The sequence below is a fragment of the Clytia hemisphaerica genome, unplaced genomic scaffold, assembly GCF_902728285.1.
Source record: "Clytia hemisphaerica strain Z4C2 unplaced genomic scaffold, Clytia hemisphaerica genome assembly, whole genome shotgun sequence".
Classification (NCBI taxonomy): domain Eukaryota; kingdom Metazoa; phylum Cnidaria; class Hydrozoa; order Leptothecata; family Clytiidae; genus Clytia; species Clytia hemisphaerica.
In genome coordinates, this window is record NW_027103680.1 from 412,621 (window position 1) to 529,659 (window position 117,039).

The 117,039-nt window shown below is 35.6% G+C and overlaps 4 protein-coding genes across 5 annotated transcripts; 3 read left to right on the forward strand and 1 right to left on the reverse strand.

Moving 5' to 3' along the window:
• Nucleotides 1-2,434: 2,434 nt before the first annotated feature.
• Nucleotides 2,435-35,220, reverse strand: LOC136803704 (structural maintenance of chromosomes protein 6-like). Its single transcript, XM_067060423.1, has 29 exons — nucleotides 35,022-35,220; nucleotides 34,137-34,251; nucleotides 33,783-33,888; nucleotides 33,375-33,517; nucleotides 32,711-32,772; nucleotides 30,534-30,614; nucleotides 30,287-30,388; nucleotides 29,852-29,989; nucleotides 29,357-29,437; nucleotides 28,776-28,922; nucleotides 28,414-28,502; nucleotides 27,473-27,637; nucleotides 26,995-27,173; nucleotides 26,193-26,401; nucleotides 25,667-25,690; nucleotides 25,219-25,299; nucleotides 24,422-24,514; nucleotides 23,817-23,926; nucleotides 16,466-16,559; nucleotides 15,761-15,826; nucleotides 15,382-15,438; nucleotides 14,998-15,048; nucleotides 14,566-14,685; nucleotides 13,390-13,527; nucleotides 10,440-10,561; nucleotides 9,759-9,858; nucleotides 6,722-6,880; nucleotides 4,897-5,049; nucleotides 2,435-2,709 (listed from the first exon to the last, which is right to left on the reverse strand). The coding sequence occupies exons 1-29, from the start codon at nucleotides 35,202-35,204 to the stop codon at nucleotides 2,524-2,526; spliced, it is 3,354 nt and encodes a 1,117-aa protein (XP_066916524.1). The 5' UTR covers nucleotides 35,205-35,220; the 3' UTR covers nucleotides 2,435-2,523.
• Nucleotides 35,221-44,278: 9,058 nt separating this feature from the next.
• On the forward strand, nucleotides 44,279-57,309 carry LOC136803713 (hexokinase-4-like). The gene is made up of 8 exons (XM_067060434.1): nucleotides 44,279-44,426; nucleotides 49,563-49,617; nucleotides 49,945-50,475; nucleotides 51,442-51,541; nucleotides 52,665-52,857; nucleotides 53,925-54,080; nucleotides 55,878-56,028; nucleotides 57,032-57,309. Exons 2-8 carry the CDS (start codon nucleotides 49,573-49,575, stop codon nucleotides 57,239-57,241), a joined length of 1,386 nt encoding a protein of 461 aa, XP_066916535.1. The 5' UTR covers nucleotides 44,279-44,426; nucleotides 49,563-49,572; the 3' UTR covers nucleotides 57,242-57,309.
• Nucleotides 57,310-61,263: 3,954 nt separating this feature from the next.
• Nucleotides 61,264-95,189, forward strand: LOC136803708 (uncharacterized protein DDB_G0283697-like). Of its 2 annotated transcripts, XM_067060427.1 has the most exons (18): nucleotides 61,266-61,369; nucleotides 74,754-74,826; nucleotides 75,001-75,086; nucleotides 75,390-75,464; nucleotides 76,719-76,802; nucleotides 76,981-77,024; nucleotides 78,136-78,255; nucleotides 78,613-78,714; nucleotides 79,206-79,283; nucleotides 81,006-81,041; nucleotides 81,296-81,406; nucleotides 81,646-82,999; nucleotides 84,685-84,804; nucleotides 85,419-85,589; nucleotides 85,782-85,936; nucleotides 91,865-91,918; nucleotides 93,001-93,411; nucleotides 93,534-95,189. In XM_067060427.1, the coding sequence occupies exons 1-18, from the start codon at nucleotides 61,360-61,362 to the stop codon at nucleotides 93,738-93,740; spliced, it is 3,291 nt and encodes a 1,096-aa protein (XP_066916528.1). In that variant the 5' UTR covers nucleotides 61,266-61,359; the 3' UTR covers nucleotides 93,741-95,189. The 2 variants fall into 2 exon arrangements, with proteins under 2 accessions (XP_066916529.1, XP_066916528.1); XM_067060428.1 differs by lacking the exons at nucleotides 91,865-91,918; nucleotides 93,001-93,411; nucleotides 93,534-95,189 and adding exons at nucleotides 86,637-87,011; nucleotides 87,477-88,455 and having other exon boundaries at nucleotides 61,264-61,369.
• A 3,464-nt stretch (nucleotides 95,190-98,653) lies between these two features.
• On the forward strand, nucleotides 98,654-116,364 carry LOC136803705 (isocitrate dehydrogenase [NAD] subunit beta, mitochondrial-like). Its single transcript, XM_067060424.1, has 13 exons — nucleotides 98,654-98,777; nucleotides 107,130-107,189; nucleotides 108,766-108,854; nucleotides 109,037-109,078; nucleotides 109,593-109,672; nucleotides 110,219-110,282; nucleotides 111,270-111,332; nucleotides 112,051-112,120; nucleotides 112,896-113,029; nucleotides 113,616-113,865; nucleotides 114,212-114,306; nucleotides 115,233-115,293; nucleotides 116,118-116,364. Exons 1-13 carry the CDS (start codon nucleotides 98,712-98,714, stop codon nucleotides 116,199-116,201), a joined length of 1,158 nt encoding a protein of 385 aa, XP_066916525.1. The 5' UTR covers nucleotides 98,654-98,711; the 3' UTR covers nucleotides 116,202-116,364.
• The last annotated feature ends 675 nt before the right edge of the window (nucleotides 116,365-117,039 follow it).

The following is a 117,039-nucleotide window of genomic DNA, read 5'->3' on the forward strand; positions in this document are numbered from 1 at the left end:
AAAAGACGATCCTGGAAATTACCTTGTTTTTCCAAAAGTACTTGAAAAAATAATGTACAGCAAAATTTACAATTATCTAACAAATAACGACATCCTATACAAAAAACAATTCGGCTTTCAACGTAAACATTCTACCGAACATGCATTACTAGAACTAATTGACGAAATATCAGACTCTTTCGAAAAAGATGAATACACCATTGGTGTTTTCATTGACCTATCAAAGGCTTTTGACACTATTGACCATAACATACTGACAGCAAAACTTGAACGATGAACATTGTGTTTCATACCGTGACTTAACTACAACATCAAAGAAAATCGAGTGTGGTGTCCCTCAAGGATCCATACTAGGACCGCTACTATTCCTCATCTATATAAATGATCTTCATAACACATCTAAAGTCCTTGACTTTATACTATTTGCTGACGACACAAACTTATTCTACTCAAATAAAAATCTAAAAACACTTTTTGAGATTGTAAATAACGAATTAACCGTTATAAACGAGTGGTTCGTTGCCAATAAACTATCCTTAAATGCTAAAAGGACTAAATACATACTATTTTGCAAACGAAACAAAGTTGATGACCTACCTCTAAGGTTACCATCCCTCTTCATAAATAATACTCAGATAAAACGTGTGTATGATACAACTTTCCTTGGAGTAATAATTGACGAATATCGTTAAACTGGAATAAACATATATCAAGCATTGAGAATAAAATCTCTAAAAACATTGGTATCTTATACAAAGCTAAACAGGTTCTAGAAATAGAATCTCTAAAAAAAACTGTATTTTGCGTTTATTCATAGCTATCTAAATTATTGTAACATAATATGGGGTAGTACCTTCAAATCTAATCTTAAAAAACTTTATAGTAAACAAAAACATGCACTACGAATTATGTTTGGTGTAAACAAATTTGCCCCGATTAGTCATCACTTTACAGTACTGGGCGCACTTAATATTTACCAATTAAATATCCTGCAAACAATATCTTTTATGGGTAGTGTCAAAGCAAAGACTTGCCCAAAGGCGTTTTTAGATCAATTTCCGACTATTTCACACAAATACCAAACAAGGTATTCAAAAAACGCTTTTAAGATACAAGGCGCGAAATTAGCCGTAAAAAGATTTGCGATCAAATAACGAGGTCATTTCATGTGGAATAATGTGCTAAACAAAGAACCTGCACATAAAAATCTAAATCATGCTTCAATAAATCTTGACATTGAAAGATTTCTTTAATTCTTTTGAAAACGTCGTATCTCTTTTTTACTACTTTCTTTTCTTTTCTTTTCTTTCTTTTATTATAGTTTATTTTCATTTTTATATACACACATACATATACTATACATAAAATATCTTTTAATTTTCTCGCTCTTTTTAGACTGTAAATAAACAAACTTCGCTTCAAGGGGTTAGGTGAAGAGGCAGTAATGTCTTATTCTAACTCCTGCGAATGTTTCTAGTTGAGGAATTTTTTTTTCTCTATCTTTATTTTTAGCAACTTTATCATGTACAATTTTTATATCTCTTTACTAATGCAAATACTACTACTACTACAATAAAAAGGAAACTTGGCGGTTAACTAGTTATATATGGTGTTTCTGTTTATCATATCATAAAGATAGGGTTAGTTTATACATTTGCTAAGTATACAATACACAAGAGAGTTATCGTTTTTTAAATCTATAAAACTAAAAACTAAAATAAAAATAAACGTATTTACAGCTAAAAATTGGAACTGGAGGTATTGGGCGGGACACGGGAAAGGTAGTTGGAAAAGACGGGTTGTAGAATTGTATTGTAGTAAGCTACCCGTATCGTGAATGCAATAAATAGTTCATTCAGAAATCGTCTTTAGCGGGAAGTACGAGATTTGTGCAACATGCTAGGAATCGAAAATTATAACGGCGAGGGTTATACATCTACATATCAACGTCCTTTATCAAATACGTATTGGATACCGATAATTAGACTTTCTTCTTCTTCAAAAAGAAGATGGTAAGCTTCATAATACAGCCTCTTGTTTTCTCGTAATGAACATCAATCAAATCCAGGTAAGTAACAAAAGAAAAGGTACCAAAAAAGGTTGCAACTTTCAAGGTCAGCAGAAAGAGCATTTCCATCATGTACATTTTGAAAGAATCAGGAACAGCATTGGGCTATTCCAGAAATAATCTGTACCCCTATGTTGAGGAGGTGTAACGTCCAGGGTGGTCTGGAAAATAAAAAATCCAGGGTTTGGTTTTTTGAATGATAAAGTCCAAAGTGGTCAGTAAAATCGGGTTGAAAATCTAGGATGGTCAGTATAACGAGATCGAAAATCCAGGGTGGTCCAAAGAGATGGGAGAAAAAAATCCAAAGGGGTCCTGAAAAATTAGAAAAAAATCCAGGGGGGTCACCTTAAAAAAAAAGATCTCCTCAACATAGGGGGTACAAATTTTTTCTGGAATAGGAATAGCCCATTGACAGGGAATGATTTCACCAGGGTACTTATCAATAAATGTTACTTTTAAGCAGCTTCAAAATCGATGGTTTGTTGACCACGTTCTGGATCACTCAACCTAAACAATCGAACACGATCACTACAAGCCACCTTGCTCATATCTTGTGGTGTCAGCAAAATAAATTGACGGCTGACTTGTTCTTTGGCAATTTTCAATAACATCCTCATTGAGATTTGTCTGTTCATCATGTCCTGTAGGAAAGAGGATAGATACATGTTTTTTTATAAGCAAGTATCTGTCCCTATATCAGGTTCGCATTATGCTTAGCATTCTATTGTTCTCAAACAAATTATAGTATTGCCCAAAATCATGATATATTGAGCATAGCGATAAAATTTATCTGTGATACAAGTCGTTTTGGGGGACCGTTATTTTAGTCTTTTACTCTAACTGCTCTCCTAGCTCTTTTTGTTGTTGTTTTTGTTAGTATTTATTCTCTGTAGTTAGTTTTTTTATACTATAGATAAAAAACAAAAAACAAAAAAACAATAGAGCCATTATTTACAGTAGGTACCAAAAACTGAGACTGAGTAGAAAAAAAATTATAATTGCAATATTGTCACTTCTCTTTTGTTTGGAGTTAGTGCACAAAGGTTTCTAGACGACTAAAATTGTTCCCTCCATTACTTTTTGCTTTAATTCTATTATGTCTGAATTAGTCGTCCAGCTTGCTAGACTAATATTGGATGAAATGTTTGATAGAAAAACTTGTGTTGGATGAAGCGAAAAACATATAATAAAGAATAAGTTTCAACGCTGTATCCGACGTCTCCCTTTTAGCACTTCTGACTGACTGAACTTTATACATAAAGATACCATTTGATTCAAGTACAGCATGGTCGCACTTGAATGCATTATGAATAAATCTATTTGCCGTTTCCATAATTGAAAAGCGACATTGCTTAATCCTATGAGCCGGGGGTTTTCATTGACGATGAAGCAAACATAGCGCGACCTGATTACCGAAGACCCATGATCTATCGATCTTGGGCCACTCGCTTGGCGACACAGTGATTAAACCACTGCACTGCACCACCTGACTTGAATGCGTCATAATATTTGGTTGAGATTCTACCTTATAAGGGAACTTATTTTCGCCGAACATATTTTTGTGGTGTGAGGGTACTAAATTGGCACATTTTGGCGAAATTTTAAGGAACTAATTTTTGCGGTAGACACCAAAAAACGCGAAAATAAGCTCCCGCGAAAATTAGTTCCCTTAAGGAACGCTTAGATACCTAGCAATGGACAGTGGATACAGATTAAAAAGGACTTTTCAAATGGTTTTTATTAAATAAAAATAGGATAAAAATAGAGTAGATCAAGTTCTAACTATATCATTAACGATCGAGGGTCTTTCACCTATCACCATGCTTCCCTAACACCCTACCTGAAAGTGGTCAGGATTGAATTGCGCTACAAGTCTGCGTTCGAAACCTTCACACTACCAATGGGCTGTATGTTTGTGAGGCAAAGTTACCCGGGGGCACTTAGGCAAAATTGGGTATGGGGATCATGTTGTGCCACTTGTCCTTTTTCTTGATATTTCACAGGTTGCCAAAACTACTTATTTTCAAGATATCTATCTGACAGGGTTGACTTTTCACTTTTGTTATTTGGACAATTTTCAGGGTGGAAATTAGAAAACTTTCTAATTTTTGGTTAACATTTTTGCCACTTTTCAGGGTGAAAAATGATTGATAATTGAAAGTTGATTGATATCTGACAGGGTCCACTTTTTAAACTCCAGCGGCACATCCCCGTCGACCGTCAAGGTCAGTGCCCCCCTCCCCGGGCACAGTGATAGCCTTACTTTATCTTTACTGATCTATCACCCTTTCTTAACACCAACTGATGATCAAAGTATCGATCGACGTCGAGTGAACATAATAAAGCTTAAAGGGATAACCAGTTGGTTTGAGATATTTAAATTACAGAAACCTTCTGTGGTCCTTAGTAAAACCTATTTAGCTTACAAGTTTTTGGCTTTTAGGATGAAAACAATAGAATTTCAACGTAAGAGCACTGTAAGAACCCATTTTCAAAAATTTCAAATTTTGATATCTCGATTTTGGAAAATTGTTACACAAAAATACTTTGCGATTTTGACCAGGACAATAGAAGGATTCCATATACCAAATATTACAAACCATCTGATTATCCCTTTAAATTGCAGACGTAGAACGATAAATTCAGTATACAGTTGACACTCGCTAATTCGAATCTCATTTGTTCGAATTACAAAGAGTTTCTAATTACAGAAAGATTCGAACAATAGAAATTGGAATAAGCGAGAGTTAACTGTATATTATAATTAGGTATTGTAAAAAATTCTGCTTGTCCCATTGGACAAAGTGATTAAATCTAACAATCCTTACCATAAACACATCAAACTCGTCAAGACATCTGAAAGGAGCTTCCATTGCTTCCCATAAAGCCATAATGAAACAGATTGTGGAGAAAGATCGTTCACCACCAGATAATGCTTTTGAATCACCTACTTCTGAACCTTTCACCTGTTCCACGTTCACCTGATGGTAATAAAGAATGAGATAGTAAAGTTATACAAATTAGCAAGAATTGGCTCTTGAAGAGAAAAGTCGTACATAGGGGTACACGTTTTTTTAAGAATAGTGCTTAAAATGGTAAAGAATATCTTAAGAATACTTTGAGGGTAAGATTTTGATTGCATTTGAGAATACAGAGTTAGAAAACTCAAAAGGAAACCTAATTTTAAACAGGAGATGAGGCGTTGCGTTTATTATACGCAAAATGGTTTCCCTAACATAAACAAACATAACACATTGTGATGACATACTCTCGTCTTAGAATAAGAAATGTGTCGACAATTCATTCTCTAGTAATTTTTTTGTTTTTTTATAAGAAACATTTTATGAAAAGTAAGAATACATGTCAAGAATATCTCACCCCCAGATTTGGTAATTCCTAAGAATACTTCACCCTCAGCCAAAAAAACACTGTTCTTATAAAAAAGCGTGAATGGGGGGGAAAAGAAAAAAGAAAAACCACTGCCACTGATACTGTTACTTTTTTTACTCCGTAAAAATCCAGACAGCCAGGGGGTAGATCATTGAAAGAAATAATATATCCACTATCTCATTAACAGGTCTTATCTGGAAGAGCTCCAATCCATAGAATAATTAATAATCGAGTCGAATTCGGAGTAGCCTATACTAGACGTCAGTTGCGTCTTTTTTACGCAATTAACCTCTATTGCACTTTGCGACTTTTTCGAATGTTTTGAGCCCGGGTTTTCGGGCTCTAAACATTCAACTTTTTGACGTCACTTTTAACTTTTGAAGCTCCCGCAGTAGCAAAAAAATTGAATTTGCGTCAAAGCACTTGAAAGGCTTCTATTTTTTCGAAAATCGTCAAAATGGAACTCACTAAGAAACGAGATGAAAAATCCCGGTTTTTAGTGAGGTGCTCGCTAAATTCGGAAAGGCAAATCGAATTTTTTCTTCCAAAGTGATTGGCTGAAGTTACGCAACTTAATCAAACTGAAAAACCCAATGACATTTATGAACCATGGACAAAGTCACATCTACCATCTTTTTTAAGTGGCAGCCGCAAAGAAGACATTGCAGGGTTACAAATTTAACGTTCTCGAGCGCTCTCGATGCATTTTCACCGCTATTGAATAGTGCCGTAGGGTACCAATTTCAAAAAAACTTCGATCAAAGATTTTTGGTTGACCGCGATTGAGTAACTTGGTATATGAAGGATATATAAAGGTCATATATGTTTATATATTTTCACAGTTATTGACTAGAGCTATTATTAGGGTGCCACTTTAAAAAGAAACTCCAATCAAAGATTTTGGGAAGATTTTGCTTGGGCGGGATTTAGAAACTTCCTCCAGGGTATATGAAGGTCAGTCGTAAAACCTCTATAGTTTATGATAACCACTGCACGAGCAGGGGGATTCGAAAACAAAAGAAATTTTGTTGGAGAGGTTTAACGATAAACGAGTCCAACAACTTAAAACCCATACCCTAGAGAAAAGACAAAACTTTTTAAATCTGGTGTACGGCAAATGAGGAAAATTAGGCATTTTACCGACAAAAATAGAAATTTGGGAAAAATCAGGGTGCCAGGGCCCCCTTACATGCCGTAACCGGTGCGTCGTGGGAGAAAGAAGGAAGATGGAAAATATTTCATTGAAAAACGGATTTTCTTTACCTCAATTCTTAACTCTTCAGCATCATGGAGCAGCGTCAACTTTCCACTATAGCCACGTTGTGAGAGCAACATACCGAAGTATTCTTGAGCACGTCGTGAGATGTAGCGACGGAAATCCTTGAAACGGGCAATACGCCGCTCCATTGCTTTTTCAATCGCCTATCAAGTTAAAGAATAAGCTTTTCATAAGCATAAGCATGTGACACTTGTGTTTAGGTTTCATACTGAACATCAAAATATTAAAATACCAAAATTATTAAAAGAAATATGCACAGTGTGTCCCGAAAAAAGGTCACGAGTAGAAATATCAGAAAAAATGAGAAATTTCTTTCTGCGTATGTATTTCTAATTAACACTTAATTAAATGGTTGCATTGAAACAAAGGCGCAAAAAAACCTATAAACATATTAAAATTTCGATTGTGTAACAAGAGCCGCAAAGATGCGGATAAATATTTCCTTTACAAATGTTAAAATAATAATTGATGTCCTCAAAAGATTTCAAAGTGCTTTAAATCTCAGATAACATCAAGCAACACAAGTCCCTAAGAATTTCAAAATTCCATTTATGTTATTGCCAGTATTTACAGGATTATTCATAAGATGACTGTAGGTTCAAAGCTACGGATCACGGAATATATCCAAGCTGAACCCGACTGAGAACAACAATGCAGTAATCAAATTGGCTGGAACTTTAATTTTCGTTAGGTGGACTTTAAATGGATTTTAGTATTATAATAGCGGTCATCCGGCGTCGCACCGCCAAGTAGAGTGTTGTTGAACACATCAAAAGACCTGATTATATAATTATTATTTTAAGCGCTGATTTCCAGAAATATTATATAGCCAAAAAGGGCAATATTTAAAATGAAAGAATGACAAAAAGGAGAATATTTCACAGTAAGAAAACCAAAGAAAATTTTATATATTTTCAAAATGAGATGAAATATTTTGCATTATACTTTCATATATAAAATATTGTAAAAAATGTAAAAATTTAAAGTAACTTTTGGAGTTTTTTGAAATAATGTACGTGCTAAAAAGTAAAAATCTTTCAAAACAGGGAAACAATTAATTTCATATTTTCCGACAGGATGCAAAAAAAAAAAAAAAAATCTCATTTTTATATATGGGAAACATTTCATAATCTGAAAGAATGTCGATAGGAAAAAATTCCCCTAACACTAAGCCATTTTATGATTTCTAAAAGCATGCTGCAAGAGCAAAAAATGTCACATACCTGGAAACAATCAAAATTTCCAAAAAAATGTCAGAAAATAAAATAAATTGTCATGCCAGGAAATCACTTGAGTTTTCTTCATTTTTAAATGCATGTGGAAGAAAATGTCAAGTTCACGACAAAAGTTTTCCACGTTTTGAATGCCGTGTAAGAAAATCTCCAATTTATCACAAAAGTTTCACGTTTTAAATGTACGTACCGTCAACTGCTTTAACTTGGGACGATTGGTCGAAACAGGGACTTTTTGATATCTGGTCTGTATTTTCACTAACTTGTTAAATCTCTTTGACAACAAATTTGTTTTGATAACTCACCAAGTTTATCAATCATACTTCCTTTCATAACATGTACGATAACTTTCACTGATAGCGCCGATTGGAGAATTAGAGAACGCCCGCTGCCTAACCACCACCTATCGCCCGATTGGATTAACAAATAACGCGTGTGTAACTTGCCGCGCGAGTGACGTCAAACGCTCCATTGTTTTGCCATTTTTTAATACGCCGTTCATTAACTCAAATCAAATGACTTTGGAGGTTCGGTGAAATGGTGGCCAAATTGCCGTCCCATGTTTTGTCAGATAGTCCCAAGTTGGAGCAGTTGACGGTAAGAAAATCTCCAAATTCACGACAAAAGTTTCCACGTTTAAAACACAAGTTGCAAAAGATCTCTAAATTCACAACTAAAGTTTTCCACGTTTTAAAAATGCACGCGGGAAGAAATCTCAAAGTTCAAGAAAAATTTTAATTGCACATGTGAGGTGATTTCAAATTATTTACATCCATATTCAATGCAATAAACCTTTAAGAAGTATAACATAACATTCTTCATATTGGGGCCGTGGTGTTCCGGATCCGGTTATCAGCTTTAAAATTTGAAATTTATAACCGCAACGAGTTTTCACTTAACTGTCACTAACCCCAGCAGTTAATTCATTGTTGTAGATAAAAAAAAACAGGGAAATTCAATCATTAACCAGTCAATTTTGCTCCATGTTTAAATTTTTAGCTAAAACCAGTTCATCAACCATTCCCATTGTTGCATTGTTGCATTGTCGGCATTGGCGGCATTCATTGGCCATTGCATTCGTGTTGGGTGCAAACTTTCAAAAGTATCAAAGTAAGTAACCTAACATGGTCAGATTTATTCACAGTCACTTGCCTTCGTACGATTTATGTAAATATACAAACAAAATTGAAGTTAGTTTGTTGTGAAAGTTGATAAAATGTCCTGTTTTTCCAAGACCAAGATTGTATCATCAAAAGTTGTTGTCTATTTTCTGCCATCTTTGTTTTGACAGTTAGAAACAAAGCAGAATTGTCCGATCAACAATACGCTTCTGAAACGGGCGACGTTGCCCGATCGACAAGGAGAATAGAGCGCCGTACGGATATTTACCACAGACGTTTCTCGAAGAAATGACGTCTTCCGCCTCGAAAAAAGAGCATCCTACTGTTTTTACCGCCGGAGCTTGATTTAAAAAGAGACTCATGTACAAACTCACGAAATTGACCAAAACCGAGCGTTAGACTTGGAGAAGGAGAAGGAGAAGGAGAAGAAGAAGGAGAAGAAAAATTACCGTTTTAACAAATATTTCCTATATAGATAGGAAATATTTAATAAATAAAGCCGTTTTTATATGAATGTCTCTTTCAAACAAAGTTGCAAAAAAAATTGCATATGTGCTTGATATTAATTTCTTTAACCGAGAAAATTCGATACAAACTTATCAATCACTTATTGACTCGCTTTGGCTGCAGCCAAAGTCAGTGTGATAATAATAATATATATCAGGTACCTTGAGATTCTTTTTACAGTTTGCAAGCTCTTGTTTTGATGTGTCGAATCGCAATCTGGCTGCGTAGTATTTCTTGACGATTTCGTCCGCATTTCCTCGGCTGAAAAATACGAAAGAGGTGTGCTTTAGTTAGCCCTTTTCGACCTGCTAGAGGGCCAAATTGCCCTTATTTCTTAAAAGTTCCTTACGAAGTTATGCTCCTGGTCGTTTTGAATCTATATTTTACCAGCATAAAACTTCAATCTCTGATTCCTAATAAACTAATTAATTTTTAAGGTTCTTTTACTCAGTTTTCAAAGCAAAAATTTCTTACTTTAATTTAGTTTTGTTCTCTATTTGCAATATTTTTGGATATTCAGATTTACAATTTCCAGCCCCAGTAATTATCAGAAGAAGGTTCTACTTTAACTCTCGCTTATTGGAATCTTTCTATAATTCGAAATTGTTTCCAGTGTTCCCGTCAAGGAGAAAATCTTTTAAAGAATTGTCTTAAATTCCAATCTCTCTGTAATTCGAATTTATAAGAAGCCCTATCGAGTTCGAAATTAGCGTGAGTCAACTGTGTTATTTTCCAAATTTCGATATCTTTCCAAGGAATTATATTTCGACATGTGTGTTGTGTATGTGCTGACAAACAAACCTTAACATCAAAACTATAATCATGAGTTACTTTCTACTTACACGCTTTCTTCGCGTTCTATCCTTTTTTGCGCGACATTGATCTCCGAGTCAACTTTATTCGGTGTTCGTGTTGTCTGTATTTCTTCTCCTACACAATACTCCAACGCTTGATCACGTTTTGTCTGAAAAAAAAAGGTATAACATAGACTAGTATATAGGGGTTTTATGTTTTGTTAAGTTGCGCCATTATGGAAGCAAACGTTCGAATCTCTAGAGGCGATCCCTTTCGCAAATCGAACGTTTGCTTCCGTAATGGCGGAAATTACGTAACATAACATGAAAAACCTCTATAACCAGGAAACCTGGCGACGACAAGCCATTTGCTGAACCCGATCTTTTTGATTCTTTATGATTGCGATGGCTTCCAAAACGACTTAGATCGCCAGCTGTGTTCGTACTTTGATTGGTTAATAAATCTCGAGAAAACAATTATCTCTTAACCCTATTAGCCCCAAGCTTTTTTGACTTCTTTTGTATCCTCAGGGGGGGGGGTAGAATCTACCACCCTCGATTATTTTCGATCTAGAAGTGCTATGGCCATGAAATTTGATGACGTCATTTAAAAACCGATGACGTCGTCACAAAATTTCCACCTGTTGGCCCAAATATATGGTTTACAAAAGTGTCTATTACAGTCAAACCAATAAAGATATTTAGATTCTGTTTGAAGATTCTGAGAGGTAAAAGGCTGTTCTTTAACATAATTGCCGGTTTTGCAATTTCCATTAAGATTTTTCCTTAAAATCTATGTTGAAGATGATTATAATTTTCAAAATTTGAAGACGTCATAAATGATGACGTCATCATTTTCAATTTTTTTTTTTGATTTTTTAAATTTGAATTATCAATGCCTTTCACGTGTCAAAATTTGATAGTTTATAAGTTATCAGCACTTTAAAATTTTGAGTTTTAAGCGATTTTAGCTAGGTTTTATGTCATGTTTCACAATAAAGTCATAAAACCTGATCTGGACAACCTATGACCCTAAAATTTTGCACAAGTACTCTTAATAAGATTTCATTAAAAGTCAGAAAGTTTCAAGTCGTTTAAAAAAATTTTCTCCGAGATATAAACAAAAGAACTCCAGCGTGGTAGATTCTACCCCCCTGGGGCTAATAGAGTTAAGGCCGGTCCCCATATGCGCGCGCTTCGATCACGGCTGGATAGCCCTGAATTAGTAGTATCCAAAAATGGTATAGATTGTTAACTTTCGATGTCAAAATCTCGAGATATTTTGGTTTAAATATTGAAAATTATCGATAGTTTTTGCTGAGTCAGCAGTTTTTCAGGATATTTGCCCACCTTAAAAATGAATTATATAATTATTAAAAATGAATTGATAAGTTCTATCTAACTGCAGGAGATTCGAAGGGCAAACTTTTTTTGTCAATTCTACACCCTATTAGGAGCATAATATCAAAAATTTGCCCTGATCTAAGGGGTGCCCTACGAAGTGACACAATTCACTACCTCGGCCGCTGGTCTAATATCACGTCTAAAGATAAAGGATGTTTCAGAGATGAAAAGACGAGCATTAGTTTAGTTTATAATTGTGTCACTTTATAACTTTATGGTGTGTAGGTGTTATCTGGCACTCTCGTCAACAGTATAACAGAAAAGAGCTAGAGCTGCAGATTTTTTGGCTATCTAGTAAATTACTCTTCAAAACTACGAGCCAAAAATTAAACATACTTCTGAGAAATGTCGATCCCATTTCCAAAGAGGTCACTTCTTGGTATTCACTTTAAACCATTAATAATGCCATTACAACGTTCGTAGCTTCAAAATTTTCAAATACTTATTCGATTTCAAAAGAGCGTACACATTTCAACTAAGAAAACAATTCTAGTCTAGAATTAATCACTTTTTTATCATGACGAGCTAAAGAAAGACAAGGCGGCATGGGTCGCGGGGGTAGGTAGAAAACCTGGCCCACCTTTCTGGCCCGGGCCATATGGCCTACCCTTGGCCTACCCTTTGGCCCACCTTACAACTCTAAAAAAGATTTGATTCTTATCATTCTGAAAATCTGCAAACCAATTCTGAGGTTGGACTTTGGTTTTTCTGGCATTTAGAAAAACAACGAGACTGAAATAAACAAAAAAAATAAAAAGTTTTGAGTCTGCATTTTATACACCTGACATAGATTAAGGGGACCCCCGGGAGAGGGTCTGGTTAAGTCCTGTACGGGTGCCAACAATCCCCGTAGCGCTGTTTCTTCAACTTTTCAGGACTTCGGACCCCTTTTTTCGGAATCTTCACCCAAAAAAACATAAAGTATCAAAACCTGGCGAAAAACTTTGACGTTGACCCGAACCCGACTCGAGCTCGGGATTCCTAGTGCAAGAGTACAATGCGCTACCATTAGGCTGACTTCTGTTGACATGAATTAAAAATTTTAAGGGTCATATCCCTTGGTCAGAAAGACAAGACCTACGGTAAGAATATTTCACCCTCAATTTTGGCACTTTCTTAAGAATAATTGACCCTCTCATCCAAAGTACACTATTCTTATAAAAAAAGCGTTTAAGAAAATTTGACCAATTGTTTGTCGTAAAACGGCTGATGCAATAATGCCAACGCGCTTTATGATGAAATCATAATGAAATTATAGCGCATCCCGACGCACACATATCATTATAACATGGTTGTCCGAGAATAAAATCGGGGAAAAAATGTTTGAAGGTGGGCCAAGGGTAGCCATATGGCCCGGGCCAGAGAGGTGGGCCAGGTTTTCTACCTACCCTGGGTCGCGGTGCTTCTAAGTTTCAGACCTACCGGTACAAGATCGAAGGAAAAACAAACGAGCAATTTAATATGATGCTAGTGGTACTTAATGAGTTGGTAGCAATTAAACTTGAAATCTCACTGTCGCTCCAAGTTTACATATACATGTCCACACAAAAACCCTTCTGGATGTTTTCACAACAGCCATTGAAAGTTTTTTTACCTCGAAAATCTTTTTTTCGTTTTCCAACTTCCGTTCAGCCTGTTGAATCTTCTCATTCAACTTGTCAAGCTCATCTTCATAATGTCTCTTCTTTCGTTTTCCCTCACGCAGTTTTTCTTCGTATCCCGCGTGATTGCCCTGTAATAGGAGAAATAAAAGGCTTTTTCATATATTATTTTAAATGCAACGACTACCTCTTTTTGAAACCATTACCAAGGTAATTAAACCCCTTGAGTCTTCAAGTGATACTTTTATAAATAGAGTAAACTTCTGATGAACTCCTCTGGGAATCAATCACAATAGCAATATTTTGAAAATGATGAAAGCTTTGCTCGTGACGTAATATATGAAAAGGTCTATACGTGGACGTGGATATTGGTTACTATAAATAGATGGATATAACTTGGATGCGACTGGACACCGAAACCCTTTCATTTGTTTCCTTAACGGTGTAAAAAATGTTTATTTTTATTTAAACCGATTTTGATAATTTGGGCTTAACTTTGGGCTCGGATTGAGGAGATCAGTCTTCCCTCTTAAAATAACATCACTAGCATGAATCTTGCTGACATTCATAAAGATATTATTTTTATGATGTAGAAAGGAGGCTCACAAACCAGATTAAACATAAGAATTCTTCAAAGATTGTGCTCGCGCGGCGCCGAAAGGCCAGAAAGTTGTTCTCTATTTTGTTTAAAAATCATATGTCAGGAAATGGGCTTTTGCAGAAAAAAATTGAGTATTTGGGGTGGAGGATATAACATTTTTTGGAAATTTACCCCCCAGACATCGTGACTTTTGACCCCCTGGACAGAAGGTCCAACCCCCCGGACAAACATCACTTGAGCCCCTGGACATTCAAGATTATCCTCAAACAGAGCAAAATTACCCCAAAACCGAGCAAGTTTACCCCCGGCGCGGATAAGGCAAATTTTGTAGATTTTTGACTACCCCACGGACACTATTATATCCTTCACCCACATGTACGAACATTTTATGGAAGAGCCCAACGGTAGGAGATTAATATATTGTTGTCTTTCAAATACTGTAAGGCTTATAGAAAGTGCCGAAAAAAAACTAATACAAAGTTATGTTTTCTTATTGCCGAAAATTTTTGCTTTAAAATCATAAGAGAAGTTATAATAAAGTAGTAATAGGTTTCTTTAAATCAATCACCTCTAGTTCTTCGAGTTCAGCAGACACTTGATTTCTTCGCTCATGAAACTGTGCAATAACAGCCTCGTGATCTTTCAATTCATCTTTCTTCTCGTTGTAAACGTCCGTGTATCTCGCTTTCTATCAAAAAGAGGTAAAAAGTAATTTTTACATGAAAAATAGCAAGTTTATGAATGTGTTTTTTTGGGGGACAGAGACGGTTAGTTTCGATTTGTCCGGATCCTGACTCTAGATCTGTACTTTTACCGTCCTTAATTTGCAGTTCAGAACCGCAAGTTTATTTCCAACCGTTCCAGTCACTCCGCGGTCACTAAAAAGGTAAATAAATCCACTCCGAAAGGTGGAAAGCATATTTCTAACTTTCTGGCGGTGGTGTAGCATGTATGTGTAGCATAATTGAGAAAAACAAGAGTGACAAAAACCAAATCTTACATTTTCTTGCAAGATGGAAATTCTCTGCACATGCTCAGCTAAGTCACGTTCCTGTAAAACGAGAGAAATGATCAATACAGATATGAAAAGCTTTACTAAACAATTAAAGAATTAAAAAATTGTTCTTTTAAACATCTCTCTGACCTCTTTATACATTGACAAGCACCATGAAAAAGAAGAGAAAAACATTGTTTACAGGAGGCTGTCGGAGACAGGACATGATCAGTTCAACTTAAATAGTTTAAGCTCCATTTAACGGGATCACATATGAACCGTCTATCCAAAAATGAAATTATGGCTAGTAAAGCTTATGTTTCCTATAAAGCGCCTCTCTTTAGGGGATGATAGAGAGAGGTATTAAAGTTGATGGAGGTCAACTCTTACAAGCTCATCGACATCTGGTGCATGAAGTTCTTCCATTTGTTGAAGCTCTTGGATTTCCTGGAAAGAAAATTCAAAAGAGCTTCAAATGCGTTTTTAAATTTTGGCAAGGAACTTTAATAAAATAGAAGGAATGAATGAAATCTTTTTCGTTTTGCATATAAGGGCCAGTAATATCCGTGTTTGGGTAGTTCTATTGTTAAAAACGTTAATGGACCACTCTCTTCGAGACATAAGCTCGAAAGAACTTTATTCAAATCTTTAGTCGATTGAAAAATGTGGTTTCAGTATATAATATATATTTTTGTAACGAACAATAAGGGTTATGATAATTGATTTCAAGGGCTGGTACTTTAGGTAGAGACAAATTACAAATATTTACCATCTTGACTTGATTGATTTTATCTTGTTCGTCCAACCTCTTTTTTTGTGTTCGATTTTTCTCTTGCTAAAACAAAGTTCGATTTGCGTGTATAAAACATTAGTCTTGATTACCAGAGCACTGGTCTTTGATCACAAAACATAAGAACAATCCAGTCAAAAAGTTACAAAAAGCTATACGGAGAGTAGAAGTGATCTGAACTCTTTTCTAATTAGCGTTTGTAAGCATTCGGCTGATGTTATTTGGTGGCAGGGTTCTAGACTACCTCAACCTTTTTTTCCTATGTTTTGAGCACTCTGGTGACAACAGCAGTCTATGCTCGCTTACCCGAGCCGCACTGACGAGTCCTGTGAAGGACGAAACACGTGTCTGCGGATAGATGTATGTTTTGTATATGCAGACTATTTTACGTGGCCTAAAAGACCCCAACCTCTGACATTTTGCCTTAAAGTGCTCCCTTTCGGCATAACCGCTGGTCCGACTTTTCTGAAACTATTGTCAATACCTAACACTCAAGTAGCATATTTAAATCTTGAAGTATAAATAATTAGGCCTAAATCGGGCCAAAATTGTAAATATCAAGCTCATTTTTCAACTACCTGCTGGAGTCCTGTTCGTTTTTCTATAGAAAAGTGGCAGAGTAATCTTAGTGCAGGAACTGGAATATTATGCAAAACGACGGTGAATCGATAAAGAAACACGTACCCTGTCCTGTTGGATTTCGCCTTCCAGCTGTCTGATACTCATCGTTGTTGCTTTCTTTTCCTCTTGTAAATGTCTCATCTCGTTCTCGATCTCCCTGGCAAAGAACGAAATTGAAGAAAGTTAAAAAAGGGCCCAAGCGGAGGCAGTCAGTATCTCACGTATAACGTAAGTAAGTAAGTCTGCGACCGCAATCAGAGGCGACCCGAAGGCTCCTCTTTCGATAGCTATTCACCTGAGGGTAGGGGAGGGCGCCGCTCTTTCTCAACTTACCCTTGATCCTTCTCTTATCAATTGCTGAGCATCAAGCAGAGAAGCATCAAGTATTATTTTGAGAATCTTTGGTATGACCCGGCTGGGGGTTAAACCCACAACCTTGCGCACCGTAGCCGGATGCTCTACCGCTGCACTACGGTCGTTAACGTATAACGTAGCGCAGTACTAGGGTGGGGCGTCAAATGTCAAAGTCAGAAAATTCAAGATGTAGTGTTTTTTTATGAAAATTTAACCTATTGTGAGGCATTCTGCGTAATTTTTAAGCTCAGAAGTTCAAAATTGGCCGAACCCCAATGGGGGTACTGATTCGCACTACAGGCAAAAATTGGAAAAAATGGCATTTTCTGGCCTTTTCAGGCCTGTAAATATGTCATTACTATTGCAAATCTTATTTTTTTCACTTGCTGTACTAAATTTAATGAATAAACAACAAAAACATCGTATTGGATTGAAAATTGTGCCCATTAGAGCCCTAAAAGAGCCGTTTTAAGCCAGTTTTGGGTAGCAAAATGCTTTTTAAGGCCAATTTTGCAAGCTCATAAACTTTAAACTGATTGATTCACATGCCTGAAATTTTCAGAGATGGAAGTCTTCAATAAAGTCTTTCAGCAAAATGAATTTCAAGTTTTTCACTGTATTCAAAAAATCATAATGGCGTCTTCAAAAACAGCTTTTTAGCAAAAAAAAATCATTTTCTCAAAAAATAGCATTTTTTAAGGCAAGCTTCTACAAACTGAGTTTAAATGCTGACTGAAATTTTTTTTGCAGTGATAGTATACTGGAGATACTCCAGGGAAATCAAAATCATTTGCGTCTGGGATGGGTCTATGTCCGCCATTATGGAAATGAAATCCTTGCTAAGAGCCATTTTCAGGCCAAAAACCCAAATTTGGACTGAAAAATCTCTAAAATGTCAATAGACATGGGTCCAAATTTTCTTGCAGTGATAATATTCTGGAAATACTACAGGAAAATCAAAGTCATCTGGGCTTGGGATTTGGGTATATCCACCATTTTGGAATTGAAATTCCTGCTAAAACGCAATATTTCAATCAAAAATCCAATTTTTCACTCAAAAAATCTTAAAAATGGCAATAGACATGAACCTAAAATCTTTTTGCAGTGATAGTCTTCTGGAAATACTCCAGGGAAATCAAAATTGTTTGGGTTTAGGATTTGGGTATATCCGCCATTATGGAATTGAAATATGTGTTAAAACTGGCTAAAATACAACGTTTCAAGCAAAAGCCCCGTTTTTGAATAAAAATTGCTCTAAAATGACAATAGACATGGACCCAAATTTTTTTGAAGTGATAGTATTCTGTGAATATTCCTGGAAAAACAAAATCATTTTCAGTCTGAGATTTGTTTACATCCACCCTTATGGAAATGAAATCTCTGTTAAAATGCTACATATTTCCATGGGCCTATTACGAAATTCGTTTTTCTGTCGGATGGACTTTCGATAGTTTAAGGCTTATTCAATAAAAATTGTATATCCTCAAGCCCTTCTGACTATTGTTTAAAGAAATGTACCTAAGACAAGATTTGATTCAGGCAAACAGAACAGAAATTCGAGCTATGTAAATTTTTTAATTTATCAAATACTTTTTCTGTCGGAAGGATTCGATAAATATTAGTTTTTTTATTTTCGACAGTAAATTTATTCTTCTATCGAATTTGGATGCAAAAACATCACCACTTCGAGTTTTTTAATTTGCTTGATGACTTATCTTTGAAAATAAAAAGGAAAAATTACTTTAAGAAAATATTAATCGAAAAATTTCTATGAAATGTGAAATGGAATAAATCTGTCGGAAGGAAATGTCGGATGGACAAACATTTTCAGAAATTTCAAGATTCTTCACAGTAAGTCGTTTATGGTTCTAGATCATCATAACTATGAGCTTTTTCATATCTTAAAACTATTTTGATGTGAATTGATTGTATTTTTGATAATCGTGCTGTGAAAATATTTGTCCATCCGACAGATTAACCTCGAAAAAGTTGTGCACACATTTCACCATACTCAACCCTCTTCATAACAACTAGTCAGACTTTTTGTTGTTATAACAAAAATTAATACTTTTAGGATGCTTTAAAGATATTTCTTTAATCAAAGGTGTTCCATGGAGTTCGAAAAATGCATGAAGAGATTTGGGGAAGTCCATCCGACAGATTAATAAATAGTTATTTTTCTAGGCTTTAAGCCATCATAAATGCAGTCATAATAAATCAAACTTTCAAAAACATGATTCATGGAACCACTGAATACAGGAGGGACATTTGAGCCAGTCTTCACTCTCCTCTTCGTAGCTGTAAAGACCTAAACACTTGGCACATGTATTCTTCAATAATGCCAACGACTCAAACTCCCTTTCCTCGTGATGACATTTCAAATTTATGTCTTGTTGCTTCGACTTTTCGTAAATTTGTTCTGTATATGGGAGATGATCATTGGATAAAAAATAAAAACTGATCTTACAAGCTCCATTTTGTAGGATTTTCCTGTGCCACTTGTGAATTTTGAGCGTGTCAGGGATTTTCGGTGCGGCTTCAATATTTTCTGGCTCTTTGATTAGCATTTCTTCTGTTTGGAAAAGTGATGTTATCGAAGGAACAAATTTACTGGCTGCTTCTTGGAATTCCTTTGCAGAATTTACAATCACCTTATTTGTTTTGACTTTACGGTACACGACGTTTTTAATGGTACCTCCGATTCCGTCCATTGGCCCTTTCCCGTGATGTGCTTCATTGAAATGCCATTCTAAATCTAAATCTGGCCTATATTCGGAAAGGATTTTGAAGACAAAGCGGGAACGAAATTGTGCCCCCATGCCATCACTCCATGCAATCACTTTTGTAAGAGCTATCGATTTCTCAATTTCCTCAATAACCATCTTGACGCACGACATCGAGGCGACTCTTGAATGGTCGCTGCTTTCACTAACGATTGTCAATGATCGTTTCACCAAAGGATCGTCTGAATTATCTGCCTTGTAATACGCGCATGCAGTAAAAATGCTAAAAGACGACTGTCCAAAATAGGCACTCTGGATTTCATCTTGTTGCTTATTACGATAACTCTCACTGTAATCAACGTGGATGATGGCCGTTCCAGGTTCTATATTCTCCTTCATGGCCACGTATGCAGCATGCTAAAAATAATATTTTAATATTTGATACAACATCTTAAGTAATTTTTGCGAGCAAGCCTTTGACAGTATTGTCTTTACTACTTCACTGGGAACAGGTTCTGACCTGTTAATGAAAATCTCTAGCTTTTAGCCTTTAATTACAAAGAATACGTATATTTAACTAATGATTGTTTTGGTACTATTGAGATTAATTGATTTAAACAAGCACTTGACACAAGATGTATATCGAATGCATAAAATGACTATAGTAACATAATAGAATTACCTGTTCTCGCTTGCGATGAATGTGTTTCTTTAGAGTAGCTAGAGACGTTTCCCAGTCTTTAAACAGCTCGTCACGAGTCTCCTTTGTCACAGTTGTTTTCTTTATTTTATGGTTTTCTCTGACCCACGCTTTGTATACGAATGTTGGTTTGGAACCACCTTTCTTAGATGTAGCTTCTTCATTTTCACTTTCTTCGCTGTCGTCATTTTCTTCGCTGTCGTCACTTTCTTCGCTTTCATCGCTTTTCTCGTTTTCATTCCAACCATTCAGGATTTTGATTCCGTTGCATTCTCCGCATGTACTGTTAATACAGGTCATGTCAGACGCATCACAACAGTACTTTTCCATAATGCTGTGGGGATCGGTTGGATGACCTTTTTTGATACGTAGCAAAGCTTTAGCAATGAGGCAGGTATTCTCACACACCTCACAAAGGCAGGAGGTATCTGGAATATCACCTTGAAAGATAATTTGTTTTTTCGTTTTAATGTACTTATACATCTGTCTGAAGGTGAACTTCAGTTGGTTTTTTTCATCGTTTAAAATCTCCAAGACCTCTCTCAATGTCCAAAGTAGATACCGTTTTTGAGCAAACAATTTCTCACCGTTTACTTTGCCAAGATAGACGTGGTCTTTCCGACCAGGGTTGGTGTACGTTATATCCGGTCTTTCAAAAAAATCGTCAAGGTACTTAAGTTGTTCGTCACTAAGGACCTTTTCTTTCCGTCCCCTTTTCTTGCAGAACTGGATGCGCATGTATTTGCTCGCGAGACCTCTGATGACTTCTGATTTTTTGCGAGGGCTTTTCGGTAAAAGCCTCTCGACTTTTTTGACACTTCTTTGCAGTGATTGCTTGGTACGAAAAGCAGGAGGAGTGCTAGAAGATGAGGAAGCTTCATCATTCTGCTGCTGTGCTTCCTCTTGTTCACGCGCTTGTTCATCACGTTTTTTCTTCTCACGATATTCTTTTTTCCTGTGTCTGTCCTTTGCCAGATGTTCCTTATACTTTCCAGGCTCTATGTACTTCATGTGACGCAATTTTAGTTTTTTTCGTTCGTTGTCTCCTTTCTTATATTTTTCTGCATTCTTTTCGCGATAGCGCTTCAAATACTCCTTATTCATTTCGGATTTGGATTTGCCTGACTTTGGTCGACCCATATTGACACCATATTTCACCACAAGTTTGCACGAGTTTACAAAATAACGTTTGAAGGATTATGAATCAAAAAAGTTGAACTTAGTTTTTTAAACACGTAGAAAACATTCGAAAGTAAAAAAAAAACATTCGATTTAAAATTCGAATGTTTTGCATTGGCTTGATCGAATGTTTTGCATTCGATTGATCGAATGTTTTGCATTCGATTGACTCTCCCATTTGATGTTAAAGCCCTCTACACATTGAGATAAAAATATATTGGATAGCCAACTTTTTCGAATAAAATCACGGCGTAATACTTCAGTTGCCATATACTTGTCATTTGCTATCTGAAAGTGATAGATAAATACCAAAAATAGCATGCTTATTTGCAGTGAGATAAATCTGTCGGATGGACTTTTACTTTTTTCCTAAGGCGAGGAAAAGGGTTACGATAAATCTCTAGCTGTTCTAGCTTCATAATACAGTGCAGTGAGGTATTGACTCCAATTAAAACAACAAGCCAGCAGCGTGTCGTAATTTAACAAAGAAGGTGACAGCTATATTTAAATTGAAGTTTTAGGACTATATTTCTGTCGGACGGACAAAATTTAAGATGCAATTTGTAAATAAATGGTGCAAGTTATAGCTACTGCACCCGTTTTTATTTGTTAAGGCGATCTCAAATTCGATAGATTTCAATTATTTAAAACTACTAAATAACAGAACACTTTTCATAATTGACTAAATATTTTGTATATTATATTAAGCAAAGAATGTGAATTTACAATCCTTTAATTTAGAAATACTAGTTGAAATATATTATTTAAAAAATCCCATTTCACTCAACAATTCTTTATAGCCCACTTACATTTCCATTTTCAAGACTTGTTTCGTCAAAAAAAGATTGAATTTTAGCTTGAAATATTATATACATTTTAAAACTGGCTTCAGTTTAAAAATTGCGGACCCAAAAGCATGTTATACCTGAATAGTTTTTGCCCCTAGAGTATTTACAGAACACTATCACTGCAAAAAGATTTTAGGTTCATGTCTATTGCCATATTAGAGCAGTTTTTAAGTCAATATGGGATTTTTGCTTGAAATGTTGCAATTTAGCCAGTTTTATCACATATTTCAATTCCATAATGGCGGATATACCCAAATCCTAGACCCAAACAATTTTGATTTCCCTGGAGTATTTCCAGAAGACTATCACTGCAAAAAAATTTGGGTCCATGTCTATTGTCATTTTAGAGCAATTTTTATTCAAAAACGGGGTTTTTGCTTGAAACGTTGTATTTTAGCCAGTTTTAACACATATTTCAATTCCATAATGGCGGATATACCCAAATCCTAAACCCAAACAATTTTGATTTCCCTGGAGTATTTCCAGAAGACTATCACTGCAAAAGATTTTAGGTTCATGTCTATTGCCATTTTTAAGATTTTTTGAGTGAAAAATTGGATTTTTGATTGAAATATTGCGTTTTAGCAGGAATTTCAATTCCAAAATGGTGGATATACCCAAATCCCAAGCCCAGATGACTTTGATTTTCCTGTAGTATTTCCAGAATACTATCACTGCAAGAAAATTTGGACCCATGTCTATTGACATTTTAGAGATTTTTTCAGTCCAAATTTGGGTTTTTGGGCTGAAAAATGGCCCTTAGCAAGGATTTCATTTCCATAATGGCGGACATAGACCCATCCCAGACGCAAATGATTTTTATTTCTCTGGAGTATCTCCAGTATACTATCACTGCAAAAAAAAATTCAGTCAGCATTTAAACTCAGTTTGTAGAAGCTTGCCTTAAAAATGCTATTTTTTGAGAAATATGATTTTTTTTTGCTAAAAAGCAATTTTTGAAGACGCCATTTTGATTTTTTGAAAACAGTGAAAAACTTGAAATTCATTTTGCTTAAAGACTTTACTGAAGACTTCCATCTCTGAAAATCTCAGGCATGTGAATCAATCAGTTTAAAGTTTATGAGCTTGCAAAATTGGCCTTAAAAAGCATTTTGCTACCCAAAATTGGCTTAAAACGGCTCGTTTAGGGCTCTAATGGGCACAATTTTCAATCCAATATGATTATTTTGTTGTTTCTTCATAAAATTTAGTACAGCAAGTGAAAAAAATAAGATTTGCAATAGTTTTGACATATTTACAGGCCTGAAAAGGCCAGAAAATGCCATTTTTTCCAATTTTTGCCTGTAGTGCGAATCTGTACCCCCAGGGGGGTTCGGCCAATTTTGAACTTCTGAGCTTAAAAATTGCGCAGAATGCCTCACAATAGGTTAAATTTTCATAAAAAAACACTACATCTTGAATTTACTGACTTTGCCCCAAAAATGACTGTTGACGCCCTACCCTAGCAGTACAGTGAGTTTTGAAATTCCCGTAGGTTTTTTACAGACAAAAGTGACGACCGGCACCCGACGGCCGGCACATCACGCCGAATTCTCACCCCAATCACGACACCAGGCAGGTGGGGGGGGGGTTGAAGATTATAAATTTACCGAATGGAACCAGCCGCATCGTGGACAAAAAATTTGACACGTTTATTCTTGGGTGCGTATGTCTTTGAAAATCGCCCTCCGATAATCGTATGACCTTTCATAGAAAACGCCTGCAAAGAAAAGTATAGAAAAAAACATTTATTTGGGAGGTATACCGTAACTTCGTGTAATGCCGGCATACCTTGCCTAATTTCGCCATGACAATTATCTAGCCTTTTAAATGTTTATGGATAAAACCTTCTGAGTAAAAAATCACTCCAACTACTTCGCAGACAAGTTAGTCGCCATGACGGAAATAGACAAGGTATGTCGGCATTACACAAAGTTACGGTACATATTACAGAGATTACCATATCGTAGTGGATATCGTGAAATAAGCGGTCAGTGTCTTCAATGTGGGTAAGATCCAAAAGGGAAGTCAAGAAAGGTGCGCTCTTTAAGAAGATTGACATTTTCAAAACAATGGCTGGCACCCCCGTCCTCATTCCTAGTATTCATGAACGCTAAAAAATCCGTTCGATCGCTTTGCTCGCAAGTTTTCCAATAGAAAACGGGTACAGTTGATATATTGATACAACGGTATGAAAATATTGTAGAACACTTACTTTTGTGGAATTACGGGGTCTCGTTTGTTCGCTAAACATGATATCTTCAGCTTCTTTGGCGTTCTCGATCAATAACACTGTTTCTATACTTGCCTTTAAAAAAAGTTTATCAATTATCTTTATATCACCCATATCAAAGGTTCCGTAGCAAAATTGTCAGTTTAAAATAAAACACCGTCTCTTCTCTAATTTTTTATACAGCCGATTAAAATAATCATTTTGGACGTTCCGCACTTATAATAGCCCTTCTTTTACCTCCTATAAGTATTAGACCCCAGGATACAATCAGTTCATTTGTATGTTGGCAGCATACTCCCAAAATAAACTTCATAGGTATTCTAAGACCATGTTCACACGTTCCGTTTCGCTCCGGTATGGTTTTCATTATGGATCGAATGCGTTCATATTGGTTTCGGAACGTTTCGGAGCAAAAAAAAAACGGAGTAGTTCCGTTCCGATGGAAAAAGTGGAGCGAAACCGTTTCGATCTGTTTTGCTTTGTAACGTGTTCTTTTTTGACCTTTCAAATTTTGACGTCACACTTGTTTCGGAACCGTTTTGTTTCGGAACGGTACGGAAGCGTAATGTCTGAACATGGTCTAAGAGACTCCTTCAGCCCCCTACCTCGATGATTGATGAGCCCAAGAGAGTTGAATTTTTAAGCATTAAAGTTTGGAGAGGTTTTGTGCTAACAAACATGGGGAAACACTATTTACTGCCAAACATTCCAGGGCTGAATTTAGTAGTTGAGTTACAGATAAAAGCAGATAGAAGCAAGTTAATAGTAGAAACTCTTACTTGGTCGATGAGGGTGTTTGATGCGACAACGTTATCAATTTGAAGGCTATCCAAAACTGTTAAAAATCCGCGCCCTGGTCTCTATAAAATAATGTTGGTATAAATAGATTAAATACCGGGTGTCCCAGTCCCCTTATATGAAGTGAATTTTCTCGAGTTCTATTAATTGTTAAAGAATCAATCTATTTGCATTGAAAAGAGGAAGGATACACTTAAATTTTGAGGAGTCATTTGTTGAATTTGGTCAACTAGATAAAACGCTATGGCCTAAATTTTGCTCAAACACTACTTTTCGAAAAAGTTTAGGTGAAAAACTGGGACACCCGGTATCTATTTGGAAAAAGAATTCAGTTCGAGCAATCTTTGATGTAAGAAGTAAAATTCAAAATAATTTGATCTTATCAATTAATTGCAAACAGTGCACAAGTCGTTAAAATATTTATCTTACCGATCTTGAAATATCATAGGCATCCTAAAACGAAAAAAACAAAACATTTTTACTGAAACAACATGTATTGACAATATTGTATAAGTTCGGTTGTGTCACGGCTATGGCCTGATACATAAAATTACGTTGAAGGCTTTTAAAGCTCTCAATCTGAAGAAATATGGTTCTTCATTATATGAGAAAAAAAATCAAAATTTAGTTTTTTATATTCCTATAAAATATTATCTTCCTATTTCTTCGTGATTTTCAGCCGATTTATTTTTATGTTTTAATGCACTTACTTTATTCACTTATTGACTTAGAATTGGCTTAAAATCAACATTTCCTGACCGTCTCTGAAATCTCAAGCTGGGATTGTTCTTAATTTATTATTTTGTTTTGACCAAAATCGAGCATTCTGTTCTTATAAAATGATATAATTCCTCACATAGTATAATTCCTTAAAAGGTGTTAGGGTTAAATGTTCCAAAAGGGAATGATCTAAAAATGAACATCGCCTTTTTATTAAGCCTAAAATTAAACTTACCGTGAAAGAAGACAAGATGATTGACGGTTGTTGAGCGCGACCACCATAACTACCACGTCCTCGAGATGCATTTCCTATTGTCCTTTTGAAAATATCTCTCAATAAATTCATATCGTGACTGTCATGGCAAACATATGACCTCATATTTCCACCGATACATTCTTCAATAGCTAATCCCCATTTACGGTCTTTGAGAGTAATCAATGAACCTGAAAAAGTGAAGAATGTGAAATGCAGTAGAGTCTCCATAACTCGAACCTCTTTACTTCCAATATCTCCTTAACTCGAAAATGGTTTTGGGTCCCTTCAGACAACAAAGCCTCATAAACAAGTCTCTTTAACTCGAATTTTCATTTATTCGAACAAATGTGTGTTCCCATGCCTGTTCTGGACTGGACTGGAGTTATGGAATCCACTGTAGTAACGGACTTGATTTTGAATACTAAGCTTTTGATAGGCATACTAGAATGATACCAAATACACGGGTTACATTCTTATAACCGTTTTCGTTTACCATTGCAATATCCATGGAAATTATAGGGGTGAGAGATTGATCAGTTTTAGTTTGAATTCATTGCACATATTGGTCAAAGCAAAGTTTCATCTAAGACGGAAAATGGATCCAACACGACAAATAAGCCCAGTAGATTTTTTGAATATTTTACTGGATTTTGCTAAATTCTCTGAAGGAATAGCCTCTTCTCATTCTTCGCTGAGAGTAGCCTCGACTTCAACGACATATTAAAAGGCCTATCAGAGTGTTGTTCATAATATCTTGAAAATCAAAAATGTAAAAAAGTACCTAATGGTCCAACCGGCTTTCTATGAAATCGACCTTGTTTGTGGTATTCTTCGATAGCTTTCAATACATTTGAAGTGTATTCACCAAAAACATTTAATTTGTTTTTCTTTTGGTTTTCAATTTCCACCAGTTGCCTCCTTTTGCGTTCTATATCTTTGTCTTTGTCCCTTATAGCATTCCTAAAGAGAAGTAGTTGGATTTTTAGGAATGATTACTGTAAAAAAAATAAAATTAAAATCACGTAAAATATTTACAAAGGGATAAGTCTTAGCCATTAGGTTTAGCAGCAGTTTATTTGTAGGTTGATTCGCAGGCTAGACAACGCCAACGGCCATAACAGAGAGCCAAGATCACGCAGCAGTTGGAGATAAAGAAATGAACATTAGGGTAAATGATAAAGCGAATACTCCAGAAACTATTGAAACAGCAACGACGGTCATATCTAACAGGGGAATAATAATAAGCAGCAGAGGCTTACTGGAACTCGTTTTTACGTCTTTGTTTATCGTGCAGATTTGCATCGATTTGCTGACAATAATTGGATGTGTTTGAAAGTTGGTTTTCGTATTGTTTCTTTAGGTTTTGCTTTTCTTCCAGTGCTTGTTCTCGTGCTTTTCGCTCAGCTTCAAAGTCTTTCTGAACGCTTCAAAATGAAAGGGAGAATCATTGTTATTTTTAATGAAATAGCGGGATAGGGTTAATAGCACACCACTATGCAAACGTCATAATTATTACTTTTAACATTTGACCAAAATTCAACCCCACAATCATTTCCATCTTGATTCGTAATGCGTGCAAGTTATTACTTTTGTATTGTCAATAGGTGTAATTGACTTGCAATAGCAATTAATGCAAAGATGATGTGGGATTAAAAAACTCGACAAACAGTAATACACTCTTCTCGAGATGCATAAATTTATTGTTGTCCTCGTTTTCAAACAGATTTCATTGCTATGAAATTATACATTTAAACCAATTTAAATTCCCAAAAGGCAAACATTAACTCTAAAACAAAAGTACTTGAAATTCAAAATGTCTCATGAGGTGTAAACAACACAATTATCATTGTGAATATGTAAATTTATAGCAATGAAATCTGTTTGAAAACGAGGACAACAATAAATTTATGCATCTCGAGAAGAGTGTATTTTGATGCTTATTTTTAGAATCACTGCGGTATGATATTACAATTACTTTCACAATCACCACTTAGAATAGAAAAAATTCACGACAAAGAATTATTGATTCCCTAGGTTATGGTAATGTTTCCCTAGTTAATCCCTAACTAGGAAAAGTGAAACAACTTCCTAACTAGGAAATTTAGATTATTGTCTTGAATTACCCGAAGGATTTTTTGGTCATTGCATTTGGTAACCAGTGATAAAATCTTTTAAAAAGCTGATAAAAGAAACAACTTACGTGTTCTTGATTTCTTCTACAGCATCATAAAGATGTTTCCTGTCTTTCTCTGCTCGGTGAATGTCACTGTCAATTTTCCTGATGTCATTCTGAAATAACGTGATTCAAGGTTAATAAGAGACAACGTCACATTGAAGAGAAACTAAATGTACCAAAAAAAGTGATATCCCTTGATAGATTACACCCTGAAATCGCTTCCAACATTATAAAATGTAGAATTTTATTTAACACAGTCAGAAAAATTAAGAAGAAAAATTAACTTGACATAATTATAATGTTTTTTTTTATTTCAAAATATCACTCAGGATAAAATCAATAGAAAAAAAGTTTTTTATCTTTTGTCTGGTATAAAAATATTTTACCTGGCATTTCTTTAGCCCATCCTTCATTTTCTTATGTTTCATTGTCAGGTCATCTTTTTCGCTCAACACTGCGCTAACATTATCTCGGAAAGTCAACAATTCTTCACGTTTTTCAGAATAACTTTTACTCAGCTCTTCAACTAAATCCTAAATTTAAAAAAAGTTTTTCTGTAATTAAATTAGGTAATTATATAATCATATCAAGAATGCACAATGCTCAAGAAATTTCGAAAAAAATTCGAGCAAAATATCAAGGAATAAGAACTAACTTATACAATTTGCAATTGTAAGTTAGCTCTTTATTTCTCAATAAAATTGTATCGTCAAAATCTGTTTTTAGCACATTGTTGCTGGTAGCAAATTTAACAAGTTCTCCATCTGATTATTTTGATGAGGGATTATGTTCTGTATGAATCGAAGGAACCTAAGATAAGTTAAGAAGTTCTTTTGTATAATTTATTCTACTGGACTTCTGTCTTATTCTTTGTAAGCAGGGTCGTTACTTTATTTTGGCCAGAAAGTCATACAGAAAGAAAAAGTTGTGACAAACAATGTATGAAATAAATCCGATTTAAACATACCTGTGCATTTTGGAAAGCATCTTTGTAAGATGGAAGTTTAGATTCATATCTTCGATGGGCTTTATCTGCATCAGCCACCGCCTATGTACACAAAATTGTAGACAAAATAACATTAAAAAATAATTATGTTTAATACTTCTCCGTTAAACTTTTTCTGACCTCCTGACTTTAATTGAACCCTTCCATTTTTAAGAAACCTTTTTTACCCCAAATCTAGAATAAAAATTTACATTAGCAATTCAAATTCTTCATTTGGAGCCCGTTTATCAGGAACCTAGTAGTTTCTTAGATTTCTATCCCAGCAATAAAAAGCCAATGATTGCTTAGAGCATGAAACTCGGAGTTATGGATTTTTAAATTTTTTGGTTTTGAAAAATATTTTTGATTAAAGAAGCTCTACTCCTGGTTGGTTTTATTGAGCACTCTTTGAATATGATTTAACCTTATTTGATTGATAGAAATAAAAGTATCTTTTTTCTTCTTCGAAACTCCAACCTTTTTAGATTCATTGACATGAGCCCATGATAACTCTTGTTTCAATTCAATGATTTGTTTCTTCATCTTTTGTAGCTGTTGCATGTCATTATATTTCTCTTCGTGGATTTGCATCTCGTGTTTCAGCTCAGGAATAACCTTTAAACGTAATCAAATTAATAACGATTATATTTTTCATTTTCAAATTATTATAAAGTTTTTAATTTTTTTGCCCTTTTTTCCATCCAACCGAAATATTTCAAGGCTTCCATGCAATGGAAGTTGAACATGGCTGAACGCAGTATAACTATCATTCCTTTCAAATGGGAAATTTTCCCATTTCTTTGGAGCTATAGCGTGGGTAGTCACTAATTTACCATTGGAATATCAGATAAGAAAGGCTAGTTTTGTGACCTTCAAATGGAAATTCTAACCAACATAGAAGGATGCCCAAACCTGTTGTTTACGCTCAAGCAGTATTTTGGTGAGTTCCTTTTCTTCGTAAATCTTCTGGTAGTCGTCGGTTAAACGCTCTAATTGAGTAGCTTTCAAGAAGAACTGAAGAAAAAAATTGAGATTACAAAAAGGACAATCCAATCGTAACTCAAAATTTTTTCCAAAGTCAAATGTGAAAGTAACATGTATGCCGGGGTAACAAAACATAGATCAGCTAAAGCTTGGAAAAATAAAGTATCTGACTTACTGCATATTTATGTTTAGGATTGGAAGTATTCAAAAAGGATCTTGAAGTATTTTGTGTCAAGATGGACACTGGGTTATCGATCTGAAAAGAAAAAGAATGACAGTCCCTGATTCAATGCAAACAAATAGTAGGGGCCACTATGTTGCAAAAAAGGTTCCCGTGTGCAGCAGCTTGTGCAAAGGGATTTTATGATTGGATATTGTTCCTTGAATGTAGAAGATCAAAATTTGAGAGGTGGGGCTGGGTGCGGCCACCTGTTGCCATGGAAACTGACGTCAGTAGTTACTATGGCAACCAAAATAAAAAGTCGTCAAAATTGAAAAAGTTTTGTTCCATTCGAAAGAGCATGAAAAATTGATAAAGAAAAATGTCACAACCTATATCTGAAAATGATTCGAATATATCAGGAGATATTAAGGAAATAAGGCAAAATGACGTCATAAAACGATGACGTCATCGAAAAAAAAATTGCTAAAATTCAATTTTTTTTTGTTTTTTTGGAAAGAATACCTTCCAGTGAACATAATATATTATTACGAAAAAGTCTCAAAATCCTTTTTAAGAAGTCTAATAGCCAAAATTGATATTTTTAAATTTTGCATGTAATGTGCTGGGCTGCGCGTACCCCCCAAGCTCCAACCTTCGACAGGCAAAAATTAAAAATGTCAATTTTTGCCAATAGAGGCCATGAGACAAGTATCTTTAGGGCGCATGATCATGTTTTTGCCACCTCGTGTATTTTTAACAGCAGTCCTCTATTGCTCTAGTTTTGCCAAAATCAGCCTTACCTTCCGAAGATTGGAAAACACTATTGACTTAAAATTTTGAGGAGTGTTAGTTATTGATGATAAAAGCTTCCAGCTAAAATCTCAGCAAAATCAGAACATCAGTTAAAAATAAAAATAAAAGGTTTGCATAGGGTCCTCCAGGGTTCAGGTACCCCCCAAAAAATTAGGTACCCCCAATCATTTTGGTACCCCCAAAATTTTTAGAATTCTAAAGTAACCCCCCAACTTTGAGTTACCCCCTTTTTAATTTTTTTATTGTTAAAAATACAAAAAAGGATTTTTTGCTCTTTTGTCATTCCTGGGAAAATACTTCCATGGCGGCCAGCACTTTTTTTCCAGGGTTTCAAGAGATTTTTATATACCACAAACTTTCAAGGGTTTCTAGGGTTTTTAGTTGATCTTTGCTAGTTTTCAAAGATTTCAAGGAAGTCTGTCGACATTCTATCACCCAGACCTGCCAATCTCATATAATTCCAGTGGCACTTAACAGGTTAAAAGGTAAACCCCCTAAGAATGAGCGTTAAATATCCCCTCGAGTCTCAAGAGTTCCAAAAGTATGTTTTCTCATTTTTAAGTCACTGCGATGTTTATATCCCACACTGGGAAAAATTTTGTATTTCTGAAAGTTAAAATGGTTGAAAATGGCCATAAAATTTGGCATTTCAAGGGTTTCAAGGGTATAAATCTTGCATTTCAAGGGTCCCCAAAATAATAATTGACTTTTCAAGGGTGTTTCAAGGGTTTCAAGGAATTCAAGGGTGATGACTTCGTACAAAAACAACAGCCCCCGCCCCCACTAATGAAAATGCAGGTACCCCCAAACATATCAGGTACCCCCTAAATTTAAGAATATTTCCAGGTACCTTACTTTTTTAACAATTTTTTTTTAGGTACCCCCAAATCTCTGGGGGGTGGATCCTATGGTTTGGGGGGGGGGGGGTTCGGGCTGGTTTGTAAAATACCTACCAAACCACATGATTAAACTAAGAGGTAGAGGATCAACGTGTATTTACAGATATCAGCCTGCAAAGTAAGCACCAAATACTCATTAGTCCAAATTTTTCCATTACTAGTCTCTTTTACTTGAAAAACCAGCCTTCAGAAATAAATTTCAATCAAATTGAACAAGCAAATCAGTCAATAATGTGATTTTAGCCAAATTGACATTTTGGTCTGTAAAATACCAACCAAACAGGTGGCCGAAACCAAATTTTTGCAAAACGATATCTGATTATCCATAACACTGGTGAAAGGTCACAGCACTTGTAAATCTTGAGATTCTAAGCCCACCCCAAGATTCTTCCCCTGGTAAAAAAAACAGGAAGATGCTTGAAGGGTTGTCAAAAGACAATTTGCAAGGAAATTTCTTGGGTAGAACAAGATACATACTTGGATATTAAAATGATCTAAGATATTGACGAGTTCGTCTTTCTTTGTTGAAACCACTTTGCCTAAAAGAAAAGAATCTCTTGTGTAATAACTGTAAGGGCTTAAAATGTTGAAATCTATAAGCTTGTTGAATTTCTGTCTACTAATGGAAAAGTTGCAGCATTGATAAATAAAACTAAATAAACCAGCAGCTGCACTGGAACGTAGGCAAAAAAATATCAATAATTGAGAAAAAAAAACAAATAGCTTATTCGTTAGCTTGATATGAAAGTCAGTCGAAAAGAGGGTTGGGCCCATCAAAACACCTTTTTTAAGGACAACCTTATTGGAACAATGATGCTCAAAAACGCAAAAATAAAAAAGAACAATTTAAGAACAATACTGAACCTGAAATGGCTAAATTTAAAGAGAACAAAGGTTCGATTATAGTGAAGATAGGGTGTAAAACCTCCAAACAATTTTACCCTAACTAGAAATTATAACAGGATAAGAACAACTCTAGGTTTAAAGTGCCAAAATTGTGCTAAAAGTGACATTTGAAGGGTATCCAGAGCTGACTGAAAAATCATTTAAGAATTCCTTCATCAAACGAAAATTAGTCATGGATTACTTTTCCTGCTTGTTCTGACTCTGAGTGGTTTGATGATAGTATCCTAAGATATACCTTCTTTGTTTTTAATTTTATAAGAGCCAGTGCCTTCACTAGAAATCTTTCTTTCTACAATGATTGAGTCACCATATTCATGATGTTTATATGCATCTGTGTGAGTGTTGCGGTTACGTAAGGTTATTTCCACAGTACTTGAGCTATGAAAGAAGAAGGAGATTGTAACATGGGGGAGCTGAGATTCCAAATTAATCACTGGTAAAAAAGGGGGAAGTAGACAAAGTTACGGTGTAACAATAGAATGTTAAAAGAGTGAAAAAACATCATAAGAAAGTAATTGTGCCTAAATTTCTACTAGATATGGTAATAAATTATAGCAATAAGGCCATGACTAATCTGTCAAAGGAGCTTTATACCCTTTAGTGGAAGAAAGATAGTGAAAAAATTAAACAAAGCAATGCATACTGGCAACCATCTTTAATGAAAGCTTTCAAGCTACTTCCACGATCTGTCATTGCAGCTTTTCCACCAAGGCCAACAATAAGGGCTGTGAGAATAGCACTTTTACCACCTGAAATATGTTAAGATATTGTAAAATGTATGTACACCTATTTACACTTGAAAGATGAGACCAGGTCAAGGTTTACCGAATGGTGTGAAAATTTTATTGTCTATTAGAAAATCATTACAAACTTTAGCGATTTTATATTAAGTCCTCCTTTAATTTTGCAAATTCTATGTAAAAGTTATGAAAATGAAAACCTCTCAAAAATGAGTGAGAGATTGACCATAAGAACTACAAAAAAAAGAGTGCCTTACTTCCATTCAGTCCAATTATAAAATTGACATTAGAACCTAATCTGACTTCCAATTTTTTATGACATATGAAGTTTTGGACGAATACTCTTTCAACGATACCAGTCTCTGCTTCTTTCTGAAAAGTTTAGAGGGTAAGAAAGAGAGATTAACTGAGAAAGTATCTTGCTTGTTAAAATACTGTTTATATATGAGCAAGCTAACATTCTATATCAATTTGAGTATTCTTTTTCATGAAAAAGTTCCTTGCTTTTCTTGATATTACTTTTCAGTTGCATACAATTTTGTGGACCAGAAATTTTCAAAATACACATTAAAATTATATAGAATTGAGATAGTATATACGCACTTTTTCTTTTATAAGAACAGTGTTTTTTTAGCTGCAAGAGTGTAGTATTCTAAGAAATTTACCAAATCTGAGGGTGAGATATTCTAAAGATATTTTTACATTTCATTAAATCTTTCATATAAAAATATTCAGGAGCTTTTTTGGGTGTTTTAACCCATTTGCAGCATTTGTCTGTGTCTCAAGAGCCAGGGAACTTTCCCACCTATATTCAATTTATAAAATCTCACCTGCAACTGCAAGGCTTTCTTAAGATATTCTTACCATTTAGTCGATTTTCATTCTGATATTCTTATAAGTGCTATTCTTATAAAAAGGTATGTAATAAACTGTTTCAACTGTAGTTGCACAGCCAGACGTGTGCCACTTAATTATTTTAATTATCCTCTTAAACTTGATCCAATCCTTTTTTGACACATTTTTCTATTGTCTATAGGTGCAAAAAAAGGACTGGGACGGTTTTAGTGGGATAAAGCAGACAAAAATGCCTGCGGTGTATAGGAATTACTAGGAATTAACATAAAAACTAGATATTAATTTACTGGTTCAACGTCTTCATTCTGTGTTAGATCCATTGTATTATCATCCTCATCGTTAAAGCTAGCCCTTTTTTTCTTCTTTTTCTTCTTTTTAACAGGTTCATCGTTAACTTGTTGTGATGCTTGCTCATTCATCTCTTCCAGCACTGCTTCTTCAGATTCTTCAAATTTTCGCTTGCTAGACATAATTGGTTTAGCTGGCTCTATTTATTTTTTTAAAGTAAGAAAAATATACAAGTCATTTTTATTAAGACTACAATCTCTCTTATCTTTGTATTAGTCAGGCATAGATCAAGTGTATTGTCTAGTATAAAATTTTCCAACCTTGAAATTGAGATTTACAATTTCAAAAGTCAAAATTTGAACTTATATTTTATAAAAAACAGTCCAGAGTATGTTACTTTTGAATTAAAAACAAGTTTCCAAATTTCAAGCATACTGTGGAATGTGTGGAGTGTGGAATAATGATTTTGGAAAAGTAAAAAACGAGAGTAAAAATCAATATTCTTAACAAAAAATTTAACAAATCATAAAGGTGCCCTGCACAAATTTTGAAAGAAAGTTTAAAATAGGTTAATCCCTAGGGGTCCTGATGCAAAAGAACAGTGGTTATTGATGTGTAGAATGGGAATCACAGGCTTCCACTCAACAAAATGACTTCAATAAGCATGATATTTATAACTGAATGTGGTCAGTACCCAAAAAATTAAGTCCTATTAGGAATTTGGAGAGGGTCTATCTGCAAAATTAAATTCCGGCCTGTTAAGGCTAATTAAACAAAATAATTTCTTACAATCTGCAAAACTTAATATTCCCAAAAAAAATTTAAAATTTTGCAGATAAGCTCATACAAAAAAAATTATTGCATAAGTAGTAGATTATTTTGACAGCATTAAGATCTGCCAGGATTCTTGATGACAGGTTACTCTGTCAGACAATACAGAATCTTTTTGGCACACAACAGAAACACAATATTACTTTCAAAAAGGAAATTCCAATTCTGCCAAACCGTGCACACATGGCCGAACGTGCGCAACGCACTGGGCTCAACTTCAGTGGCCTCAAATTATTCATAGGCCCAATTATAGACCCCCAGATATTCACCGAATGAACAAAATGTGCCAAATTCAGCCAAATCTGACCATTTTTGAGGCCTGTAGGCTGCTCCAAAGTTTTAGCCTCGTTTTGGTGAAAAACTCGTCCCCAGGCCCCAAAAATCAAAATCTTTGAAAAATGGAAAAAAACACCCCCAGATATTCATCCAAGGAACAAGTGTGCCAAATTTCAGCCAAATCCGACAATTTTTGACGTCTCCAAGCTGCCCCAAAGTTTTAGCCTCGTTTTGAGGTGAAAAACTTGTCCCCAGGCCCCAAAAATCAAAATTTTTGAAAAATGAAAAAAATATTTCCAGATATTCATCCAAGGAACAAGTGTGCCAAATTTTAGCCAAATCCAACAGTTTTTGAAGTCTCCAGGCTGCCCAAAAGTTTTGGAACATACACACACAGAGACAAATTCTCAGATTCTAGCTCAACTGAAGATGAGAACAAAGAAACAGACCCGTTAAATCAGGTTATTTTGTCACTTCCCAATTTTCTGATTTTTGGGGAAAAATTCTTGATCTTTTGAATTTTTGGAAAAAAGTTGACTCAATTTTCAGATTTTAAAATTTGTAAAATTTTTGAATTAAGTTTTATTCCCTAATTTTGCAATTTTTGGAAGAGTTGCCCTAAATTAAAGATTTTTGGAAAAAGTTCACCTGATTTTCTGATTTTTGGAAAAAATACCCCTGATTTTACAATTTTCAGAAAAAATTTACCAATTTCTGATTTTGGTAAGGCAGCAGTCACAGATATCTTCATTTCGCCTCCTCATTGGGTCTAAAAAGTGAGTTGGCCGTCAGTTGGTTGGTATAGGTTGGTCATTAATATTTTCGGGTTTTCTTAAAATTGGTCTGTGAGGCAGTTAAAGGGCATTTAACTAAAGCGGTGTGAACAGACTGAAGAAACTTAGGGGTCACTCACATATCTATTCTTCCAACGACTTATGTCAAATTGACGCTAATTTGAAAACCCCCCACCCTCACCTTTTAACATCAAAGTGTAAAAATTACCAAAAATCAATGAAACTCCAAATTTTCTCCTTCACTTTCATTGTTGTTATTGTCAGTCATTTTGCAGCAGCTTGCTCGCAGTTTACATTTCAAAAATAAATGGAAATAGTTTCTAAACTTTTTTTGGGAAAGTTGCCGCAATTAATTATCTCTACTAATATCATAATCAACAGAATAGCGGCATTTCAAAAAAAGACCAACCGTCTGCAAAATTCAACGGCCATGCGGACCGTCTAAACAAAAGGAACACGAGACATAAACATCGGGCCGTTTGTTTTGGTTAAAATTGTTCTATAAAATAGTGAAGTGTACAAATACTAAGGTATGTGATCTTAGTTGATAAAAGGAGGAAAAGAAATGGAAAGTAACATTATTTCTGGTGAAATTTCTTAGCGTCACAGACTCCAACCTAAAAAACACTTTTAAATTACCCATCCCTTTAGAGCTTCAGCGAGCGTGGTGGGTAGAAAACAACCAAAATCTGATCTCATGTTAGTTTTCACATGATTAACACAGCGAGCACTATTGTAATTATATAGACGGAGATCTTGCTCCGGAACACCGGAATCTTCAAACTGGGTCAAAAATACCACACTCTCAATACGACCCACGGCATGGCCCGAACATGTTCGGGTCTGTTCGGACCATGTATTTACATAGGAATAGTAGAATTTAATTTTATTTACCTTTCCTGGTTTTATATCATAATCCATTGTTAAATATTTTCATTAGACAGTTACATCAAAATGCCTCCAGAATGTCAATATGAAAATTGCGTAATCAGAGAACATATGTCTCGCTCATTATAAAAAGGCCGAGACAAACTTTCAATAATTGGATTGTAACATCGAGTTTAGTCTCTTTTGTTAAGTCACCAGGGGGTAAATAAAACAGACCTTCATACATTTATCGTTCGTTTCAACTTGACGATTCGTTTAAAACTCAGCCTCCTAAATATTTGGGGTAGGTAAAATATGTACAAAGAAATTCATACTTTTCCAACCCGGCAAATCTTTAAAAAAGAAGCGAACAATAAAATATAATTACCCTTTCCAGATAAACCTCTTCGGTGGCGAGCGTAGCCTACTCTGACGTAATTGTAAAATTTATGTGATGGGAGTTTGAGATAGTAATGTAATGTTGTTTGGGGAATTATGAAGTTTTCTGGAATTTCGATTGCATTTATTCAGGTTGATTTTTTATGACTTCTAATGGTACTTTTTCTAACGAGTTTGATTACTCTGTTCTCACACTTATATCTTTTTTTTTCGCGTCCTTTTCCGTGATTACTTTTATTTATATTTTTAAAGAGAGGTAAGAAGGCATATTGATGTAACTGTTAGACAAATTCAAAGTTCCAAATACCAGTTTGATTCACAAAGTTGTATAACAGTACAAAAAAACGATCCAGAAAAATTCTGCTTCGAATATGAGAAGACCATGAGAAAAGGGAACGGGAAAAAGAATAAAAAGAAGACCATATCATGTAAGATTCAAATCATTCTTTTTAATAATTTTCCTAACTTAATAGGAAAATAGATTATTAACTTTTATATTTGAACAATATATATTTGAATAAAGATGAAGATTTTTAAATTTGTTTGCTAAAATAAGGAATTTAAAATATAAATATTGAATCCTGAAATTACACGCGCGATCGTAGCAAGTTTTCGAAAATCTGGCCCAAACATGGTCCGAAACTGCGCGGACCCGGGCCATTTTTAAAAAGTATTAATCAAGAGGCCCGAACATGTTTTGGCCATGCTGTGGGTCGTCTCTCAATGGGCCATTCCAGAAAAAAAACATTACCCCCTAATTTTGGACGACATTAATTTTTGAAATAAATTTTAGCACGGAATTCCAGGCAAACTTCAGCAAACTTTAAAGAGAAAGTATCGTAATTCCATGAAATGAATTTTACTTAATTTTGCAACCAGACGGTGTCAATCGAACGAATCGAAAGCCGAATCAATTGTACGCAATTGAACACAATCGAATAATTGCAATTCGATAGTCGAACGCAATCGAATCGCAATCGAAAATTTGCTGTTCGATTGCTTTTGATTGTATTCGATTACGTTCGATTGATTTAGATTTTATTCACTTTCGTACGATACTTTAGCGCTCAGCCGCCCACGCTAAAACTCGTCGAACGTTATCGTAATAGAACGAAATCGAATATTAATTGAATGTAATTGACAATCAATCGAACGAATGGAACATAGTCAACTATTAATCGAACCAATCTAACCTTACTCGAACGCAATCGAACACAATCGAATATTACCCAGGAATTGATGACCGTTCAATTGAGATTCGATTACGTTCGACAATCGAATCACAATTATTCGATCGCGTTCGATTATGACACATTATGATAGCGACTCCAGAAGTCATGCAACTTTCGTTGACGTCAAACCAAATGTTTCATTTTTCCGTGAACTTTGAACCCTTCAAACTTTTTTTCTATGTATGCTAAAGCGTTCCGGTTTTTACTAAATGAAAGCCCGTGATCTTAGCTTTCCAGCGATATATAACACTGTGGACACGGGCTAGACGGCAAATTGGTAAAATGCCGAACGTTTTGCAACATTTTGAAAATTGTTTGCTGACGGGAGAAAAGAAATTTGCAACTATCGAAGAACAAAATGTGTCTGGAAACGGAGGAAAATGTATTTGGAGGCTGAAACTTTGTATGTTTATCAGAAAAAGGGTGAGGAATTCAAAAATCACAATCGCTAATTCTAGTTCTTTCATTTTCATGTAGTTTTTTTAACTTTTTTGCTTCTTTAGCATGGGAATGTCCCAAAAAAAAGTTTTTATTTCTGCCGAAATGGATTTTCTTTTCATTTGGGGCTTCTCCTTTTAGAAAAACTTATTCTTTACTCGTAAGTTTTTGTTCCTCCATTTCCAGAGGCCCCTTGAAAATGGGTCCTACCACCTTTTTTGACTCATTTCAACCTTTTCCAAGCAAGGACACTTGTATAGCGTAGCTGGACTGAGCACAAATTTATTTTCTTTGAACCATGTGTGTCGTCGTAATAATAGATATTGTCTTTCTTTGACCAATAAGAGGTCGTTCCTCATGTGTTTTCAACCAATGAGAAATACTTTTTAATAAAAGTACTTAACAATGAAAAACCATCGTCAGGCAGATGGAATTTGCACGGAAAGTTTGTTGCTAAAGATATTTTATAAATTCCTTTGACATGATAGCAATAATAAGAAAACAACAATCGAACAATTACTTTATAATGAGTTTTATCACACCTTTATACAATCAAATGATTAAAAAAGAGAAAATTTTCTTTCTCATGAATGATGTTTAGATTTTGCTTTTAGCAGCTGTAGTATGATGTATTCCGTTCCTTGTTCGACATCTTGCTATAGCCATTATAAGATTTGGCTACTTTGATGAAAGTTTAGGCGAGTTTAGGCTATTTTTTACTCATTTTTTCTTCGTCATTTTCAACTTCAACCTTCTAAGAGTTGTTTAAAATATTTGAAATAACTTGAAATAACTTACGTAATTTACAATTTAACTTTTTCGAAGGACCCTTTTTTCAAGGTTTTTGGCTTATAAATTGATCAAACTTATATTTTATTTTAAAAATCTTCATTCAAGATAAAGTCAAATATAAAATCTTGCAAAAAAGTCCCTTATGAAAACTAATAAACTTTGCAACAACTAATTATTTCAATTAATTTGAAAAAAATATTCTCAACCGCTGACCGGGGTTCGCAGATTCGCTACGACAGACATGTGTTAAAAAGAGAAAGAGAAATAGCCGTTGTACTCAGTCCAGCTACGCTATACAAGTCCTTGTTCCAAGCTATTTTCTTCAAAAACAAAAATAAAACAATGCAATGTCTTCTTTTTTCAAAAAAAGATATGTCTTTCGTTATTTTGATATATATACTAAATATTTTACAAATATTTTTATATAATAATATTTTAACACCATCAAAGAATTCTCCCTCCAAATTTGAGGTCTCTAGCTACACTAGAAAAAGGGGGGGGGTTTTCAGGGGTCTTAAATACCGTCATACCGACAAAATTTTGGGTCAAATACCGTAATACCGTCGGTAAAGGAAGCCTAATACCGATACCGATATTATATTTACGTTTTTTTTCGAAAATAATAAATTTTCAGTTTTCAAATCTATTGTGTAGTAAAATATTAGAAACTGTAGAAACAAATCTTGTACTTTATGAGCCCCCCCTCCCCAGTCAACCCTCAATTCAGGTATTCACGCACAAATCTTTGCCAATTTACGTATTCACGCGCGAAAAAACCATTTTCACGTTCACGCACCAATTTTGCTTTTACATCTTTGGTTAAACAATTGTAACCTTATTGGGCTAAATTTGATCTTTTTATGGTCTCTTTTAAACAGATTGACCTATTCTTATACCAAACATTTTCGCCAATATATAAAGTTTTTTGCTAGTTTTTGTGACCTTCTTCTCGATATCGTCGACTTTTTAAGGCCTCCTTTACAGCTGCTGAGCTTTCATAAAGCAATATTTTAGGTCTGCCGCGCCAAAGTTACTTGCTTGACAGGAGGCAAATGCAAAATCAGTGCCGTAGGAAGCATTTTCATATTAGGGGGCTGAAGTTTAGTGACACCGTGAGGGCCAACCATGGTTTGGCCCGAGGGGGGGAATTTTGAAAATTTGAGCTCTAGATTGCTTGAAAATGCACTCAAAACATGCACTTAAGTTAAAAGACAATTATGACAAATTAAAAAAGAAACTTTGCATTTTGCAAAATAATCATTTTTAAAAAAATTATTTGCCCCCCCAGTTGCTACGGCACTGAAAATTAAGCCTTTCCCTCAATAATTTTTCCTCGCAGACCCGTAAGATGTCTTTTATATTGAGAATTAATTTAAAATCGAGGTTTGGGCCAATCATGGTCTGAGAAGCCGTAGACTTCAACAAAGACTTCATAGAGGTGGTGCTGTGGTACAACTAGAGGACGCGAATTCTAAAGTTTAACCCCTCCCCTCCTATAGGAGGAAAGAAAATAAATGGAAAATAAGAACGCGAACGAAGCGAGCACGAAAATTTTTCGACAATTTTCGCTCTCGTTTGTTATTGAAAAACGGCCTTAATACGTTATTGTTAGCCAAGTATGTCTTGTTTGGTCACACAATTTTTAATTTTATTTAACACTGACCATTTGTTGGCAAAAATATGGTACGGCGAGCGACGTACCTGCCAAGTAGCGTTCCAAGAGTTTCGCCCAAGAAAAAAATTAAAATTTAGAATGCCTAGATTGCCTGAAAACGCATCATGTGCATCATGATGTGAATTATTTTTTAATCGTTCGATGCTGCACAAGATGTTTTTAGAACTACCTACTTTTACTAATTATTGAAGGAGTAAATACCGCCTTTACCGTCTCTAAGTTACTGCAGTAGCAATATAAGTGAATACGGAGAGACGACCATATAATTTATTTGCTGACGGAGAAAATTTTATCTAGACTCATTCGTTGGATGCAGTATTTGCATCAGAAAAGTTGTCATTAAAAAATGCCCCCGCAGAAAAATAACGAAAATATTTGTTTAGATGGCGTAAAGTTTTGCTTATTTTGAATAACCTCACCATGACAATAAGTCAATAGGACATCCAAAAATGTGCGAGCGAAGCGAGCAAGAAAATTTTACTGGTTAAAATAGCGGAATAGACTTATCTATTTTGAAAATTTTTCTGCATCAAACTCGTGAAGAAACTAAAAGGTAAATAGTTTTATACCGAAATACCGTTTTTTATTGATAAAAATATCGTAATACCGACAAAAAAACAGGCAATTTACCGATACCGGTAGAAAATGAAATACCGTAATCCCGTCGTTTTTTTCTCGTAATACCGATTTACCGGGGGTAAAAAGGCCCAATACCGTCATACCGTAAAAGTGAAAACCCCCCCGAAAAAGAGATATGCAAAATTTAAGAAGCATGACTGGAAAATTTCTTTTTTTTCTTTTTTGACACATTTTTCGAATTTTTCCAAGCTATTTTCCTAACCTTTTTTTTGACATTTTTAGTCAAATTTTTGACACTAAAATTTGAATATCTTTACAACCACTAATCCTCTGGAGGCCTATGACCCCTCATTTTTTTTCTTTTTCAAAGCTCTACAAGATAGATAGATTTTGAAAAAAAAATTAAAACTTGAAAAATCTTCTGGAGTTGCTAATTATGATATGGGGGATAGCAGAAGCTAGGCTTTAAAAGAAGTGTTTTTACCAAAAGCTGTTCATTAAAAATTCCTAGATGTAGCTTACTCAGTCAGGGAAATCCCTCAATTGCGGTATACTGCAATTGCGGTAGTTTTCGTTCGTGGTTAGCCTACAAAGGCTTATAACGGCTACATATAGTGCTGGTCGACAAAGATAAACAAACATCGACTGTAAAAAATCGTACGAGAAGAAAGCTTTTCTTTTTTAAAAGAATCTGATCTACGGAAAAAATATTTTGTCTGTGCATTAAAAAGATATGATCAATTATGTTCAATTATGTACAAAAATTGCTTGTTTTCTCCTTGAATCTTGAATTCTGTTTCTTGAATATACTGCAATTGCGGTATATGAAAAATGCGAAAGTCACGTTTATACCGCAATTGCAGTAAAAAATTACTACCGCAATTGAGGGATTTCCCTGACTGTTACTGATAAGCTTTAACTTACTACCATCACAGTGCACAGACACAGAGGTGAAAGAATATCAGGAAAAAAGACCAGAACTCACAGTGAAATTTTCCACAAGATTTCCGCCACCAGGCCACGCCGTCCTGAAAAATTTGCCGCGCTTTTCGAGCTGGGTCAAAGAAGCTGCTACATCCAATTTAGTTGGACTTTACTACTTTTTTTCTAAACTAGCACTTTCTCTGCCTAAAGTTTTCTCTTTCTTTGCAAACATCATGCAAACTCATCATTTTTTTAAACCTCAAAACAAAAACAAATTCGAATAAGTCAGCTCAAAGCTAGCGTCTATTATGGCGTACCTGCAACAATAGGTCAATGAACGGTCATTCTGTTTGCTAAATTCGGATTCGTTGCTTGACTTCAGAGCGTTACGGAAAGAATTCAAAAGCAAAATTGGTATACGTGCTACGGTCAAATAACATGTACGCTAAATCATAAAAGGTCCGTACTGACTGAAAACCTGACCTGACGGAAAGCATTCGCAAAAAGACTTCGTAAGACAACATCAAGTCAAGCAAAGGCATTCCACAAGCTTATCTAAATAATTCAATTACATCTTAACTTGCTAAACAGTTAAAGGTATATTTCTTTTAATTAATCTGTTAATTCTAAGGATACTTATGCCAGGTGGTGTCAAGTCATATACCTAGTTTCCAGTATATGGATTTCGTGTAACTAACGCCGAAGTTCTTCGGCGTACAACTGAAACGTTTTTGGCGCATTGGCGTAAGGGTACTTACAAAGATTGTTTGATTTTCAGTTGGCGTAAAGTAATAATTCCAGCTCGGCGTGAATGACTCCATAATCGATCGATTTTTAGCTTCCGTTTGGCTAAATTTGCTTTTGCTCGCTTGCGCTCGCGTCAATTTATTTCTATTTCTATTTCTATTTGGTTGAGTTGCAGGAGGCTTTAAGGCCTATTTTCCCAACTATAGACGCTTTCAATGAGTGCCCCGTCAGCACCTTGGACTGACTACCCAATTCCCCTGCTCACATGGCATGGGTTGAATCGGGCGAATGTTCATTCACTTGCCAAGTGAACCGCTGTGAGTGGGAATCGAACCTCAGTCGCCTGTGCAGTAACCAAGGTCAATGATCACTATACCACAGCGCCTTCTTATTAATTATGTTGGCACATGCACCTCTTTTCCCATCTTGCACCCTTATTGGAAAATTGAATGTTGGTACATTTGAAATTTTGCTTGGCGTGAGGCTTGCTGCACGGAAAAATATCTTCGGAGCGAGATTTCGTGGAATCCATACTGGCCTAGTTTGCACCCCCTTTTATTTTTAATCAGTTTTTTACCGTCAACTGCTCTAACTAATTGGGACTATCTGTAATCTTACAAAACATGGAATGGCAATTTGGCCACCATTTCACCAAACCTCCAAAGTCATTTGGAGTCACCAAGTCACCGAGTAGGCTTTTAAATCGAAATATGAAAAAAAACGCCCTAGCCGCCGCTACACCGGATAGCAACTCCAGAAGATTTTTCAAGTTTTAATTTTTTTTTCAAAATCTGTCCTATCTTGTAGAGCTTTGAAAAAGAAAGAAAATGAGGGGTCATAGGCCTCCAGAGGATTAGTGGTTGTAAAGATATTCAAATTTTAGTGTCAAAAATTTGACTAAAAATGTCAAAAAAAAGGTTAGGAAAATAGCTTGGAAAAATTCGAAAAATGTGTCAAAAAAGAAAAAAAAGAAATTTTCCAGTCATGCTTCTTAAATTTTGCATATTTATTTTTCTAGTGTAGCTAGAGACCTCAAATTTGGAGGGAGAATTCTTTGATGGTGTTAAAATATTATTATATAAAGATATTTGTAAACTATTTAGTATATTTATCAAAATAACGAAAAATATATCTTTTTTTTGAAAAAAGAAGACATTGCATTGTTTTATTTTTGTTTTTGAAGAAAATAGCTTGGAAAAGGTTGAAATGAGTCAAAAAAGGTGGTAGGACCCATTTCCAAGGGGCCTCTGGAAATGGAGGAACAAAAACTTATGAGTAAAGAATAAGTTTTTCTGAAAGGAGAAACCCCAAATGAAAAGAAAATCCATTTCGGCAGAAATAAAAACTTTTTTTTAGGACATTCCCATGCTAAAGAAGCAAAAAAGTTAAAAAAACTACATGAAAAGGAAAGAACTAGAATTAGCGATTGTGATTTTTGAATTCCTCACCCTTTTTCTGATAAACATACAAAGTTTCAGCCTACAAATACATTTTCCTCCGTTTCCAGACACATTTGTTTTTCGATAGTTGCAAATTTTTTTTCTCCTGTCGACAAACAATTTTCAAAATGTTGCAAAACGTTCGGCATTTTACCAATTTGCCGTCTAGCCCGTGTCCACAGTGTTATATACCGCTGGAAAGCTAAGATCACGGGCTTTCATTTAGTAAAAACCGGAACGCTTTAGCATACATAGAAGAAAAGTTCCAAGGGTTCAAAGTTCACGGAAAAATGAAACATTTGGTTTGACGTCAACAAAACTCAAAAGTTGCATGACTTCTGGAGTTGCTACACCGGACATCAGATCAGAGAGTGCCGCGGCAAAAAATGTCCAATGCAAATTTTTCACTCCCAAATAAAGTACACCGGACACTACACCGGACTTATGTCCGATGATTTTGTTTTCCAGTTATTTCTGCACCGGACAAAGTCTGGTGTATCTGTAATGTAAGCTCAAAATACGCTTTCGAATGGTTTCTAAAGAAGGCGGAACACACTATATATGGGTATATGGACTTATTGTCCCATTATAGTAGGTATTCTGCTTTCTTTACTTTAAAGAAAAACGCTTTAGAATGTTTCTAAAGAAGGCGGAATACACATGAATTTATTGTCCCAATATAATAATCAGCCTTGCTTCTTTAAAAATACTTTTTACAATGTTTCTAAAGAAGGCGAAATACAGCTATGTATGGATTTATTGTCCCAGTACTGTATAGACAGGAGACCCGTTGTGTGTTTTTTTATAACTTGATGTACACAAGACGGGTTCAAGCTGTGAGTCCAATATTGTCGTCTACAAATATCAAATATGTCCTCAGGTGCTGAGGGGCCATAGAATGCAACCCCCCTGGCTCTTAGGGGGGGCTAGAGCCTAAAGTTCTGGTTGGGGGCTCTTTTTCCCTAAGATCAGGGGGGGGCTACTTACTCAGGGGGGCTATTTGTTTAGGTCTGTTGACTGGGGGCTAACCTAACAACTTTTTCCAAGAACTAAGAAATTTTTCTTACTTCTTATTTTTGATACCCTTACAGTGCACTTTTTCAAAATTTTCCAAGAAAATGTGGAATTTTTCCTCTGAAATTGACCAATTTTGTACCAATTTTACCAAAAAATCGGCCTTTTATCACAATTTCCTACCCTTACAGTGCAGTTCAGTACAGTTTTGTAATTTCCTACCCTTACAGTGCACTAGCTGAACTATGAAAAACCTACCCTTAAGGGCCGAACGTCTGGTAGGCATTTAAACCTTGAGCGCCCCCCCCCCCCGGGTGTAATAATGAAGTCGTACTATTGACGTTTGTTGATAAGAATTTCAAAGAAGACATTATACATTTGGTATCTCTTTCTCTTGTGTGGACATGCAAAATGAAGACCCTGCATTGTTTGAATTTTTTTCCATTCTAACATTTTTGTTTTTTGTGTATTTTGGTAGGGGGGCTGTCTATTTCGAATTTTGGTGGGGGCTAAATCTCTGGGGGGGGCTGAACCTTCAGGGGGGGGCTTCAACCCCTCTGCACTCTATGAGGGGTATTTTGAGTTGTGCCTTGGTCTATCTTAGGTTTCAAACATCAAATTTCTACTTATCAACATCACTCTCTTCTTCAATCAAAAACCTTCTAAAAATTTTGCCTGCAAAAAGTGATGTCTTACGTTTTGTCTGGAAACAAACAGCATACCATTTGCCAATGATATCTACCTTTCAGTTAGTCACACTAGCGTACCGCCGAAATGCGTATCAAAGATTAATGCTGCAAAAGCGCTCTATCGTTTACCTGACTCTCAAGCAAAAAAATGCGCCGTAAAACTTCTAAAGGGATTCATGAAAAAATAACCCGGCACTTTTTAATGAAATTAACATTTTCAAAAACTATGAGAAATTGCCTAAATTTGAGCCATAGATGAAAAAATTTGAGCGAAGCCAACCTTGAGAACTAATTTGAAGATCAACTTCCCAAGAAAAAGATCTACCGGGGAGACGGAATCCACCTAGATCTGCCAGCAAGTTCTAGTTCTAGTTCTACTAATAATAGATAATACGCTAACGTACATTATCATGATATAGGTTTGAATAGCAAGGTTTGAATTTGACGAATAGCTGATGAACCAGCCTCCTCATTTAACAGGTTACTTGCTCTTTCAAATTTGTCCTCTTGCATGTAACTCAACATTTAATGCTGTTGCAGTGACTCCGAAACGCTTTGAGCATTCCACAAGGGTTTCCAAAGGTGCCCATTTATTCCAGATCCTTGATAAAATCAGCATGAAGGACTCTATAGGTGGAGGTTTTGGTTTAGCTGATCCAACAATTGACGTTAATTGTTCCACGATCTTTAGTCAAAGGATAGTTCCCAGTGTTCAAAGCAGCCTGACCTGCTCTCACCCCATTTTCAATGCAAAACTGGACTGCCTCCTCTATTTGCTTGTTTTTCAAGTTTGTCTTTTTTCTAGTTACATTTGCTTCATACCTTGTTGATTGCTTTTTCACTCTTAAGCTAAACTTTGGTTTCATTGTGATGTCTTTCTTTTTAAATATTATTTTGACTAAAAAAGAAACTTGAGATAACTCAAAATAGATCCAGAAAACTATCTAAAAAGGAATAGTTTATGACAAAAAGTCCCAAAATGTACATGGAAACATTGGCTACATGTATTCTTTTGAGTTTTATCGCTCAAATTATTGAAATTCCAAAAAGCTGATGTGGGTTTTGGGGTACACATGATGTGGTTTATGTAGTACATTAGGTGGTTACTGAAAGCTTAAGTTTGCAGCTACATTATGCATGGCTAACAAATTAAGTAAGAGGATTAGGTGCAAAAAATCAATGCTCTATGTTGATTCCACTGTGCACAGTGGCCATATTTATGCGTGTGGGGTTTGGGGTACATAGAGTAAAAATATGAAATCTTTGAAACATTGTTGAATCTTTGGAGAAGAAATAAAATAAATGATACCTATCAGGAAGAGGTTATATTGACCAAAACTTTGAGTATACAAACTAACAATATTACACCTTAGCCTATTAGAATTTTATAGCCGTCCACTTTTTACTGCGGTTTTTGGGGTCCATTATCTTGGGTGCTACATGCTAATTTGACCTTATATACTTCAAATCAAAAATGGGGAAAAAGATAATCAAAATGGCAAAAGTGAAATGTTTTAGGGCCATTAGCCACAGACTATAAGTAGTGGCTGAAGCAGATTCTCCTTAAAAAAAGAATTTTTTAGATCTAGAAATCACTATTTCTAAGCATAAATGTTGGATGTTTTTTTAACCAAATAATCTGTTATGTTAATAATCGTAGGATTGTCCCTGTAACAAGTTTTAAAACTGTAAGGTTTGCCATTTTACTAGATAATGAACTAGATTTTTGAAATCGAAAAGGAAAAGTCCACATGATGGGAAATTGAATCTGGACCAATAGTTTGCTATTACAGAGTGTAAATATCTTGTCTTGATTGTCAATATTTACCTTATTCTCATCTCAGATTTTTTAAGATGTATCCTGCAACTCATCAATGTGCACCAGGTGCCTGGGAAAAGGTAAACATTATTTTTCATTGCTACTCTATTTTTCAAAAGTAGATTGATTGAATTCAAGCTGTTAAGTATTGTGTTGAAATGAATCAATTATCTTTCAGCATTATGAATGTCAAGAATGAAAGAGAATTAACTATCAATAAAGAGCAGTCCTCTTAAAAATCGAACAAAATAAAGGCTTGACATCGTTTTGATAAAATGTAACCAGATTATTAGCATAAAAAATTTTGTCAACTCTTGTTTAATCTTGCATTTTTACTGCGAAATATATTTTGTGAAGAGATACATCACTAATTGACTTGACATCATTTCATATCATGTTTATTTTAGGAAAAGGTCAAGACATTACTGAAAAAATTCGAATTTCCACGCGAATCAGCAGAAGAATTGATTTCAAAGATGAATGAAGACTTTTCGTACGGGCTAAAAAACGGTGGAGATTACCATAGTCCAGTTAAAATGTTGTTGACTTATGTACATGGTCTTCCAGATGGCACTGAAACAGGGGACTACTTTGCACTTGATTTAGGCGGAACCAATTTCCGTGTTTTATTGGTTAAACTGAACGATGGGAATGTGTCAATGAGTCATGAGACTTTTCCAATATCTCAAGAAATTATGAAAGGTGATGCCGATGGTTTGTTTGGATACATTGCAGAATGTCTTGCAAAATTTGCCAAACTAAAGTTAGGTCAAGAGACAAGAAAACTTGGAACAGTAGGGTTTACTTTTTCTTTTCCTGTACGCCAGGAAAGTTTGACCTGTGGATCATTGATTAAATGGACTAAAGGTTTTGATGTGGACGATGTGGAGGATCATGATGTAGTTGCACTACTTCAGCAAGCAATTGAGAAACGCAATGTAAGTTTTGGACACTAATTCAAAAATTATTATAACAATATTTTAACTCATTGTAGCTCATATTGTTATTCACCTAAAAGGGCGATAATTCTTTCTTTCTCGCCCAAAACTGAGCTTGTTTTAGACAAAAAGAATTAGGTAATTTTGAGAGAGAGTAATTATATCAAGAACCCGTTTTGGTGAGTTAGCGTTTTGTCAATACACGTTTTTTTTTTAAGAAACACACCTTTAAGAAACACGAGGCTCAGAATGCCTAAAAACTAAGAAACATCTAAGAAACATGCTGAGTCTGAGAATGAGAAAATAACATTTTTTAATTCGTTTTTTTTAAGAACTTTCCAATCCAACCTTCCATGAAGCTGATTATGTCAAAAAGTTTAGAAACATGTAAGAAACATTTAAGGCTCAAAAGACATTGAGGCTGCTTGGTAAAACTAGTTTCTTAAAAAAAAAAAAAACGTGTATTTGCAAGATCTAATTTTGCGGTGAATTTTTTCAATACTGCCAAATTCACTAAAATCATCCATATCCAACAAATCAAAATTGGTTCCCTAAGATTATCCATATCAACAGAACGTCTAGGTTAGTTCAGTTACTTCAAAGTTGAGTATGACTGTACGTTTTTCACTTTTTTGTCAAATCTACGAAAAGAAATTGTGAATGCTTTGAGAGTCACTTTAAAGACCAAATAAACTTATTCCAACCGTTCTTAAATACAAAAATTAAGCAAAGTTTTGAGGAGTATGTATAATAAAAATGAGCAAAATTATCCATTTCATGAGGGTGGTGTACCCCTTTTTGAGCACTGGAAAGCAGTGACTCCACAGTGGAATAAGTGCCGGTGGTGGTGTGACAAAGGTTTTCCCAAAATGGTATTTATTCATTACAGTGTCATGGAGAAAGTGCATGACCCCCAATAAAATGTCTTTAAAATGTCCCCCTAAAATGTCTTTATATTGTTTATAGGAAATTGAAGTTGAGCAGATTGCGTTATTGAATGATACAACCGGAGTGATGATGTCTTGTGCTTATAACGATCCTGATGTTATGGTTGGGATGATCTTAGGTAAGAAAGTTGCATGTTGTTTGTACCGTATTTCATATAATACCGATATACCCTGTCTAATTCCGTCATAACAACTTTCTGGTCTTTTAAATGTTTATAAAACCTTCTCAGTAAGCTGTTTAAAAGAACTACAGAAACTATTTTGCAGACCAGATACTTGTTATGACGGAATTGGACAAGGTTACACGAAGTTATGGCACATAATAATATCTGAACCATAAAAGTGGTCATAGCAGGGTTTGAAAACAAAACATCTAACATTCAAATTGTTTCCTTTGTTTTACAAGTTTGTTACAAGATACAACACGTGATTTAAATTGTTTTGCTTATGGTGTATTGTTTGCAATAATGTTTTACTGCCGCTGCACCCATTGAGTTTAAAGCCCCGAAGGGGCTAGAGATGAATCTTTAACCTTTCTCAAGCAAGAAAAAGTGAGACCTTAAGGTTTGCGATTGTGTGTTATATTGGTGATGTCATTCTGTGAGTCATTTTGATAAGATAACTATCACCTTATTGGGCTTTTCCAGAAAAAAAACGTATACCCCCTGTTGAGGAGGTCCATCCCTCTGTGGCTCGAAATGCTGTAACCCCTCTGGAATTCTGAATTTTACTATGATTTAAAAAGCTACCCCATGGAATTTGAGTTATTTTTGACAGATTTTTGTATCTCCCTATGACATTCCGCCACATACCTTACCCCCTTGGAACGGAAATGGACCTTATGAGGTATACGGTTTTTTTCTGGAAAAACTTATTCCAAAGAACGACAACACTCGAGTTATTATTTCACCACCTTATTCCAAAGAATACTTCTCTGTGATGTGAGTTAATAACTTGTGAAATTATTCATTAATTAGTCAAAAATGATCTATGATCGAGACAATGCAATGACTTCATTCAACTCTGTTAAACTTAACTTGAACCAAGTCCTCTTTAATACAGCTTTTAGAGCAAGGGTTGATAAAGATGTATTAAAAGTTTGTATCGCCTAACATAAAAAACTTCTATAAAGACGCACTTTAAAGTTCGAGTTAAGACGTCGTAACTCGGGATTTTTATATCTCAGGTTTTCATAACTCGGGTTTAATTTTCTCAGGTTTTAATAAAACTTCTAATTTTCAGGAACTGGTTCAAATGCCTGTTACATGGAGAAATTGGAATATGTTGGCAAATGGTTTCACCCACAATCTCCTTACAAAGAGTGCATTATCAATACGGAATGGGGAGCATATGGTGATATGGATGAATTGCAATCAGTTAGTACATCTTATGACAAGATTGTTGATGAAGAATCATTATATCCTGGAAAACAATTGTAAGTGCTGGGTGATTTTCCTGCTTTTTTTATACACCTTTTCGACCGTAGCCGCCAATTGCCGCGCGGGCATTTTTTGTCCGTTTTACCAACCTAAAACCGTCCAAGTCTTTTTTTCGCACCTATAGGCAATAGAAAAAGGTGTACACAAAGGATTGGATCGAGTTTAGGGGATAATTAAATAATTAAGTGGCACTTGTCTGACCGCGCTACTAGACTATGGTCGAAAAGGTGTATTTTGGTGTAGAGAACGGGAGTTGGTTGGTAGTTTTTTGGCAACCAGAAAAGTTGTTGAAAGGGTGAGAAATGCAATTTTTTCTATTTTGTGTTAATTCCACAGATCTGTAAAGCCCGAAGATTTGCGGCTTTTATCGAAAAGTGAAGCCTAGGTTTGAAAGGATTTCCTACCAAAGTCACGTAACTAAAATATGCAATTTCACCGGTTTGAGAGATGTGAAATAGCGTTTGCCGCCTACTTTTTTTTGATCTCGCGCTCCGAAAACAATTAAAATGCTAGATCCTATCCATCGGCACGAAATTTAAAAAGTCAAATTTTTGCTTCACTTTTTTTTGCTGGAGAAAGCTTAAAGTTGCCTATCTAGTCCTTCGGGCTTTACAGATATCTGTGGTTAATTCTGCTTTAATTGTTTTAGGAAAGTCGAAGTCGGATTGAAATTATTTTATTTTATTCTTCGTTTTTATACGACATTACAAATTAGTCACTTTTACTGACTTTTCCTGACTTTTCCTCGGCTTTCAATTTTCTTTAATTGTATAATTCGCTTGTTTTTACGATTACTTTAATGGCCTGAGAGATATAATCCCGGGTTATGGAAACCTAAGTTATAAAATCCCGAGTTATGACGTCTTAACTCGAATTTTTTAAGGTGTGCCTTTATTTTCCGAGCTAACTTCCGAGTTAACTCAGTCATTTTAGATGTACCTAAATTTTCGATCTTTATAACTCGGGTTTTCCAGGCCTCGATGTTTTTTAACAATTTAATTAACGAAACTCGAAATGAAATGATTCATCTAATCAGTATCCACTGCTTTTACCTCTTACTTAGATTCGAGAAGATGATATCTGGCATGTATCTTGGTGAAATCGTTCGTCAATGCATTCTGTCTCTAATCAAAGATTTTGTCTTATTCCGAGGCTACATATCACCACAGTTGAGCAAAAAAGACAGTTTCACTACAATTTACGTATCTGAATTTTGCAGGTAATAGGAAAACTTTGTTCTGTTTTTTAAAAGTTTTTAGATAAAACGCAATGAAAATGTCAAAAAAAAGAAGAAAATAAGACTAGAGTAGTTGCTTGAGATTTGTACTGATTTTCATTCATATTCAGTAATTAGTCGAGAAAAAAATATAAAAAATTGAAGTAGAAGGGGTTTCTTTTTTTCAATCATTATATCACTTGAAGCGATTTTAACCTCCTTGACATAACATGAGGCTGGATGCTATGTATTTCTAAACTAGGGTGCCTGAAGGTCTACTACGCTGTATCGAAAATGACGTATTCATGATATGCACCACTGCAATGACTTCACGAAATTATGCAACTTTTCTGTGTTTTTTTTCACCCAATACGTCACTTTTTCTATTGTTTAAGTGACGTATTGGGTGGAAAATTTTAAAAGTTCTCAGAAGACTCTCCAGTATGGTGCATATCATGAATTGGCTGTGAAATAGCGAGCACCTCACTCAAAACCGGTATTTTTCATCCCGTTTCTAAGTGAATTCAGAGTGATAAAAAAATCGCGTGTTGGAATAGAGAGGCTAGAAAACCTTAATCTGGTACCCGATGTAGAAATTTTCTTCCGACACGCTAAAGCTCTGAAGGTCGGGAAAATTTTCAACATCTGGAAGGTTTAGAATACAAGACCGCGTAATTTTTTAGAAAAATGGGCCCGAGTGCAATTTGGAAAGGGAAGGTGTCATGGCCGACAAAATTTGGGTCAGAAAAAACTTCAAAAGGTTTCACGAAATAATTTCAAATACAAAACTTTTTGGAGAAGTAATCATGCAAAATATTATTCTTTTCACAAGGAGGGCATGTAGAAATACTCAAATAAGTATTTTTCCTTCTTTAAACTGATAACAGAAGCAAAAACAAGATAGAAATAACATTGTACACAAAAAAGCCCGAAAGAAGAGAAAAGTCATAATCATCATCTATAATAACACTAAAAGAAAAACTAAAGGTATAGAAAATGAATACTAACCCTCAATGAACACTTTTGTGAAGTTTGATAAAGATTTTATCCAAAAAACTTCAGTTCTGGAACACTGAAGTCGGTTTGTCGGTTGTCGGCCGATTGACAACAGTTATATTTGGATGTACAGTTTTTGAAAAAAATCTGAAAAATCTACAAAAGCGCCAATTTTTATAAAAACTAGTCTTGTTTTAAACAAAAATTACTTTTAAAGGTGTTTTTATTAATAATCAATGTCATAAAACTCGTTAAATAAGTCAATTTGTAAGTGATTTTCTAATTGATTGCATAAATTTAATACCTCTTTTTTACGTGTTTTTAACACTTTCCGAAAAGTGAATTTTGACTTTAAAAGCTCATAAGTAGAAAACAAGTTGGTCAAATTTAAAAAGTGATAGCTCAAATTTTAAGTTAGGATATCTACTTCCTAAATATCAAAACTCCAAGCACTTTGGGACATTTGTTCGGCCTCAAGATGTCGGGAAACGTCTGAACTTTTTCGTGGGTCACCCGGTAGTTTAGGCTAGATGTGAACAAGATGGGGCATGTCGTCCCTAACGAAAATTCCGCTCTGTAGGTGCTAGCTCCTGTAACCATGTAAAATCATAATAGATCTTATCGGAGTTTTTGATTTTTCTAAAAAAGCGATGCATTGTGGGATTGTTTCGGCGGTATTACAATAGAATTCACTCGAGGAATTTCTAAGAGATTTCTATTATAATACCCACAAAGCTTTTTTAGAAAAATAAAAAAGCCCGATAAAATCATAATTCACAGTCTTTATATCTATTATTTTTCCAGTGGTGATGCAATGAAATGTGTGAACATCTTACATCAATTAGGATATGAGGCAGCCACCATTGAAGATTGTCACGTTATGCAAGATATTTGTATCGCTGTTTCGCTTCGTGCCGCTCGATTAGCTGCCGCTGGTCTTACCTGCATTTTAAGAGTGAGATTTCTTTTTCTTTGGCAAACGATATTTAAAAAAAAAGTTATTTACAAGTCTCTATGTTTAATTTAATTGAAGGCTGACGGCAAAGATTTCCGACTTTATTACATGAATATTACTAGTCATTTTATTTATTAACACGAATTGAAAAATTTCGTGTTAATAAAAACCCCCTTAAATTATTAAGACCAGCCGTGGTGTAATATTCGTGCAATAAGTAATATTCGTATAATAAGGTAGATTTCCTGTTTGATTGATTTATCTTGGATTTCATTTTTTTCGAAACATAAGTTTGAATAATAAACGGGTTCGAGTAAACGCGGGGGGGGGCGGGAAAATTTTCAAAATTTTAATAAACGGGGGGGACCTAACTGCCGGGGGGGGGGTTGGAAATTGTAATTACTAAAACCCTGAAATAAAGATAAATATAGCCTAAAATCAGGATATTTAGAGCAGAATAAGGGACCTTCTCTTTGAAAGCTGAAAGAATTCTTAAAAATAAACAAACGGGGGGGTCCTAATAAGGTCCGGGGGGTTTGGAAAATTTTCAAAAAAGCGGGGGCCGTTTATTTGGCACCTAAGAGTAGCTAATATGCTGTCTAAACCCTATTTCTATTCGCCAAATCATCCATTTTAAGGGCAGATGGTATTAAACCTCTTTGTGTTTCTTTTAGTGTTTTGGTTATTTTAAGGCTATGAAAACCCCCCGGGTTACTACTGTTTTTATTTTAACTTTGCTAAAATTTATGAAAAAAAAGTGATCTTGGATAGAACTGAAATTCCAAAATTTTCCATTTTTTTCCAAAAATCTCCCACATTTTATATGAATCTCCCCCAAAAAGGTACCCGACAAGAGTCTGTCCTGCCTGGGACTAATTGAGGAGAAAAAGGTACCCTGACCAGCGGCATACCCCCATACCCTTTTGTGCTCAATTACCCACCGCGGATTTTGTCCCCTTTTGTGTACTGCATTGATAAACATATAAATTTCTTTTTTTCACAGCGTTTGAAACGATCATCAGTAAGTGTGGCCATGGACGGAAGTCTTTACAAAAAACACCCAACGTTCAAACGATTCATGCATCAAGCATTGGAGGAATTTTTGCCAACAACACAGGTTAATTTGAGGCTGGCTGAAGATGGCTCAGGGCGTGGGGCGGCTGTTGTTGCAGCCGTAGCTCAACGACTTGCAAAAACCGCCCTTGTCGATTAGAAGAATCAAGAGATTTTTTAAACAACTGATTGATAATGGTAAAAAGCATCTAGAGTAGAGATATAAAATTTCCAAATTTGTTAATTATTTTAGAATATGGTGAACTAATGTGATGGCCTTTCTATCGAGATGATACTTTTTGTGCCAAGTATTCTGTCAGAATTTCCTCGAAACCTTGAAAAGAATCTCTCACTGGGTTTCTTGGTACCGTTAGAATCTGAATTATATGTAGATTAATAAAATCCGAGTCTCACAATTAGGAAAATGAAATCAAACCTAAGGTGTGATTTTTAGCTTTAACTAAAACTGGTGTATTTCTGAGCATCCCTTCTTTTATCAGATATTATTAGACCACGCCGAACCTATCAAAGTCGTACGGTTTCCAGTAGTGGTGAAGAAGTAAAGCTCGAATCTCATTGGCTTTCCACTTTTTCAAAGATCCAGGCTATTTATTATCAAAGATTCAGGCTATTTAATTCCGTATTCTAATTCAAAGTTGATAAATTTCAGAATTCAAATCCGAATCTTGTGTTCTCCGTGTTCTTGTGTCCGCAATGGGAAAAATAAATTTTAAGATGGTAATGACTGAATCTTGTGTTCTCTGTGTTCTTGTGTCCGATTTTATCAATTACAGAATTCAAATCCAAATCTTGTGTTCTTGTGTCCGATTTTATCAATTACAGAATTTCCAAATCCAAATCTTGTGTTTTCTGTGTTCTTGTGTCCGATTTTATCAATTACAGAATTCCCAAATCCAAATCTTGTGTTCTCTGTGTTCTTGTGTCCGATTTTACGGTTAGTGTAAAACGCAGGTCACAGGTCACAGGTCACGGGTCACAGGTCACAGGTCAGTGTTGACAGGTCAGCTTCAAGTACTGTAAAACACAAAGAAAATGTTTGAAAAACAGTTGTTAATGTGAAAAATATAATTCCAAAGGTATTTTATTGATCTAGAACTATTTTAAAGCCAAAAATCTATCTACCTGCTTACCACGTGCTTTCGCGTTTTATGCCGTGTATATAACACGGACCTGTAATACTTGTATTATATATTACACCTAAATCAAACATGTAATAAAAATTATCTTTTCAATGTTATATGCATGTTACGTATGTTAATACAAAGAATACGTATTAAAAAACATTGATCTCACCTTTTGCTTTAAACTGCCCCCTAACAGGAAAATAGCTATTACACAATCACTATGTCATATCTCATTTTAACTCATGCATCACCTTGGGTATGGTAACAAGAATTGATGAAAATAGTATCAATGGGATTATATTTTATAAATGTTTCAATATTTTTATCCCCTGCTTTGTGTTTTTGATAAAATGACGTCACTATTTTCATATCTCTAAAACAGCTCTCTTGCTTCAAAACCTGTCAATATATATCCACTTGCAGCGAAGAACACTGAGAACACAAGATTCAGTCTTACTATTTTATAATTTATTTTTCCTATCGTGGGGACACAAGAACACAGAGAACACAAGATTCAGTCTTACTATTTTAGAATTTAATTTTCCCATCACAGTGGACACAAGAACACAGAGAACACAAGATTCAGCTTTACTATTTTAGAATTTATTTTTTCCATCGTGGTGGACACAAGAACACAGAGAACACAAGATTCAGCCTTACTATTTTAGAATTTATTTTTCCCATCACGGTGGACACAAGAACACAGAGAACACAAGATTCAGCCTTACTATTTTAAAATTTATTTTTCCAATCGAAAAAATCATGACGAATCTAGGCTGAGAGATTATGTCAAGCCTGATGGTGAATCTAGCCCGTGAACATTTTTAGCCTGAATGACCAGTTCTTTATCAGCCAATCAGATTGCTTCTTTACTTACTTCACCTTAACCCACGGTTTCAAGGAAATGATTTTTGGGAACCCCGTTTTATAATGTTTGAGACAACAGTGAGTGTTCAAATTGGCACCTTTTATCGCTTGGTCAGCACTTTTTCGAGGTATTTTTGGCCGAAAAAGTACCCTTTATTGTTTGATTTTACGAATCTTTTCCGAAACGGCTTCTCCTTGAGGCTCTGAGGATGTTTATCTTTTAGGGGTACTGGTTTGCCCGAAAACGGGTGTGTGTCGCTTAATTCTTGAAATTGAAATTTAGTCACAATTCAAGAAAAAAAAATTGGGAGTTTGACTGATTTTTACCGAAATGTAACTTTTGGAGGGTCAAAAAATATTTTCGTTCGATATTTGCTTTTTTATAACCCTTAGGGGGACCAAAGTAGATTTTATATTATTCACTACCCTCAGCGGGATTTCAAAGTTCAAACAGCAACCAAGTGCTAAAATTCCGCTTCTAATAGTATATACAAAGGAATCTGACTTTTAAAAGAGCTAAATACTGATACTGATTTTGATGTTATATTTTGTATAAAATTGTAACATGCATTATAGACTTTGAGATTACACCTTATATCTATGATTTTGTCAATTCTTTGAGGGTTTGTTTTACTTTGTTCAGTTTCTTTTCTTCAATTTTCATAAAAGTGATGCACTTTTCTTTTTTATACCGCATATTTTTTTTAGCTTTATAAAATGGATAATTTAAGTAGAATTTTTATATTATTTATCTCATAGAATAATGACCAAAAACATTTTAAATACTTTCAAGGGAAAAAAACTTTTGCAGAGTAATAAACTTTTGATATTTTCGTTTATTTCGGGCATATTCGCGAAAGTTAAACTTTGGCCATGAAATTTTCCCAAAATAGATTGATTTATTTATAATATTGGGATACCTTGTTGAGTTGTTAGATATGACACAAGCTCAAACCCTTTTTTCCAAGCTTGGTGACCAACTAGTCACTACCTAGTTGTGGTTGATATCGAAAAAGTGTGCTCAAATGCTAGCATGTTTGCGTAATACCAAGTTTATGTAGTATGTGTGTTTTTCTGCAACGGAGACAGTAAGATTTTAATTTGACTAGATCTTAATCAGCTGAGGACGACAGTAAATCGTCCTCGATTTTTCGGGTCAGACCTGCGCGGGTTATTCCAAATCGTTTCGGTCACTTGACCGTCCTCAAACGGAAGAAGTTATATCGAATCGCCCAAAGTTCCCTTCACTTTTTTATTTCATTTTCTTATCCACGGATCGCTGATAGTCACCCCAGAATACAGGTTTCCAGGCTGAAATGAATTTTTTTTTCACTGCCACTCTCTAGTGGAACAAGACCACTTCCACTTCTTCCAGATAGTTTTGAAACATCGAAACATGGGATGGCCAAGTTTTCCTAAACGTAGTTTCCGCTACACCCTGAGTATCAGAGGCCAAGTTTTCAATGAGAAAATATTATTCGAGCTGTTGATAACTCACGGTAAGTTTCTGCACCTCAAGCATAAAACCCTTTGCAATATCTTTACTTAACCAGTGTTGATGAAGGAAAGATGTTATTTAAAACTAAAAGAGAGTGCCGTTTATTTAATAACTTTTCCTTTAAGGAGAATTTTCTCCATTGAATGAGCACCGTAAGCAGGGCCTTCAAGCACTCTGAAATCTATTACTGAGTTTCCGCAGTCACAACGGCAACTGCAACGGCAACGTGAAAACATCAGATGGGCTCTTCCAGAAAAAATCCGTTCATGGGGGGGTGGAGGATATTTGATTGTTGACCCCCTTGGCACGGGTTATACCCCTAGACAAACATCAAATCAACCCCGTGGACACAAAAAATTACCCCTGGACATTAAAATTTACCCCCTGGACATTGCAATTTTTTGGTATTTTTTCAATACCCCTGGACAATTCATCCTCCACCCCCCATGAACGGACTTTTTCTAGAAGAGCCCAATTCACGTTGCAGTCTGGCAGTTGCCGTTGTGACTACTTCGATGGCATGATTTGATGGGCGGGCTGTGAGCGAGAGAGGCGAACAAGGGCGCGGCGGCGGGCGGGCTAAGTCAAGCGGATTCATGAAATTCCGAAATCTGATACCGATAATCCGATTTTCTGCCATGCTAAAAAAACTGAAAAAACAACTGAAAAAAGCCCTCGAAAAGAAACATAAAACTAGAACTGAAAATAGTAAAGAAACACAAAACTGTAAAAAGCAGTGAAGAATCTTAGGTTGAAATATAAAGAAAGATGAGTTATGGTAAGTATATGGAGTTTTTAAAGATGTACAAATTACGGTATTTGATGCTCCTAAGCTACTTTATCAAAAAGCTATATCAAAAAGTTGTGTTTTTAACCGGCCACCCATTTAGCATTCTAACAGTCAGGGACAGTCGCCTTATTAGGAGACACCTCCTGATTAGGCTAGGAGACGTCTCCTGATTAGGAGACATGTAGGTCGCTTGGGGTCGCCTTGATTAGGAGACCCGTCTCCTAATTAATTAGGAGACATAAAACTTTGATCTCAATTTTAAGGACTTTAGGCTTTTCCGCGCATTTCGAAACTAGTTTTAATGGAAAGAGCAGCCTCGAATTGGTAAAGTATTAAAAAAATTATCAAAATTTCTCGGTGCAATCGATCACAATCCTAATATAAAGCACTACAAGGAAGCCCCTCTTGATTTTTTTCATATGTCCACCATTTTTCTTTTTGAGACGCTTTTAATCAGAGACAGATTCTTACTTCTGATTGGTTCTTATGGATTATTAGAATTGTGATTGATTCCACCGGTGGATTTTTCTGAAAATCACCATATGGCGGAATCAATTTTTTGTGCTCTTTCCATTGGGAGCAATCAAATCATGCGCAGTTTGCTCGTTCACGAGATTATTACACCCGTCTCCTGATTAGGAGACGTGAACCTCCTGATTAGGAGAGGACCCTGCCGACGCACCGGACTTAACGAACACCGGACACGCGAAAGTCCGGTGTAAAATGAGAATTTTTTTTACCACCGGACAATTTCTACACCGGACTTAAGGAAGTCGGATGTCCGGTGTCGGAGAAAGATATTTTTTCCCACCGGACAATCAAAACACCGGACATGGCCAGTCCGGTGCGTCCGGTGTTTCTTATTTTTTGTTTCATAAATGTCCGGCGTCCAAAATTCCCTGTATGTATGCAACACCGGACTGACACCGGACTTATTGCGTCCGGTGTAGCGAAAGGATACTTTTTGCCACCGGACAAATACACCGGACAGTCCGGTGCGTCGGCAGGGTCCTATTAGGAGACGGGTCTCATAATCAGGAGGCGTCTCCTAATAGGGCGACTGTCCCTGACTGTCTAAAGAACATCATCTCTCTGCATACTATACGATCTGTTAGTATACCAGAGTATACTACGACCTGCTAATACGAGTAAAATATCTTAGTATATATAAGAGGTTGTAGTATACCGTGGAGTGGTCCTAAAAATCCGACAGCTCTGCCTAAAATCCGATGGGGTCAATTCAAAGATACAAACTAAAATAAAAACAAAGCCTTTCGCTGTAACGCAACAAAGATACCAAAGTATCAACTAAACTGAGAAATTTGATACATCTCGGGTAACTTAATTCATGTCCCAGAATTGCATTAATTTTTCCGCCCCAGTTCCAGTCCCTAAACCATAACAAACTATACATTTTTAAAAGCGTATTTGGATGTAGAATACCGTATTCGGTGTAACTTAAATTCTTTCTCAGTATAATTAGAGATATCTTAAGAAAACCTGATTATGACGTCATGATTGATGACGTCATAAATACAAAAAGTTGAATATCTCGAGAAATATAAATCAAAACTTTATGAAATTTGGACCAGTGGTAGAGTACATTGAGATGTTTCAAAAAATTTTGAAAAAATTTCCCAAAATTAATGACATCAGCAGAAATTGCAAGAATTCGAATTTTTGCGATAAAATGCTGACATCAGCAAATTTTCAATTTTTTTAAAAAAGATTCTCCTCCTCTTGATGAGTTCTTTCATTGGTCCAAATTTTATAAAGTTTTGAATATTAGTTCTCGAGATATTTAACTTTTTAAAATTGATTGTGTTCAAAAAAGAATGACATTTTTGGTGTTTTTTGTTGATAAATTTCAAACAGCTATGATTTGTGATAAATTGTGGCTATCAAAAAAAGAAAAAAATCCCAAAAGAGGAATATACTAAATTTTTTGTTCCGAAAAGAACGAAGTCTGTAGTGTAATTGAGCGGCGTTTAAAAAGCGTTTGAACTGTGTGAAAAAATGCGGCTAATTTTCACTGCGGCTAACCATGCAAAGCTCACTTGAAAGCCCTATAACTTCTTTACGGATGAAGGAAGCAAGTCAAGATTTCGGGGATACCCTGGTAAAGGACTGAAGAAACCATATCTGTGAAGAAATGTGGCTCAAGTCATTAAATTGGTGAGTATTTGTGGTTTATTTTTGAAAAACAATATCCTTTGACAAAAAGCATGTTTTACTTAAAGGATAATGTGAAATTAAGCGGGAATTATTGGAAAATAGTCATTTCAGATATAGAACTATAATATTTGATCAAAATTTAACCCAAAATGTGAAATTTTGTGGCTTTTTTTAAAGACATTGTCTTTGGTAAGTAAATATTAGCTTATTGAGTATTACATTATTAAATTTATCAACCATCAGAGCAGTTGAAAATTTATTTTTTGTATGGATTTAGTGAAGTTCAGTGGCTACTCAAATTTTATGCGATACATCTTCTCACATCTCTTGAAAGAAAGTGATATAATGTGGTTTTCTATGATAAACAGGTGTTTTTAACAAAAACCACTATCTTTCCCAGAATCCTGCCAGAGCTAAAAGTTAATTTTTGCACATATAGGATCTAACATTTTTTTAAATATTAAATCAACTGTATTTATGGTGTTAAAAGTGATTATATGTGGCTAATTTAACATATTTTTACAAGCTACATTTCTTTAAAATTGGAAACATTATTATCCTGACTTTACTTTTAGAAACCTTGTTTTGTCAAGGGATTGTGAGAAAGTAAATTCTTATCATATTTTGTGAATGTAGGTGGCTACTTTAACGTGACTGCAAATATATTCTCTCTACCTATAAACCTTAGTGAAAATGTGTGGTTTTTCATCAAAAAATGATGTTTTTCAATAAAAACCACAATTTCTCCCAGAATCTTACCAGCTTAAAGGTTCAATTAAAATCAAATAAGAATCACATAACATTTTTGCAGCAATGCACACAATTTATTTTAATAAAAGTGATTAAGTGTGGCTAAAATTGAATATTCTTACAAGCAGGTTTGAAGGCATCTATTAGTTTAGAATTGGAAACATTACTATGCTGACTGTACTTTTAGAAACTTTTGTTTTATGTTTGTCAAAGGATTTGAGGAAGTAAATTCTTATTCCATTTTGTGAATTTAAGTGGCTACTTTGATTCACATATAATTATTTATTCATAGGAGTATATTCTCATTAACATAATTCTGTAATTACCATTCAGTTTGACAATTTAATTTTCTCAGCAAAAAGTATTGAGTAGAATTGTAGAATTTTCAGAATTTTCAGCTTTAGCCACACTTTTTCACTTTATTTTTATTCTAGTGATATGATTTTTTAAAATCGTTTTAAAAAGACAATTTCTATTCCAATCATTTCTGATAATTTTTTTGTTTTTATTTCAGGATGTCGCTGTTTAATCATTGAGGTCTTTGGCAAAAATTTAGCCACATTTTTTCCCTCAAAATGACTATCAAGACTTTTCAATTGAGTTTGTTTAATTGTGGAAGATTTAAAAATACTTTATATGACAAATTTCTCATCTTTTGAACTTGTTTTTTTTAATAGTAAATCATAGCGTCATCTTATTTATGTTATATTATTAGCGATTTTTTACTAATTTTGGATAATTTTAGATAATAGAAAGTTCGAGTACTTTAGCCACATTTTAACCCATATTCTACACAACAACTGTGTTATAACATATATCAACAGATAGCTTTTGTTCTATTCTTCTCAGTTCTTGAGAATTTTGTTTCTCAAATTAAATGTGCACAAGTGTGGCTAATAATTTGACAGGTCTGAAAAGAAGGGTCGTATATGAAGCCGCATAAAATCCCAAAACAACTACTAGCTTGCTATGAAATTACAATGATGTGTTTTGTACAGCTTCTTAGTATCCCTCTACTAAGTTTATGTTATTGTGATTGATATGTGAAGTGATGTGGCTTAGTTTAAAAAAGTAGGGTAATTTACCCTTAAAGTGGATTTTAACCACAATTTTTCACGTTTTTTGTTTCAATTCGAGTTTATCGATATCTTACCTCATAACCTTTCAAGAAACATATTTTACATAATATTTTCACAACTATTTTAGTTTTTATCAGTTAAGATAGTTTTGTAACTATTTTTAAGTTTACTTCAAAGACACCACAATATTTCACACTTTTGGTCAGAAATTGTTTCACATAATTATACTGGGCAATACTATGGGGCATCTTCAGCTTAAATTCATAGATCTTTTGGTGATAGTCGCTTTTGTGTAAGAATGAGGCTAACTTTCCATAAACATACAAATGAGTCATTTTTAGCCCCAATAATTCACATTTTGGAAAAGTTTTGGTTCAGGCAGCTTAGTGAAAGGCTAAAGAATCCTCTCCTAAAACTTTACAAGATCAAACCCATTTTTCGTTAATGTATGTCAATTTTCTCAAAACTAAGGTTTTTTGTGAATTTTAATTTTGTCATTCTTTTTTGAACACGATCAATTATGACGTCATAAATAATGACGTCATAATCAAGTTTTCTTAAAAAAACTCAAATTCTGCTGAGAAAGAATTTAAGTTACACCAAATACGGTATTCTACATCCAAATACGCTTCCAAAAATGTATACTTTGTTATGGTTTAGGGACTGGAACTGGGGCGGAAAAATTAATGCATTTTTGGGACATGCATTAAGTTACCCGAGATTGAACCAATTGAACCAAATAGAAATAACAATAATTGCTTCTTATACAAAACATAATTTTTTTATTGCAATATGTACAACAGGCTGTAACAGCATCATAAAAAGTAATTATTTTTCACACTTTTTAAATTACATTAATTGGCATCTTGAAATTTATATAGCCATCTTGTTAGATGTTTTGTTTCTAGAGCTCTTGCAATAGTTTATCGTTCAACTTGGAGAGGGAATGTTTGTAAACATAGAATTTTTTTCATAACAGTTATTTTGGGGGTCGGAATTAGGCAGGGCTGTCTGGCTGTCGGATTTAGGACCACTCACGGTACTCTGTCTGTGGTATTTTCTTTTTCATTGACTCTAGCTATAGAGACATATGACTATAGACTATAGAGTATTATATAAAGACTGCATGTGTTGAGATGCTTTCAATGAGCACCCTGCCCTCTCAGTACCTTGAGCTTGACTGACCCTGGGCGTACTTGGTTTGCGAGATGACAGCTATGGTACATCGGTGAAGGCTTCTTCGTAAAAGCGAAAGACATGTATCTATTTTTCGGATCCGGCGTGCGGGAATAGTGTCAGGACCTGCAGGCGACCTGGTAGGGTTGGGTATGGGTGTGGTTTGGGTGTGGTTACGTATCAGATTGACTAGGAATTTGGTTATTATCAGTTAGGGTTAGGGTTGGAGCTTGAAAAAAGCACTCTTTTGTGATTTTCTCTTAATACAGTCTGGTCTGTAGTTTGTACAATATAAATAGCCGTCAGAAACGCTCTTTCGGCATGAATCCGTGGCGCAGTGGATAAGGCATTGGGTTTCAAAACATCGGAACTTTGCATTTAGTGGGTTCGAATCCCACCGGTGGCGATCTGTCGGTAAGTCATTCAGTAAGTTAGAAAACATAGTAAATAACTCACACAGAACCAGAAAGTCAGAAAAACTACGCACAAGAGACTGGAAAGTACGAAATAAGTCCAGATCTGTCTTTCGTCTTTACGAAGAAGCCACGACCTGGTACATCAGAGCCAAAGTTAAAAAATTGACCCTTAGAGAGGAGACTAAATTTCGAAAAAATTGTCCGGGAATTCATATAAAATTACCTTCACAAAAAATGCTTTTTTAATAAACACTTTTTTCCACTGAAAAACAAATAACTTTTATAGACTTACCTTTGCCAAACATTGAAGAAGCCTCTACTGTCAACTGCTCTAGACAAAACATGGGACGGCAATTTGACCACCATTTCACCGAACCTTCAAAGTCATTTGATTTGACTTAATGAACGGCGTATTAAAAAATACACAAGAACAAATTTGTTTTTAATGCCAATGATTAGTTGGCTAGAGAATATCAACCAATATTTTGACAAGAATTTTAACCTTTAGAGCCCCCCAAGTGGACCTGATTTAGCATTTTATTAAGAGGGAAAAAAAACGAAGTTAAGCAAATTTTCAATCGATCAAATCTTTAAAAGACTTCAAACCCCCACTGAGATTTTTTGAGGTTATAAACTAGACCTACTAAGGAAAAAAAAAATTTGTTTGACGGTTATGCAAAAATAGAAATCCTGAAAATGTTATTTTTGTGGCCAAAACCCACCAGTAAACTACTCCAGGTCAAAAGTTTGCTTCAAAAGAGTCGCAAGGACCATCAATCAGCAGACAGCTATGAAGGAAACCTCCTCGTGTTTACTTTTTGTTAATATATCTTTTACGATGAATATAATCTAAACGATAAGAAAAATAAAGTATATGATAAATGTTAAATGGGGCGACATCTCGTCATCCCCCCGAGTTCAATATATCTGAACGGTCTTCAACGAGAGACCCATTTACCAGTTTCAGGTTCGTAAAACTTTTTGGCACGTCTGACTCGAGGTTCACGCGTCTGTGTCTCGGCAGTAGGGTAGTCAACGGAGTCGAACTCTTGGGGAACGTTGTCATCAACAAGGGGCTCAGCTTCCACATTACTTCCACTCTCAGGTTCACAGTTCAACAGAACATTCGGAGGGGTGGAAGCTGAGTCAGGTGGAGTGGTAGGTAGACGATCAGCTGGAGCAGGGACTTCAGGTGTTGAAGTAGGCGGTAAACCGGTGGATTGCGCACGCTGCGGTGGTGATGGGATACATGGAGACACAGGTTGAAACTTACGCAGAAATTGTCTATTCCTCCGAGTCAGACGTCCTGATCCATCAACTTTGACAACGTAACTATCATGGTCAAGTACTTTAAAAACAACAGTACCTGACCGATCCCATCGCTTCGGGTAATTGCCAGCTTGATTTTGGACATAACATCGGTCCCCAGCTAGAAGTGGTTGGAGTGGTCTGGCGTGAGATGCTAAGGATTCGGCAGTACGAGGGTAGCGAGTTCGAGGTGCAGCTTCCTTCTCCTCCCAAGCATCTCTCCAAATTTGTCGGACGTTGGGGTTTGAATACTTCTCCAAACGGTTGACGAATGACATCGAATCACGAAGGGGTCTTCCAAATAACACCTGGGCGGGAGATAACTTGCACTCTGGGTCGGGAGTGTTGCGAAGTTGTAACATGGCGGTTAGGAATTTCTCTGTATCGAGGGTTCCGGAAGGTGAAGTGTTGGATCGAAGAAGCCGTTTAACAGTCTTCACCGCAACCTCTGCGCGGCCGTTTGACTGGGGTGGTAGGCGGAAGAAAGACGATGGTTGACACCCCAGCGTTTGAGGAACGACTCGGTATTTGAAGCAATGAACTCAGGTCCGCCATCACTCGATAAATCGATAGGGACACCGTAGCATGCGAAGCAATTGATTAGACATGAAACTAACCCTTACGATCCTGATTGAGGAGATCCTGGCTTGCATTTGAAAACCTCCAGCCAGCCTGAGCGTCGGTCGGCAACAACAAGGTAATGCTGGCCGTCTAAATCGAAGAAGTCCGCAACGGTAGACTCAAATGGTGTGGAGGGTATGTGTGGTGGAGCAGGAGGCATCTGTGATGGAGAGGGTGCGCTTTTGATGCAGTCATTGCAACGGTTACGAGTGTCAGCAATGTCGTTTGTGTAGCCTGGCCAAAAAACGATTTCACGAGCTCTTGCTTCCATGGTTGACACACCCTGATGAGCGGAGTGTAGGGTACGCAGAACCTCCTGACGAAGACTTGGAGGGATCACTACACGATCATTATATAAAATCACACCATCTAGTTCGTACAAAGATTCACGATATTGCCAATATGGCTTAACTGACGGCTCATCTGATAAGTTATTAGTAAAACCTGTTCTCACACACTGCAATAACGATGACATTTCCGAATGTGTCACCTTTGCTAGCCGTTCCCAGGACAACGAGAAGTCAGATGTCGACGATTGCTGGATAGAAGCCATCCAGGGTTCGAATTATAGCTTCGCACTTCGCAAATTGCGAAGCAATTTCAGGTTTTGGCGAAGAAAAAAGTTTTTTGAGATAAAAATTGCGAAGCAAAAATCTCTTCGTTAATTGTTGCTGAGTAATTTTTCTTTCTCTCTGGTTATTACGTTATAACAAATGTTCGGTTCATTGCACTTGTTATCTTTAGTAACGAGTAAAATTCCTTTAACATTTTACAAGTCTAGACATTTATCTTCTCTTTTGAATCTCAAAGAGAGAGGAATGTAGTTGTTTAATAAAGCGTTTTGATAAACAACTTTTGTATATTTAATTAATATTGTTCAATGTGCCCCCTGTATCACTATCGATCTTTTTAAAGACACCCCCTTCTCACAGACCCGGTGGGATTTTTTTAGCCAGTGGTGGTAAAAATAACGGACTAAAACTTTGAAACAATTTACAGTTTTTGCTACTGATTAAATCTTAAATTTATTTTGTCGGCTCCGTAAACCGGGTTGACCGGTTTGTATGTAAAAATCAACAAGCTCGAGATACTCAATTTTAGAAACTTTGACATCGATTTCTCAACCGTTTTAAACCGGTTTAAGTCGGGAAAAACCGATCTCAACCGGTGCGTTGCGAGTCAAAACCGGTGTGTGTTTTTGCTGTATGGAAATCGCTTGGCAGGACACATTTATGTTGTAGATAGAACAATAGATCGTAAATATAGATCGCATTTAATCGCAAATTACATCGCAAAACTCAAAAAGTGCTTCGCAAACATCTAAAAATTTTCGCCTGCGGCGCTATCCGGCTCGCTTCGCTCGCATTTTTTTAGCGAAGCTCCTCAAATTTATAATTCGAACCCTGCCATCAATGCTGATTCGATGAGATCGGATTCCTCGAGACAATCAACTGCATCTGAAGGTGAAGGATGTCGAGAGGTAGCGTCTGATGCTCCATTGAAGCGTCCTGGCATGTGAACGATGCTGAAGAACCATGGCAATGTTCTCTGTTTTATTCGAAATAAACGAGTGTTCTTGATTTCAGCAAGTCTACGGTCGCCGAGGAGTTTAGTCAAAGGTTTGTGATCGGTAACTACGAGTAAGTCATCACAACCCAACGTAAAATATCGAGTCTGTTCGAGGCCCCAAGCCACACCTAAAGCCTCCCCTCTATAGGTGCATAACGCCTCTAAGCATCTTGGAGAAAACGAGAACCGGCAAGCGTAATCTTCCAACCGTTTGGGCAACAATCGGGTAGAGCAGATTGGCAATTACAATGTTGTTGAAGAAGAAAATAACCAATACCCTTGCATGACCAGTCTGGCCGTAGGCACGTTGGCTTCTGTAAATAAAAAATCTCAACACCCTTTCTAATAGCTTCAATTATAGCTGCCTTAGACTTGTTAAACGCCGTGTCAAGTTTATCTGTCCACTCGAAAGGATGTTTCGGGGAAAGGTATGATCGAAATATGGCGAGGTGGTCTCTCAGCTGAGCGTAGTTGGCGACTTGATTTATCAGCCCAAACCAGCTCCTGATGTCGGTTGTGGACTGCGGTGTGGGGAAATCTCTGATGGCATTCAAGTACTTTGGGAGTGGTTCGATTGTGTTGTCTGACACCTGGAATCCAGCAAATTCGACTTGCTTCTGCGCGAACTGAAACTTCTTTGGATTAAGGACTGTTCCGGATGATCCAAGTTGGATGAGGAGATCGATGGTTCTCCACCAGTGTTGCTCCAATTCGTCGTCATGGTGCAGCATGTCATCAACGACCCGTTCCTTGCGCTCAAAGGTTGATAGTGTTGCATCGAGTCGTCGTTTGTAGCCATCACCGGATCCTTTGAAGCCTTGGAGGGCCCTCTTATAACGAAAGAGCCCAAATGGCGTTATAAATGTTGTTAAATGTTTATCGGACTCACGCAATGGAATGCTGTGGTACCCATTCCATGCATCAACGACTGTCTTCCATGTACCGGATGGGATTCGACGAACAACATGGAAGGGTGATTCTGTTGCATATGCGTCACTGCGACAATACTTATTCATACAAGATGCGTCAACGGTTCTTCTTGGTGAACCGTCATGCTTTCTAGACACAACCATTCTATGACACCATGTAACCTGTTCATTCTCGGGTACACGTTCAATAACCCCAAGATCAATGTCACGCATTAAGTCCTCATAGACTTGCTGCTGCCAATGGAGTGGTATTCTTGCAGCCTTGGTGTGAGCGAACGGTTTTGCGTCGTCTTTTAGGTGAATTTCAAGCGGTGGTCCCTCCATTGCTGGTAACGGTGTGTGTGGACAGTTGTTGAACGTGGATTCTTTGAAGTAGTCGAGCAACCATGCTTTCATTCTCTCATTGTTCTCAGGTGAGCATTCAAATGGGAGTTTATCAGGTCTGGGAGGTACAGTTGTGCGTTTAGGGCAATCACATTCACTTTTCGTAGGAATGCTGTGACTGTTCATACTCTGAATCAAACCGTCTGTACCTTCTGATCTGAGGTTCAATCCGGCACATCCTGGTGCTGGGAAGGATTTGGGTAGCATATTCAAATTGAGCATGGTATCATACGATAAGTAAAACCCACGAACATCTCTACTGACGTATATCATCGATTTAGTCCTCAAAATAGTCCCGTCTGAAGTTCTGCCAGAAATGGTACCAAAGAATGCTCCGTCGATGTGTATGGCAGATTTATTTGCGGCATTCAGCGACAGTCTAACAGGATGTAATTTCTCGACTGAAAACCCTGCACAAACAAATTCATCCATCGACCAAACATCAGTCTGAGCGCCGGAATCAGCAAGGGCATTGACAGTGGTCGACTGAGATGGGGCAGAGTCATTTGTGATGGTTAACTGTGTACTGGGATGATTCCTCAACTGCGCACGTCGCCATTCTGCTTTGGAGAAGACATGATGACTCAATGTAACCAGCTTTGGACTGGAAGGTTTACGAACAGTGGGGTTTGACACTATCGGGGTTATGTTGGTAGATGATAAGGCACACATTTGACCGAATGGGTTGGATCCTTCACTCACAGATATGGCACTGGTATCACCCTGTTCATTCTTTTTCTCGTTTCGACGACGTTTCCAACAACTCGCACATCTCTCATGTGGCTTTTTATTCCAACCTCTAGGTTTATGACTAAAGAGGTGAAAAACAGTTCCACAATCTGGGCATGGAGCAGTTCTATGGACCTGTCGTTCTGCCTGTCGGCGGCTGATGGGGATGATCGTATGGTTTATTAACACGAGATCGACGATACTCAGCGACACTCGAAATCCCAACTGAGGGACTAGCATTACGGGCTATTTCACGAGCCTCAACAAACGAAATAATGTCATTTATGGGTCTGTTATGAATGTTCTCTGAGCTGAGGGCTTCTCTACGAATGTCCATATCAGCGATACCATTCAAAAGCACATCCCGGATACGTTCATCGGTGTAATACGTCTGACCGGTAACAACGGTATCGCAATTATTACATGACTGTCTAAACGAAGTCTTAAACTCACATGTTTCAGCTTTGCCTTGAACACGAGCGGCAAATGTTCTAAACTGTTCGTCTGCTCCTTGCACCATAGAACTCAGCGCGGCACGCACGACACCTAAAGCCACGGGTACAACTGCAAGTGATTTTAGCAGACGTATAGCCTCTTCCATCGTGGAATTAGTGAAGTCAGGGTAGGCTCGTAAGGTGATGTTGCCAAGGTCCTCGGTGGTGCATTCGAGTAGTTGGGCAGCTGCAGATGCATCGGTGATGCCTGATCCTGTGCGGTAGGTGTCCCATCTACGTTGGAAGGCGTTCCACTCCTCTGACGTTGCGTTCATCTTGATCCTCGGACGTTCTAGCTTTGGTGCTCTGACGTGCGGAACTGGACGATGTGGAGCATTCTGGTGGACGCTTCCATGGATTTGGAGGACAATAGCTGCCGCACCGATATCAATGTCTTGGGTTGCAAACGTGCAACTCTCAATAGGGCACTCAAGTATTGGCATAATGGAATGTTCAAAGCCAAGATAAAAATATCACTCTATTGATGTCCAAGTGGATTATATTCATGAAGGAAACCTCCTCGTGTTTACTTTTTGTTAATATATCTTTTACGATGAATATAATCTAAACGATAAGAAAAATAAAGTATATGATAAATGTTAAATGGGGCGACATCTCGTCAAGCTAAAAGTGCTTCCAAACCCAGATTACAGAAACTTTGAAGCCCTCTACAGGTAGTGCTAGAGATTTTCGGGGAAATTTTGGAGACTAAATTTGATTTTTTCTGATTCCCTACAAAAAGTTCTTGAAATCCACTGTACGTACAGTAAATCAGCTTTCTAATGTACTTGAATGAAAATTCATTGCCTTTCAAAATCTTCTCCCCACCAAAGTTCATGATTTTTAGGGGTCATCTTTGAGACGCTGTATCTTCAAAACTACTTGAGATATCAAGGTGAAATTTTCAGGGTCTTATTTTCTTGTGTGATAGAACATTTGGTCCAAATTTCAGCAAAATCCAAGAGAATTAGGTATCACACCCTTGAAGACTCTTAGAAAAAATGACTCTTAAAGGGGAACTCAACAAATTTGACATTTTTATTTTTTTACTGATTTTTGGTAATATTAAGTATAAAAATGAGAAAGAAAGTATATAAGTCCGAACTCTCAAATAAAAATCATGAAAAATCTCTCTTAACTTCAGTTAAAAATATGTTCAAAAAATCACCCCCTTTCTTTTAAAAAAAGATCAACTTCTCTTTGGATTATGACGTCACTGCATTCAGAAAACAGAACAAATTCAGTTTTGACTACAGTATGTTTTCAGAGTTCTGTTTTAAATAAGAAATAAATACATAGAAAAGTATTCCTGGTAAATTGTGGGTGATTTAGCTGAATAACAATAAAAAATCCAACAAGAAACACAAAAATTTAGTCACAAACCCTCTACTGAAGGGCCTGTCTTCACTGATTTTTAGCCGGAGAAGATAAGCATCTTCCTCTTTCTGAATACGGCTACGTCATAAAACAGCTCAAAATGCATCTTTTTTATTTGATAAACAATTTCATTTTAGTAGAGGGGAGCCTCTTTTTAAAAGCTCATTAAACAAATTTTTAGAGTGAAAGGAGAGTTGCAACCTTGAAATTTTGAAATTTATCGTTGAAACAAACCATTTCAGGATAGAAACAAAAAAATCCAAAATTTGTTGAGTTCCCCTTTAAATACTGAACCCCCTGTTTTTCAATTAATTTGACCAATTTTTATATAATTCCTTAAATTTTTTTTGTTTTAATAAAAAAAGGAAATACAAAAGAAATGAGTGAAGATGAAGATTATGAAGAGGATATTTATACTGAAGAAGAACTTGAGGAACAGTGAGTTTTTTGTTGAATTATTTATTTATGACATCTTATACTGAATTGATCAATTTTTGGATGTTTTAAATGAAAGTTTTTGAAACTGTTGAGAATAAAAACTTTGACTAGTTGGTTTGTTGCTTTCAAACTTTTTTTAAACTGGTTTCATTGTAATATCTACATTTTATTTAGAGAACAAAGGGAGCAAGAGAAAGAACTTGAAGATTTCTTATACTCCAAATTTCACTATGCATCAAAAGTTGATGTTGAAGAAACTGGTATGTTTTTTTTTTAATTGTTATTTGAAGTAAATAACATTAAAAATAGGTTTAGTGTTATTGCAAGTAGGTGAAAAGTACACTGGAAATCCTGTTGCCCGATATGAAAGGTATTTATCATGAGCTTGCACAAGGTAATGTATGATATACCAAGATAAAAATTTGTTCAGTTGTTTCCCTGGTTTCCCAAACACACCTTAAAAATCAAAAGATAGAATGAGATACAATCAAGAATATTTTATTCATTTTTTGGTGTCTTACCATTGATGTTTGCACATTATAAATTTTTCCTCTTTGTCATAGATCCCAACACAGGAATTGACAAAAATAGAGATGATATCATAGACGAAAATGAAAACCCTCAAACTGCTTACCCTGGTATTTATATGGACTTTTTTTAACTATATTCTATCATTGTGAAGTAAAGAAGTGCTGCTTCAGGTACTACTTAGTGCTAAATGTACTTTCTTATGTTTGAAAATAGAGCTTAGACAACCCCACTTTTGTTCACTACGTAATTTATCCGCACCTCCAAAGAATATTGAATTAGCTAAATCAAAGAAGCAAAATAACCCCCACATTTTTACTTTCCTTCAAAAGTTTCTATGACATTATTATATACATATTATTTTTATTGACTATTAACTAGCTAATTTTGACCAGCCACCAGGCATAGGTCCAGACCCCCTGGCAAAGTTGATTTGAGTCATTTCAAGTTGAGTTTGCAGGAGAACATCAACTTATTTTGTCTATCATTTATTCTCAACTTCAGTTGAGTTAGAATCTGAGAATGTGTCTGTCTGTGTGTCTGTCTGTGTGTGTGTATGTCCCAAAACTTTGGGGCAGCCTGGAGAATTGTTCGATTTGGCTGAAATTTGGCACACTTGTTCCTTGGGTAAATATCTGGGGGTGTTTTTTTCATTTTTCAAAATTTTTGATTTTTGGGGCCTTGGGACGAGTTTTCGCGAAACGAGGCTAAAACTTTGGGGCAGCCTGGAGACTTCAAAAATTGTTCGATTTGGCTGAAATTTTGCACACTTGTTCCTTGGGTGAATATCTGGGTTTTCTTTTTTCATTTTTCAAAAATTTTGATTTTTGGGGCCTGGGGACGAGTTTTTCGCAAAAACGAGGCTAAAATTTTGGGGCAGCCTGGAGACTTCAAAAATTGTTCGATCTGGCTGAAATTTTGCACACTTGTTCCTTGGGTGAATATCTGGTGGTGTTTTTTTTTCATTTTTTGAAAATTTTGATATTTGGGGCCTGGGGATGAGTTTTTCGCCAAAACGAGGCTAAAACTTTGTGGCAGCCTGGAGACTTTAAAAATTGTTCGATTCGGCTAAAATTTTGCACACTTGTTCCTTGGGTGAATATCTGGGGGTGCTTTTTGCATTTTTTAAAAATTTAGATTTTTGGGGCTTGGGGACGAGTTTTTTGCCAAAACGAGGCTAAAGCTTTGAAGTAGCCTACAGGCCTCCAAAATGGTCGAATTTGGTTGAAATTTGGCACACTTGTTCATTGGGTAAATATCTGGGGGTCTACAATTGGGCCTATGAATAATTTGAAGCCACTGAAGTTGAGCCCAGTGCGTTGCGCACGTTCGACTATCTTGAAATATCTTTTTGTTTTTAATAGAAATATCTGAATCAACAACATGGGGTATCTTAGGAGCACACTCTACTATCAAAGAGAAAATTAATAGCCTGAGTGCTGTTGTTGGTGAGACTCTTTTTCTTACCGTGGTTTACTTGTTTTTTGATTGTTCTGAATAGGGATATTCTAATAATTGAATGGAACAAAACGTAGTAAAATCTAGTTCTCTTGTATTCTCTAAATAGTCAGAATAGCCAGATTCAGAAATCTTTTAGTAAATAAAATGACATTTTCCCTCTTTTAGGTGAGGATTCAGAGAATTGGGATGTTAACGAACAAGACTTAAATGTAACTATTCTGGCCTTTATATAGGTTTCCTGTATCCTGAGAAAATCTATAATGACAAAATTTGATGTCATAGGCAAAACTGCAAGGGCAAAAAGGGTTTGGAAAATATCTAAATTTCAATAAGTCAAAAAAAAACTAAAATGGTAAATAGACCAGCGGCCGAGGTAGTGAATTGTGTCAAAAATGGTATGGTTTATCAGCTTTCGATGTCTAGATCTCAAGATATTTTGGTTTAAATATTGAAAATTATTGATATTTTTTGCTGAGTCAGCAGTTTTTCAGCATATTTACCCACTATAAAAATGAAATATCTCAAGATCGGAACATCGAAAGTTAGCAAACCATACCATTTTCGAATACTACTAATTCAGGGCTATCCAGCTGTGGAAATGATTTTTTCTGAAAATGCTCCCAGAAAAATGCTGACGTCATCAGAAAACACCCAAAACGTCGATTTTTCGCCTTAAAAATGCCATTTCTCAGCACCAGGTGGTAGAAACTTAACAAATAACCCCAATTTCTTTATCTACTTTTCACGCTGAATTTGATTTTCAGACTTCGAAAAAACCATTAGTAAAGGGGACCCTTGAGTTCTACCGATTAACTAGAAATCAATTCACTCGAAAACTGCAGGAGATTCGAAGGGCAATTTTTTTTGTCATTTTTACATAATATCAAAAATTTGCCTTGACCTAAGGGGTGCCCTACGAAAACCATTTTTAAGGCCTTTTCTGAATCTGGGACGCTGGTCTAAAATATTGGAAGTGGCTGGAAGAGCACGAAATTCTGAGTAAAAGATCTATTACAACACCCTTCTTTACTCAAACATGCACACAGAAATTCAGCGCTGTTTGAAGCTAAAAACCTTTAGTATGATGTAAATAAAGATTTAAAATGTCAAATTGGAGCTGATGACAGGGAGTTGTTATTAAAAGGGCTGAATTAATTCATGATATGCACCACTGGATAGTCTTCTGAGAACTTTCAAAATTTTCCACACAATACGTCACTTAAAAAATAGAAAAATTGACATAATGGGTGGAAATTTTTGACAATTCTTGGAAGGCTCTCCATATCGTGAATTAAAATTTCGAGCTTTGACTCATTTTAGGAGAAAGGTAATAAAAAACATGCTACAAAACGCTACTATCTTGAAGATGAATTACCAAATATTATCTGCTTCAATTGTGGTTTGAAAGGTCACATTGGTAGAGACTGTACTCAAGAAAGGGTAATGAGATAATACTTAATCTTGTATTTAAATGTGTGTTGTTTTAAATTCATGATATGGACCACTTATTGCAATGACCTCACAAAGTTATGCAACCTTTCTGGGTTATTTTGTAATGATGTGTCATAGCTTGTTTGATTTTTCAAAAGTAGTATTTTTGATCAATTTTCAAAAAAGATCAAAAGTTCCAAATATTGTTGAATTTTTAGAATTTGGCTATAATTATTCCAAATTTTGCCTTGGGAAAGATACTGAGGGGCCTAGAGGCTAGATGCATTTTGTGAAAAAGCAAGATATGCATTATTTCATTTTTGTTTTCAAAAGAGTTGTTCAAATTTTTACACTTTAAATTTACAGAAACTGCCGACTTGCAGTCTGTGTGGAACCGATGGTCATGTGCGCAGACACTGTCCCAACGAGTTTTGTTTCAATTGTATGGAAACTGGACACAGAGCAAGAGTATGTCACATTTTTTTATATACCCTACATTCCAATTTGTTACATTTTAGACCTTGATAAAATAATCCTTTCTGCTTTTCATTTTCGCATTTACCAAATTACTTCGAATGAAGGGGACAAGCTGGAGTTTTTACAAGCTCTTATTTGATTTGGTCGGTCGTTATAAGATGTAATAAAAGAATCTTATTACTTTTTCTAAAGAACGCGTCATCCATATCACTTTAAATGACCAATTAGTGAAGTATCTTGTAAAAACTCCAAGGCATCTCGAATGAAGGCCCCTTTTTAAAGAAAAATTCCCTTCAAATTAAGCCCACTTTCGAATAAACGCCTCCCCTTTACTAGTAGGGGAATTTATTTGAAACAAGTAGCTGTAAGTGAAGTTGTATAAAGGAAAACTAATATTTGTTACTTATTATATTACCCAATTTCAGCCTACTTAGTGTTATTAATTAAAATCTCAATTTCTTTACCTAATTTTTTATTCACAGGATTGTACGGAGGAAAGAAAAAAACCACGTCATTTGCTGCGCTGTAAACGTTGCAGGAATGTTGGACATTTGAAGCAGGTAGATTATCACTTTCTCAGTCGACAATGTGATTGTTTCACATTAAGATAAGTATGTATGGTGGGAGTAAATCTGATGTTTCTTCTTGGTACCCATACGCAGAAATGAATTTGTCGATTCCTTTCCTGTTTTTTCTTTTATCTCATGGAGGGTGGAGCTGTTTTGAAATTTCATGAAGGAATAACCTTATCCTTGTTTTTTGGACCTACCTCCGGGTGCCCCGGTGGAGGTTCTATAAATTAACCCATGTCCGTTCGTCCGTTCGTCTGTTCGTCTGTTCGTCTGTTCGTCCGTTCGTTCGTCCGTCTGTTATCAGCTTTTCTCAGGATTGGCTCATTAGTTTTTTCTAATTTTTTGCACAATGATGCAAAATGGCAATGCCTAGAACGTGACGGAGCCCGATTTTTAAGAAAAAATTTATTTGGGCAAATTTGGGCCAAAAACTACCTAAAAATAGGGTTTTTTGGACTTTGTGCAAAATCCTGTCATTACTTTTTTCTGATTTTTTGTACAAAGATGGAGGGCAATATTCTCTAAAGAATGGCTGAAGTGGTTTTTCCCGGAAAATTCTTATTCGCCTTAAAAAACGGATTTTTGTATTTTGGGGGAAATTCCCTTTAACCAAATAAGAAAATATAGCTTTTAACAATGTTGACTCATTATTTTTTTCTGATTTTTTGCACAATGATGCAAAATGGCAATGCCTAAAATGTGTCGGAGCCTGATTTTCGAAAAAAAATATATTTGGGTAAATTTGGGCCAAAAACTGCCTAAAAATAGGGTTTTTTGGACTTTTGCAAAATCTTGTCATTACTTTTTTCTGATTTTTTGTACAAGGATGGAGGGCAAGATTCTCTAAAGAATGGCTGAAGTGGTTTTTCCCGGAAAATTCTTTTTCGCTCTAAAAACGGATTTTCGTTTTTTGGGGAAATTCCCTTTAGCCAAATAAGAAAATATAGCTTTTCTCAGGATTGGCTCATTAGTTTTTTTCTGATTTTTTGCACAATGATGCAAAATGGCAATGCCCAGAACGTGACGGAGCCAGAACTTTGAAAAAAAATATATTTGGGCAAATTTGGGCCAAAAACTGCCTAAAATAGGGTTGTTTGGACTTTGTGCAAAATCCTGTCATTACTTTTTTCTGATTTTTTGTACAAGGATGGAGGGCAAGATTCTCTAAAGAATGGCTGAAGTGGTTTTTCCCGGAAAATTCTTATTCGCCTTAAAAGACGGATTTTCGTATTTTGGGGAAATTCCCTTTAACCAAATAAGAAAATATAGCTTTTCTCAATGTTGACTCATAATTTTTTTCTGATTTTTTGCACAATGATGCGAAATGGCAATGCCTAAAATGTGACGGAGCCAGATTTTTAAGGAAAATTATTTTGGGCAAATTTGGGCCAAAAACAGCTTAAAAGATTTTTTGGGCCTGAATGGTTTAAGTGATTTTCGTATTTGGGGAAATTCCTTTTTACCATTTTACATTATTCAACACACAAGCTTTATTTTTCCATTCTGAATTTTTGTACAATTATTGTCACTTTTTTCTTATTTTCATCTGATGTTAATCTTTAGGTAGGTCCATTCAGCATGTTGCTTGTTTAACTTGACCTGGTGTTCAGGTGGTCTTGAAGAGGTGTTTCTCAGTATATTGGCATTGTGATCGATTTAGATTTTCTGTAGTATTTAAGTACCTAACTGAGTTGCTCTTTTTTTTCGCAGGATTGTCCAGAGTATTGGAGACAGTATCATGTAACTGTAAGTGTTTTCAGAGATTTCAATTTTTTTGGCTATCACTTTTAAATGTCAAGACAACTTCTTGTATTATGAAAAAAAAGTAAAGAAGCGATGATAAAAAACCTCTTTGTAAAAGTTAGCTATTACTAAAGAGTTCTATGTAGTTTGAAGAAAGAAACCACAAGAGGTGGGCATGCGCAGTGATCATCATCAGTGGACCATTCTTCTTCACTGAAGATGTTTATAAGTTCATTGTTTATCTATGATCCTTTCAGATTGAATCTGGACCGATCATCATGTTATCCATATCATCAAAAAGCAAAGAGAAATCAAACAAAGAGAATCGATACTGTTTTAACTGTGCGTCAACCAAACATTTTGGAGAGGTAACTATAAGTCACAATTGGTAGCTTTTCTACTCTATTTAATTTTCGTAAACTCTTTGTCTGTTTTATAATTTAGAAGAAAAGCTTGGCTTTTGTCATAAAGATTAGACATCATTTCTGTCTTGCTGACCAGAGTTGGTTGAGTAACCATAAAATGCTTGGGTAATGATGAAGAATGAATTCAATTGAAATTTTCCTAAAGTGAGGCTGCTAAGAGATTTCTTCCTTTTTGTTTTCAGGAATGTAAATACGATCGGTTGAATAAGGGGCCAGTTTGCGGACAGTTTGTGGTCAATTACGATCCTTGTACAACTGAAGGCCACGAAGTCAGTAAGAGAGACAAATCGAAACGCGACAAAGAACGTAAAGAAAAAGAATCGGGTGAAAAACGTAAAGAATCGAGAGACTTGAGAGAATCGCGTAGGAAAAATCGTGATAGTTCGCCAATCGAGTCGCCCCGGAAAAGCAGTAGAGAAAAAATTAAAGATCGCGATTCTAAAGACTCCCCTAGAGAGAAAAGCACCAGGGACTCTAACGAATCTCCGAAGGATTCACTGAGATCACGTGACAGTAAAAAGGAAAAGTCACGTGATGAAAAAGAAAAGAGCAGGACTGAGTCTCCCTCTGATTTGTCAATGGAGCGAGATAAGAAAAGAAAAAAGAAGAAAGAACGCGAAGAATCGCCTATCACTTTGACTTCTAGTAGTAAAAATCTCGATAAGGACGAAAAGAAGAAAGATTCAAGCGAAAAGGAGAAAGATTCTAAGAAACGAAAACGAGATTCTGAGAAAGAAGAAAAAACGAAATCGACTTCAAAAGATGAAGAAATCGAACCTTCGAAAAAGAAGAGTAAAAGTTCAAAAGATAAAGAGAGCGAAAAGAAAGATGAAAAGCAACGATCGTATGAAAATATACGGCGAAACATGTGGATTAGTGACGACGACAATATCTCGATAGACAGAACAGAATCGTCGGAAGCGCCGAAAAAGTTTTCATTAGCCGACCATCTGAAAATTGGATTTGGGTTAACTTCGAAAAAACGTAAAGGTGAAAGCGATGTTGACAAATCTAATAAGAAACGGAAACGAGAGGAACCGAGTGGGAGCGAAAAATCCAACGACAAAAAACGAAAAACGAAAACAAAGGACGAAAATGAACAAAGTAGTTCACAATCAAGTAATCCTGATAACGATATAGATAATCAAAGTAAAACGAAAGTTAAACGAGAAAAAACGATTAGCGACGAAAAAGTGAAAATTGATAAAACATTAATTACTGAGAAAACTGACCAGCCACAGCAAAGTAAAACGGCAGCAAGTCGAATAAGCAATAGCACAAGCACCATATCTTCTAGTAAGGCTAAGAATAATAAGACTTCTGAATGGATGGAAAAGTGGGAGGATTATACAAACGATGCTGTCAATGAGGACGACGAAAAGTACGAGTTACTTCAACGAGTCGATTCGTCGGAAGTCACCGAAATTGTCATCGAGGATGATGAAAATTCGAATGATAGTGTAGCGACTCTTGATTTCGACGCACCGACAACGAGGCCATTGGCGCCCAACGTTATACTTATTGACGATGATGAAGGTGAGGATGTTTCTTTTCATTAGACCGATCAAAATGTTCTTTTCTTTCGCAGTGTGAAACTTTCAAAAGATACGGAAAAATTGTTCGAAGCTTACAGTATGTGGCCCCCAAAACGGCGATCAAATTTGAAATTTCTCTCAAATCTAGAGGAAAAGAGATTTTACAAAAATTTTTGCTGCATGAAAACCTTTAACATCTCTACTTTATTTCCTGGAAGTTCTTTTTCAAAATTTTCAATTTCCACAATATTTTTCAATCGCTTAAAGATAGGTAGCTTTTTTCTAATGGCCCCCAAAACGGAGGTTTGAAATTTTTGCGATTTCTCGAGATATATTTAAGATATGAATACAAAATTTTGACCATAGTTTTGAAATATGATTTAGAGGGTTTTGGGCATAAATTTATTTGATACATTTTTTTACAGTATACCCCTGGTTGTCAAAATGCAGGTTTTGGGCCCCCAAAACGGAGGTGTAGCTAAAATCAAATTATTAAGCCCAGTGGTAATAGGGGGAAAAACTATGGACATATTTGTGTTTTCCCTTAAATTTACGACCCGATGGATGTAAAATTTATGATTTTTATGAAATATTTCAAGATTTTCGATATTGCAAAGTCCAAACTGAAAATTTAGAAATTTTCAAAATAACAATTTTGATTTAACAACGTCATAATCAAGTTTTTGAAAACAAATCTCTTTTGAAAATAGTTCAATTCATGTATGGAATAAGCTGTGAAAATTTTAGAAAAAAAGCTTAACTGAAACTGAAAATATTAAGCTTTAAAGATTATTGTTCTCCTATATTTTGCAAAAAAATGACAGAATTTGCCGTTTTTGATGATTCAGCGAAAAGTTTGATATATAATGTCAATTTTTAGTTATAAACTATTAACTCAAGGTGATAGGAATAGAATTCCAAGATATTTTGCTTTTTCTCATATTTAGAATTTTCGGTTTTGTCAATGCTGATTCTAGGGCTCCAAAATACTGGTTGACTTTCAAGATGCTATATCTTTTACCCAGCCTCTAAAGTCACAGATGTATTTGCATTTTCTGAACGGCATTAGGTGTAGAAAGTTTCCTATACCCCGTTTTCATAACTTATTTTCAATATCCAAGGAGCTAGAGTGAGTTATACGCAATTTTTATCTAATTTTGGTGTTAAAATATTTCCTTTAGACGCAAATATGTTATTCTGAATCCGTCTCAAACCAGAAAAAACATGCTCATTTTTAAGTATAACCATCATTCTTTCAAAATAAACAAAAATCGTTTAATTCTGATAAATCTACAAGTCAGAATCTTCATTTTAATGAAAACCTCCGTTTTGGGGGCCGTCTCCGTTTTGGGGGCCATATACTGTAATTATAAATCGGTCTACTCAGGTTGGAATACGCAGTGCAGATTTCCAATATCAACGAAATGCATACATTTACTCTCCCACCCAATCTACTGATAGAAGAGGCCCCCAGCGAACCTTCAATGAAATTTTCACGCATTCACGCAAGTGAAAAAGCCCATTCACACGTTTGCACAGTCAGCACGAAGGGGGGGGGGCATAGAAGAGTTGTGGAGAGAACTTTAATGAATTTCTTCAAATATATATAGTCACTTTACGAAATCGGTTCTAAGGGATGTATGATTAGGCGTAAATGACTTTTAAAATTTTCCTTGCATTTCTTAGATGAGACTTCACATACCACTCAAGAACAAGCATCTCCACTGCATTCACCAGAACGCACCAAAGTGAAGCCAAACAAAACTATCAGTGAAAGCCCGAGATCCAAAAAGTACAAAATGAACGGTATGTTTTCTACATATTTTGTGCTTTGTAGTTCTCCTTCTGTAATGTCGGTCTGAAGAGCTCTCATTAAATCCTCGTAAATTAAATTACATTTTATGATGTAATTTCTAAATTTCCTTTTTGCAAAGTTAATTCAATTCGGGGATCGGATTTTCTTACACCTTTCTCTAAAAGCATGAATTCATTTATATGCGCCTCGGTTTCAAAGTCTTGTTGCGAAGATGCTTCAACAGCGCGTCATTAAACATAATATGAGTTAGTGAGTGCTTGCTCTTGTGTCTCAAAATTGATTGATTTTAGGGGAGTATATATTAATATTATCAAAGTGTTGATGCCCGTAATGACATCCATACCAAAGGAGGGGTGGACTAGCATTTCCAGGGGGGCACTCCAGGTAAGGGACCTAGCAGACGTGCGGCCCTTCTCAATCCCGGCCAAGCAAAACCTTTGATCGAAGTTTTTTGAAAAGTGAAAACAAACTTCACTCAAAGATGGCGGATATGGCTTGGTCCAGGGATACATAAAGGTCAGTGTGCAACCCCTTGTATGGATTTTAAACGGGACAGTCAAATAAACATCTTATGGAATCCCTTTTTTTCCAATTTGCCCCTTAGTTGAAGCATTGAACAATCTGAAGACGATACTGGATAGTGACAGCGATAGTGATTCTGACGACGAATGGGCCGACGATGACGGACAACAACAATCGTCATCTACTCTCAACCCTCAACCCAATTTTCATGATGATGATAGTGACGTATCAGTGACCGAAGTTGTCTCTTTAGGTAAGAAACAACATTTTCCACCCCTTTTCATCCTCTACGAGAAGATTTTATTCCAAAAAATTGAAACACAAGGAAATATTTCGCTTTTTCCCATCTCCCTATATCACAAATATGTTTCAGGCTCAAAAGATAAAAAGACACGTTCATTTATTTCAACACAAGTCCTTTTAATCTTTCCTTCTCTCTCCTCAGACGGTGGTGATACGCATGCGCGAGATGTTGAAGAGCGAACGACATTAGACTACAACCAAACGCCCCGCGTTTCGCCCACTACACCGCCCACATTCAATAATATCGTTATCGGTGACGATGATGAAGATGAAGATGAAGTTAATACAACAAACAGGGTATAATTCTGCTTTATTAAATATTAACTTAAAAATTGATTAAATTTCATATGGATTGATTTTTGCGTATTTTGGCTCTTTTCGCGAAATTTAGTCTTCGCTTAAAATTGAAAATCAGAATTTGGGCCCTATTCCGACCCCCAGGGAAATGAAAATAAAAATAGGTAAAAAAGGGGCTGATTCGCGAAATTTAATCCAAGCGAAATTCTTAGATTCTCAATTTGCGAAGATTAATCCAATCAAAGGTACTCAGTGGTTCAATCACTTATCCTGAACGCTACCTTAATGTGTCTTTCTTACGCCAGCCACTTTTACAAAGCAGGTCTAATTATGGAACCAGTCAAACAATTACAAAGAAAGCCGGCGTTTGTGTAATGCTTATTTTTAGTAGAATGGATTAAATTTTGAGTGAAGGACAATACATTGAATTCTCAGTTTTACTTTTTTATAACAACGTCTTATTATTAATTTCAGATTTCAATTCATTTTTTTTTATAACAACGGCTTATCTTAAAAATTCGCCTCAAATTGCTTTTTAATGACTATCTGACCCTGTCAGCGATGCACGCTTTAAAATTGAAGCAGTTTTACCGATTTCTCGAAGTGAAGGATAAAAGTTTTGATATACAAATGAAAGGAATCTCTGAAGAGATCCGATGCGCGCCGAATGTAATGCGGGATATTCGCTGTACACTATTAGGACCTGACATACTACGATCCACGTGCTGTATACCAAGAACATCTCGTTATCTATAATCTCGTAAATGCAACGCAAACCGTATCCAAGCTGAAGGTAATCGACCCTGTAATCCTCCCGGACACTAGCCCGTTCTCCAAAACTGGAAAAAGGTTGGATTCAAGAAAGCAATCTAGTGCTCCCAAAGAACCTTTCTTTATTCCGTGGATAAATCGTGAAGTAATCGAAGGGCGTATGAAGGGTGGACTTAAGATGTACGCCAACAATGACTTGAAACCATTTGCTAAAAGAATAACTATCAGGAAATGGAAGGCGGAAGCAGAAAACTATAAAGAGAAATTAATCGAGGAAGAGGCACTACGTCGTGGAATGTCAAAGGTAAGTCAAGTACGTTATGTATAGTTCCAGTTCATAGATTTAATGAGCCAGTACCTCACCCAAAAACCGGTATTTTCCATTCCATTTCTTAAAGTGGAGTACACGTTAATCGCGTAGAAAAAACGCGGGTGACGTCTAGTAAAGGCTAAGACTATAACTTCAAAGGATAACCGAGCTCAGTTGAATCTAATACTCTGATAAACCTTTGTTGAACGGTGAAAATGAATGAGACTGTTATCACTATTTTTCATTCTAATAGACATACATCCTCTTTAAAAAGACTTACAAAGGTCAAAGAAACTTTTTACATTCTGATAGGCAAACTGTGACGCATTTCGTCAATGTGTCAACTTTTGTTATTTATCGGAGGTGGTCCTCCCTTTCTTTCTATTACATGGTGCTCTTTCCGTATGGTCGACGTCGGCTAATCAGATATTGAGTACGTTCACTAACTTCCTCTTTTAGAAAGAGATGAATACACTTTCAAACCGTTTTTTCAACGAACTGGCGGTACAACATCTTCGAGAGAACGCCCACCTCATCAATAACGAAGCTGTTCAACATAGGCACAAAAAGGTCGATTGGCGACGTGCTAAAACGAAACGGAAATTTGCGCGAAAGAAATTGAAAAAGAAAGCTGTTACGGAACACTTTGATTTGCAAAAGAAGGATAAATGAAAAGGATTAGCCATGAAATAACTTATTTCGAGAGTAAATCCTTAACTTGATGCCATGTTAGGAAGGTTGGATGCCCCCGATCCATCCACAGGGCTCGAAAATAGTTTTGAAGAAAATTATTCATCGCTCACTTGTGAAATCGTTGGTTTTCTCTTAGTTTTTGCGTACCGACCCGACCTTGGATAAATATTTTTATACTTTTTGATGTTGATTTGAACTGTGTACTTAGTTTTGTAAAATTTACGCCACGAGTTTTCTTGTCTTTTCTTTAGTTTTACACTACTTTAATAGGATAGATTTTGGCGGGAATTAAATTTTGCGGTTGAGCTCATTAGCGAAATTTTAAGATTTTGCTGGGCCTTCTTAATTTCGCGAATGGCAGTATTAGGAGAAAATATTATCACGATTTTGTGCCGTTTACTGCCAAACTTTGCATGTTGGTTGTTGAAATATACATTATCAGTGCTTCTTTGATACCAGTATAAACATTAAAAAAGTGGTTTATTTCACATTTTTTGAGTTTTTTTGAAAATATTTTGCGGATAACGCTTTTCAAGATTTATATTGGGAATTAATTTCGCTGCCAACACCCGAATCTGCGAAAGCCGTGAAATTTAATCCCGTTAAAGTATAGTATTTGATTTGATAGTTTAGGATATAATATGTCATGCAATATGCCGTCATTTTAATAACATATATTTTAAGTGGTATGCATTTTGTAATCGAATTTTCGTAAATCCCCCAATATATCAATCATTTTGTTCAACTTATTGCTTTATATGTTTCTTAGATCCTTATTTAGATAACACCCTCACATTGCTTCGTTGATTTTTTAAACCCTAAAAACCTCTGTCGCGAAAGAGATATTCGCTTAAAATTCGTCCCTTTGCTGAAGACTAAAACTGTCCCTGTTACAATTATCCATACCCGTATACAGTTTCCTAATAGGGACCTTTAGCATCTAGGACGGCGACTTTTAAAAAGTGCAGTCAGATTGAATTCTGCTTTGTCGTTGCCTTTGGGACGAAGACGGTAAAGGAAGAGTACAATATTTTTAAATGATATGAATCCATAGAGAATAAACCAGCCGAGGCTGGAAGGTCAGCCAATAGAGCTTAGCTAGATAGCTTTAATAAGTGGGTTAACAGATGTAAGAGATGTACTGAAACAGAGTAGACTAAAAATGTTGAATAATGTACAAAATGTGAAACATTTGATAACTTGATTTAAAATTATTTAAAACAAGCCTGAGAGCTCCTCCAACCCCCCCCCCCCCCCACGAGAAGCTCAAAGTATACTTCTCTTTAGCATTGTAGCACTGTTTCTATGACATCAAACAATTAAGCTATAGTTCATTACTACAAAATAAAAGAGAAACATAGTGTAATTAAACTTTTTGTTAATTTCATTCCAGTCAGTTATGATACAATTTTTCTGTTGGATGTAGACAATATCCATATCTGACCAAAGTGTTGTACTAGAAATAAATAAGAAAATTGCCAAAACGTCAGCAGTCTGCGTAAATAAATTTTGTAGTTTAGTACCGTCAAGTTACACAACATGCACACAACCATCTTGAAGACTTTGCTGGTCGCAAATGATAATCGAAAGCAAAACTTAAAATTCATAACTAGCTCATTTTTCCCCCGTTTTGCTTTAAACTCGCTTTTGATTGGTCTATGAATTTGGGCGATTGATTTACCGCCTAGGCAGTCTGTGCCACTAACCCGATCGGGAAGATTCTTCCGAAATGGGAAGAACCTTCCCGAACGGGAAGAACTTACTCTATTTTTTTCTGCCCGTTTTGGAAGATTCTTCCTCTTTGGGAAGTTGAAAATTGACTGAATCTCGGCGAAGCTGTACGATGACCGGCGAAAGTTGAAACTTTTTGGAGGTGAAGAAGCATCAAATTTTAAGGTTTTTCACCGAAAGAAAAGTAGACTTTACCGTACAAATCTTGTTAAATTGTGAAAAAACTGCGTAAACTTCCCAAACAAGAAGTTTCAACCCGATCGAGTTTTCCTTAGTTTCTCGCTTCTTCCCGATCTGGAAGCCCGTTAACCCGTTTGGGTGTTAAGTTAATTTCCCGATCGGGAGGATTCTTCCCATTTCGGAAGAATCTTCCAATTTTGGAAGAATCTTCCCGATCGAGTTAGTGGCACAGACTGCTAGGCGGAATAAACACACGACCATAATAAATGAATTCAACAGGGCAGCGGTGTAGCAATTAATTTCAACTGGGAGTCCTCTCTTCTGTACCAAGCACTGGCAGTGTTTTTTAAACTTTAAAACAATGTTAAATGAAGACCAGCTTGATCTGTTTGTTATGGCTGTGCAAGTTGTGACGAGAATGTGCATGTTGTGTAACTTGACGGCAGCCCGCTTTCTGCAAGTCTGATAAGAGATATCTATAAACTGTTATCGCCATTCATTCCATTCCATCATTCAGTCAAAACGTGCGCCAAGGTTAGAAAATGTTAGAAAACACAATCTGCGTCCGGAACTGCGTGAAAAATAGTTTGATCAATTTCAACAAGAACTGTATATATTAATATTAATATAAATGATCAAATTCCAAAGACCATTTGTCATAATTTTGCAAGTCTAATAATAGGAGATATGATGTCATCATTTGGTTCCCGTCATCTGACCGACCCTGATTTACGGTCAGCAGGTAGAGTTGGAGGGTCGGAAAGCTTTTCCGCTGCTTTGCTGGATTTCCACTCTGTGTTTACAAGTTTTCAAATCGAAGTAGAGAGCCGCATGCTTATGGAGAGTAAACCGAAAACACCAGTTTATCCACGGTTTCTCAATTTTAAAATTCGGATCAGTCCACACGGATTCCCTATCAACAAGATGTAGCTGCTTCTTAACAGAAAAATATTTTCGACCGACCAACCGAACGACTCCCACTTTTTAAAGTGGAAATGACGGGAACCAAACAATTTTTTGCGATTCACCTTTATATCATTCATCACAAACACGTCCAAGTCCAAAAAAGCACGATTGCATCCAGTCTTTATCAAATTTATACAGTAGCTGTACTTTTGTAAACTTTATCAAATTCCAATAACATTATAACACCATCAATCCCCCTAGAGGCAAACAAGAAAAATATGTTTTTATTGCAAAAACTATCAAAAAGCAGCAATAGAATTAGAAAGTATCAGAAAATTCAACATAAACAAAAACTTGAGCAAACGGCTTTAAACCTTCAAAAGATGTAGAAAAAGAATCCCCTTGATGAAAATCATGTGTTTGATTTGTCGAGCTAAAAAAATAAATGACAGAAATTGAAGCTTGCAACAGATTTACAGTGGAAATACTTTGATACAACACTGACTTATCACATCTTACTTTATCGCTTGAGCCGCCATCTTGAAACACTACATTATGATGTAAAAACAACGGACGCTAAAAGTACTTAAAAAGTTAACCCGATCGGAATAAAGTTTAGAAATCAAAGTGAGATCGGAAAATCAGATTTTTTTTTGTCGTCTTATGGTGGAACTGGAAAATTTTACCTATTTGAATGCTCAGCTTAGGCTGACCAATTATAACGTCATTTTTTACAAAAACTTGACTAAATTCAAATTTGTCCATTATTAAATGGTAAATGGTATTAAAATTTATGTAAAATCGGATGAAATTTGGCATTTGATTTTAAGATTTTACTTCACGTCCTCATTCAAGTCACCGTCCTAGATGCTAAAGGTCCTAAAATATCCCGTCCTCAAGAATCCTCCAATAGACATTTTCATAAATTACGTCAAAATCAACACTTAACTCGTTTTCAAAATATTGCTATGGCGATTGATGATATGTAATTGATTTTATAATTGATATGTCTAATTTTGGCTACTGTGTCAACTCAACTCCCCGAGATGAAAAAGATACAACAAAAATTATGATGGGCTAATCATTAGCCGTCTTCGTACCTTTAGCTTTGAACATTTTCTCAGGTCCCCTGTGTGCTTTAATAAAGTTTTCTTTCTGCTTCTCAAATATCTGAGCAATTAAGAAAAAGTGTTAAATAGAATTTAGGGCGGTAGAGTGTTTTAGACTAACCAGATAAGTTCAGCTCAATATTTCAAAGTTTTTTCCAAAAATTCTAGCATATTTGTAATTCGAACTTATAATTAGTGTTGACTGCTAGATTATCTTTAATTTTTCAGAGAACCAACGATGAGAGAATCTCTGAAGATGGAAAAGTCAACCCCATTGAAAAGGTTTGTGTTCTTTGTGATTTTTCTTTGCTCCTTATCGGGGAAAAAAATGTCGAGGGAAAGTGACGGGGGTGACGAAATTTTTCCCTGACGAAATTTATCCCCAAAATTTTATCACCTGATCAAAACTTCTACTCGATTTTTTCCCCCAACCAAAATTCAAATCCAAATTTTTTACGCCTTTATTAACCGAAATTAGTGCTTTAAACGTCGAATTACAAGATTTATTTTCGAGCTAGTGAAAAAAAAAACGATTTTATTTGGACATTTTAGTCGGGTGGAAGTGACTCTAAATTGTAAATTTGGTCGGGGAAAAGTGACGAATTGGAAATTTTGGTTGGGGAAAAGTGACGAAAATGCCTCTAGGTGACGAAATTCTTCCCCGACGAAAATAAACCCTGACTCTAACTTGACTGAAGTTAGAAATCAAAATTCGTTTGGCATCAGTTCTTTGCTTGCCTTGTCCCATCTAAATTATTTATTATTTTGATTGTTTCAATTGTTTTACAAGTTTGTTTTGGACACGTGATTTTAATTGTTCTCTTTAATGACACGTGGTTCGCGCAATGTCTACATTTTACTACTTTTATGTCCCTTTAAGACAATTGCGTTTACCTTGAAGGCAGCGTATGTACATATTATTTTAGTTATAAAATAGCGTTCGGTGTTGCATTATTTACGCCGATATTAACGATTTATTTATCCCAGTGTATTATGAGCTCGTTTTTCAGGGAAATCAAATATGGTAGGAATCTACTGCAGTAGGCTTTTTTGTAACTCGAACACCCTGTTACTTCAATGTCTGAAACAAGGTCTATGAACATCTTTGGAATCTCATATTATTAAAGTCTCTTTGCAACTCGAACCACGCCCAAACGTCCACAGTCAATTCTTTCTCTCTAATTCCAACCTCCTTCATTCGAATCTCGCTGTGATTCATACCGTAAAAAACACTAATATTTTATTCAAATATCTCTTTAATTCGAAGAAAATTTTTGTTCACTTGAAGATCGAATTATAGAGAGTAAACTGTACGTTACTATGTGCTCGAGTTATAAAGAGTGTACCTTTCTTTACCACATTAGGACCTGACATACTACAACCCGCGAGCAATATACCAAGAACATTTGGTCGTCTACAACCTTATCAGTGCAACGCAAAGTCACTCAATGGCACCAAATCCTTTCAAAGTCAACAACACTTCTTCTTCGAGCTATGGCGGCGTCACTTTTTCTACATATCGGAACAACAATATTCCAAACGCTCAAGGGAGTAACAGAAGAAACGATAAACACCTACCAGACCCTCTTCAGAAAATCGTACCATTTTTCCTGCCCTGGGTTCATCAAAACGAAGTGCGCGGGCGACTGGCCAATGGCAAGGCGATTTATACGAAATCAGAGCTCTGTGGAATGGCGAGTGGAAAAGTGATCAAAAAATGGAGATTCGATGCTCAGAATCATAAAGACAAACTCAGAAGGATTGGATACAAAGATGTGAGTGAACCTTATATTTCATAATTTTCTTTTGGGTTGTTCCATTTTATATCCATACAAGGGGGTGGACGAACCTTTTTCAAGCACTGATTTGTTATTGACTCTTTGATTTCGTTTTTTAGCAACAATTGTCAGATGTGTACAACAACTACTTCAACTTCATTGCTACCGATCACCTTCGAAAACACGCCAAACTGGTGGACGATGAGAAGGTTCAACGGATCCATAAAGAAAAAGAACGTTTCAAAGAAAGAGTTGCTGCTAAGAAGCGATTAAGACAACAAAATAAAGCTGAGGATAAACAGTTCAACATTCATCATGTTTACTAGGTGTTTTGTGGGATGGGGTTGTGAATGCACAATGGGAATTTTCGTTTAGGATAGGAGTATGTGACTGAGGGTCTTTTGAATAACTAATTTCTAATTCCAGCATAAGTTTTGTCAATGATAACATCATCCCTTAAGCAAAGAGATTTTTCCGGGAAGAAATTTTCGGAAGTTTGACGGAATTTAAATTTGCGGTTGAGAGAATTTTTTGTGAATCGTCTTTTACAACACAGCGGTTACCTAGGAACAAGATAAATTGTCCTTTTTGTACTGGCTGAAGGGAAGAAATATGTGCTGGAGTTTTATTGTTATTCAAATGACTGTCACGTTCTCCTAAACGACTTTTATTTTATTCACGAGTTGGTCGTCAATTTACTGAAAATAGCACTGCTCTATGGGGATGATTGTGGTTCATTTAGTAGCCTTTGCTTTGATTCATTTACTGATAGGCGTATTATTCTGATTTTGAAGGGTTTGTCTTTTCTAAAGAAGAATAACTTTCTCGCAAAAATAGGTTTTCACTAATTTTTTTTTAAATTTGGTTCAATCTTAGGTTTTATTGTGTTTAAGTGATGAGGAATTAGCGGAGAAATAAACTAAATTTGGCGGAAACTTTATTTTGCGGATTTGGCTAAATCCGCCAAATCCGCCAAAATTTCTTCCTTTAAGGTGGTACATTAAATAAGATTCTGAAAGTTCAGCTAACTTTGTTGTAGTCCCACTCGCCATTTTGTCAATACCAAAACCGATATCTCCGGAAATTTCAAAATGCATTTATGTAGAACGGCACTTACCGACGAAGAAATATGAAATACTCTAATACCGAGTTTTAGTTTATAAAATATGCCATAAATTCAACCCCTAAGAATCAGAGAAAAGAAATTTGTTAAAAATGCATTCAACTTTCTCTAATTCGAACTTCTACTATTCGATTCTTTCTATAATTCGAACTAGAATTCTGTCCCCCTTAGCTAGAAAGTAGTATAAAAATACTCTCTGAAGTTTCTGAATTCAGAAATTTCTTCTCGTTTTGATTCCCGCTACCGTCAGCCCACAAACCGAGAAACCGTCCTAGCCATATATTATGCGGCTTATATTTTATGTCAACATTTTTAGCAATACAGTACTATATTTTCATAAATTTAGTAGTTTAAGTATTTTTAAAGTCAAATAATAATAATAATATAGTTTTGCAGCTTGTGTATCGTAGTGCACGTCAATGAATCTTGTATGTTTTACTTTTAGTAGATGTTTACTTTGCAGATTTTTTATGTGCTGCTCTATTTTACATGCTTTTTGTCTGTCAGCTTTTATCACAGTGTGTCAAGGGTTTAATTGAATTTTTACTACATGTTTATTGTATGGAGTTCTATATAATTTTTATAATGTATTTTATCTTATATGATGTTAAAGTAAGTCATACTTTTGTAAACTGTGTATCAACGTTTCTCTAGAAAGATGAATTTGCAAAAATGATTTTTTTGCGATCGATTTTTTGCCAGTTTTTTCGACATCTATGTCCCCTCTTTAAGATATATATTTAATTAAAGACACTGAATGTAAAAGAAAAGCACAGGAAGCCCAGAGGGCATGAAGGCCCAGCGAATAAAAATATGAACTGAACAAGACTTGATTAGCAGAGGGGATTTGAACCTGGAGTCGCTAATACAAGCCATAGACGCCTTAAACCATTCGGCCATCTCTTATTTACAATATTGAGAAATAATTCATAATATTTAATCTTATATACAGAGATGTTAGTTTTTTTCCTAACACGTGAACAACTGAACTGTTCACATGATAGAGAAATGTAAAAACAGCTTTTTTTTAAAAGAACATCTTCCTAAAGAGAAGAAGGTTTGTTACGGTTATTTCTGTGTAAATCACATTGTTTTTCTTAAAACGTACTACATCTGTTATATTCTTATAGTTTTAATAGTTAATTGTATTTTCTCCTTTTATGTTTTTAACCAATAAAGACGATTTCAATTGTTTTTTACTCTGTCAATCATGTTCTAACAGCCAATCAAATCCTTCACAATATGTACTAGCCTGTGCTGTGCTTGAAAACGCGTATCGCCTAGTAAATTGTTACACACTGACACCGGGCAGAATGCTAATGAAAGGCCCAGTACGCTAAAGCTAGCTGGGCCAATAACCGGTTATCGGTGGTTTAGCCTATATCAAGACTATAAATAGTCGCGTTATAATTTCTTTCCTATAACCCAAAGCAAAGAACATTTTCCAACAAAGGTTTTGTTCATTAACTCCTAGGAAAGAAATATAAAGAATCTCAATAAATTTTGGTTTGAAATCGTCGAGGAAATCGTCGTCTAGCCTATAAACTTTTCCGGTAACAATACTCGTAACAATATTTGTGTAAGGTCGCATGTGCATTGTTGAAATTTTACTCTCAGAAACCAGAGTTGATCCAAAGACAAAATTTAGCACATCCACGTTCAGAAGTAGCCAGCGACCTAAAATTTGCAAATATCTGTTCTGATGATTTGCCAGCTGGAAGGATTTCCACGAAATTAAGAACAGTTCCTCGCTTTCCAGGGGAGATATTTTTGTTTCACAACAGTTATATCTTTATCCAGCTAGGAGGTAAGAAAACTTTTGGAACAGGTACGAAATTACCAGGCGATTGATTTTATGCGAGTTAACTGTTCTTATCTACCAGGGCCCGGGGGGGGGGTACTTAGGCAAATGGAGGGTACGGTATGTGCCGCCCTTAAGGGTACCTTTTTTTGACTTCCAAAGTCCTGCTAAGGGTCGGAAAAATCAGAAAACAAATTTCAGTCCCAGTAAGGGTCGGAAAAATAGGAAAATTTCAACTTTTTACCCCCTGTAAGATCGAAATTTGGTCAAAATTGGTCAAATTAGTCCCGCTAAGGGTCTTTCAATTCCCAAAATCCCCCCCCCCCCCCGGGACCAGGGCCTAACAGGGCTGACAAAATCTCACAAGAACAGAGCGCTAAATTCCAGCTCGACATTGAAGGACTCTTAAGTAAGAACAGAAACTTAATTTCCAGCTAACAGTTTAAATATCTGTGCGGACAGATCAACAATTTCCAGATGTTCTAGTCTACACACTTATCACTCCAGGCAACCACATTCAGAAGGAAACGAACAGATCTCAAATACTCTAGTCTCTAGGGGCTGAGTTAGGTCCCGTATGCGCATCGGCGTATAGTCATTTTTTCTTTTGATCATGAAAGTATAGTCCTTGAAGAGTCAGAAAACGTATGTGGCGTTATTTGGATCAGGCACAAATTTCCATAATGGCGGATTTTAGACTTTCAACCCTTTTTAGCCCTCCTGCTTGAAAAAAAATTGTTTTAACTTTAAACATAGACATATTATATACCAATCGATCACAAATTTTATGCTGATTAAGAAAAAGGTCAAAATCATGGTTAAAATTTCGTTATCTGGAGATATGAAGCACTTTCGACTTCGATTTTTTGAAATGACTACTTTTTTGGTTCCAGATATTTGCGTGGCTGTAACATTTGATTGGCTTACTTAATTTACTTGAAATTTTTGGAGGGTCTTGCCTACCGTTCAAATAATAAAATTCAGGAAAAGTTTTTTTTCTACATGAATTTCGAAATCCATAATGGCGGATTCAAAATTTTCTTTCGTCACATGGGCTCTTAGAGGCTCTGCTAGTCTAAGAAAAATATTTTTTGAGCTTTAAAACCCTGCATATTACATACCAATCGATCAGAAATTTTATGCTGATTAAGAAAAAGGTCAGAACCATGGTCTGAAAATTTCGTTATCAAGAGATACGAAGTACTTACGTTTTCTAAGTTTTGAAAACTATACTTTCATGATCAAAAGAGAAAATGACTATACGCCGATGCGCATACGGGACCTAACTCAGCCCCTAGTAGAGTAAAAGACTTTTTGACTTTTTTGAAATTCCCTTTTGGATATCAAACTATTTTTCATAAGAACAGATCATAATTTTCCAGCTGGTCCCAATCTTCAGTAGAACAGACCATATTTTTCCAACGGGTCCCGATCTTCAGTAGAATAGATAGAAACAGACCACTTTTTTTCAGTGGCGTTTTGCCGCCGCCTACTCGCGCTCCGAAAGCATAGCTATATCGGCTATATCCTAATCCATCAGCACGAAATTTAAAGAAATTTAAAAAGTCAAATTTTTGCTTCATTTTTTTTTGCTTGAGAAAGCTTAAAGTTTGGGCTTTACAGATCTATCTGTGGTTGTTGTTATAATCGGGTTATAATGCAGCTCCCAACCTCGTCCCCGTGTATCCCAGGCTTTATTTACGTTACTGATTTGTCTGTACACAAACCCAATATCTACGGCTAATTTCAAAATTCATTGCCGTAGTAACTACGCTACGATAATCGTGAGATACACTCTGGTACAGAGTAGTTACTGATTGACGCCAGTAAGAATCAAAAAGCTGATAATACGCAGGGATCGAGGTTGTGCAGCTCCTATTTCAACAAACACCCGCCCCCCTTATCTTCCCGCCCTCTAACAAATTAGTTTGCTAGTCTAGCTCATCCCACAGATATCTGTAAAGCCCGAAGGGCTAGATTTGCGGCTTTTATCAAAAAGTGAAGCTCATCTTTGGAAGGATTTCCTACCAGAGTCACGTGACTAAAATATGCAATTTCACCGGTTTGAGAGATGTGAAATAGCGTTTGTCGCCTACGTTTTTTGATCTCGCGCTCCGAAAACAATTAAAATGCTAGATCCTATCCATCGGCACGAAATTTAAAAAGTCAAATTTTTGCTTCACTTTTTTTTGCTGGAGAAAGCTTAAAGTTGCAAATCTAGCCCTTCGGGCTTAGATATCTGTGGCTCATCCCATAACTGAATCACAGGCTAGATGCATAAAGCACTGCTTACATCATATCAATTTCTTCTAAAACCCTATCTACATCACAGACTATCGGCAACTGTGTACAGTTTTTTTTTTCTGGTGAAAAATGGCTGCAAATTCAGTTTGGAAATCTTTGAAGCCTTCAAGAATCCAATCTGTTCTACGAAGATCGGTGAGTATTATATATGACTTCTAGCAAACCAGAGTCAGACATTGTAAATTTAATATCTTTTATTTCATTGCCCAAATTTGTTTGTACATTCAAAATAAAATTTCTTAAAACCTTTTTAAAATTTAATTTTTTCTGAAGTTAGTTTCAGTTAGGAACATTTGGCGAGTTCCTGCACGCAGCCTCAATAAAAAAAATCATAACAACACTCATTAAAAGATTTTGTTTGTGTCTTTTCTCATTTTTATTAGCCTAGACGATGTATGATAGTAAGTCGATAGACCTTTTCTTCGCCTTTCCATACGCCATACTGAATTAATTGTATGCGCAGGAAAAAAGTCCTGTATATTGATCAACGGCTTGTCACTGTGCCGGGTGCATACTCGGCGCCTTGGGGCCCCGCCGCAGGGTTGCTAGTAACGGCTCGAATTTCAGTCAGGTTAAAAATAGTGGCAATTTTACCCATATTATAATAACATTACCCCCGTCTTTTTTGTTATTCCATAAGTATTTCCAAATTTTGTGTTCTGCTGTGCGAGTATGGCTCAACGGATAGCGCGCTGGATTTCTGATCATCAGAAACTCTTTCATTTGGTGGGTTTGAACCCCGGTCGGGTCGATATTTCAAGGTCAGTTAAAACACTTTAGAATCGGTTAGTGTAAAACGCAGGTCACAGGTCACAGGTCGCAGGTCACAGGTCACAGGTCAGTGATGACAGGTTAACTCTAATCAATGTCATTGCAGAGGAAAATGTTTGGAAAACACAAAGAATTATCAAAAACATAATTCTCAAGCAATTTCATCCATATAAAACCATTTCAAACATCAAAATTTAACCATGTGCTTTTATCGATCTTTCGCGGTTTGCGCCGTGTATAACGCAGACCAGAAAATATTTGAAACCATATTACACGTATAACAGGTATATTACATATTGTAATGTTTGTAATGTTATATGATGGTTACATATAATAAAACAAATCGCTCTAAAACTACCTTCTCAGAGAACTCACAAGCTTCTGATTGGTGTAATTTTATATCCAGCCATATTGTTATCATCACATTCGGCATGCTGAATATTTTGGTGTTTTCTCTTGTAAGACATGATATTTGTAATTCTGTCAATATTTTTGTCAAAAATTGTCATTAAGTCATTAAAATGACAATTGAATAATTAATTAGTTTCATCCTTCTAAAACCACTCTCTTAGGGACCTCACAAGCTTCTGGTTGGTGCCGTTTTATATCCATTCACACTATCTACATCACATTCTGTATCATAAATATTTTTCGTTTTTTTGTCTGTTCTTGCATCATATATTATGATTCTGTTAATATTTTTGTCAAAAATTGTCATTAAGACATTAAAATAACAACTGAATAATTAATTAGTTCCATCTTTCTAAAACCACTCTCTTAGGGTCCTTGCAAGCTTCTGTTTGGTGCCATTTTATATCCATTCACACCATCCACATCACATTTTGTATAATAAATATTTTTCGTGCTTTTGTCTTGCTAGGCATCATATTTTATGATTTTGTCATTATTTTTGTAAGTAAGTGTCACTATGTCAAAATAGGTTGTTATTCTATTCAATTGTCATTTTATAATGTCTAAGTAGCATGTATTACTTTTTTGTAATTTAATGCGCTATGTATTGATGTTATGTTATATGTATATGTTATGATCTTATTTTTTTTTCCGGTCTGCACTTTGTTGACCTGTGACCTGTGACCTGCGACCTGTGACCTGTGACCTGCGTTTTACACTAACCGCTTTAGAATTGTCAGAAAACAAAGTAAATAAGTTAGAAAAGTCACCAGGGGGTCAGAAAAAAGCCTCAGAGAAGATAGGCAGAAATACAAAGTCAATGTCGGAACGAGCAATAGACAAGAGTTCTTTCCAAAAATAGAGGAGCAAAAAAGCTGTGGTTGGATTTAGTTAGAAAATATGCAAAACATATGCAAGTTTACACAAAGATTAAAATAGACCTTTTTTCAAAGAGGCCACCCTGTTGAATAATTATGTAGTCCAGCAGAAAAACAATGATAATAACCATGCATGATTATTACAATATGCATGATACAGTAATTATGCATGGCTCTATCATTGTTTTTATGGCTGGACTACATAATTATTCAACAGGACATCCTCTTTGAAAAAAGGTCTATAACAACAAAGCCAGTCAGGGCCTCCTTGTGGTCTTTTATAACATTAGTTTGAATAGAATAAAAACATACCTGATCAACACAACCAAACCTTCTGTCTTGTGTTTACTCTTTCCTTCCCAACAACTTTCGTTTTTGCTTATGTAGGTTTTAAAATCCACAAGTAATGAACCTCTTATAGCTTTATCTGAATAAATCTGGTTGAAAACCTTCTGTCAGGTTTCCCCGATTTCCCGATAAATTAAAAATAGGAACTTTCGAGTGGGCGCGATTGGGCGTACCACCATCAGGGAATATTTTTCGTGAAAATTTAACGTATTCTAACGCTAATAATCTAGACAGTATGGACCTAACTCTTCATACAAAAATTACGGGAAACGCATATTTGGACTTTGTACCCTATGCTGCATGCAAGCACTTACTGTAAGCCAAAGTCCCGCAAAGGCGGGACAAAAATCAGTTTTTTGAAGTTTGCAAAAAAAACGCCACATAGAGGATCTTTCAAATTCAGCCAGACCCAATCAATCAAACTTGTCGAACAAATTGAACAATCGAACTAATCAAACTCCATCGAACGATTAAAGCTCGATTCAAAAAATTAATCGAACCTAATTGAACACTCACAATTTTTGAAGCAATAGCAGTTCGATTAGTCCGGTCAGTAAAAAGTTTGATTAGTTCAATGATATTAAATCCTCATATCTTCCATCGTTTACAAAAACTTTGTCCTGGCACGCGATTGTCATTTCGAACAGTTCCCGGACTTAACAGCTTGGCATTTATTGTACCCGGATATTTGTCTATCCGGAATAGAGTCTGTAGCCCCTCTTTTGCCATTTCGCGTGCGGTCGAGTGGCGGAAAACCGCCTCTGGCGCTAAAAGGATACAGGAAAAGTGTGAAATCCGTTATCGGAAGTAATTTCCTGATTTATATTCCGAATTTGGCTTTAAGAAGAAGCTAATATACGGTGGCGGAGCAGCACAAACTTGTCGAACAAAATTGGTTTATCGAACTGATCGAACCGAAAAACCCATTGATCGAACTTAAACAAGCACTCACAATCTTTAAAGAAATCTTAGAGTTCGATTAATTTTTTTAATCGAACTTTAATTGTGCGATGGAGTTTGATTAGTTTGATTGTTCAATTGGTTCGACAAGTTCGATTGATTGGGTCTGGATTCAGTATGTGAACAGAGCAGTAAAAAATACAACTTTCTAGGAATGAAAATAAAGGGATAATGATAATTGAATACTATCCATTGATGATTTGCGGCACTATCGTAAAGCTAGAATCGCTTTGCGTACTCTTCGCTTGAGAAAATGATTGACGGATTGAAGTTTTTCACCCGGCGTTCTTGGCTCAATCCTCGGATCAATCCTCAGACCGCGCTAAAAATGGTTGACTGAGCTGTGATAGATCATTTAGATGGAAGTTGTTGGAATGTTTACAAGGCTCTTGACAGAAAATCTTTTGTTTTATTATCAGATGACAGTGTGGTTATTAATTTAGTTAGATCTGACAAATTGATGTTTGTAAGTGCACTTTATAGTTTTGATTCCCATTGAAGAATCATATTCTGGTTTTCATGTTATTAGATGCTATTTTAGGAGCTTTAGACTGCTTTAGAGCTAGCCTGCTAGATAGGAAACAAATGTTAAATTTGATTCTTTTATTGTTGGTAAGAACTATTTACAAATTATTTTCTTTAACGGGTGTTAAATCGACATTGACATATTTAATGATGCCATAATCAATGCCGTGCATATTTTGGGGACAAGCTGGAGTTTTTACAAGCTCCTATTTGATTTGGTTGGTCGTTAAGATGTAATAAAAGAATCTTATTACTTTTTCTAAAGAACGCGTCATCTCTATCACTCTAAGGCATCTCATATTTTGTCAGCCCCGTGCATATTTTGTCAACATCTTTTTCATTGGATAAATACCACTAAAATATACAAGATAAGTAAACTTAAATTTATCGCCCACGCACCTCTCTTATTCATTATCTACGATGATCGGTATTTTTTTTGAATTCCATGTTTAGATTTTCCACCCAGCCCCGTTGCTATGTAGGCACGCCCTGTTGCTAAGGACATGTTTTTTAATTCTTTCCAAAATGACATTCTAAAAAATTCAAAATTTTGAAAAAAGCTATTTAAGGGTTTTTAATATTAAAAAAGTGATTTGTTATGATCACAGGACCTCAAAAATACTTTTTTCGAATTTCTAAACCGTTGGTCACTACAAGGACCCGATATGAGCTATTTTTTAGCATTTGACAACATTCTAAATAGCTAATTTTGTGCATATGAGCATGAATTTTCCTAATCTGACTGAAAAAAATGGTAATTTGATAGTAAGTTATTTTGAATGCAAATTGTTAAAGGGCCCAGATTTTCCTGTTCTATGGCCCTGTTTTGAGCTAGTAATTAGCAACCTTATTTGAATGAAAAGCTAATAATTTGCTCTAATTAAGGACCTTGGAACTTCAAAAGTGGTATATTTGAGTTTTCTACACACATTCTAATAGGCAATGAAGATAAAACCAAGAATAAAAACCCCATATGGTTAAAAAAGAGCAAAAAATTAGCTTTATGGAAGAAATGCTAAATAATTGCTCATTTTGGGTCCATAATACAGTAATTTTATTCTAAATTTATAAGAAGTTAGTTCCTGTAAACATTATAGAATAGAATTTCACTTAACAAAATGTAAGAAATTATAAATGTTTCCAAATTTAATGACTAAAATAAGATATCATAGTTTCCAGAATTCGAAAATAGACTATAAAGCTAAATTCTTGCTCGAAAGTAGGCCTTGTAATGACTCTATAATCATTAATTTCGCTTTTTATCAATAATTAAGGGTTTAATAAACATAATTGATCAAAATTAAAGCCATACTCCAGTTATTTTTAGCACAGTGAGAGGTTTTCAAAAAGCAAACAACCAGTGCTAATTATCTGCTCACAATTAGGCCCTACAACCATTTTAGATGCTAATTCATGTACAGGAAATTATTTATAAAAGGTGTATGGATGTCCCTGCAAAATCTCAGCTGCATAGCATTAGAACTGATAGAGTTATGTAGAGTTGAAGTTCAATGCTAATTTTTTGCTCATGCTAAAATGCTAAGTTTTAGCTCATTTTTGGGCCGCACTTTCAACTAGGATAACTTTAAGTAGAATTAGAATTGGAACTAGATTTTTCAGTATGTTGTTCTTTGTCTATTTAAGATAACCACTATTATAAGATTGTAAAATACAACTGGATACAAAAGCCGTATAAGGTTTTTTCCCAAAATGTCCATTTTGTGGTAAGAATTAAAAAACATGTCCCTAAGACCTTTGCTTGAAATCGAAAGTGAAATTCATGGTATGAGGGGGGATGGCTACAACCAAAATCTTCCTGAAAAAGGCAGGAGGCTGGATTTTTTTTTAATTTCAGGGGGTACCTATGATCTCTGGGGGTATCTAACTTTTATGCAGTAACGTCTGGGGGCTTGGGGACTATATTTTATATCTTGCTTTTATCTAACTATCATTATTCTTTTTAATTGTAAAATTTTTTTCATTTCTTGACATATATTATACTCAAGTCACAAGGGGTACCAATCACAGGGGGTACCTACTAACGTCTGTTGTTTGGGGGTACCTAAAATTCAGGGGGTACCTATTTTCTTAGAGGGTACCTAAAACCCTGGTCCATGCCATGGCAAATCAAAAAAATTTAGCGCACACTGCCGTTTTCGTAATATCAATAAAGTGAAGGGAGGTCCTGATTGAACAAAGCATCTTATAAAGAAATGTTATAATCATTAAACATTAGAACAATAAAAGATGGAATTTCTTAATCCAAAAAGAAATATTTACAGACCAACAAAAGCCTTTTAAGAAAGAATTTGTTCTTAAAGACATAGCATATTCTGTTTTCATGCCATTAAAAAATTCCACGAAGACAGAGTACACACATCAACTTTCAAAACACGCAAACTGAAAGCAGTAATTATGACGTCACACATTCAGCGGGTTCAGATCAATGTTTTGATTTGATCGTTTGACGGTTCTATTCCCTGGAGAATAATTTACTGTCAGCCGAATAAGGATTATTTTTCTACCTTCGCGGGTGATTTTTCAGCTTGAGTTTATGTCTAATGTCAGGGTTTTTTGAAGTGCTTTTCTAAGACATGAGCGAATTTGATTATTTCTAGTTTTCAAAAGAAGCAAATTTAATCTTTCTTCTACAAGATTACACTTTAATATAATGCCAATTATGCATGTAAGTTTTATATTAATACTTTCATTTTGCATATGTTTTGCATACTTTCCAAGGGAATTTCACCACGGCAATTCGGCCACCATAAATTTTGCATACAATTCAATATGGCGGATGAAAAGGCGTAAAGGTCTATCAGCATCTTAGACTTAAATCATCTGAAAAATGGGCTCTGAGAATAAAGGTTTGTTCAGGCAACAAGAATCATCAAGCACGCAAGCTGTAATGTGATTATTTTGCATATCGCGACCGCTCGAAAAGCAGTTGCGTAGCGCTTTAACACAAAAGATCTTTGAAAAATTGGGCAGTTATAGAAAAAAAACCATTACCCCCCTGTGGACAACAGGTTTTTTTGATTTTTTTTTTCACTTGGAAATTCTGAGAAATTTGAAAAAGGTTTTCCGATCCAGGATTTTTCCTCATTATTTTGGTCATATGTATTGGAAAATCCATAAGATTTGATCTATTTTCTTGTCAAGTATCGGAAAATCCAAGATTTTCCCATAGAAAATCTTGAATGTTACGGAAATCCTGAAGTTTTTTAAAAGTAAATTGTTACGGAAAATCCATGTCGTCCACAGGGGGGTAACGGACTATAACTTGAACCGCCCATTGCGGATAAAAATCTTAAGAACACTCGATGATCAAAACGCTGGCTACGCTGAAAACAAAATTCTTTGAATAATATCGCTAAATATCCGACAAATTTTCCAACATTCCGACTAGAAAAGGATCAGATTTTTAAGATAGAAAGTGAGTCGGTCAGAGGACGTGAACACAACTTATAATTGTGACCGCGACCCTATAATACACCTTTCCCATAATTCGCAAAACATGTGTGCCCGCATTATTTTGATGCTCTCCACTGTTTGGTCTATGAGGTAGACAAACCGTTTTTGCCTGCATTTTTTTTGTTTTTTCGAGCTTAAAAGTTCTTTAAATGTTCCGTCGATCCAAATCCCTTCAAATGTTAGCATACTTTCTTTCTATACATGATATCATTTATTATAATACCCTGAAAATTTTTCGCCAAGAAAAGATCTCTATCAAAAGTTAAAGCTGTAAACCCATTTTCTCTAACAAACAACTCACAGGCAAAAACGTGTTCGTTTACCTCCCAAACAATTTTATACACAACAGTGGAACGCGCATTTTTTATGGGGAGTTGGAATTACGGGAAAGGTGTATCGAACACAATCAATTATTACCAAGGATTCAGCCGTTCGATTGAGATTGGATTGCGTTCAACCATTGAATCACAGCAATTATTTAATGGAAATCGATTATATTTGATTGATCCAATTGCAATTTTCGTCAAAATTTTAAAGAACTCCTTGCCATTAACCCTGCAGAGAGATTTTTAGTGGGCAGGCATTGTCTTTAGTTGGGTTGGAATTTTTTTCATTTTGAAATGCCACCATCAGCGTTTCAGATTTATACTATTTTATTTATATATTTGGGTTCTTGAAAGGTTTAAGGTTTGTTTACTATTTACTTCGAATCATTTTTGGAGACTGCATTTTAGCTAATTGAGGCTGGGGTGTTTTTTTCATTTTTTGAAAATTTTCATTTTTTGAAAATTTTCATTTTTTGAAAATTTTCATTTTTTGGCCTGGGACAAAGTTTATTCTCAGAGCGAGGCTAAAACCTTAGGACAGCCTAGAGACTTTAAAAATAGTCAGATTTGGCTGAAATTTGGTAGACTTGTCCATTTGATGAATATCTGGTTACTTTTCTTTTGTTTTGTTTTTCCATACAACTTTGATTTTTGGGGCCTGGGTACTAAGTTTTTGGGTTGTTTTGCTACAATTGAGCCTTTGAATGATTTGAAGCTGCTAAAGTTGAGCCTTGTGTGTTGCCCACAATCAACTCTTTTCAAAGCTTTTAATCTTATTATTCTTTTATTCTTAGCTACACACAAGCAGACCATCATCAAATGAAGCCAGAAAATTTGTTACATATGATGACCCAGTAAGTATGGTCCACAAATTATGTGGACACTCTTTTTTGTTTTTTATAAAATAGAGACACTTTTTTGTTTCCTTTGCTTCATGTTTGACCAGCAGCAAAGCAAATTTTAAATGAACGCTACTTTACCTTGAAATTTAAGTTAGCATTTTTTTACTAATTGTGGAAAGCTTTCAAAACGTCCTCTCTCTCTGTCTTTTATAAGCAAAATCTTTTTGGACCTACCCCGGTGGAGGTCCTATAAATTAACCTTTGTCCGTTCGTCCGTTCGTCTGTTCGTTCGTTCGTTCGTTATTAGCTTTCCTCATGATTGGCTCGTTAGTTTTTTCTGATTTTTTGCACAAAGATGCATAACTATAAACCCTCGAATGTGACGGAGCCCGATTTTCAAAAAAAAAATTTTTTGGGCAAATTTGGGCCAAAAAACGGCTAAAAAACGGGTTTTTTGGACTTTGTGAAAAATTAGGTCGTTAATTTTTTCTGATTTTTTGCATGAAAGTAGGATACCATCGTAGGTAAAAGATGGCTTAAGCGAATTTTTGCAAAAAAATTTTATTGGCTCAAAAAACGCATGTTTATCTATAAGAATCACTATTAATAAGCATACATCAATGTTTTTAGTCAAATTACTCATTTTTTTTATGAGATTTTTGCTCAGGAGGGCTTACTTTTAAAGAATATGTGTGTTTCGACATGAAATTTTGGTTGCTTGGCGTGTTTTTATAGAAAAACTGGCCAAATTCGATATTTCTTTATAAGCACATTATCAATTACTTAGGTATTAGCTTTTCTCGAGATTGGCTCTTTCATTCTTTACGATTTTTTGAACAAAGATGCATAACTATTAACCCTCGAATGTGACGGAGCTCGATTTTTGGAAAAAAAATTTTGGGGTAAATTTCAGCTCAAAAAACGCATATTTATCTATAAGAATCACTATTAATAAGCATACATCAATGTTCTTAAAATTACTGAATTTTTTGATGAGATGTTTTTTTGCTCTCGAAGTCTTGAATATGAAAGAATATTTCAAGAGCATGAAATTTTGGTTTCTAAACGTGTTTTTTTTATAAGAAACAAACGACTAATTTTAATATATCGTCACTATTTGTGTTCTGAATGATTGTTTAATGGTCACGCTTATGTAGATATCAATTATATATGTGTTAAATGCATAACCAGGTAGGTCCATAAAAGTATCACTTGTTATAGCTGTTATCAGTTGCATCTTAGCTTTTGGTTCATAGAAGGCTTTTGTCTTTAGGACTTTAAAGTAGTAAGTAACGTGAGCACTTGGATAGTAGTAAGAAGTTGGAAAGAAGCTAATCAATAGTAGTTTTTTCCACCTTTGTTTGCACACAATTTATTTTTAGACTTTTTGATGATATTCTCATATAATTTGCAATTAATGCAAATTGGAGCCTATAAAAAAGAGGCCAATATATTCCAAGTTATGGTTTTCACTGGTCAACCAAGCTTTGCCAATCGACCTGTGAAAATTTACTTTTTTTACTTCATGAGAAATTAGAGCATTTTTGGTCATTTTTAAAAATGGGCTCTTTTGCAAACTCTATGATAGGTTGAAGGTGCTGAAAGGAAGCTTGTCACACTCATCCCTGGAGACGGCGTTGGTCCAGAACTTGCTGGAGCTGTGAAACATGTTTTTAGGTAAATGATAAAAATATTACATTCTTATTTTAAAGTAGCTTCTTATTTTGAAGGATGGTTGCATTGAACTTGTGTACTTCTATATAATTTCTTCTATAGTCAAGATGCTTCGTAATTCTTATTATTAAAACACAGACTAATTTGATAAAATTCGCTATCCAGAGTTTTTTTGTATTTTTCAGCTCAGTTGGTGTGCCTGTGGATTGGGATGAAATATACGTCAGGTATTGTACTACTGTATATTTAACAACCTTTCAATTAAAATATGAAATATTATGTTTTAAAAGTTTGCTAAGCTTGTCTCACCGCCCCGGTGAGAATTTTTCCCACAGCTAGCATGAAAATTTCTATTGAATTCTCATTAGAGGACAAAAATTCTATTGTCCTGAAGCTGAATCAAAAAAATCGAGTGGGAGTGGTTTAAGAGTACAACAATCTCTTCCGTTGAATTTTAAATGGGATGAAATCACAGCCAATCTTTGCCTGTACCAGCAGACGACGATGGCTTTTTCCTCAACACCGTGATGAAAAACTTGCGTGTTGGGATAGAGATAGGCTAGTCAATCTCCCCATGGGGCTGGAATTGTAGAGTAATTCGCACTTGGGACAAAAAGCCAGCCAAATTTTCCAGTGGGAGGGAGCTCCCAGTGGGTCTGTGACACAGGGGGGGTCATTTCATGAGCTTTATGTGGAGATAAGTTGAAATAGAAAATTTTATTTCTTTACTTTTCATTTCAGTGATATTGGAAATTTTGGAGGTGAAACTTCTCTAGACAAAGTTAAATTATCAATGTCCAAAACAGGCGTAGGACTAAAAGGTAGGACTTCATCTTCGCTCCTCACTACACTTTATTGATTGATAATTGCACTCATAGTATACCCCCTATTATTCTGCAGTGGAGGGGAAAAACACCATAGGTGGGCGCTTGAAATTTGCTAATTTCAGGTGGGGAGCTTCGTTTTTGCATGAAGGACCTTACTTACGTTTTCGATTCTTAAACTGAAATAACAACTCGTGAAATTAGAAGCTAATTCTTTCCGGTTATAGGTAAACGTTCTTTTCAAGTTATACGTTTAAGAAAACGGTTTAATTGAAATCAATTGGTCATTATTTTAAGTGGGACATGGGTGAAGTCAGCTGTAAGGCGATGACTTCTCGAACGGGACTTTAAAAACTAAGTTGGGACTGTGGACTCTTCTTCAAACGATGCAAGCTCAAGCATAGTTTATTATACTATTACTAAGTGACCAGACTAAAAAATTTAAAGAGGAAACCTTTGTAATATTTTTAACATCAGGTCTATTATAATTTTGTTCTTTCTACTCATGCAACTCCACGTGTCAACAAAATTGTGTCGTTTCAGGTGCATTGACAACGCCATCAAATATTTTACAGCACGATCAAAAATCGTTGAACCAAAATTTACGGTAATTTTACTATCTATTTCAGTCTATTCTCAACTTCAGTTGAGCCTAGAATCTGACAATGTCTGTATGTCCGTCCGAAAACTTTGTAGCAGCCTGGAGACTTAAAAAATTGTTCGATTTGGCTGAAATTTTGCACACTTGTTCCTTGGGTGAATATCCTGGGGTGATTTTTTTCATTTTTCAAAAATTTTGATTTTTGGGGCCTGGGAACGAGTTTTTCGCCAAAACGAGGCTAAAGCTTTGTGGCAGCCTGGAGACTTCAAAATTGTTCGATTTGGCTGAAGTTTTGCACACTTGTTCCTTGGGTGAATATCTGGGGGTATTTTTTCATTTTTCTCATTTAAACTTGTCTGTGGATAGTGATGTAAAGCTATGATGGTAGACTTTAAGAATAGGGATATATGTAAACATTTGTGAACCCAAGAAAACTTTAATATCTTGATTAATTTTAAATCAATTTTCGTATATGATAAATTGTGGGAAATTAATTTTGCAGAGCAACGTGTAAACAAAAACCACAAAAGGTTTTATTTCCTCCGAAGTAATTTATTTTGAAAGGCTCTGAGGACGAGGACACTATTCTAAAGACTCTATTTTAACGTATATAAAACAATGAAAAATGAAGATAAAAACAACCCCAGGTATTCACCCAAAGAACAAGTGTACCAAGTTTCAGCCAAAACGGACAAAGTTATAATATTTGCTACCTAATACTAAATATTTGAAATGATTGGGCTTTCGAATAACAAAATATCTGAAGTTGAGCCCAGTCTGGCCCAGTGCGGTGCGCACGTTCGACTATTTATCATATTTTGATTAAAATAAAGTATTATATTTGACTATAATCCCTTTGTCAATGCAAACTCAGTAATTAATGGAAATATTATGTCATAAGAAATTGTCAAAAATAAAGGATGCCTTCTTTTATTTTCTGTTGTGGTTTTATCAAAATGAATCTCAAAATTTATATTCTTGTTTTTTCTTTAGGTTGGAATTAGATTTATTTGCAAACGTCGTACATTGTAGAAGTTTACCAGGAATTAAAACTAGGTAATATTGATGCAAATTCATCTATAATTTGTCTTTCAGTCATTGAAATGAAATCACTTTTAATCTTTACTCCATCATTCACTTAGGGTATTTTAAGGGTGTACATCAAAGGATCTTGTTAAGCTTAAATCACTATTAGAAAGGAATTTTTAAATCTATAATTCAAGCTCTTCAGTGGTAAAAACGAAAGTCCGAAATTTTCTACCATTCAACAACTCAAAATAAGAAAACACTGATCAGCCTTGGCCTCAAACTGAATATATCTTTTATTCAAAATAAAGTCTGCGACCGTAGTCAAAGGCGACCCGAAGGCTCCTCTTTCGATAGATGTACCTACCTGATGGTAGGAGAGGGCGCCACGCTGTCTCCCAGGATTGCTCCACTTACCCTTGATCATTCCATTAATTGCTGAGCATCAACAGTCTGTTCCTCTAAAGAATCCTGCATTGCAACACGCATGCGTAATTTATCGTTCGTTAAAACCATACGTAGTTAATTCCCGTGATAAGCAAAGGGGAATGAATACGTAGGGGTGTTACAGTCACTTTCGGTCGGGGTTGTAGACGGCGAAATTTGTCATTCTTTATGGAAATTTGTCGTTCTTTGTCGTCCATTTTTTAGTAATGCAGGATGCTTTAGATAAACCCCCTCCAAGCAGAGAGGTATTTAACAACGATTTGAAAATAATCACCATCTCATTATCAATTTTATTTTAAAGACATGAGAACGTGGATATTTGTATCATCAGAGAACAGACAGAGGGCGAATATTCTAGTTTGGAACACGAGGTCAGTCATGTTTGTTTGTTTATGCACAATCATTCGTTCTCAAAAATAAGAGTGAATACACCTTTTTTTTGTAAGAACATCTTGCATCCGAAATGCTTGAAGTCTTAGCGTAAAATTTCTTAAGAGATTTGTTGTTTTAAAGTCCACAAAGCCTTAAATTATTCTTAACTTGTTCTTGATATTTTGACAAATCGAAGCCTTATGCTCTTTATATAGCTTGTTCTTGTATAAACCTGGGGGGGGGGGCACTCAAGCTAAACGACCTACTGCACATATACGGCCCTTAAGGGTCTTTTTGCCAAGCTTCTGAAAGTACACTGTAAGGGTCAAAATGAGCAAAGGTGAGAAAAAGTGCACTCTAATGGTGTAGAATTAACAAAATCTTACAATCAAGAAAATGCTTCGTAAGGCTTGATTTTTTTGCCCAAATTTACTCAAATTTGACTAAACTTTCTCTCCGCAATGAGGGTCCAATATCAAAGCCCTAGTTTTAGGCCGCACGTACGGTCATTTTTTGAATCAAGTGCCTCTCCCCCAACTGGTGTTTAAAATGACGTGAATGTGAAACCCGCTCTTTATCCAAGAACGAAAATCTTTCTGTAACAAAAGGGCTGTTATCTTCTATTAATTTGACATTGACAGATCTGCCACTACAGGGAGTACCAGAATTGAGGAGTCAATCTTCAAAGGTGTCGTTTGTGTTAGACTTAATTTAATCTTGTACATTACAGTTCAAGTTTTTTCTTTAAAAGTCATTTCGTTTATCGCTATTCAGAGTGTTCCAGGGGTCATCGAGATGATCAAAGTGATTACACGTAAGAAGAGTGAACGTATCGCCAAATTCGCTTTCGATTACGCCATGAAGAATGGCCGTAAGAAGGTCACGTGTGTTCATAAAGCTAACATCATGTAAGAATTTCGACTAAGTATCCCTTTTTTATTTTATTTTCTTTCTTTCGAGCCCCTCATACCTGTTTCTTTTATATAATTTTTTCCTTTTTTTATCAATCACGACCTATCTTTATTCATTTTGACACAAAAATGATTCGAACACCCATAACGTTATCACACGAAAACATATGCGGGTCAAGTGTATTTCAGTTTATTGTGTGAAAGATTTCTGTGGAGACCCCTGGTTTCTTCGACCTTTCTATCTATCAAGATAGGTAGTCATGTTGAACTTTTGAATCACGAAGACTTCCATTTTCTTAAATCTTCAGCATAATCTATCTGACTTTGAGCTATTGAAATAAAAATTTTTCCCTTTAAATTTTTATTTTATTTTATAGCTTAGTACCCCTGGCAATATCACTTAGTGCCTAGCGGGGGGAGGAGCTATCTATTTCTCTATATTCGTTTTGTCAGTAGTATATGTTTGTCAGTGTAATGTAGTTTTCTAAATTTTAAAGAAAAAATAAATCAGATAAAAGTCTAAGTTTCCGTCATTTACGTGGTGATTAATGGTCTAGAATTTAATTTTCGTTATGTTTTTCAGGAAACTTGCTGATGGTTTATTCGTTGAGTCATGTCAAAACATAGCCGAGATGTATCCCAAGATCAAGTTTGAAGCCATGATTGTTGACAACACGTGCATGCAGCTCGTTTCCAGGCCCCAGCAATTTGACGTCATGGTCCTTCCAAATCTTTATGGTAGTATCGTCAACAACCTTGGCGCTGGCCTCGTTGGAGGAGCAGGAGTCGTCCCTGGCAAAAGTTTGAGTAGAGATTTTGCCATCTTTGAACCGGTAAGTACCAGTAGTCAAGTGTCAAGTTTTCTCTCTGTCTTTCTCTCTCTGATTGGTTTGCTGGATGTAAATTTCTTGTTGAACATGTCGTTTTATTGCCTGCTTTGAAAGAATTAGTCAATTGATTGAAATCTGTTTGAAATATCCAGTGATGTCTCAAAAACTCCAGTAAAACTCCCTAAAAATTTCGTTTTTTAAATCCTCTAATGCGTAAAAGTTACACCTGTAAATTTTCTATTTCTATTTTATGGGGAGCCTGTATGAGATTTGAGGCGGGCTTGTAAGCTTTTATGCCATTTGCTGGAAAAGTCCTTTGAAGCTCTTGTGTGTTTTTTTCATCCTCCAGGGAGCGCGTCACACTTATGCACAAGTAGCTGGACGAAACATTGCAAATCCAACAGCTATGTTGTTAACAGCTTGTGATATGTTGGATCATATTCAGTAAGTGATTCTGTATTTTTTTGAACCACGTTTTGGATGTACAGCCAGGGTTGATTGTAGCCTATACTAGACGTCACGGTTTTTCTTCTACGCAGTAACGTCTATTCCACTTTGCGACTTTTTCGAATGTTTTGTGAATGACGAATGACATTTGATTTTTGACTTCACTTTAAACTTTCGAAGCTCTTGCAGTAGCGAAAATATCGAATTTGCATCAATTCAAAGCACTTGAAAGGCTTCTATTTTTCGAAAATCATCAAAGTGGAACTCACTAAGAAACGGAATAAAAGATCCCGGTTTTTTTAGTTAGGTGCTCGCTAGGTTGATTGAAAATTCTAAGATCTAGGATTTGAGCCAATCAGGTTTCGCGCACAAGAGGGATGTGCCATTAAATTCATACTATAGACTCTCGCTTATTCGTTCTTTTACCATTCGAATCTATCTTTTACTCGAATTAATTTCCGTCAAAAAAGAAACCCTGTAATTCAAATTATACTTCTCTTTCGAGTTTGAATCATAAGCCCCTCAAGCGGTTTGTGTAATGCCGTGATAGGGACTTTCTTTCTTGCGTGATTACGTGATTTGAATTTTTTTTTTTGCGTGATCAGAGGTCAAAACGTGATCGTAAAAAATTTTTGAGCTGTGATGCGTGATTTCTAAGGAATGCGTGATTATCCAAGATTTTTATGCTGATTTTCGTGATCGCGGTTGAAGACAAAAATTGCGTAATATCGTGATCAGAGTTACCGCATGGGGGGGGCGCATCAACTATGGAGGGTTAACTGTAACAGAATTTGAAGAACTATGCTCAAAAAATAAGACGGAAGTTATAATGTCTTTAAAATTTCAAATCGCCTAAAATATTCCGTCTACAAACTAAAATTTTATTTTAATTTTCAAATTTGTTTTGCTTTTTCTTCGTTTAGTTTTCTGAAGCATTCTCGCATGATAAGAGAAGCTGTCCACAAAACAATCGACGATGGAAAGGTCAGTATTTCCTACCACTTCTTAAAACTTAAGGCCGGTCGATCGCACTTTTTCGAACAAAGCTTCCACGCTATTGGTCAAAAGAAAAAAATCAAGCAATTCCATTGGCGCGATCTGACGTAACGGTTGGAAAAAGTTAAAATGTATTCAACTTTTTTTTCGAGCCCGTGCTATATTTTTATGACATAATCTTTTTTTCCAACAAAAAGGATTGAAGCCAAAAGGTGCGATCGCAGCGCGCGCAAGTGGAGACCGGCCTTTATTGTGACCGTTTTCTAAAGAGCGACTGCTGTAAGTGCTTTTACTGTCCCCTATATTCCGGGTTGTTTTAAATCGTTTCAGGTACCCTCTGTCCTTAGTCCCATAGTTTTCTTGTAAGGTCTTGTAAGCATTTATGGTTAACCTTATTGCTGTATCCTCACGGGCTTTACATTTGTGGGTTAAAGATTGCATGTATGTATATGCTATAGATGGTTATAATGCCATGGAAACAACCCGTATATATTTTGAATTGGAAACCTTTTAGTGATACACCCCCTTCTCACAGACCCACTGGGAACCATTCCCACTGAAAAAGTATCGTCCTCAGTGAAAAATTATACTACAATTTTTATCCCCTTTGAAAATAATCAAATAAACCAATCCTCACTGCAAAATCTTATAGGTCCCCCGTTTCAAATTTCCCGGTCCCCCTATAAAGCAAATTTACAATTTTTCTTGGACGCGCGTGTATAATAATGTGATATTTTTCATTCCATTGTGTTATATTTTTGTTTTTTTTCTCACTTTTCTTTAAATCTTGTGTATATTTTTTCTATTTACAGTATCTAACATTGGATGTTGGTGGTAGTTGCAGTTTATCATTATTCATCAACAAAGTTATTGAGAATGTAAGACCAATTGAATAGAAAAATCTTGCAAATGACGGCGAATTAGAATGACAAACTTGGTTTAAAATACATCAAGTTAAAAATAATGTATGTAAGATTATTCAAAGAAAATTATAAATATTTTGGAAAGTGTAAATACCTACTGTTAAAGCAAAAAAAAATTACAACTTGAAATTGCTAATTTTTTTAAACACTCTATTTTATATAAGCATAAGGTTTATAAGCATTCTTAAGCCCAAATTCGGTAAAAAATAAGCATAATGCGCTAAGCATAACTCCAAGCTAAAATGCAAAAAAATCGTGCACCTTTTCTAAAACGCTGACCTTTTTAGGGTTACTTTTAAAGTTGTTTGAGCTTTCTTAGACCAAAGATTTTCGAATGTAGCGCCAAATTAGAAAGAAAACTTTCATTCCTTTAGCCGAATCAATGTTCTGACTTAAAAAGTCGAAAATTTCGTGAACCTAAAGAAAATAAATAAGTCGAAGTCTAAGCATAAATAAGCATAAATTAAGAATGAAAATGGGATTTTTCTAAGCATATTGAGTCTTGACCCGATTTTCCCGTATGCTTATAAAAAAGTGCATTTTTTTCTTCCAGAAAGCTCGAAATTTTCATTTGACAAATAGTGAAAATTGGCCTTTTTTAGAGGGATTTTCGGTCAAGTTTGATAACGGGGAATCAAAGTGACAGACTAATCTCAGACTAATCACCTAAGCTTGGAAATGGTTGTGATTTTGTTACTTCTTATATATATTGTTGACTGACCATTTGAAACAAAAAAGTTACTTTGAAAAAAATCTGGGCAAAAGGGTAATTTTTGAGTTTTTTAAACTGAAAATTCTAAAATTATTTCTT

Coding starts and splice junctions, on each gene's coding strand:
- LOC136803705 (XM_067060424.1), top strand. CDS start 98,712: ATGGCTGCAAATTCAGTTTGGAAATCTTTGAAGCCTTCAAGAATCCAA. Junction 113,030..113,615: donor GTTCATAAAGCTAACATCAT/GTAAGAATTTCG, acceptor TATGTTTTTCAG/GAAACTTGCTGATGGTTTAT. Junction 113,866..114,211: donor ATTTTGCCATCTTTGAACCG/GTAAGTACCAGT, acceptor TTCATCCTCCAG/GGAGCGCGTCACACTTATGC.
- LOC136803704 (XM_067060423.1), bottom strand. CDS start 35,204: ATGTCTAGCAAGCGAAAATTTGAAGAATCTGAAGAAGCAGTGCTGGAA. Junction 25,691..26,192: donor TCATCTTGTCTTCTTTCACG/GTAAGTTTAATT, acceptor TTTTCGTTTTAG/GATGCCTATGATATTTCAAG. Junction 2,710..4,896: donor ACGAGTTTGATGTGTTTATG/GTAAGGATTGTT, acceptor TCTTTCCTACAG/GACATGATGAACAGACAAAT.
- LOC136803713 (XM_067060434.1), top strand. CDS start 49,573: ATGTATCCTGCAACTCATCAATGTGCACCAGGTGCCTGGGAAAAG. Junction 54,081..55,877: donor TACGTATCTGAATTTTGCAG/GTAATAGGAAAA, acceptor TTATTTTTCCAG/TGGTGATGCAATGAAATGTG. Junction 56,029..57,031: donor GTCTTACCTGCATTTTAAGA/GTGAGATTTCTT, acceptor TTTTTTTCACAG/CGTTTGAAACGATCATCAGT.
- LOC136803708 (XM_067060427.1), top strand. Junction 76,803..76,980: donor TAGCCTGAGTGCTGTTGTTG/GTGAGACTCTTT, acceptor TCCCTCTTTTAG/GTGAGGATTCAGAGAATTGG. Junction 91,919..93,000: donor AAGTCAACCCCATTGAAAAG/GTTTGTGTTCTT, acceptor TTACCACATTAG/GACCTGACATACTACAACCC.